General features: G+C 41.4%; 1 protein-coding gene across 1 annotated transcript; it reads right to left on the bottom strand.

Moving 5' to 3' along the window:
• Window positions 1-11,879: 11,879 nt before the first annotated feature.
• LOC126199619 (uncharacterized) lies at window positions 11,880-57,217 on the bottom strand. Its single transcript, XM_049936582.1, has 6 exons — window positions 56,963-57,217; window positions 47,811-47,960; window positions 41,695-42,167; window positions 37,159-37,258; window positions 21,724-21,879; window positions 11,880-11,930 (listed from the first exon to the last, which is right to left on the bottom strand). Exons 1-6 carry the CDS (start codon window positions 57,215-57,217, stop codon window positions 11,880-11,882), a joined length of 1,185 nt encoding a protein of 394 aa, XP_049792539.1.
• Between the last annotated feature and the right edge of the window lie 72,674 nt (window positions 57,218-129,891).

Raw genomic sequence — 129,891 nt, forward strand, 5'->3', positions numbered from 1 at the left:
ACCGTTTAATGTGGGTTCACACAAAGATAATGCAGTTTACACAAGAAAAACGTACTTTTTAAACACCAGTCTACTCAATAAATTCCAGAGGTACAACCCACTTCTTCGCAGAAAATGTTGGAATACTGCCCTGTGTTGTTTATCCTCGTATTATACTGAACAAAATTCAATAAATGAATTACCGAATATTCTTGTTGGTCGTTGCCTGATCGTGCACATCAGAGGTTCTATAATTGCTTACGATGCTGTTCTTCTTCTTTCTTTCTTGGCTCTACAGCTCACGATGAGCGTTGGCCTCTTCTACAATTTCCTTCCATTTCCCCCGGTCCTTTGCCAATACTCTCCAGTTTCTATAGCCCATCTTCCTAAGATCTTCGATTACTCCTTCTTCCCATCTGGCTCTTGGTCGACCACGTCCTCTCTGCCCTCCTGGCTTTCCTCGTACTATTCTTTTTGGTACTTCTGTATCAGTCATGCGAGCCACATGCCCCACCCACCTCAGTCTGGATGATTTCACTATTCTTCTGATGGGTTGGTCTTTGTATGTGATATACAACTCATGGTTGTATCTCTTCCTCCATTTTCCTCTTTCACAGATTGGGCCGATAATTCGTCTACGTACCTTTCTTTCAAATGCATCCAGTGTTTCATTATCTTTAGTTGTTAATGTCTAGGCTTCAGAGGCATATGTAAGCACTGGTCGTTTACAGATGGTTAATTTCGTGGTACGTGTCAGGAGCCTTGAAGATAGCAGTCTCGTTGGGGCAAAATAGGCTCTGTTGGCTAGTATTAATCTCTGCTTAATTTCATAGGAGGTATCATTTAGATGTGTAACTGTCGAGCCCAGACACTTGAAATGTTCAACTCTCTCAAATGTATAATTGCCCATTGTTATTGAATTTGGCATATTTTCTCTATATTCTTTTGCAGCTGCCATATATTTTGTTTTTTGTTCATTAATAATTAACCGTATGTTCCTACTGGCCTGTTCAAGAGCTGAAAATGTCTCTTCCATTGCTTTTTGGGTTCTTGCTATTATATCTATGTCATCTGCGTAGGCCAGTACCTGCACTGATTTATAGAAGATCGTTCCAATATTCAGAAGGTTTGCGTTTCTCATCACTTTCTCCAGGGCGGCATTAAAGAGAAGACATGCCAATGCATCCTCTTGTCGCACTCCGTTTTTAATACTCAATGTATTGGACATCATTCCTCCTATTCTTACACTACCTTGTGTTACGCTCATTGTCATTTTCACCAGCCTTACCAACTTTCTAGAGATTCCCAGTTCATCTAGAGCTTGATGTAACTGCTCTCTATTTATGCTATCATAAGCTACTTTCAAATCTATAAAGAGGTGACGCGTGCCAACTCCGTATTCGTTTGTTTTTTCCAGGATTTGTCTTAAGGTGAATATTTGATCTATAGTTGACTTCCCAGGCAGGAATCCGCATTAGTATGGCCCCGTCTCCCTCTGTATGATCGGGAGTATTCGATCGAATAGTATATTAGAGAGTATTTTGTATACCAAATTAAGTAGTGTGATCGCTCTGTAATTGCCACACTCCATCTTATCTCCTTTCTTATATATGGGACATATGATACCCTCTTTCCATTGTTGGGGCATTTTCTCCTCTTCCCATGTTCCGGTGATCATTTTCAGAAGGCTTTGTTCTAGCTCTCTGCCTCTTTGCTTAAACAGTTCTGCTCGAATACCATCTGCCCCTGCCGCCCTGTTGATTTTCAATTTCTTCATGGCAGTTTTCACTTCTTCTATATATGGAGGGTTAGTGTTGTTGTCTGGGTCCTCTTCCCCATTCGTGTCTGTTGGGTTCTCTGGTATAGTTACTCTAGGGTTGAGGAGACTATCAAAATACCTGCGCCATCTTGCGCATATTCCCTTCCCCTCACTTATTATCTTCACTGTCTCATCTTTTATTAAGCTTGTTTTGCTACCAAAAAGCTTCCGTGCCGCATTCACGTCTCAATAGAATTTTTTTATTTCATTTTTGCTTCTCATGAGCTCCATTTCTTTAGCACTTGCTTTAATCCATTCTCTCTTTTTTCTTTGGTTCAATAAATGAATTACCGAATATTCTTGTTCGTTGTTGCCTGATGGTGCACATCAGAGGTTCTATAATTGCTTACGATGCTGTTACCTTCTTTCATTAAGTGCTTCCTGTTAATTAAGAGGGGTCGGCCTCAATATTTCTTCAATTAATCGGTTACTTTAATCTTGAACTGAGAAAAAGCACAACGGATAGCGCAAAAGAGACGGAAGAAGCAACAAAAAGAGACAACTGAATGAGACCGTCTGCAGCATAGTTTCACACGATAAATGTGCACGTGGATTCTAATTTAATTACTGACTCAGTCAATGTTATTTCAGAGGATGAAACTGTTTAGGGTTGCATTATCAGGTGGGGTAAGTGACTGAAACTACTAGCGTGAATAATACGAAGGTATTTCTTATTTGAAGATACAATTTATTAAGGGACTCTGCCCCAGTCTCAGAAGTGAACAAAACACGTACAACATACTTCACGCTCTGAGGGACTCAGCATCTACATCTAAGTGGTTTCGTAATTTAGCATGCACAAGATTTAGATAAAAAATAGGTTGCTAGTGGAATTAAGGTGCTTCTCGTACTACTCGAACACTGGTTAGCGCCCATTCTTCCTAGAAATGAAGCACGCAACGTGGCTATGGCATTCTGAATAGACTTGGTGAGAACCGTGAGACGTAAGCACAAGATATCATTTGACGATAAGAGGGAATGGAGCAGACAAAAATTTGCGACATAAAACACATATAAATCAAATGTACTTCATACCACATCTTCAAACTAACTCACTGTTAGGTTGTGACTGTGACTTCGGACTGTGGCGACTACAACCGTTGTGAAATACATTTAATGTATTCGCAATTGCAGCCAGATGGTAAGGCTATCTCCCGTGATAAGCGGGAAGCCGTGTTCGAAGCCTGGTCCGACACAAATTTTCATTGCCGTCATTCCATTCTACAGCTGATTCACAATTGCGAATACATTAAATGTAAATACACAATAGGTGAGCTCCATTTCACAAAGAAAAACCTTTAAATACTCTCAAAAAATTTAAGGAAGATGAATAAACGTAAGTTAAGTATAATATACATTCAATAAACATTAAATATGCTAAATACATCAGAGGGTTGACTTCATACCGCTGGACTGAAATGAACACCATTTCCTCGTACCCAAACCTAAGTCCTAACCAACGAATGTACTTGTAAAATAATTACAAAAAGTGATGGCAACATAACCCAGACTAAGGTGTTGCTAAAAAGGAACGAATTAGTTTTTTTAATTAATACTTCATATTCTGAATTTATCATTCAACGTGATGGAGACATGCACACAGTTCACACATCCTCTAAGGCCGAAAGAGACAGAAGAATGAAAAACGGTGGAGCGCCAGATAACGGCCATCCTGTTCATCTCTGAGGAGGAGGGAAGGAGACTTCTACCAATCTCGAAGATTCTACCAGCACAGTTGCATCTTTGTCTGTTCAGCCCAAGTATTAGGGTGTCACCAAGGCCCAAGTAAAACATGTATCTCGGCACTACAGATGCTCTACTCACGTAAACACAACCAACATACTCACGTCATGATTGTTAGCAACATAATAGGGATGGGAAAAGGATGTGCTCCACAGAACAAATAAAGAAATCCAATCATATTCATCCACCCACCTGATGCTCTCCGTAGCTGAACTAAAATATAAAGATGACCAGAGTGTCACTGATAGTAAAAAACACAGAATACCTTGAAGGAAAGCAATGGAGCAGAAGAACAAGTTCTATCTCAAGTGAAAAATGGGAATTAAGATACATTACTGTGTATTAAACCAACTTCTACTGCTTCTGTGCGTGATTTTCATATTATAATAACACTGTCATTTGGTAGAATTGTGTTCAACAAAGCAACACTTACACTCTCTCTAAGATCATCACTATGTCTGTCTCTTCTTCTCATAATTGTATAACATTTCGTACTTCATTATTGCACAAAGATTTAAAGAAACAGCTAGAATAATGTGAAGAGCATTTCGAAGATATTCTTTTATTTTCAGAAACTGAGTTAAAAGAAATTTCTCCAGTCGACGTGTTAGTGAATTGGGAAAGGGTGCCATCAACACTCTCGGCTTAAGAACCGTATTTGTGAACTTCCACGCTCTTTTTTAGGAGCCGTCGAAATACGGTAGTGACAAGCTGGCTCTAGAACACTAAGAACGAATCTCCATGCCCTGGAAAGGCTTTAACAAATTCATAACGAGAAATGACATATATTCAGAGAAAAACACAAATGTTTGAAGCAACACAGGCAAATAAAGCAGACTGACATATCATATAAACTATTCTTTAGTAATGATCTTTTACATTTCTTTAGTAATTTAGAATTTAGACTTAAAGAAGAAAAGAAGCAGATAACGTAGAAAAAATTATTCTTTGCATAATGTGCAAGGTATTGACAAAAGTTCTCATCCACAGTACACAAGGAACATTCGATTTTAAGCGAATAAAGAAATAAGCAAACCTTAAAAAGGAATTTAGTATAATGGAAGACTTGCAGGTTATGAACGAATTGTAGACCGCTATGAATGTGAGTCACCACTTTGTCTGGGATTCACAGATTTTGTGAACTCTTTTTGACTCGATTTCAACTAAGTCTGTACTAACAATCCTCGAGAACTAATCAAAGCAACCTATGTGATTATACTGAAGAATATGAACGCCAATGCGTCCGCTAAAAATCATCAGGATACTGAGAAATTTAGAACTGAAAGAAGAGTCATTCCAGGTTAATGCATGTCATCAATACTATTCTTAACTGCTATAGGTTTAGGATCCTTAAGCCAAGACACATTGTATTGTACGACTCTAATACAGATAAATATCAACAAGAAATGGTAAACATAACAAAGCAAGTTTTGAACTGCATCTGACAATGGCTTCGAATGAGACTAAAATAATGTACAACTGACTAATTGAAAACTAAACAGATCTGATTAATCATGGAGTCACAAACTGTAGTCACAAAACTGACGAGTGTTGCATTTAGCACCGCTGAAGACGCGACGACTGCATGCACAGAAACAGAGACAAACGAACAGGTAGAAAAAATGCGGTCAAATGTTTTATGAAAAGATTTGTCTAAAAGTAAGAACTAAAATACATTACAGAAACATCTCATGAACCTTTGAAGATACTTGAAATCATGTGCCGCAAATAAGGTGTCTCGAACGTTCCTCTAATCTATTTTTAGATAAATGAGTTCTCAAAACATATGATCGCTTCTTTCAATTTTTTTATTTTAAATTTTTGCTCAGAAAGCAGTGAATGTAATATATTTAAATATCAATAGCTATTATATTATTATTAGAAGTTGGTAGATCAAGGCAAGGTAAAGAAGTATCAATTTATGCTGTAATTTGAAACTTACTTAATTTTTTTCTATATGAAATAAAGCATTCTATAACTCCTACATCAGTGTACCTTTTATATGCAATATAACTCGGCCTTTATATAGCTAGCAGCAGCTGTTCGTGAACTATTTTAATTTTTTCTGGAAGCATTAATTAAGTTTTAACTACTCTGATGACTTTCAAGCAATTAAATATTTTTTTTTTTTGAAAAACCAATCCTCAACCTGTTGTTGTTGTTGTGGTCTTTAGTCGTGAGACTGGTTTGATGCAGCTCTCCCTGGTCACTTTAATATCCCATTTGTCCATTTCCTAGTTTTAGTTTTGTAACGTCCCTCCGGAAAATTATGAATGACTGTGCTAGTAAACTTCAACGTTATTTGATACAAAGACAGGTGAGTAAAACTGAACGTACTCAGACAGTTCTCTCTTTACTTATTCTGATCATCACTCAACTGACACACGATATATTTTTAACGCAATACAATCTGACTTTCAATAATCCCTACAAAAGAATGGCGATGACTAACAATAAACTATACCATTCATGAATCACTTACCTCACAAAAATCTTCGTTACTCGAACTACTGCAATATAGCGAGCGCCAATACTGCCAGCTAAATAATTCTAACTACTGAAGGTACTAACTACTGATAGGCATAGTTAGCAAATGAAAGATTTTTATAGAGAACAAACAATGTATTTACCTTAATATCTTTCAAAAGTCATAATATATATATCTATCAATTCATGACATCCATCTTTACAAATTTCCTCTTTCTGACGGTCACACGTCCAGATCGTTCGTTCTCAGAACTCTGGCATCTCTCTCTTCACATCCACCACTCCTGGCGGCTCACCTCCAACTGCCCAACGCTACGGGCTGTTCACATCCAACTGCCCAATACTACGCTAGTGAATAGTTCAACAATGAGTCCAACCAGACACAGACTGCAAACAGCACAGTCAGTGATTTTCATACAGAGCGCTACGTGGCGTTACCAACATAAAAACCTAAACAGCCTACTTACAGTTTGGCTATGAACATTCAGATACAAATTCATAGCCGAAATTACGGTGAGTTTTGTTTTCGTTCCGCTCAAACATTGACCTAAATAACGACGAGATCGAAACAGTAATCTTGCAGGCACTGTGATATGGCCAGAGACTCGGAGAGTGAGACTGTTCACTCGCTCCCACGCTGTGCCTTTGAAGCTACTCGAAATCATGTAACGCAAATGAGGTGTCGAATGTTTGTCTAATCTATTTTAGATAAATGATTTCACAAAACGTACACTACGTGATCAAAAGTTTACAGACACCTGGCCAAAATGACTTAAAGTTCACGGCGCCCTCCATCGGTAATGCTGGAATTCAGTATGGTGTTGGTCCACACTTAACATTGATGACAGCTTCCACTCTCGCAGGCATACGTTTAGCCAGGTGCTGGAAGGTTTCTTGGAGAATGGCAGCCCATTCTTCACGGAGTGCTGCACTGAGGGGAGGTATCGATGTCGGTTGGTGAGGCCTGGCGTTTCAAAACATCCCAAAGGTGATCTATAGGATTCAGGTCAGGACTCTATGCAGGCCAGTCCATTACAGGGATGTTATTGTCGTGTAACCACTCCGCCACAGACCGTGCATTATGAACAGGTGCTCGATCATGTTGAAAGACGCAATCGACATCCTCGAATTGCACTTCAACAGTGGAGAGCAAGAAGGTGCTTAGAACATCAATGTAGGCCTATGGCGTGATTGTTCCACGCAGAACAATAAGGGGTGCAAGCCCCCTCCATGAGAAACACGAACACACCATAACACCACCCCCTCCAAATTTTACTGTTGGCACTACACACGCTGGCATTCGCCATACCCACACTCTGCCACCGGATCGCCACATCGTGTACCGTGATTCGTCACTCCACACAACGTTTTTCCTCTCTACAGTCGTCCAGTGTTTACGCTCCTTACACCAAGCGAGGCGTCGTTTGGAATTTACCGGCGTGATGTGTGGCTTATGAGCAGCCGCTCGACCGTGAAATCCAAGTTTTCTCACCTCCCGCCTAACTGTCATAGTACTTGCAGTGGATCCGGATGCAGTCTGGAATGCCTGTGTGATGATCTGGACAGATGTCTGCCTATTACAAAATACGACCCTCTTCAACTTCGGCGGTCTCTGTCAGTCAACAGACGAGGTCGATCTGTACGCTTTTGTGCTGTACGTACCCACTTCACATTTCCACTTCAGTATCACATCGGAAACAGTGGGCCCATGCATATTTAGGAGTGTGGATATCTCACGTACAGAAGTATGACACTAGTGACATCCAATCACCTGACCACGTTCGAAGTCCGTGAGCTCCGCAGAGCGCCCCATTCTGCTCTCTCACGATGTCTAATGACTCCTAATGTCGCTGATGTGGAATACCTGGCAGTAGATGGCAGCACAATACACCTAATTTGAAAAACGTATGTTTTTGGGGTGTCCGGATACTTTTGATCACATAATGCATGGTCGCTGCTAGCAGCTCAGAGTGAACACGCAGCAGCGGGCTGTAGACACGCCCTCGTTCGCCACGTCCCGTCACATCCATGGTCTCCAGAGCGCATAAATCTGCCCGCACGGCGGCCACAAGCCAGTGTCGTAAGCATACATGCTTACAACATGTTTGTTGATCGACTTCTCGTTGACGATTCAAGCTGTGACCTTGAACTACATTTGGTGTTTGACTTTTTCTAGATTTTTCATTGCAGTACGACCGACTTGGGATTTATTCACGGACTTGGAGTATTTCACAACGTTTTTTCTTTGTGAAATCGCAGCCACCCAGAACTTTCTATTGTATGCTGAACTCTCAAGCTGTACTGAAGTTGGACTGCAACTAGTGCGTTAGTTCATACAAAGAGAGAGGAAGCACTGTTCCGATACAGTGTGTTTTAGCAAGTTCCATGCGTCCCTTAGAAATGCGAATTTTTTAACGGGAAAACTATTCAATAACTGAGGTTTACTCAGCTTCAAACGAAGAGCCGCTTCCTGAGAATTACGAGACATATGAAAAAGTTAAGTATCGGCACGGCGTGAAAACGCTGTGGAATCGTCACTATCGACCCGCATGTAACTAGACTGGCCGACGGTGGCTCAACTACGAGCCGGGAAGACCAGTCCCGCAGTAAAGAATGAAATTCGACGTGCGAGTCAGACTGCCGGAAGCAGAGAGTCCGACCACTCGCCGGGAACGAGCTCGCAGGGAAACGCCACAGGCGACTAGCGGGAGTTGCTGAAAACAGCACACGAGAGAGTGCACTGCTTGAGTCCGAGGCTTGGTCCGCCGGGCTTTGAAATCAGCGATAGAACGGCCTCCCCTCCTGCCGCTGGCAGGTAAACACGTGTACTAGGAGCTCTGCCCAAGCGACGCGTCCTGTACCATTCCACTGCGATACCCACATTAGTTTCTCTGCATCAATTTCAATGTCTGATGGTGATGATATTAAATAAGAAAATGGATCAGTCGAACTACTAGAATGGAAGATGAAACGAGGATTGTACCGAAAATGTTATGGAGGAGGAAGGGCCGGGCAGCCAGCAAATTTGGCTTGTGAATGGATAAAGAAAGATTTTTGTTGATATGCAAGAGGCGACACAATGTAAGCGTGTCAGAAGACGTTGAGAGAGATCTAGGGTCGGTATACATGAGCATCTCGGAAGACCACAATACGTGGAAGAAGTGTAAGCCAGACCTTTTTCTAGCTTTAGTACAAAGAAGGAATGACAGCTGCTGTACACAAGGGCCATTTCAGTTGGCTGTGTAATAACGTATGAGGGTTGGAACTTTAATAGTGGCAATTATTTATTTACAGCTCATACAAAATAGAAACGTGTTTCAAAGTTTTACTGACCTTCCAAGTAGTCACCAGCATTGTGTATAACCCGTTGCTAGCGATGTGGAAGTAGTAGGATACTCATAGCAGTGCCAGTTGTGTTGACAGTTCTAGCGGCACGGTCTATTGCCCGACGAATTTGTAGCAGTTCTGCAGCAAATTCCGTGAAGTGTTTAGAAATCGAGTTGAACTCACGAGGGCTTAAGTCAGGGGAGTGCAGTAGGTGGTATAGCACTTAGCAGCCCCATCAGTCAAACAAATCAGTAACAGCTTGCACTGTACGTGCTTGAACATTACCCTGCAAAATGATGGTCAGGTCCTGCAGAAATTGACACCACTTCTGTATCTACGCTGTTCATTTTTGGAACACAACCTACGACCAGCTTAGAGACAGAAGTGTTGACACTTTCTGCAGGACCTGACCATCATTTTGCAGGACAATGCTCAAGCACATACATTGCAGGCTGTTACTGATTTGTTTGTCCGATGGGGCTGCTAAGTGCTGCTCTACCTACTGCACTCTCCTGAGTTAAGCCCTCATGAGTTCAACTCGATTTCTAAACTGAAGGAAACACTTCACGACATTTGCTTCAGAACTGCTACAATTTCGTCGGGCAACAGACAGCGCCGCTTGAACTGTCAACACAACTGGCACTTCTAACGGTACCCTACGACTTCCACATCGCTGGCAACGGGTTATATAAAATGCTGGTGACTACTTTGAAGGTCAGTAAACTTTTGAAACACCTATCTATTTTGTACGAGCTGTAAATAGTTGCCACTAGTAAAGTTCCAACCCTAGTATATGTAAAACTGAAATAAATATAAAGTAGTCTCTACGGTGTTTACACTTCTCAAAGATCCTTCTTGGTATTAATTTGGTAGCCCTCACTTTATAACATGGCTCTTCTGTGCTGGTTCGACCTGTTGATTTATCGCGTCATGCTACCTGTAACACTTTCTGTAAGACAGTGTTACTTCTTCTTTTTACTATACGAGTCGATGGATTCTAGTCAACGTAGAATGCTAATTAGTCCATAGATGCAGTGTTGTTACACCGTTACAGAGTGAGATTGGATTTTCTATGATGTTGTAAACTAGCGTTATCAACAAAGCTTTTTTAGTTCATATACGTTTAGGTGGACTCCAAGGAAATCATCTACTACTCCTTGAGTTTATGATGTTATTTTATAAGAAAGTGAGAGACAAGGAAGTGCTCGAAGTATGTAGTCCGATGTGAATGTAACCTTGTACATGAGCACACCATTCAAGGGTATGTAAATGATTAGTACTGCAGTTCTCTGTGACAGTAGAACGGCCAGCAGTGTGCATTTATGCTGCTCGTGTTTAGTATTGTTACCAGGCCCGATAGGGTATATAACAGGCGTGAACCAAGTCACATGTTGAGTGGTCACTGTGAAAGACATGGAGACACCTTCTCAATCTGGGTCTTTTAGTTATTTCTTTAGAAAGTATACATAAATAAAAAAAACAGTTTTTGCCTTCTGGCGAAATTTATTTTCACATACACCTACGGGGTGACAATTATTGAACTACATGAAATGAAATCGTCACAACTTCTGTACGATTTGCGTAAGGACGTTCAAACTGCGCGGTTGGCCGCGGGGCCTGATGGGAATTAGTAAGCGCATGCCAACTTGACTTGTTGTTGTTGCACTTTCATTTGTATGGGTTCGTCAATAAACAAAATTAGCGCATTTGGGCGACTGAGAATCCGCATTTCACGATCGCGAAATCTCTTCACCCTTAACGGGTGACTGTCTGGTCCAGTTACGGAATAATCAGTGCGATATTCTTGATGGCATGGTGACTACCGAACGGTACGAGGAGATTTTGGAAGATGACTTCATCCCCATTATGCGAAGTGACCCTAATTTGACAAGACGTGGTTCATACAAGAAGGAGATCGACTCCATTGAAGCAGGAGAGTGTTTGATATCGTGGAGGAGCTCTTTGGGGACCGCATTCTGCCCTCGGGTATCCAGAAACCACTGACATGGACCTCGATTGGCCGCCATATTCTCCGGATACTCCTTTTTGTGGGGCTACATTAAAGACAAGGTGTACAGCAATAACCCCAAAACCATTGCTCAGCTGAAACCAGCCATTCAGAAAGTCATCGACAGCATCCATGTTACGACATTTCAGCGGGTCATGCAGAATTTCGCTATTCGTCTGCGCCACATCATGGCCAATGATGGCAGGCATATCGAACATGTCATACCCTACATCCGTTTGCATGTTGAATAATGTGTCTGCACGCCGTAGTTTGTAACTAATTTACGTTTTTTTCATGTATTTCAATAGTTGTTACCCCTTCATTTTCTTGCTATTTCACTGCATAAACTTCCAAATCTTTTTCTTTATTTGATTCTAGATATTAGCTATGGGCAGTGCATGTCTGATTACTGTCAAAAAATTAACGCTTTTGTGCATGAGCTTTTATTTTATAGCTGACATTAGAACTGTGGTCTGTATTTTGTATCTTTTTCCCGTATTTTCAACTTACTGAGTGCTACGAAAATGATAACAGCAAGTTCAACAAGCCATATGTCCCATTCAGCACCTGCGGAAAAAGAAGAATTTGTTAGTAGAAATAGTATAATTTAGTTTTTGATTATTCTTAAAGACATTATGATGTATTACTTTTCAGTGCTTGTGCGCACTACATATGCGTCTATGGCAAGCTCTTTTTGTGACACAGTATTCGTCTGAACAAACTGAATGGTGAACGTTTATGATGCACAAAGAATATCACGTTCAGAAAAGTAAATCATTTCTTTCGAAAAGCGACAAATAGCAAATGTGGTCCTAATTTCTATGCTATTACAGTTTAGAGAGAGGCTACTTGTTACAGAAAAGGATCAATAAATTTTTTGGTAAATGGTAATAGTTACTATTCTCCCTCACAAATCTGAGTGCTAATGTTAGTTAATAAGTAACAAAGCGGCAGTCACGACAATGACAATGATTGTTGAGAGCTATAAATCTATCAGTAATTAATTTGATCTTCATCTCAATATAAGAGTGAGATCAAAACAGGATTACTTACAAATTTCCAATAAGTTGAATACTGATTTATAACGAAAACGCTGTAATTAAAAGTTGTATAACGGATTTAGTCAGCAACTGTTGTGTTATAGTAATATTTAAAATGGAACATTTTAACATTTTTGAACTTAGGTATGTTAGAGATTACGGTTAATGTCTTCGATTCGCTACAAGAGGAAATTTGTACAATGTTTGTGGAAGTTTTCATTTTTACACTAACATGTACTGCACATGGATACTATTCTTTCCAGTAGTCGGAAGAACCATCACAATGCCAAGCAAATCTTGAATAATTAGTTGGCTAATAACTTTTTAATTTCAAGTACGTTCGGTTAAGGATTGTTCAGCTTTTACAAATGTAGTACAAACTTCCACAGTATTGTACTTGGAGGTAAAAATGCAATGGTTGGAGCTGAAAAGTAAAACCAAGTGAGTCAGAGAGATGAGGAAGTGTTCATAGACAAAGATACGATTTATCTCTTTCATTAAGCTAAAATGAATGTATGCAGCTTCTCACTTGAGTCAATTATTACGCGTCTTTGTGTGCAATTTCGGGGGAACAGAAGACGCGAGCTAAGTGTATAATTTGGAGAAACAGAAATGTTTGAAATGAGAAACGAGCACCTTGCAGCTCAGTCCCACATGTACGAAGTATATTCACATGTTATACAAACTGTAAAGTGTATACGACCTTAAGACCGATCCACACATGTAACATAATAATTTCAGACTATCCTGTAGACAGATCTGGCAGCAAATACAGCGCTGTAGTTGTGCACCAAGACGATGATAAAGGCCACGGATGCTGTCCTAGGAAACAGTCACCCCAACTTAGGTAACTGCAACGAATATGCGTTTTTTCACTCACTACAAGACCCCGCCGCGTTTTGAACCCCTGTCTATACTGCCCCGTAACAATGTCTCTTACAGTAAGAGTCTTTCTGCGTCAAATCCTTAGGAGCGCTAAGTTTATAGTGTTCTCTAGTGTATTATGAGCTTACTGGTACAAACAGAACATTTTGGAACTAGTATTCATATTACACACTGACGTTCCTGCAAATATACTATAACATTTCTGAAGTAATCTGTTACAGGTTGCCAGGTCAAAACAGGCTGGAAACTGAAAGCCCTAGATTCTAAAACTTATTAACCATTCTTACTATAATTTATTGAAGTACTTGAACTCAGCAGCGAAAATTCCAGTTAACGGTAAAGTTTCTGTTATAGTGGTTTGTAACTCATTCAGTGTACAGGTTGTTGGTAATTGGTCTCTGAAATCAGTAATCACATAAATGCTTAGTATATATATATATATATATATATATATATATATATATATATATATATATATATATATATATATATATATCCGGTCCCAAGCACGGTTGAGAGAAGAGGAGGGGGAGTAGTAACAACTCGTTAAAAAATCTTGGTTCATCTGGTCCAGGTTGTAGTACCTCGTGAGAGCTCCTTGCCAGGGTAACAGTGAAGACCTCAACGACAGTGAAGGCGGAGATGAAGATCATCAGTACGGTGGAAATCGCGGAAGAGGCAGTCCAAATCCACTAGCGTTTCTTCAGGAATCCAGTGGTCAGTAGTCAGCGTCTGTTCGCCTAGTTGGTGCAACTAATACCTGAAGAGGCACAGTGGAACAAAAAGAAAGAATTCCACTATCCCAAGCATCAGTCTCTAGATTGAATTTTCCCGGTCATCGGATTCAGTGGGACATGGAACATTATGCGCTGCAAAGTTGGAGCTTCTCAAAACCTCTAAGACCAAAACGAAAAAACTTCATAGGAACTCTAAACAAAAATCTCGAAATCAGTTAAACTCAAATCAGAAACAGCACGGAAAATTACCACATAAAAATCCTTGCGATTCAAGAAACACAGTTTACCAATGAAAATCAATGCGATTCACGAAATTTTGGAATCTACAAAGGAAAACCTGCAGTCCAGCTAAACAAGGGACCCAAACGATTTGGTATAGATTTTGTTGTGCGCAAATCAGTTATAGATTTAGCAATAAATTTCCACTAAACATTAGAGAGAATTTCCACGATCTGAGTAACATTTGGAAACAAGGCATGCACACTGATAAGTGCACAGTCTCCCACAAATGACTATAGTAGAAGAGGTCCACAAGTAGCAGATGACTTCTAGGAGCTACTGGAGGAAACGTCAAATAAAATCCCTGTACATTATGTGAAAATTCTGTTATGAGATTTCAGTGGACAACTCGGCGAAGAGGAAAAGATTAGGAAAACAACATGAATTCACACCGTTCACAAAAAGACAAATAAAAAACGGAGTGAGACTAATCAACGACTGCGAAAATTTTTATCTTTAAATCGTGTTCACACATTTCCTTAAACCTGCATACAAATTTACAACATGTTACTCACCAAACTCGACTTTGGGTGAGCTTCAGTTAGATAATAATACCAAATAAATACTCAACGTATAAAAAAGAAAGGGATTTTTTGAGGAAGACCATCGTTAACTGAAAATAAAGATTAGATTTCAGCCTAACAGAAAAAAACCACAAACGAATAAAACTTTCAGAATTGATCCAGATACCTCAAACTCAAAAAGACGGAAATTCTTTAGGAAATAACGCTATCAAACACAACGAATTGGAAGGAACTTGCAGAGGTACTGTAAAACAGTATGAGATTAGGCAAACCCACAAGAAAGAGAAAGCACAGCTGATGGAACAGTGCATCTGATTAAGTAATAGAAGAGAGATTACAAGCATGGGAAACTTTCAGTAGCAACAAAACTCCAGATTAAATGGCAGGAATTTTTAAGAATACAAAGAAGTTCAACTCAGGCAATACGAAGAGAAAAACGTAGATATGGTATAGAGAGGCTTAAAGAAATTGAACATGAGTCTGGCAAGAATAACAGCAGAAATTTTTACAAAATTTTCCGAGAAAATCTCACTGGATATCAACCACCTAATCTGTGCTTTCGGCGGCCTGACAGCTCCCTGGAAAGCAGCAGTTTGTTTTGACGATTTTAGCTAAATATTTTCACTCACGTCTCAAATGCGAGCGTCCAACACAACAAATAAGTTCTAAAAAGCCCCATCAAGTCGTTATTAAAAACCACCATCTCTTAAAGAAGTAAAGGAAATAATCACCTCTTTGCAGAACAACAAGTCTCAAATGGTTCAAATGGCTCTAAGCACTATGGGACTTAACATCTGAGGTCATCAGTCCCGTAGACTTAAACCTAACTAACCTAAGGATGTCACACACGTCTATGCCCGAGGCAGGATTCGAACATGCGACCGTAGCAGCAGCGCGGTTCCGGACTGAAGCGCCAGAACCAGTCGGTCGCAACGGCCGGCTCCAAAAGTCTCCCAGGGAAGTCAGAATAATAGCAGAAATACGGAAATTAAATGGCAGTACTCTCATACAAGCAACGGACAGAATTATATGAAACGTTTGGGAAACAGAATAACTACCTGCAGAGTGGAAATGCGCATTAATTCATCCTATCCATAAAAAGGAACGAAAATAGACCCAAATAATTACAGGCGAATTTCACTACTCTCTGTAGTATACAAATTCTTTCAAAAGCCCTATTAAGTCGACTAGAACCTTTTAATTGGAGCTTATCAATCAGGGTTTTGCAAAGGTCTCTCTTGGACTGAACAGATATGGGACCTAAAGACAATGTTGCAAATGAGAAGGTGTAGAAATACTGTGATATCTTTTCACTACTTTAAAAAGACTTATGATTCAATAGACAGGCAAACATTAATCCACACTTTAGAGGAGTCTACTAGGACACATTTGTATGTGGAACCCGAATATGATTTTAGTTCTATATTTCACTTTTGTAATATTTCTATGATTTGTTAACAGAAATATATGTAATTTGCATTTATGTTGGACTAGTGAAGTTAGATAATATTTGCTGTTTAGATGTCATATTTGTGAATCAATTGTGAGTAATGTAACTTCAAGTGTCTGACGTTTTTGAAAAGACAAACTTAACTTGCAATACAATTTTTCTAAAAAAACTCAGTGTTAGTAATTCACTACAATCATTACCGCCTCAATGTCCAGGACATACATTTTCAGAGGAGTTGGATTTTGTTAAATGTTCTCGTTTATCAGCCAAACGAATATTATGTGCAATTCAAAGTATCATGGCCAGCGCTCCACTCTGCTGAGCCTGTAGTTAGAATATTTAATTTTTTTTTATGAGAGACCTGAATATATCGCGTTCTACCGTGGCTGCTCTAGAGGTAAGACTATTTAATTTATTTTTTATATGCACAAGGACCAAAGTTATCAGTTTTGAACAGGGTCAGAGGATTCCGTGCCTAAGGGGCTGAATGTATTTTGCAGTGACTGTATTTCTTTATTGGTATTGGGAGTTCCGTTGCTCATTCAGTTCGTATTAAATTTTGCTAAGCACACCACTTGCAGTTACAACACGCTACACGATAAGCCGACTTTTGTATCCATTCCACAGTTGCGACATTCATTCAACGTAATTGTTAAGTTTTCATTAAAAAAGAACATTACAAGTTATCCAACAGACATTAACAGGTACAATCTCCAAAGTTAAAGTATTGGAACAAACGTCAAAAGCATTTCATATTCATACTGATGTTATCCAGAGACATGGCTTCTGCCCCCTTCTATTTAACATGGTTCTGGAAAACAGTGTGAGGACATAGGAAAACGAAATAAAGGAAATTCAGAATGAGATTTCCACTCTGCAGCAGAGTGTGCGCTGATATGAAACCTCCTGGCAGATTAAAACTGTGTGCCGGACCGAGACTCGAACGCGGGACCTTTGGCTTTCGCGGGCAAGTGCTCTATCAACTGAGCTACCCAAGCAAGACTCACGCCCCCTCTTCACAGCTGTACTTCTGGCAGTACCTCGTCTCCTACCTTCCAAACTTAACAGAAGCTCTCCTGCGAACCTTGCAGAACTAGCACTCCTGAAAGAAAGGATATTGCGGAGACATGGCTTAGCCACAGCCTGGGGGATGTTTCTTTCAGGAGTGCTAGTTCTGCAAGGTTCGCAGGAGAGCTTCTGTTAAGTTTGGAAGGTAGGAGACGAGGTACTGGCAGAAGTAAAGCTGTGAGGACGGGGCGTGAGTCGTGCTTGGGTAGCTCAGTCAGTAGAGCACTTGCCCGCGAAAGGCAAAGGTCCCGAGTTCGAGTCTCGGTCCGGCACACAGTTTTAATCTGCAAGGAAGTTTCAAAGGAAATTCAATTCGGGATTAAAAAAGAGCAGAGAATCAATGTGAAACATGCCTCATCTGTCCACAACACTCTCCTTTCGAAATCTGGAATTTCGACCCATTGAATTAAGTAGCACAGGAAGTACTAATTTCAGGAAGGGTAGTCCTCTTCCACCAAATCCTGCACCACCTGTAGGTGGTACGAAATTAGGTTTTCGTCGTGTAGGACATCAAATACTACAGCGTGAGAACCTGTAGCGACAAGTACTGTAAGTGGATACATTTTACAATGTGTAGTTTTCATGCATAATTTAAGAACATCGGATTAACATGACTTACTTCCTGCGAACTACCAATGGTCCTCCAGCTTGTAGGATTTTCTACAGCCACGTCATGGATGTTTTCTTGAAACTGAAATGTCTGCACTTTGCTTTGTTGTACAATGTCGACTGTGTTCACAACAAACCTTCTGGCATCATTTAAATGTCTATCAACCGATTCATACGAATTTGCATTGTAAACTATGTGGGCTTCCAGTGTATTTTGACCCGCAAAGCTATATGCTGAAGACGTATCAATGTATCCGAAGAAGGAATACGGACAACGTGCCACGGTACCGCTATGTTCACCGCTGCGGATGTGTGTGTCCGTCGTTTTCCCATCGCACTTCTTTTCGTGTACGTTCGAAAGTATATGAACACTTCCAACAACGGTCGACTGCGTCAGCACGATTTCCGAGGATGATCGAGTGACTAGCAGATAAGATTTTGCTATATAATCCGATACCATGAATGCCAGGTCTTCTCAAAGTATAGATGGTACTGATGAGACTCCCTAGCAGTAGGTTCAAGTTCGATTTCTGTCACCGTCAGTTGTCTAATTTTCGGGATGCTCTCTGATTCCGTTTGAACAAACCAAAGGAAGAAAACGTTTGGCAACATCGCTTCCGGCAGACTGCTTGGATTTTGGAGCGCGACGACCTTATTCGCTTTCTTCAGTGCAAAATAAGTCGGAAACGGCACAAGATATCGAATTTCTTTCTAAAGAGTTATTGCTCACCACAACCTCTCCTGTGACATCCTTAGAAGATTTTCAGATTGTTTCTGTCCACCCATCAAGGGTAGGTGGGGAACTTCATAAAGATTGAGGCGCTAGACACGTTTTTCGAGAACGATTCCCAGCCAGACATCAACCGTACCACAGATTTTTTGCACGTCTACATCGAAATTTGTGTGAGTACGGGTTGTTAAGAAGTGACGGGGCTAGTGAGGGCAGACCACAACTGGCGCGCACAGTCGTCGGAGAAGAAAGTGCTTTGGCTGCTTTGGAGATAAATACAAGCACCAGCACACATTCGGTGCCTTGGACTTAAGAATGTCTTGTGGCAGTGTCCAGCGTGTTTTGAACGCTGAGTCCATACACTGTTTTCATCTCCAAAGGGTGCCGTCATTGCACTCCGATGACCATCCTGCGTGAGAGCATTTTGCACAGAGGTTTCTGTAACAAAGTGACCGAGAAGTGTGTTTTCCACCGTATGTGTTGTTCACTGTTGAGACCACACTCACTAGGGAGGCGTATTTAGTCACCACAATGAGCATTTGTGGGCACCAGAACCCCAGTGCCCCCTCCACCCCCCTATAGTCCCTCCCCCGTCCCTCCGTGTGCGGCACCATGCGGCACAACAGCGCTTCACAGTTAATGTATGGGCGGGCTTGGTCCTCTCTGGAATAAGTTCTTCCCGAATTGCTTGAAGATGTCCTACCAAAGTGAGGCGCAGCATGATGGGGCGCCTGCTTAGTTGGGACTGGTTGTTCATAGGCATTTGAACAGGTCGTTCCGTGGCAGGGAGCCATGAAATCTCTCAAGTATCGCGATCCCGTGGAGTCAGATCTCGTTACAAGAACCTTCTACGCAGCTGTTACACTCAAAGAAACTCCCGGCGTGTTCGAGTGTGTCCGGCAGTCAATGCTCCGTCGGTGTCAGGCGTACGTGACCTCTGATGGTGCAAACTTTCAGCGTCTGTTGTAGCATTAGAGCTATATTTTTGTCGTACACCATGTGCACTCATTACGTACAGTAAATGTCGCAAACGAATCACTTTCTTGTTTCCTTTCTGATCTTGGACCTCTACCAGCACCTGAGACGCCTCACCAGTCCCTTAAACAAATTTAAGGAAAACCGAGATGGAAGGACTGGGTCCCGAATTCGGCTTTATTTACAATAACTTTCACGTCTTCAATTTCTCAAGGTACATACAGTTTCTCCAAACAATTTTAAGATTTTACAACATACAAAGCATACAATAAGCCCAGTTAATATAAAACCAACGGATCCGTAAAACGGGATTTTCGATTAAATTTTCAACAAGGGGAAGTTATTTACATAATTCATATTTTGTTAAATTCAGTTTTACAAATTCCAAAAATGAATAATCATCACAAAGAACAATTAAAGGATGCTCTTACACAATTCCAAACTTGTTACATTCAATTTTTCAGAAATTTTAAACTAATGAATAAGCAGCCAGAGCAATAATCAGACTGTGAAAAGCTGTGGAGCAGACCTCCAGAGTAAATTTTCAACACAAAGTTCTTTACACAATTCAAGCTTGTTAAAGTCAGTTTCACAGAAATTTGAAGGTAGTGAATAATCAGCCCAATTAATATTAAGTGTTAAGAATTTGCAGGGTGCACATTTAATATAAATTTCCAGAAACAAAAAGCTCCCTAAGCCAAGTAAAATGCATTGACATCAGGCTCGTAACATTTTCAGTCCGGAGTAATCAGCCACAGAGGCCTTCAAAGTTGAAGGCCCAACGATATCGACCGGCAGCCGTATCATCCTCAGCCCCTAGGCATCACCGGAGGCAGATACGGAGGGGCATCTGGTCAGCACACTGCTCTCCCAGCCGTTGTCAGTTTTCGTCACCGGTGTCACTACTTGTGAATCAGGTAGCTTCTCGGCACCCTGCCTGCAAACAGTACTGGGCAGGATCAAACGGTGGCCCATCCAAGTGCTTCACGTTAGGAAACCCGCTGTATAAACTGGAGCCTCGCCAGAACAGTTCAGAATAGCTAAACCTGCATTCTTGAAAGAATAAAATTCAAAAACACGAACAGATTTTAATTACGTCACCAAAGTATGAAGCCTGATCTGAATATAGAAAGACTAAACAGGCTCTAGGGGACAGGCAATGTAATTTACAGTACTGCGTATTGGTTACTGAAACACAAGATAACGTGAGTACAAAGGAGGTGAGCAGGAGACAGGAGTATCACGCCACTCGCTGGGCCCACAGACAATAACCAAACAGTTTAAAACAACACATTACACAAGGTACAAACCACAAATGAAACATATCTCTCAATTAAATTCAAAGTTGCTGAACATTAAATACAAATTTCCAAAAGTCTTTTTCACGTTTGCGTAAACACACCGCCGGTAATTCAGAGGTTAAATCCGTTATTTATTATGCCTGCGGACCATTGGGAAGAAGGTCATTGCAACTTAGTAGACGGCAAACAGTCATAGCCATTAACTCCACCTGTAAGCATCATCCCCCCTCCCCCCCAAAGCAGCAAGAAGGTGAACTTTCCGCCATAGGGGAGGCCCAACGCCAACGGTTCTTCACCTCGACCACGTCCAAGGGAGACAACAACAGCAGAGGCTCCCCCCCTTCCCAAGCGGCCAATCACTTGACGAGCAACTCCGCATACCAAAGCTCGCCGTCGACTCCTGCCCAACGCCGCTCTTTGTACACCATAGGAGGACTGTTTCTCTACGACAATTGTGTACCGGCTGCGGAAAGCGGACAGAGATCAGCTTTTTGCTGTCGAAGACCGACCACTTACCCCTGGACAGCCATGGGTTGTTATCCAATTCTCAGTCAATATAATGTTACCCACTTGCCCTAGAAGTCTGGGACATCATATATATATATGACTTGTTCTCGTCCTCCAAGGTATTTACGAAATGAGGTGTGTACGCGTAAGGAATGGTTGAGCAAAAACACAGCCTTGAATACCGAGCAATGGGAACGAGTAAAGTCATTTCACGACCTTACTTCTGAGTTATGAGTCAGGGTCATTTCCACTGACCTGCAACAGCATCTGCTTGGACAGCTTGCACAACTTGCCCACCGTGATATCCAGAGGCTTCGCGGCCACCGTCATGAAGACCAGGAGGCTCCTCTTGAAGCGGGCGTCACAGTCGGCCCAGCCACAGCTGACAGCCGAGTCGACCAGCTTCTCACTCTGAAAAACAGACAACTTGTTTATGAGTGCTTTCCTAACTCGCTTATCTAAGAAAACAATTACAATTCAAGCATAACTGTTTTTATACTGTACATCAGTTTCATACACATTTGTTTAAGTTATGCCACTACTTGTTAGCAACTAGTACATTAAGTTAAACACTATCATGGGAGAAAGTAATGAGCAAAACAATCAAAAATGTTGCGCGACCAGTATTTTATACTTTGAACTACTACACCACAAGCTATGCCATAAAATCTACTTTTTTGTTAGTGACAGAGATACTGTTGTATATTAAGTACTAATGTAAGTATTTAATTTGTAAGAACCTAATCTGCCCATTAAATATTTTACTCTGTTCACGAGTATTTGTCTTAACTTAGAATAGTTAACAACAGAGACAAGAAAAAGAAATGGCTAAAACTTGTGTACCAAACCTAAAAATCTATATAAAATTTGATATGAGATTATTTATACAATATTGTAAAATGTAGTTGCTGCAACCTTTGATGTAACCATAATCTGAACACAACATAAGGCAAGTAACTATGTACCAATAATTCAAAACTGTACCTTTCTAGAGGAAGTACCTTTTATTGCTACAGGAATCCTACTACTTACGAAAAAAAAAACATTTAAACTATACAGTTGCATATTAAGTACGTATTTTGTGGGGAATCAGCCTTGGATAATGAATCAAGGATGTAGACAGCAACAAAGTTTCGAATATTGCTGCCTTTTACTCTTTTGTGTCCACAAGTTATATAATACCCCACGACAGACAATAGTAATGATGCACTAGCAGTAGGTAGTAGGGAACAGTGGTCGAGCGCACTTTTGATATCAAATTGATACACAAATTAATTAAGTTGTGACAGCTGACTGATTTATGACCTTAACCTATTGTTCTGCTAGTGATTAAGACCCTCTGAGGGTTGATTTATGACTCCCTGGAGATAATCCCTCCTTCCAGCAGCCATGAAGCCAGGTCTCCCGTCGAACAGCAGTCCCCTTTGTTCACTGTAGTGTCCTTCGCCACCTCACGTAGCTAGTTCTGTTTGCAGCACCTGTACAATCTGTTCCTAAACAAACACCTCCATATCAGGGCAGTTGAAGCAGCTGCTCTATCTGGTCGCCCTGCTACGCAGATCCCGATTGAGTTAGTTCTGTATACCACTGGCTGAGGATACTGCGAGAAGCAACCCCAACACCTCTCCTCCCTCCAATTTCCTCCCCTCCTCCCCCTCAACCCTCCACTTACTTCCAGTTGGACAAAGTATTAGTTGGTGGCAACCCGTTGATACAAGCTGTGGCAACACTTTCATATTGATGCTTGGGATTTACCTTTGAAACATATGGTCTCTCTCTCTCTCTCGCTCTCGCTCTCTCTTTCTCTCTCAGATGACTACTTCCTGCCCAGAGAGCATCTGTCATGTGCCACACCAACCACTGCTTTGCCCAAACAAAGTTGCAGATACCTGGTAATCCCCAGTTGTAGATGTCTTGGAAATACTTCCTCAATCTATCTGATTGACCAATTAATTAAATCTAATTAAATCGATACCCTTTGTGTGCAGTCAGTTTTTCCTTGGATTATATTGATGGTTAATAGGACTGGATATTTGGTGGGATTTGATTACACAACTACACAGTTTCCAAATCCCACTCTTCTTCTTCCAGATTATTTCTCTATTGCCTCCTATTGGTGGATACTGGCACAGTTAGGTCATTTGGCTGAAAGTCCATTACGTTGGAGGTAGCTGAAAATTTCAAATTTCAGCTTAACTGCATGGTATGTCCTTAAACAATTTTCAGGAGAGACTGGACAAATATGTGCTCAAAATACCACTGTCAGAAACAATAAATTAATCACTCAGGCATTTGATGTTGCAGTTGGGTTTTTAAAGCATTATAGAAATCTTAAGTTGGTTCTTTCCACTACATTCAGAAAAAGTAGGAAGGATCTATTATGTGAAATGATGGATACAATAAGAAATACCACTGCAAGATAGAGTCCACTATGATGTACTGAGAAGCACTGAACAAGACATGCTAAACCATGACCCAGTCTGTAGTAATAATTGTCATGAGTAGATAATAGAGAATGCTGAAACACTCGTGCATCCTATGCACTCATGTCCCGATGTCCACATGCAGCCCCCTACCATACTCCCCCCCCCCCCCCCCCCCGCAGGCCAGATGTCGTGCGCCGCTAGTTCACGCTGTTTAAGTGCATATCAGTGCTCAATCTGCATCTGAAGCCGGCCCATTGCAGAGGACCACCAGATCATGAATGACCAGAGTGGTTGGAATTCAGATGCTGTCAATATGTCTTGCTTGAACAGTCCCATATTGAATCTTTTCAAATTTCCATATAAAAATCGGAGGCTACTCGCAATACACTCGATCACCAAGGCCACCCAACACATAATGGGTATTAGTTCGCAGTTCACCTGGCCGTAGGGCGACATGGTTAAGTCAACTGCATCCCCGTTCCTCACCAGACCGGTTTGGGACTCTCATCAGCAGCTAGCATCCTACGGCGGAAATATCAATTCGTTCCAGTCACTGGCTACCTTCAGCCATGCACCCACACACCATGCAGAATCGTCCTAGTAAACAAGCCACCTATTGCAACTAAATGTATTTAACAAATCGGAAATACCTCTATCTGACGACTGTGGCTGTGGAAATGTCAGTATCTATACCATCCTTGCGACTGGACATAATTTCCCACGTAAAAACTTTCATCAATTTGCCACGTCAAATCTATATCTCCCTTACGACCGAACTTAATCATGTTCCCGGCACATGTCGGAAAGTTTCATTTTCTTGACAGTTGTCCTGGTTACAGAGTTAATGCTGCATAGAGTGTAATTTCACATGTCAAAAACCGCTGCTATGCATATGTCTGTTTCCTGATAAGCTGCATTTTCCATTGCTGGCGATCATTTTATAGGACTGATGCAAGCACAGCGTAATTCCTGAACTGTAATCGGATGTGTGCACTGTGTGCTACAGTCTCTAGACAGCTATATTTTGCATGTATTACAGAGAATCTATATTTTTCTCTGGTGTAGAAGGAAGTAGTTTTATCATCTTAAAGTTTGTCACCATGATGAGTGGGATAGTAAACTTGTATGGGGGATGTATATCAGATGTTGGATATATATGTGCTGCGTTAGAGTATTAAGAGCATTGCACTCCACATGACTCACATTTTGGGAAGCACATGGCTTTAACATTATAGCGTGTTCTAGTTCAGAACCGTGTAGCTTTAAGAGAGCTTGTGTTTATATTCTACGGTCATTTCTCTCTTGCCACTACCTTCTTGGTAATGAACCCAGACAGCAGAACAATACTTCACAACTGATAGCACAGTTGATTTATGTAAAAGGCTTCAAACTCCATCCATTTAGAGTTCCATTGTGCATAAACCACACATTTCTTCTCAAGCGTGTGTTATATCAACACAACAATTTCATATATACTATAGACCAATAAGGGGTTGCTAATATTCTCGTTGTGCACGCATCTGGAGAGATCTTGTGCAATTGGATGGGCGCGTGAATGAGACTGGTGTGGAACAGTCTTCTCTGAACATCAATCATGGACGCAGCTCCCGCTGTTCCTTTACGAGACATGGAATGTATTGCGTATAGTATCCTCCTGGTCAGTTGGAAATTCAATCAGCGACAGTGTTGGAGGGAGAGTTGGTCGAAGTCAATGGAGGGAGATTTTTAAATCTCCAACTTTATCCTACAAATGCGAAAATACTGTCTCACTCCTATACACATATGGAAAGACGGCCAATCGTAATCGTAAATTCCACACTGTGGTCAAAGTGCTATAAATGTGTACAGAATCTAACTGCATCGGTGTAGGACGCTGTCTGGCATATTTGGTGCAAATATCTGAGAATTATCAATGAATGGACATACTTCACAGTCATCTACCTACATCCGCAATCTAGTACATTGTGCTTGAGAAATAATGGAGGGGTGATTTAGCGATGATACAGAAATTGTAAAGCATGCTGCGGTGTCATTGATTGGCGTTGAACGTACGAAAAAACTGGTAAAACTGCTAAACATTTATAGCATTATTTACGGTGGTGGTTATTACAGTACATCGTCCCATATCGACGGTGTCTATTCCATCCCATTCGTCCACTGGTACGCCGCTGCTTACGACGTAATGATTGATTGACACCACGTGTTTGAGATAGAGAAGATTTTGGTGGTAGAAACACCTGCCAGGGATGTCCAGCACCGAAACGGTGATCGCGCGCATGGTGGCAATATGAAGAATCAACGTCCTTAGTCTCTTCAAAATGGAGCACTGAGACATCTACTACTCCTTCACTATGGAAGATGAGATTAAATTTGTCAGTAAGAGACACCGACCGTGCCTTTTATTTCAACCAACCTGTGTATCGTGGGAGCAGCATTGTTTATGCCATGCAACGTCCAGCTTCCAGTGAGAGCCAACGGATCGAAACATGTTATTATCGGTTTAGCATCTGACACAGACCTCGAAGTCATGGTTGTTGTTGTTGTGGTCTTCAGTCCTGAGACTGGTTTGATGCAGCTCTCCATGCTACTCTATCCTGTGCAAGCTTCTTCATCTCCCAGTACTTCTGAAACTGCTTAGTGCATTCATCTCTTGGTCTCCCCCTATGATTTTTACCTTCCACACTGCCCTCCAAGGCTAAATTTGTGATCCCTTGATGCCTCAGAACATGTCCTACCAACCGGTCCCTTCTTCTTGTCAAGTTGTGCCACAAACTCCTCTTCTCCTCAATTCTATTCTATAACTCCTCATTAGTTATGTGATCTACCCATCTCATCTTCAGCATTCTTCTGTAGCACCACATTTCGAAAGCTTCTATTCTCTTCTACTCCAAACTACTTAATCGTCCGTGTTTCACATCCATACATGGCTACACTCCATACAAATACTTTCAAAAACGACTTCCTGACACTTAAATCTATACTCGATGTTAACAAATTTCTCTTCTTCAGAAACGCATTTCTTGCCATTGCCAGTCTACATTTTATATCCTTCTACTTAGACCATCATCAGTTATTTTGCTCCCCAAATAGCAAAACTCCTTTACTACTTTAAGTGTCTCATTTCCTAATCTAATTCCCACAGCATCACCCGATTTAATTCGACTATATTCCATTATCCTCGTTTTGCTTTTGTTGATGTTCATCTTATATCCTCCTTTCGAGACACTGTCCATTCCATTCAACTGCTCTTCCAAGTCCTTTGCTGTCTCTGACAGAATCACAATGTCATCGGCGAACCTCAAAGTTTTTATTTCTTCTCCGTGGGTTCTAATACTTACTCCGAATTTTTCTTTTGTTTACTTTACTGCTTGCTCAATATACAGGTTGAATAACATCGCGGAGAGGCTACAACCCTGTCTCACTCCCTTCCCAACCGCTAATTCCCTTTCATATCCCTCGACTCTTATAACTGCCATCTGCTTTCTGTACAAATTGTAAATAGCCTTTCCCTCCCTGTATTTTACCCCTGCCACTTTTAGAATTTGAAAGTTAGTATTCCAGTCAACATTGTCAAAAGCTTTCTCTAAGTCCACAAATGCTAAAAACGTATGTTTATCTTTCCTTAATCTTTCTTCTAAGATAAGTCGTAGAGTTAGTATTGCCTCACGTGTTCCAATATTTCTACGGAATCCAAACTGATCTTCCTCGAGGTCGGTTTTTACCAGTTTTTCCATTCGTTTGTAAAGAATTCGCGTTAGTATTTTGCAACTGTGACTTATTAAACTGATAGTTCGCTAATTTTCACATCTGTGAGCACCTCCTTTCTTTGGGATTGGAATTATTATATTCTTCTTGAAGTCCGAGGGTATTTTCCCTGTCTCATACATCTTGTTCACCAGATAGTAAAGTTTTGTCAGGACTGGCTCTCCTAAGGCCGTCAGTAGTTGTAATGGAATGTTGTCCACTGCCGGGGCCTTGTTTCGACTCAGGTTTTTCAGTGCTCTGTCAAACTCTTCACGCAGTATCGTATCTCCTATTTTATCTTCATCTACATCCTCTTCCATTTCCATAATTTTGTCCTCAAGTACATCGCCTTTGTGTAGACCCTCTATATACTCCTTCCATCTTTCTGCTTTCCCTTCTTTGCTTAGAACTGGGTTTCCATCTGAGCTCATCATATTCATGCAAGTGGTTCTCTTTTCTCCAAAGGTCTCTTTAATTTTCCTGTAGGCAGTATCTATCTGACCCCTAGTGAGATAAGCCTCTACATCCTTACATTTGTCCTCTAGCAATCCCTGCTTAGCCATTTTGCACTTCCTGTCGATCTCATTTTTGAGACGTTTGTATTCCTTTTTGCCTACTTCATTTACTGCATTTTTATATTTTCTCCTTTCATCAATTAAATTCAATATTTCTTCAGTTACCCAAGGATTTCTACGGGCCCTCTTCTTTTTACCTACTTGATCATCTGCTGCCTTCACTACTTCATCCCTCAGAGCTACCCATTCTTCTTCTACCGTATTTCTTTCCCCCATTTGTGACAATTGTTCCCTTATGCCCTGCCTGTAACTCTGTACAACCTCTGGTTCTTTTAGTTTGTCCAGATCCCATTTCCTTAAATTCCCACCTTTTTGCAGTTTCTTCAGTTTTAATCCACAGCTCATAACCAATAGATTGTGGTCAGAGTCCACATCTGCCCCTGGAAATGTCTTACAATTTAATACCTGGTTCCTAAATCTCTGTCTTACCATTATATAATCTGTCTGATACCTTGTAGTATTTCCAGGATTCTTGCATGTGTACAAACTTCTTTTATGATTCTTGAACCAAGTCTTAGCTATGATTAAGTTATGTTCTGTGCAAAACTCTAACAGACGGCTTCCTCTTTCATTTCTTCCCCCCAATCCATATTCACCTACTATGTTTCCTTCACTCCCTTTTCCTACTGACGAATTCTAGTCACCCATGACTATTAAATTTTCGCCTCCCTTCACTACCTGAATAATTTCTTTTATCTCGTCATACATTTAATCAATTTCTTTGTCATCTGCAGAGCTAGTTGGCATATAAACTTGTACTATTGTAGTAGATGTGGGTTTCGTGTCTGTCTTGGCCACAATAATGCGTTCACTATGCTGTTTGTAGTAGCTTACCCGCACTCCTATATTTTTATTCATTATTAAACCTACTCCTGCATTACCCCTATTTGATTTTGTATTTATAACCCTGTATTCACCTGACCAAAAGTCTTGTTCCTCCTGCCACCGAACCTCACTAATTCCCACTATATCTAACTTTAACCTATCCATTTCCCTTTTTAAATTTTCTAACCTATCTGCCCGACTAAGGGATCTGACATTCCACGCTCCGATCCGCAGAACGCCAGTTTTCTTTCTCCTGATAACGACGTCCTCTTGAGTAGTCCCCGCCCGGAGATCCGAATGGGGGACTATTTTACCTCCGGAATATTTTACCCAAGAGGACGCCATCATCATTTAACCATACAGTAAAGCTGCATGCCCTCGGGAAAAATTACGCCTGTAGTTTCCCCTTGCTTTCAGCCTTTCGCAGTACCAGCACAGCAAGGCCGTTTTGGTTAGGGTTACAATGCCAGATCAGTCAATCATTCAGACTGTTGCCCCTGCAACTATTGAAAAGGCTGCTGCCCCTTTTCATGGTAGAAATAGAAAATGTATTCCTGTAGTCATACAGGGATTTTAAGTGTTATAGCAAAATACAATGTATCAAACTGTTTATGAAACAACAACAAAACAACTTCCCTCTCCTTGCGGCTAATAGTCTGTGAGATACGATCCTCTTACAGAATGGGCGATAAAAATTTACACTGGTCTGTGCAAGCAGCTTCGATCACTGGCCACCTGCTCCAATGGACCAATACACTTATATAATTGCGTAGGCTTCCGCGGCCAGAGCCAGTCGACAAAAAAGTTTTGTGGGTATGGTACCACTCATAATGCATAAAACTACTGCTGCTGGAGAAAAACCAACGTTTCGGCCACTGTTCCAGCGGCCTTCTTCTGGGTCTACTGGTGCGTTCCAGCGATTCAGTGTCCTATAAATGTTGTTGTTACTGTTCACTGTGCATACCATTACGCCATAATTTTAAGAAGATAGTTCGTTTCATTGGTCACTTAAGGAAAAAGGAGAGGGAACTTTATTTTAATAGTTTATTGTGGTGGAGGGAGAACGTAACCTCTCCTCTCTATTGGCTCCTTTGTTATGTGGCATGACTGGTGGTTTGGTGGTCACCGTCGACTGAGAAGTTGGCTGCTGTTTACCCAATGCTGGACGTCGGCCGCGCGGCGGCTTTTACTAGCCGGTAGTGCTCGTGCCTGTTGTTGACAGTGTGGTCTGGCTATGATTGCTGGCAGCCAATATGCGGCAAGCCTGAGTCCATCCTCTCTATTCACGTTACTAGGGTGTTTAATTATTTAGACGCCCTCTCTCATTTTGCGTTTCGTCATAACCGGCTGCTTGGCCAACACACAGGCTTTGCTAAATTTTATTTCTTTTGCGCAGTCTTGCTGATGTTCTGCCACTGCAGATTTGTTATGTTGCTCTAGACGAGTATACCACTCGTGTTCCCGAATGCGCGTTGCTATTGGTCTGCCAGTCTCGCCGATGTATGCCCCTCCACATTCGCATTCCACTATGTACACGCCTGCAGTGTGTAATGCAAACACTTTGTCCTTAGTGGAGCCTAGCACGTCCTGGATCCTGCGACCACTGTAGAAAGGCTGCACCCCAACCCAGCGAAGGTGTTTGCCTATTCGGTCAGTAACATTTTTCATAAAACGTAAGCTCTCTGTTGGCTGCAGTTTGTCTATTTCTTACTTATCTTTCTTACTTGTGTTCGTCGACAAGGCTGTGTTGATCGACTTTCGGCTGTAGCCATTGGCTAGAAACGTTGTACGTAGCATTTGAAGTTCAGGTGTTATGTTTTGAGCATCACTTAAGCACTACGCACGGATTGCCAAAGAACGGATGGCCGAGTTCTTCTGCGCTGGATGGTGGTAGGATTGGGCGTGCAGATACCTGTCTGTATGTGTAGGCTTGCGATATACTCTGTGCCCCAGTGTTCCCTCCGTTGTCCTGTATACTTCGACGTCTAGAGTTGGAATTGCACCATTCTTCTCTACTTCGAGCGTGATCTACATCTTCCTGTGCATGTTGTTCAAATATTCGTGAAACTTGCGTATCTCCGTTTCACCATGAGGCCATATAGCGAACGTGTCGTTAACGTATCTGAACTAGCAATGTGGGCGTAAAGGTGCTGAACCAAGGGCCGTTGCTTCAAAGGCTTCCATGAATACGTCGGCTGTTCTTCACATAAGACTCCATCTTGCCAACTAGACGTCTGAATTTGCACGCTAGATACTTTGCCAAATTGTAAGTAGGCGAATTGATTCCATTCACTATTGACCTCAAAGGATAACTTTCCTTATGTATCTTTGGAACGTCGTAAATTCCAGAAGAAACAGGTACTCTGGGAATAAAACCCTTGGCTGTGTCAGCGTCAATTCTCGAGTCCTTAATCGAGGCCAGCGTCTTTCGAATTATCTTCGCCGTAGGGTCCGCCCTTAGTTCTTTGTAGATGGGATCATTTAATAATTCTTTCATCGTGTCTTGGTACTGCACGGTATCTAAGATGACAGTAGCACTGCCTTTGTCTGCTGTTAATATCACAGTTTCGTCGTTGTTCTTCAGTTCCTTGATAGCTGCCCGTTCCTCTCGGCTAACGTTGTTTCGGCGGCTTGGCACGTAGTAGATCTCGAACTGTTTTCTGCCTAATTTTCTCAGCCTCTATCGCAGATGTGTGCTGGAGTGCTGTGTCTACGGATTCGATAATATCTTCTGCGACAATCCGCTCAGGTGAGACTACAAAGTTTAGTCCTTTAGCTGGTGCTTCTGTGGCTGCGTTGCTGATGGGATGAGAGGAAAGGTTCACCACTGTTTGAGATGTATCCAGTCGAGGCGTAGTGTTCCTTGTCGTTTTTGCTAGCTGTTCAAATTTCTTCTTCTGGCGAATGGCGGTGAGTGATTCTGTCGACGTTATTCCAGTCGGTAGGCGATACCGTAGATGATAGCAGAAGATGTATTTGCAGCAACTGATTGTTGTAGAAAGTCAAGTTCTCTTCGCACCTACTGAATAAGCTCCTTCAGAAGAGATTTACTGGCTCGCCTGTAGATGCTTCTTGCTTTGTGAGTGTCGATGTTAAATTTAAAGTGAAGAAATTTAGGTACAATGTCATGATCCCGACACCTCTTCAAGTGGATAAGATCGTTGAGAAGTTTCTCTTTCTTCTTCCTGAACGTCTCCAGTTTGCGGATGTTACTGTGTGTTTCCTGTTCATACAGGCTGCTGATATAATTACGTAGGCTTCCGCGGCCAGAGTCAGTCGACATAAAAGTTTTCTGGGGGTGGTACCGCGTCATAATGTGTAACTACTGCTGCTGGAGAAAAACCAACGTTTCGGCCATGGTTGCAGTGGCCTTCTTCTGGTCTACTGGTCACCAGTTCATCATCACGATTTCTTTTAGAGTTATCAGCTTTTCTGTTCATATGATTTTCACTATCCATTGTACTGCGAATGAAACATGCAAGTGATAGGCTACGAAACGGGAGGAGAAAGCGCAAGTGCATAATCTCTACGTCCAGTACAGACAACTCCTGTAACACAGTTTACACTTACTGCATTTAGCACGGAAAACTCATAGGAATTACCTGTCATGCTATCTTCTGGCTTTATTAACACCTACATCAGCCATCATTGGAGATAGACCTTTTGGTATGTAAAAGCCCTGGTCATACAAAATCTAACGAAGTAAAAACTCGATTTATGCAAAAGATGCTCCTACATCCTTTATCATCATAACCCTTCAATTGTTATTATGTCATTTTCGCAGTAAACATATTATTAAGCGAAATTTACTAGGGAATTTTTTTTTTTAAATGTAATATATATCTTGCCCAGAATCCGTACTGTAGTGGCACTTACCTGATCAGTTAAGATCTGCCCAAAAATGCAGTACATGCCTGTTTCGTACAGGAGTGGTGGAATCGTCAACAATGGCTTCAACGCCTTTGTAATATTCCCGTCTCTCTGCAACACCTACGGAGTTGATAGTATTAAAGTTTCTAACAAATCACTAAATGATACTATAAAAATACTGACAAAATAAAATAATTAATGAATAAACGCTATAGATTCACGAAAAAACGGTTTCTCCCTCCGTCTGCAGCTTGCTAGAATACTATAGTGTGATAAATCTGTTTATTCCAACTTCCGGGATCCTCCATTCAGAGCTGAAGGTTACATACAGAGATTGTACGTCGCTGTCAGTGTTAAGAGTCTGTTCGAGAACATTTTTTCCACACAACTGACTTATGATTTTGCTTGCCAACCGCCTTTTCCCATTACTCTCGTACGTTTTACCCGTGTCGTCTTTCGCTGTTGAATGTCATACACGCTGTATACAAATCTTGCAATTGCACGACTCCGACGCCCCTCTCAACTTGGCACCCATAATTCGCGCCATTCTCAGCTTTGCGCACCAAGCATCGGCTTCTGTTGCTTTGGCATTGAAGTGACCCTGGTTCCACTACAAACCACCAGCTCACCCGTGTTACTGTAGTATTCGAGCTGTACTGCCGCTGACGGAATCAGATCGACCGTCAGTTTCAGTTTACCTCACGTAATACTGAGATACCCGGAGCTCCACAGCCAACACATTGTTTTAAAGTATCGTCAGCGAATATATGCGTCGGTTAGCTAATCATAGCAATTTTCGGTTTTCATTCAGCGCTTATGAAGAAAATTTTTGATTTTTGATAGTTATATCTATGTTATTCAGACGCTACTTTGTTTACTTTTCTTAGAGTTCCATGTTATGTATGTAAAGCCGTAAAAGGACTACCTAACCCCGGCCTTACACAAGGGCAAATATCCAGCTGAAATACATACACTGGCGTGCAAAACGTAAGGATGAAAATAACTTTCCAGGTTTTATGCTGTGGGGAAGCATAATTTTACCTGGATGTACTGACCAACAAATTTTTAAACAAGGTACACTCATCGGTCAACTTAAATGCAGCACTATACTCCTGGTCCACGTGCGTTTTCTCAGCGGCGCATTCTGCTGTCGGCAACCGTTATGCCCTCGTTGCTGATGACAGATGGGCGGACGGTGGCCAAAGGATCCGTCGCCGTAGGAATCTGGCAAAAGGTTACTTGACCCAAATGCGGTTTGAGTACATACATTGAACTCAAATTATACGGAAGAACAGGCGGGTGCAGTTTATAACACCGTCAAGGTGGTCTTCATTGGTCAGCAGTCTGGATGTTCTTCGTTGGTGATGATGGCCAAAGCGCCGCTCCCGGCATCTGCAGGGATTTTCCAGGCACCAGCTGTGGCAGTATCGATAACGAACCATACTATACATTCGGCTCTGACTTCATTTTTATGGATGCCAAAGCCCGATTTAATTGTTTGAAATGGCTCTGAGCACTATGGGACTTAACTTGTCAGGTAATCAGTCCCCTAGAACGTAGAACTACTTAAACCTAACTAACCTAAGGACATCACACACATCCATGCCCGAGGCAGGATTCGAACCTGCGACCGTAGCGGTCGCGTGGTTCCAGACTGTAGCGCCTAGAACCGCTCGACCACCCCGGCCGGCGCCAAAGCCTGACCGCATCGAACAGCGCTGATGGAGGAGCTCATGAAACGCTCGGATGTTAGGCACATGGACTGGTCTGTCCATTCCTGAGTATTAAATGCCATCGACGCCATGTGCGATGCGATGTGAAGATGCATTGCAGCATGTCCACAAGCACCAACGACCCCCATAGAGTTTGTAACAGTGTTGGTGGAGCAACGGAATGTCTTTCCACAAGAACTCCTTACCGACCTTGTGACCAGAGTGGGAACAAATGGCAGAGCTCGCACTGCCGTTCATGGTGATCAGACACTCTATTAAGAACCGTTTCCCTCTGTTTGTAACGTCTAGGAGACCATAATGAATCTCGGCCAGTGAAAGTGTCATTTCTTTTCGTCTCTCTGGCTATTTCATTCAGTTACCTTCTGTGCTGTACTGTAGCAGTTGTCTCTATATTTGACTCATATTTCATCAAGCTATGTTACTTGACAGTGATTCATCATGCGAAAGCTACTTTCGTCCTTTAAGTTTTGCGCACCAGTGTGTATATATATTGTCTTGATGTATAGAGGGAACTGAAGTAAGCGAGTAGTGGTATGGTGTAATATTAACTGCGAATGCTACGTCTGAGGCACGTGAAGTTGTTCAGATTTCGTTTCATGTATCTTGAGTTGTTGCCTCGATTTGTTTTATCTACATTTCTTTGTGGTGGGAAATATTGTGAGTGACCGCACATCTGTGTTCGGAAGAAAAAAAAATGGTTCAAATGGCTCTGAGCACTATGGGACTTAACGTCTGAGGTCATCAGTCCCCTAGAACTTAGAACTACTTAGACCTAACTAACCTAAGGACATCACACACATCCATGCCCGAGGCAGGATTCGAACCTGCGACCGTAGCGGTCACGCGGTTCCAGACTGTAGCGCCTAGAACCGCTCGGCCACTCCGGCCGGCTTGTTCGGAAGAAAAATGTTGTAGTTGTGTGGATGCGACTGATTGGTTTATTGCAGTCATTCACTCCTTCGTTGAAATTTTATCAATATGTGTAGGTTGGTTGTTACGTACGGAATATATCATTTAGAGCAGTACACTTTTCTAAGCAACAGGTGGTGTAGCACAAACGATTTGTCAGTGGAAAAAAGTGTTAGTACCCTGACCACCGGCTAGTTTCAACTGTTTTTGTGCTTTAGGAATTACTTGGCCTACACTAATATGTGTGTGGGAAGAGTGAGGCTGATCCCAACAGTTGTATGGCAGGCTAGTGCCACCTTACAATAAAAGGGTTAATGGCCAGTAGTCCAAGTGGAATTTAGCGTTAAATGTTGGTAGTGTCTGTTTAGCGATAGTTAGTGTCAAGCTAAGAAGTATGTTAAGTGCGCTATAGAACAAATAGTATTTGCGTAGTAGTGTAGCAAAACGTTGATGATGTTGGGGTGAAGTTACCCGAACGTTAATACCCAAGGGATTTCTGTTTTATGGGGCTATTTGATATTTAAGTTTTTGCCATCAGCCAAAGCTGCGCCCTTGCCGTAAGAAGTACGCTCATTGGAAAGGCCATGTTATTTATACTGATCTCTGTTTCGGAGAGAACTGTTTCTCGTGTCTGGTTGCTTTTCACCTCTGCAGTAGCACCATTACTGACCAACAGCAACCAGGAGGCAAGAAACAGACGCCCAGAAGACATAAGCCGACTAGCTTACCATTGAAGTCTAAAATAGAAGGAATATTCACGTCAACCGCATGTCACTAAATAAAACTTAGCCATTCATTGTCCTAAAACGTTATATGGCACAGGCTCTTAGTGGCATGCCCCAGCATAGCTCGAAACTTATTGAGACCCCACAAATTAACCAGGAAATGTGTGTGTTTCTCCAGTCCTGGGCTACATACGTACGTTGATCGGTGCCTCAAAAGAGAAACAAGACAAGGATGCTCAGTTAAGTAACGTGAAGTGACCCATATGAGTGTCTGAAAAAAAGAAAAAAAAAAACCTTTGCATGTCGTGAATCAAATGGTGTGTGGACAATGTGTGATGTCAGGCACCATTACTTTCGACATTTTGTACAACGTTTACATGTGTACAGTCAAAGGAAACGTTAACTACCTGAGGATATGCATTTGGAATTGAAGTACAGAAGTAATTGAACATGGAGTAATACAAATACCAGCAGTACAAATAGGATCAAGCAGAAAAACACTAGGATTTGTATGGACCATCGTGTCTTCCACTTCTTAATTTTTTTTAAAATTTTTGACGTTTCATTTCTCCAAAAACTTTCTTAAAATTATATTTCCATGGAGGGTAGTTTTGTAGTTACATTCAGCTATTTTAGCCTGAAATCAATTTACACCCATAGATAAGTATTTTATCTTTGTTCTTTAGTACACGAAACTTAGTACAATGTTTCGAATAATTATTTGTATGATCTGCTATTATAATCTTGAGGACTAATAAGCAAGTAAATATTTCAGTAAGGAAAAAAGAGAGGGTTCGAGAGAGGTTTGTGACAGATCATGTACACCAGCAGTCACTGATTACTTGTATTTCTTTATAGGACAAGGAAATGAGGAATCACTCACCACAGCGGTAACAAATATACACGAACACAAGTCCGCCATGTTGACGAAAAGAAGGATGAAGATTGATATAGTCATTACTCTCTGCAAAAGGGAGACAGATCTGTAACAAAATATACGACACAACCATTATTCATGAACTGAAATACCGCAAAAATTGCACATATTACTACCTTAAAAATTGGTAATTAAATTGAAGTGTTGAATAATAATACTTTTTTACAGGCTCAATGACATAAATGTCAACTGCGTTGTATTCAAATGAATTCGACCAGTTTCAAGCCCTTGCTCTAGAAACGTCCACCACTGGAAGTCTGCGATTGCAATCGTGGGATTTGAGAGAGAGGAATTAGAATTTTACAAATATTGACTTATCCGAATCTACAGAAAAATTAATATTTGGGTCAACACTTGTAAAACTCTAATTCCTCTCTCTCAAACCCTACGCTATTGGGAGAGAGGGAGAGTTTTAGTTTTAGCGAATCAAAATTTACGAAGGAAATAAGTATCTTTTCATCTTTAACCATTTTCCACGCAAAAATTAGAGCGTGGATTTTCTTTAATTACAGCGCCAACTATCAATAATCAAAACAAATATTTAAGACAAAATATACGTAGTTTTTTATGTAGAATCAGATTCCGCAGTAAAAATGGGGGTTCCCATTTGAAATTTTGAAGCTACCTCCCGCCCAGCCTCCAGGGGGGAGGGGTTATTTCAGCACCAACATATGTCCCCCTCGAAAATAATCAACTTTGGTTTCTACACATTATTTGTGTGAAGCTTATTATTCGAGTTATTCTTGTTTGTCAGCTTAAAATTTACACCCAGTATAGTAGGGTGAAAATGCAGGAATATGGGCCAAAGTAATAAAAGTGTAAAGAAACTGTGTGAAGGAACTGTCATGATGAAATACAGGATATTAAATGAACTCATATTTGTTAAACAGGGACTGAGTTACGGCGCAGAATCAGACGAGTAAAGTACTTTAGAATTAAATTTTGTACAAAAGGTAGTAACTGCTTTAACTTTCTGTGGTAAAAGTCTTGAGCTGTGTGTGCCTGTATAAGCAATTACAGTTACAACAGTAAATTTTGAAATAAATACAGATGTGTGTTAGTGCATTTGGACGAGTAAGCCAATTAGCATTGGTGGTGTTATCTGAACGGAAGTAACCTGATTCGTAAATCACTAAACGTGTGTCGATTACAGATTAAAATAAAGTGAGACAGTACTCAGGAAAGTTCTTTCACTTAAACTTACAATAGTTGTGGTATCGTTATCTGCACTATGCATCTTACAATAAAATTCTTTTATTTGAAGAGGTATCAGCTTTTGTTTTATGCACGAGGATATCATGTTGAGTTACAATGTGTGCTTAGGGAAAATGATAACACTGCCTCTCACTACAGTACTGTTCAATTAATATGTACGGATCCATCATTCACGCTGAAACATCATATTTTACAGGCTTATAAAGGCCTTAGAGGGAAGAGCACATAAAAGAAGTCTTCGAAAGAGAATAGCTATCTACCTATGTTGTTCTTGTGGTCTTCAGTCCTGAGAGTGGTCTGATGCAGCTCTCCATGCTACTCCATCCTGTGCAAGCTTCTTCATTTCCCAGTACTTACTGCAACCTACATCCTTCTGAATCTGCTTAGTGTATTCATCTCTTGGTCTCCCTCTACGATTTGTACCCTCCACGCTGCCCTCCAATGCTAAATTTGTGATCCCTTGATGCCTCAGAACATGTCCTACTAACCGGTCCCTTCTTCTTGTCAAGTTGTGCCACAAACTCCTCTTCTCCTCAATTCTATTCAATTCCTCCTCATTAGTTATGTGATCTACCCATCTCATCTTCAGCATTCTTCTGTAGCACCACATTTCGAAAGCTTCTATTCTCTTCTACTCCAAACTACTTAATCGTCCGTGTTTCACATCCATACATGGCTACACTCCATACAAATACTTTCAAAAACGATGTCCTGACACTTAAATCTATACTCGATGTTAACAAATTTCTCTTCTTCAGAAACGCATTTCTTGCCATTGCCAGTCTACATTTTATATCCTCTCTACTTCGACCATCATAAGTTATTTTGCTCCCCGAATAGAAAAACTCCTTTACTACTTTAATCGTCTCATTTCCTAATCTAATTCCCTTTGCATAACCCGACTTAATTCGACTACATTCCATTATCCTCTCTTTGCTTTTGTTGATGTTCATCTTATATCCTTCTTTCAAGACACTGTCCATTCCATTCAACTGCTCTTCCAAGTCCTTTGCTGTCTCTGACAGAATTACAACGTCATCGGCGAACCTCAAAGTTTTTATTTCTTCTCCATGGGTTCTAATACCTACTCCGAATTTTTCTATTGTTTCCTTTACTGCTTGCTCAATATACAGATTGAATAACATCGGGGAGGGGCTACAACCCTGTCTCACTCCCTTCTCAACCACTTCTTCCCTTACATTCCCTTGGTTTCTTATAACTGCCATCTGGTTTCTGTACAAATTGTAAATAGCCTTTCCCTCCCTGTATTTTACCCTTGCCACTTTTAGAATTTGAAAGAGAGTATTCCAGTCAACATTGTCAAAAGCTTTCTCTAAGTCTACAAATGCTAGAAATGTAGGTTTGCCTTTCCTTAATCTTTCATCTAAGATAAGTCGTAGAGTCAGTATTGCCTCACGTGTTCCAATATTTCTACGGAATGCAAACTGATCTTCCTCGAGGTCGGCTTTTACCAATTTTTCCATTCGTTTGTAAAGAATTCGCGTTAGTATTTTGCAACTGTGACTTATAAAACTTATAGTTCGGTAATTTTCACATCTGTCAGCACTTCCTTTCTTTGGGATTGGAATTATTATATTCTTCTTGAAGTCTGAGGGTATTTCGCCTGTCTCCTACATCTTGCTCACTAGATGGTAGAGTTTTGTCGGGACTGGCTTTTCCAAGGCTGTCAGCAGTTGTAATGGAATGTTGTCTACTCCCGGGGCTTTGTTTCGACTCAGGTTTTTCAGTGCTCTGTCAAACTCTTCACGCAGTATCGTATCTTCCATTTCATCTTCATCTACATCCTCTTCCATTTCCATAAAATTGTCCTCAAGTACATCGCCTTTGTATAGACCCTCTATATACTCCTTCCATCTTTCTGCTTTCCCTTCTTTGCTTAGAACTGGGTTTCCATCTGAGCTCTTGATATTCATTCAGATGGTTTTCTTTTCTCCAAAGGTCACTTTAATTTTCCTATAGGCAGTATTTATATTACCCGTAGTAAGATAAGCCTCTACAGCCTTACATTTGTCCTCTAGCCATTCCTGCTTAGCCATTTTGCACTTCCTGTCGATCTCATTTTTGAGACGTTTGTATTCTTTTTTGCCTGCTTCATTTACTGCATTTTTATATTTTCTCCTTTCATCAATTAAATTCAGTATTTCTTCTGTTACCCAAGGATTTCTACTAGCCCTCTTCTTTTTACCTACTTGTGTGTGTGTTAGTAAAATGGAACCGCGCCTACAATGGAAGCCATCCCCCCCATTCTCCAAAGCCTTGTCTGCAACACAACAACTAATTCAGTCTCTCATGACAATACAGGTTTATAATACCATTTCATTGTATGACATATATACCCATAATTTATCACTGATTTGGAGCCTCGATGGGTAAGCGTAATTGTACTGACTGATGTGAGGTGTGAATACACAACCGTTTTCTGGTAAAAGATACAGAAATGGAGTCTCAACTAAGATATGAAAAAATGCACAGAACTGCGGATGTCCCACAGCGTTAATTCAACTAGTTAACCGATTTTCAGCTCACATACCATCATGAGGTAACGTAGTCTGATGATGGATTTGAAATCCAAAACTCAGCAACGTCATTCACAGTTATGAAAGTTGTATAGCTACATTTATATCATGCCTAATGATATATATTTGATTTGTGACAATATTGAAATTCAATTGGTCGTATGAAAACCATCAAATACAACGTACGTCGGGATTACAGGAACATCGAAAATTTTGTACTTATCACTTACAATTGTAGAGTTTTTCTACTACGCAGCGACGGAAGAATCAGTTGATACGATTTTAGACGACTTCTTTCGATACAAAACTGGAACACAAACTCCACGGTATCTGTACCATTCTTTGACTAAAAACATTTACAGTGATTTTGACCCCTGACAGTACAATTTTTTTACCTGTAATGTGAATATATTCATTTTCATTTGTACCGTGAAAGATCACCTGAATGAAATGATTTTGTTTGTATCAACGCAGAACATACGTCGTCAGAATTTGGTGCTTTTTGTACAATTTCTCCGTGCTGTAGCAGCGTTACTATCACGCGATGATTCTGCACTTCTCGCATCCAGTGTAGAATCAACGCTATTCACAGTTATGAAAGTTTTCTAGCTACATTAATATCATACCTGATGATATATATTTGATTTGTGACAATACTGAAATTCAATTGGTCGGATGAAAACTATCAAATACAACGTACGTCGGCATCCCAGTAACTGCTGTTGCTTACCTGAGAATTACGTGATGATGCTGAATGTTATTGACCAACTGTAGGTACATTTCGCCTGAGAAGTCCTCTGACGACAGGTACGCAGTTGTATGAAGGTAACCATTTTCTATGGTCCGTTCTTTATATTTAGTTATAGTCCAATGTTCTTGATATTCCGTTTCTTGAAACGAAAGATGAATCTTTTGCATAGTTGAGATATTTTCGTTCAGAACTTCTAGTTCGGCTGCTACCAACAGAATCATGTGAATGAAAAAGGCGTCTACGCAAAGCGAAGACTGAGTCGCTGCCAGCTGACTGAAAGCTTGAAGAATATAGAGTATTTCATACGTTGGTGACGAGTACATATTTCCAGGGAACCACAGGGGTACGGGGAACTGGCGAGCAGATTCAAGCGAGTTGTGGTCAGAGCTGAGGAAGACGCGCACCAACACAGGCGTGGAAACCCACGCGGCGAGTCCTTGGAGCACAGCCACCTGTGGAAAAAAAAGCAAGTGTTTTACGTCTATGGCTGGACTATGCTGTAGCCTGACATTAAGAGTCTGGGCGAAATAATAACAAAATTCGGGGATAAACACAGGGTGTTTCCAAAAGTTCATCCGATTTCACAAGACTAGTTTTTGTACAGGGACTGAAGATAAATACTTAGCGTGAACTTAACACACTCCTCGGAATTTGAAAGCTTTTATTTTCTAAGGAACAAAGTGATTTTACAAGAGTATGTATTTTACATGCAAGGACGTACAATATTTGGGTACTTTATAGAATTACGTTTGGAATCAATGTTTTCATTTACAATTCACGAGTGTCAATGTGCATTCCATCGTAAGCAAGACAAAGAACCAGTCAGACTTATCACATACTTTTGCGAACTTGCCTGGAGCTATTGAGTTCAATGCTGTCGCTACGGGGCTTGCAGTTTACCAAGAGATGTTGGAGGGGAAGGCACGTTAACTAAATCTTTCACAAATCCCCACAATGAAAAAAAAAATTGCATGCCGTGAGATGATGAGGCGACCTTCGATACCAGTGATGCTGTGCGAGATCCCTACTCTCCTCACCGCAGACCCTTCGTTGAGGCAGCTCATTGTGAGCAAAATGCTAGTAGTGCAGCTATAAGTTCTGTGATGTTTCGCCCCCGTTGAGAAATGATATTTTCAGCATGTTCTCACAACTGTGTTTAAAGTGAAGTCTCCAGCGTGTCCAGTAAAGTGATTAGTGGAGCCAACGGCCGAGTACATCAGGAGACATCCATTGGTAACCGAGTGAAGCTGGAATTTACACCTAGTGCCAAGGTAATTTTCACTTTCGATGCATCAGTTAAAATTCACGCGCAGTTTCTATCTTTATTCATGTAAGGTTATTGGAATCGGATGAACTTTTAAGAAATAGTGTATATTTGATTTTCCTAATATGTTTTTTTACTTAGCAGCAAATAAATTACGTAGGTTTGTAATATTTCTGAAAGTCATTTGAGCTGTTAGTGTATATCTAAGGTTTGAGCTGCTTTGTTGTTATACCGTCAGGTCTCATTCAGAAGACATGTAACGAGGGAATACTGACATCGGCCACTAAATAAATGTTTCTACTTATAGCAGTCAGAGATTATATGTCGAATGTCATGAAAACACGCATAGTACAAGCGAAGAAATCATATGATAAACACAACAGTTTAAGCAACACTAAACTTACTGGCAGAATCACGAGGGATGTGAAGGCATTTGTTATCTATAATTAGATTATTGCCACGAAAACAGACCGAAGAGCATAGTGCTCCATTCGCAAACTAAGTTTCATCGAGAACCATGTTCGGGAAGCTGGTGCGTTTGTCAGTCATATGGAAGAACAACGTGGAGACAGAAGTTTACAATTCCACTACCGCGCAGTAGGAATATGTAATGTGATCCAACGAGTCAGTGTCTACAATTTTCTCTATCGTAAGTTTGTATTTAAATGTGGAGAACGCCATACAATTAAAGCTTTCTCCTATCAAATGTAAATGATGGTGAAGGTTGTAAGTGTGTACTCTTCCACGGTCTAAATCACTTATATGAAAGTTTTCTGCTTGTAGCGTGACGTCCTGTAGTGAAATAATCCTACTTTTCGACCAGTGACTTTCCTCTGGGTACACTAATGGTGTAAACTTCAGCATGAAATGCTCTTTAACGGCGTAACCAATTATATCGTAGTTTACAGTGAGATCTGTGAAAGCAGACTGAAGACACCGAAAACAGACGTAAGGACAAGGAAATCACATTTAGGTGTCAAAAACCAATCGTGGAACACGAACATCGTAGCAACTGCATCTTCTGAGGCGAAATGCTCTGCATCAGAGGACTATGACCGTGCAAGATGGGCTTAATGAGCATATGAATGAAATAAGGGATTAGTGAACACAGGGTTATCGTAGCGAGATTGAGTGTTGTAATCTCCAAATCCTCGAAAAATAAGCGAAAAATATACCTGTTCAAAAAGCAGATGAAAATTCACTTGACGCCTACCTGAGAGACAATCTCCACTCATTCCAAATTAATAAGACAAGTGTAGGTCAGATGTGGCTTAAATTCAAAGAATTAGGATCGGCAGAAATTGAGATGTTTATACCAAATAAACTACCAAACGACGAAGCTGATCCTCCTTGGTACCCAAAACGGGTTAGAACACTGTTGCAGAAAAAACGAAACAAACATGCCATATTTAAACAGACGCAAAATCCCCAAGATTGGCGATCCTTCACAGAAGCTCGAAACTTAGCGCGGAGTTCAATGCGAGAATGCCTATAACAGTTTCCACAACGAAACTTTGTCTCGAGGCCTGGCAGAAAATCCAAAGAGATTCTGGTCGTATGTGAAGTATGTTAGCGGCAAGAAACAATCAATGCCTTCTCTGCGCGATAACAAGGGAGATACTATCGAAGACAGTGCTGCCAAAGCAGATTTACTAAAAACACAAACTTCCAAAATGCTTTCACAAAAGAAGACGAAGTAAATATTCCAGAATTAGAATTGAGAACAGCTGCCAACATGAGTAACGTAAAAGTAAATATCCTCGGAGTAGTGAAGCTACTCAAATCACTTAACAAAAGCAAGTCTTCTGGTCCAGACTGTATACCAATTAGGTTCCTTCCGCAGTATGCTGATGCATTAGCTCCATGCTTAACGATCATATACAACCGTTCGCTCGACGAAAGATCCGTACCCAAATACTGGAAAGTTACACAGGTCACACCAATATTAAGAAAGGTAGTAGGAGTAATCCACTAAATTACGGGCCCATATCATTAACGTCGATATGCAGCAGGATTTTAGAACATATATTGTGTTCGAACATTATGAATTACCTCGAAGGAAGCGGTCTATTGATACACAGTCAACATGGGTTTAGAAAACATGGTTCCTGTGAAACACAACTAGCTCTTCAGTCACATGAACTGCTGAGTGCTATTGACAAGGGATTTCAGATCGATTCCGTATTCCAGGATTTCCGGACGGATTTTGACACTATACCACACAAGCGGCTCGTAGTGAAATTGTGTGCTTATGGAATATCGTCTCAGTTATGGCCTGGATTTGCGATTTCCTGTCAGAGAGGTCACAGTTCGTAGTAGCTGACGGAAAGTCATCGAGTAAAACAGAAGTGATTTCAGGCGTTCCCCAAGGTAGTGTTATAGGCCCTTTGCTGTTCGTTATCAATAAAAACGATTTGGGAGACTCTTACATTCTACGTGGTGTCTGTTTCTTCTAAGTCGTGTCTCCTTACCACTTTCACGCAAAGACGCTCTGAGCGTGTTTTTTAGGGAATTGACTGGTTTGAACCTGGGACCTGTTGCTGGTAAGGAGACGCCAGACCACGCATGACATGTAGAGTTCAGAAGAGTTCAGTGAGACTAGCGATGATATAATTAAATACTTAATGATTTCAGCGTCAGCTCCACTGCACTCCTTGTAAAAGAATCTTAATACTAACTAAATTTAGTGGAAGAGGTTCAAGGCTTTCCTATTTTTCGTTAGCTGGTAAAATAACGTCGAAAACGTAGTTAAGTTTACGACTGGAATTTTTATTCTACTCAAAAAACATTGTTTATAAATTGCACTATTGATAAAAGGAAATATTTTAATACGGGATGATAAAAACCAACTCTGTTCAACAAAAATGTGAACGAATATTCCCTGAATGGGTTTCCAAGTTCTACAATGGATCGTTGGATGACCTATGCCGTATCACATCTATAATCTAGATTTGAGTTTCATAAAAGAGAAAACTATCAAAATGGTCTACAGTGACCCTCAATTATCTTTAATTACTTATTCAACTTGTTGTAAATTACAGTGGCTGATGTGGCTTCTCAATAATTATATAACAGAAAAACCATCACGTTTCAGATTTTAACTTCTAGTAGCAAATGTGAATACCACGAAGTTTAATTGACGATCGACACTAGTATTACGCAAAAAGGGGATGTAACAAATGCGACTTCTGCAGTTCTGAGTGAAGCCTTATGGCGGCACCGCGTGCGTTCATTACCTTGTCAGTGTTTAGGCAGTGTCAGGGGGCGGCGGGCGGCGCAGCTCCACGCACCTCGCCGTCTCGGAAGCAACTCCTTCCTAACTTCTCCTTACTACAATTTACCGAAGTTGGTTTAAAAGAAAAAGGTATTTGGCTGTGTTTTCAACTGACCAATCAGGGTCTCAATGTTAACCTTAAGCTCCGCCTACAAAAATTCTGCCTATCCAATGAGAAACGTTATAATTTTCGTGGTGGGGCAATATTTTTAACGTTTGCAACGTAACAGAGACGCGTATAGTCTCATGCTAAAACTTTCAGTTAGTGTGGTCCTTTTAGTGTTATTGTAAGATCTATACTGTTCTTCTGGAGGGCTCTATCTTTTAACATGGGCTGGGGGGTGGTCCTGGCGGTCGGCTGGCGACGTGGGTGTCCGTCCCTTATCGTAGGGCCTCCTAGCCTACATAACTCTGCTCTCGGCTTCTGTTCTCGTTTCTTCCCTCGGAACTGCGTCTGTTTCACCGTGGGAAGGTATGACATGCATTTAGGCGTTCTTGTGTTAGTCTGTGGTATTCCATTTGCTCACTCGTTGATCGTATTACTTTGGTTAATTTAATGTCAGGATTTATTCGGAGCTATGTGACATACTGCCGGATTTGCTATCATGTCAGGGTTTTCGTGGAAGTTGTTGGATTTGCCTGACACCTTACAAGACAGTCTGAGCAGCCGTCTTCGGTTGTTTGTAGATGACGCTGTCGTTTATCGACTAATAAAGTCATCAGAAGCACGTTTTGTATTATCGCCAAATATGGGAGAGAGTGTCACAGAAATGATACAGGATTTGGGCTGGAAATAATTAGAAGAATGGCGTTTTTCGTTGTGACGGAATCTTCTCACGAAAATCCAATCATCAACTTTCTCCTCCGAAAGCGAAAATATTTTGTTGACACCAATGTAAATAGGGCGGAACGATCACGACGATAAAATAAGGAAAATCAGAGCTCGTACGGGATTGGAATAATAGAGAATTGTGAAGGTGGTTCGATGAACCCTTTGCCAGGCACTTAAATGTGATTTGCAGAGTATCCATGAAGATGTAGATGCAGATGTCATTACTGCCCTCCAAAAGGTCTATGTTGATATGAGTGAGGCATTTAACGCGTATTAAAAAGATAATTAAAGGTCTATTACGATAGTAAAGCCTCTCTCAAGAATTTTGACAGCTTTACTTTAAGAAAAGTTACAACATTCCATGGACCACAGTTCAGGATATATGTAATGTAATCGCCACAAGAATTTAGACTGTTTTGGGTAACAAGATGTTCCTGCCATTTATTAGGTACGTGCTCATATTACTCTGCGTAATCCTAGTACACAGTTACAGAACATAACATGGCTGCTTTATTGAAAGGATTAGATAAGCTTGAAAATGAGTTATTGTTCAACATCTGCGCTCTACTTATCACAGTAGCGTAAAGCTAAAAATTTTGCTGGAGTACGGATGTATCTTGTTGAATAATCCTAGTTTTTATCGTATGAAGAAATTTGAACAATATTATATGAAACATAATTTAAAAATTATATGCGCGGAGTTTTCGTTGAGTGTAGGCGACTACCTGCATGCAGAGGTACAGGCGCCGTGACAGCTTCTGGTATCGGCGCCGGATGCTCCGACTGCTTTTGCCGTCCCCGTAGTTTCTCCTGGCGTCGGACAGCAGCTGCAGCAGCTCTCGCAGGGCGTCACTTTTATAGATGAAGAACACGACCTACAAACATGTAGCTCCACTTGTCACAATAAACCTTACTGACATTTGGAGAGACCAAGGGACTCGCAGCCATACACAGTCTGAAACTAAATTGAAAACTAAAAGCCAGCTTATGGTACAGATTGCTTATTCGTAACGAAAGGGTGCAATAATGACTCGAATAAATGATACAACAACTACACAGGAGCCGAGCCGAGAGGACGCGCATTAGAGCTGCAGCAGCACTTGTGTGATAAACAGTAAATTAATTTATTCTTTGTTCACATGCTTCTGCAAAGAGGTGAACTGTACGTGTGTATTTTACTGTGTAGACTAGTGGGTAGAAAATTAAATGTAGTTTTTGTTTTTGCGTTGAGAATATTCTTGCTTAGGGCGGCTTCCTAGTATCAATTTTCTGTGTAAAGAAACGTATTTCGGTGTTTAATAACTTGCGGTCTCAGAGTTCAGTGAGAAATCTGCACACTAACTCTTAGTGTTACTTTCTTCTCATTTGGTATATTTTCAAACTCAGTAGTGCTATTTGACACTACTTGCTACCGTCGACAAGCTTCTAACTAATGCTCGAAGTTGCGGTGGCGTCGGGGCGCCAGTGACGAGACCTGCGACACCTTTGGTGTGACTGGAATCCCCCTGTGGCCCGGACGTCACTGTGGCTTCCGACACGCAACATCTGACCGGTCCATCTTCACTCCAGAGTGGGTGGCAGACAGTGATGGGTTAGTGTGTCACTGGGCGGAAGGCGGAAGAGAGAGCAGGCCGTGCGGCTGGCTGCCTACGTCTTAACAACAGGTAGGAGGTGCTTCCCAGTGTTGATGATAACTGTGAGCCAGCTCTGGATGCCTCTCCTGTTGGACAAGCGGTCGATTTTCCTGCCCAGTCCGGACAAGTACAGGGGGTGAATGCTAGTTATTGGGAGCTCCAGTGATAGGCGGGTGATGGAGTTCCTCAGATAGATAGCACGCCAGGCGAGAAAGAATTTCAGTGTGCATTCGGTATGTTCGTCGGGAGGTCTCATCGGTGATGTGGAGAAGGCACTGCCGGCGGCTATCGAGCGCACTGGGTGCAATCCGCTGCAAGTAGTGGCACATGTCGGCACGAATGACGCCTGCCGGTTGGTTTCTGAGGCCATCCTCAGCTCTTTTCGGCGGCTGGCTGATTTGGTGAAGGCAAATACCAAAGCACGCCGGGTGCTGGCTAAGCTGTCTATTTGTAGCATCGTATCCAGAGTTGATTGCGTACTCTGGTTTGGAGCAGAGTGGAAGATCTAAACCAGAGGCTCAGACGTCTCTGCGATGGTATCGGATGCAAATTTCTCGACCTCCGCTATAGGGTGCAGAATTGTAGGGTTCCCCTTAATAGATCAGGAGTGCACTACACTCAGGAAGCGGCTACTAGGGTACGTGTGGCGTGCACATGGGGCTTTTTTAAGTTAGGGGACCCCTCCCTTGGGAGCAAACACGATTACCCTGTTAAACCAGCCACAGCGACCTCAGAGAATCTTGGTCCTCGCATTTCAGAGATAGAAAAGATTAATATGATTTTAGTAAACTGTAGGAGCATCCAAAGAAAGGTCCCAGAATTAGTATCGCTTATTGAAGGTTTGATGCACAGATAGTATTGGGAACAGAAAACTGGTTTAAGCCAGACGTCAATGACAACGAAATCCTAAGTTCAGACTGGAATGTTTATCGTAAGGATGGGTTAGTCGCCAATGGTTCAAATGGCTCTGAGCACTATGGAACTTAACATCGGACTACTTAAACCTAATTAACCTAAGGACATCACACACATCCATGCCCGAGGCAGGATGCGAAACTGCGACTGTAGCAGTCGCGCGGTTCCTGACTGAAGCGCCTAGAACGGCTCGGCCACCGCTGCCGGCTCGCCAATGGCGGAGGAATGTTTATTGCAGTAAGAAAATCGATAAAATCTAGCGAGGTTATCACGGATTCCGAATGTGAATTAATCTGGGTGAAATTGAGTATCAAGGAACGGTCAAAAATGATGATCGGATGCTTTTATAGGCCATCTGGGTCAGGATTTGCAGTTGTAGAGCGCTTCGGACAGATCTTCCAGAATATCATTAGTAATTTTCCTGATCATGCCGCTGTAATAAGGGGTGACTTCAACTTGCTAGGTATCTAGGTATAGATTGGGAGTGTTATGCCATCAAAACTGGTGCCACCGGCAGGGAGTCGTGTGGCATTCTTCTGGATGTGTTGTCCGAAAATTACCTTTAGGAGATAGTTAGAGAACCAATTCGATAGGGTAAGGTCTTCTACATCCTGGCAACAAACAGACCTGAAATTATCGAATCAGTTTATGTAGAGGAAGGTATCAGTGATCATAAGGCTGTGACAGCATCTGTGACGACGGGTCCTACAAGGAATGTCAAGAAAGGTAGAAAGATATGTTTGTTCAGCAAGGGTGACGGGATACAAATTTCAAAATATCGCAGCAGTCAGCATCAAATATTTGGTGATGAGGACGAAGATTTGGAGAACAAATGGAAAAAATTCAAACGCGTCGTTCAATATGCCGTAGACAAGTATGTTCCGAGTAAGGTTTTAAGGGATGGGAAAGCTCCATCATGGTTTCATAGCCGTGTCAGGAAAGACCTACGTAAACAAGCGGCACTTCATCTCAGATTCAAGAGAAGTAAAAACCTAGATAACAACCAAAATCTGAACGAAGCGAAAATGAGCGCAAAGAGAGCAATGACAGAAGCGTTCAATGATCTCGAAAGTAAGACGTTGTCAACCGACCTGAGTAAAAACCCTAAGAGATTTTGGTCGTATGTAAAATCAATAAGTGGGTCAAACTCATCTATTCATTCTCTCAGCGACCACACCGGCTCCGAAACGGAAGTCAACAGAGAGAAGGCCGAAATACTGAATTAGGTCTTCCGAAGTTGTTTCACCGCGGAAGATCGTAACACTGTCCCTCCTTTCAATCGTCGTGCGAAACGTCGAAATGGCAGATATTGAGATAACTGATCGCGGAACTGAAAATCAGCTACGATCGATTACTGGTGGAAAGGCTTTAGGACCAGATGAGATACCTATAAGATGCTATAAAGAGAGAACTTGCTTAAAAGAAGTTGCTCCCTTTCTAGCAGTACATTATGTTAGATCGCTTGAGCAACGAAAGGTATCTAATGACTGGAAAAAAGCGCAGGTCATTCCCGTTTTTAAGGAAGGCTGTAAGACACACAATTATAGACCTATATCGTTGGCGTCAATCTGTTGTTGAATCATGGAACGTGTTTTACGCTCAAGAACTATGACATTTTTTGTAAAATGAACAGCTCCTCTACAAAAATCAACATGGATTGCGCAAACAGAGACCTTGCCAAACTCAGCTCGCTATGATCCTCATCCACAGCGCAGTGGACAACAGCGCTCAGGCTGATGCCGTGTTGCTTGACTTCAGTGAGGCATTTGATACCGTCCCTCATTGCCGTTTAATGAAAAAAAATACGAGCGATTGGACTGAAGACTTTCTTACAGACATAACTCAATATGTCGCTCTTAACGGAACTAGATCGACAGAGGTAAAGGTAATGTCCGGTGTACCACAGGGAAGTGTGATAGGACCGTTGCTGCTCACAGTATATATAAATGATCTAGAAGAAACCGTCTGATGCTCTTTAAGGCTATTCGCAGATGATGCAGTTGTTTGTACCAACGTAGCAACGCCAGAAGATAGTAAGAATTTGCAGAACCACCTGCAGAGAATTGATGAATGGTGCAGACCCTGGCAGTTGACCCTGAACATTAATAAATGTAACATATTGCGCATACATAGGAAAAGAACTCCACTACTGTACAGCTACATTATTGATGACAAATAGCCGGAGACAGCGTCTGCCGTAAAATATCTAGGCTTAACTATCCAGAACGACCGTAAGTGGAATGACCACATGAAATAGATAGTGGGAAAAGCAGACACAAGACTCAGATTCACAGGAAGAATTTTAAGGAAATTCACGAAAGAAGTGGCTTATAAGGCACTTGTTAGCCCGATTCTTGAGTATTGTTCGCCTATCTGGAATTCCTATCAGGTAGGACTGATAGAGGAGATAGAGAAGATCCAACGAAGAACGTCGCATTTCGTCACGGGATCTTTTAGCTGGTGAGAGAGCGTTATGGAGATGGTGAACAAACTCCACTGGCAGACGTTACGAGACAGACGTTGTACATCAGGGAGAGATTTAGTATTGAAATTTCGAGACAGCACTTTTCAGGAGGAATCAGACAACATGTTACTTACCCTCACATACATCTCGCGTACTGACCACGAGGAGAAATCCTACAAATTAGAGCCAATACAAAGGCTTACCGACAATCATTCTTCCCATGCACTATTCGCGAGTGGAACAGGGTTGGAGGGATCAGACAGTGGTGCCGAAAGTATCCTCCATCACACACCATTAGGTGGCTTGCGGAGTATGATGTAGATTTAGAGAGTACATTTAAGGTATGAGTCAACTTATGATTCTTCCTGCAGAGAATGTTGTGTCTGTATCAGACTGAAGTACAATCGCTCATCGGATCTCCAGGAAAACGTAGTGTCCCAGTTTCAGATGTGACAAGACGTCACCATGACGTAATTTCTTGAATATTTGAGCTCCATGTGTCTGTTTTGGATCATTGATAATATTTCCAGTCCCAGAATGACGACCTGGTATTGTGATTAGTGGATGAGGTATGGAAGTCATTAATCATTCCCATGAGAGTTCACTTTACACATATGTATGAGGCAGTTACTCTATTTTTGGAGTTTTGCTGGACATTTTATGTTTATAAATGTGTCTCAATGTCAGTGAGAAATATTCTTAAATGGTCTACGATTTCTGTCTTAGCAAACCAGAAGACAGTGCTAAGAAAACATGATGAATATTGCATGTTCTACGGAAGTGAGGAAGGAAATCTTCTGCGTCGTTCATAGGAGCGTACTCTGTGTTAACTGCCTGTGAAAAGTAAAACCACAGTCGCAAATGATAGTGCTGTTTAGAATTCATTAGCATCAAAGTCAGACTTAAACCAAATTTATCGAAAATAGAAACTTCAAGAAAATTGACAGATTAAGTTGAAACTCAGAGAATATCTAGAATGGTTTGTCAGCAATGTGTGATTAACTGTCCAGGGACGTGGCCTAGACAAATTTGGTACTAAAATTTGAGGCAATGTTACGGCTACTTGCTCATCTATTGAAGAAAGGAGTGACGTTCCACTTGTCAGTGGAGCGTGAAGATGCGTACAGTCAGTTGAAAGAATTGTAAAAAAATGGACCGATGTAAGCTATAGCGATTCTGAGAAGGAATTTGAGATGTAATGCATCACAAGCAACCATGCCTTCTGTTGCATATGAGATTAGGAAGCTGACAGGAGAGAACACAGATTTTTGGTGTTATTTGTATGGAAGAACATTCTACGTCATAACAGATCATGAAGATCTGAGATGGCTATCAGGTTTAAAAGAACCATCAAGCCAATTAACATGTTGTGAATTCGTTTTGAGGTGATGCATCGACCTGTCAGTAAACACAAAAATGCCGATAGCCTGAGTCAAAAACTTGTGTATTACATTGAGCAGGTCTCACGTCTGTAAAGTCAAGGAATGTGCAAGCTGGTGACAAGGATTGTAAGATACATGCGATGCATCCACAGTTCTCTTTCACGACAAAGTGTTATGTAAAAAAATAATCTTGGACCTCATATTGTGGTACCAGCTAGTAGGTGACATGAAGTGTTAAAACAGTCACATGATCATGTATTAGCAGAACTTGGAGATTGTAGATCAACAGAATGACCTGTAGCAGGACAACGTTGGTGGCGAACACATAAGAGGGCAGAGAACAATATGTCGACCGATGTGGCCGAGCGGTTCTAGGTGCTTCAGTTGAGAACCGCGCTACTGCTACGGTCGCAGGTTCGAATCCTGCTTCGGGCATGGATGTGGGACTTAACTTCTGAGGTCATTAGTCTCCTGAACTCAGAACTACTTAAACCTAATAACCTAAGGACATCACACACATCCATGCCCGAGGCAGGATTCGAACCTGCGACCGTAGCGGTCGCGCGGTTGGAGATTGTAGTGCCTAGAACCGCTCGGCCACCCCGGCCGGCAGTGTGTGATGTCCTTAGGTTAGTTAGGTTTAAGTAGTTCTAAGTCTAGGGGACTGATGATCTTAGATGTTAAGTTCCATAGTGCTCAGAGCCATTTGAACCATTTGAGAACAATATGTAAAGTACTGTACACTATCCACACAAGCAGCCAAATTAAATCATAAGCGTATTCCAAACCAGAGTTTACTGGAGGCCAGAAAACCCTTTGATATGATCGATTTGGACATCCTAAGTCATTTTGAACAGGGAATTGTTACAGGCTAATAATAATAGGTCACTTTATGAGGTCTATGGAAATAAACTCATATGACCAAATTTGTGGTATAGCGTCATGCACATACACAAATGGCGGTAGTATCACATAGACAAGACACAAGATATAAGAGGTCACAGCATTGGCGGAGCTGTCATTTGTGCTCAGGTGATTTATGTGAGATTGTTTTAGACGTGTTTATGGCAGCACGAGAGGAATTAACTGACTTTGAACGATGAGTGGTAACTGGAGCTAGACACATGGGAGATTACATTTTGGATCGTTAGGGAATTCAATATTCCGAGGTCCGAGGTGTCAAGAGTATGCCGAGGATACCAAATTACAGGTATTACCTCTCAACATGGACGACGCAGTGGCCGACTGTCATCACTTGACGTCGGAGAGCAGCGGCGTTTGCGTACAGTTGTCGTGCTAACAGACAAGCAACACTGCGTGAGACAATCGCGGAAATCAATGCGGGACGTACGACGAGCGATCTGTTAGGATAGTGTGGCGAAATGTGGCGTTAATGGGCTATGGCAGCAGACGACTGACACGAGTGCCTTTGCTAACAGCACGATACCGCGCGCAGCGCCTCTCCTGGACTTGTGACCATATCGGTTGGACCCTAGACAATTGGAAAACCGTGGCCTTGTCAGACGAGTACCGATTTCAGTTGGTAAGAGCTGATGGCAGGGTTCGAGTGTGGCGCAGACCCCAGGAAGCCATGGACTCAGGTTGCAAAAGGCACTGTGCAAACTGGTGGTGATTTCATAATGGTGTGGTGTGTGTTTAAAGGCAATGGACTCAGTGCTCTGCTCCTAAAGAACCGATTATTGACTGTAAGTGGCTGTGTTCGGCTGCTTGAAAATCGTTCGCAGCCGTTCATGGAATTTATTTTTCCCAACAATGATGTCATGCCACCCGGCCACAGTGGTAAATTATTTGTTTGAAGGACATTTTGGACAATTAGAGGGAATGATTTTGCCACCTACACTGCCCAACACGAATTCCATCAAACATTCATGGGACATAACTGAGAGGTTGGTTTGGGCATAACATCCTGTACCAGTAACACTTTCGCAATTATGAACGGCTATAGAGGGCAGCATGCCTTAATATTTCTCAGTATTTCTGCAGGGACTTGCAACGAGTTGTTGAGTCCATGCCACGTCGAGTTGCTGCACTATACTAGGCAAAAGGAGGTCCGAAACGATATTATGAGGTGTCCCATGACTTTTGTCACCTCAGTTTATAGCTATTCCAAGTCAACAAGCCAACACAATTGCACAAGCCATGGTCAGTAATTGGTCATTTATGTTTGGCACTTCAAATGTCAGAAATGCTGATTATGGAATAAGGTACTAACTTCATATCAGAACTGATAAAGGGACTTTGTCAGCTGTTACTAATTTCTAAATTAAGAAGAAGCATATTACAGCCGTAAGCAAAAGGCAGACTGGAACACATTCACTGGACGATAGGGAGAATGTTGAGTCACTACGTCAGAAGTCACCACAATGACTGGGATGCACAACTTAGTTTGTGGCAAGCTACAATTCAAAATTTCGCGGAAGTATGGCATTATTACAACGTAGCGTATGGGCAGAAGATGACACCAACATTTGAGATAGGGAAACACAGGGTGAGGGAAAACGGCGTGTCACTCCGGAACTTTGTCAAAACCTTAAAGACAGTATGGTGCCAAGAAGAAAAACCAAACAGAAAGTTCCACGAATGACAGAAGATAATGGGAGTATGGAATGTCAAATTGCCTGCATACTACGTGCGACAAGAGATGTTGTTGACGAGCCTTTCCACCCTGTAGAGAAACATAAATTTGTATGTGATGTCTGTTCTTTTGGAGTTGTTCGAAAATACAGGCACATCTTTGATCCCACAGCGATTGTGAATCAAGACACAAAGAAATGACCGACATTAGCTACTAGTTGGCACTGATTTAAATCAATGGGTAAAGTAGAAAATTTGTGTCGGACAAGGATCGGAGTCCAGGTCTATTACTTGCCAGGCAGATGTACTGGCCACTGTGCCATCTGGACGCATTACAACTGCTTGGGCTTCCCAAGCAAATCTCCCACCAGACCAAAATTCTTAACTTATCCACATATCACTGATGTAGTGATCCTTGTAATACATACATAATTAACGTGAAGACAATCACAGATTCACACCACTCTCGAACCTTTATGGAAATCGGCGAAATGCCGTGAGTAATGTGGATAATGGGCAAAGGATCTACATCAGTAGTTGAGAATTTGGATTTAATGGGAGGCATGCCAGGAAAGTCTGTGCCGGTGCGATGTCACTGTCCAGGTGGCACAGTGGTCAGCGAATCTGCCTAGCAAGCAAGAGATCCAGGCTAGAATCCTGTCCTCAAATTTTCAACTTTCCCGAATGATTTAAATCAATGCCCTCTGGCAGCTAATGCCAGCCATTTCTTTGTATCTTGATTCATAATAGCTGTTCGATGAAAAAAATTATCTATTTCTTTACCATATCAGGAGCATGAGGAACACAGATTTTCTTCATTTCGCAAGTAACTGTTGGGTCATCAAAGGTAATATCATCTGCCACTATGTACAAGTCTTAATACTTGCCTTGGCAAGAAATCCGGAACAGAGAACAATAACGAAACAGCAGAGTGCGATGTCCTCGAGCTGTTGCGGTGGATCCAGTACGAGCTTGAGTCCAGTGAATGTGGACAGCCAGACGAAAGAGCTGAGCGTGACGGAGGCTGAGGCGGCGGAGCAGATACGGCCGCACCGGCCCTGGGACCACCAGACGCCCATCAGACGCCGGATGGACGCTCCGGGACCCAGAAGCGCCTGCAGGTCGCTGTCCGCCCGTTCCATGGCAGTCGCTGTTGGTGGCTACACCAGGCAGAAGACTCTGCAACGTTGTCTGGAGTCTGGTTGTGGTACGTTCTGGGTTACACAAAAAATCACACAAATGTGAAGTCTGTAGATTCAAGTAAATACTTACGATTAAAATAACAAATATATATTACACCAAAACACACACATACACAGGACAAAAACAAAAATAAATAAATAAATACAATAAAATTAAATTAAATTAATACAACACCAAAAAACACTCTCTCTCTCTCTCACACACACACACACACAAATGCATACTCAACAGACCACAGATACTTCAATAGTTACACTCATAAGTTTGGCAGTAATATTCGATCTTTGGCAAAAACATTTGACAGTCGGCAACAGAAACCAAACATTACATTGAAACAAGCGCTCAGTGCATAGTGCTGTGGAATGCGGGAAAAAACAGCAAATTGGCGCTCATAGGAAGAAGAACAACACCAAAAATGCAACAGGAGCGTAATATGTAAGAAACTGTCTACGCAACCTGTAAGTACAGTTCAAAACATTACTACTTAATAGGAAATACCAACCACCAGAACTGTTTATAACCTATATGCACAGTGACAAAAATGTAATCCAAATAGCTAACATATGTACATATTCCAGGCCACTGATGATGCCTTGCAGAAAATAAAGGCGAAACGCGTATGGCACTAAAATTGTGTTTTATTCAGTTGCTGTCAGACGGTCCATAAGTGAAAATTATAAATATACCGTAAAATAACAAATAACTTAAAATGGAATGATCACATAGGTAATGCAGTGGAAAAAGCAACTCTTTGAAAGTGCACCAGATCTAGTAATGAGAATCCTTACACCACGCTAGTCAGCCCTCTTCTCGAGTAATGTATGTGATGTGGGACCCGGATAAGGCGGGAGTGACGGAAGATTGTTTTGTACTAACGCGAAATAGCGAAGAAAGGGCCACGGAGGTGTAACGTGAAATAAGGTGACAACAAAGGCATTTATGGCAGCTGCAGGATTTCACTCAACAACCCTCTCTCCCTATTGCGTCCGCTCCGATAGCTGAGTGGTCAGCGTAACGGATTGCCGTCCTACGGGCCCGGGTTCGATTCCCTCCCTGCTGGGTCGGAGATTTTCTCAGCTCAGGGTCTGGGTGTTGTATTGTCTTCACCACCATTTCATCTCCATCCGGTGCGCAGGTCGCCCAATGTGGTGACCAATGTAATAAGACCTGCACCAAGGCAGCCAGACCTGTCCCGCAAGGGGCCTCCCGGCCAGTGACGCCAAACGCCCATTTCCATTCTTTCCTCCTATTGCGAAACTATATTATTGGTGAGGAGAAATCATCATAATGAAATAAGAGAAATGAGAGCTCGTTCAGAAAGATTTTAGTGCTCGTTTTATCCGCGAGAGTGTAACGATAGAGAAATATCTTTAAGGTGGTTCGATGAACCCTCTGCCGGGCACCTAACTGTGAATTGTAGACAAATGATGTAGATGTAGATGCAGAATAGGGCCGCAAAATTTCTGGGTATCCGTGGACCAATACAAAAAGGGCATTAAACAAAACGATAGCTAAAGAAACACAACAGAAATTGTATAAAATACCATCCGTTCCGTTGCTACTTTACGGATCTGAGCTTGGATAGCAAACAAGAATTGTATAATGGCATCAGAGATGAAATTCCTCAGATAGCAGATTAAGAAAAAATGTATTAAAATGAGCTTAAAATACACTGACGAAAACAAATCGCAGCACCTAGAAGGAGTTATGCGTCATAAACGAAAGTTTGTAGGCGTGCTCCTGCATCTGAAAGATGATGTCTATTCAGATTTTGCTCCAGTTGCATAAGAATGGCACCAGTAACGCCACTATGAGGACGTTTGCTTTAAGTATACACTGTAATGGTCGTGAACATTAGGTACCTTTGAGACTGGACGTGCTGAGCTGATGCTAGTAAAGAATGCCATTAAAACGACAGAGACACCTTTATCAACACCTGGGTTTGAACGAGATCACGCAATAGAGCTACGAGAAGCTGGATGTTCCATGTAGGTAGACTTGGCCAGAGTATAGTCGCTGTACATGGTAGCTAGCAGCAGTGGTCAAGAAAGGTACGGTCGCAAGAAGACCAAACTCCACACGTATATGTTGCACTACCGGAGAGGGAAGACCACTGTGTTCGGCTTGTGGCCCTGGCGCAACGTACTGTATCTGCAACAGCAATCTCAGCAGCAGTTGGCACGGCAGTGACACAATGAACTGTTATAAATCGGTTACTTCAGGGACTGCTCCGAGCCATCATGCGTTCCACTGACTGTAACCCACCGCTATTTGCGTCTTCAGTGGTGTCAAGCGAGAGCTCACTAATTAATTTTCTGACTAAAGCTGGTTCTGGCTTGGCACCAGTGATGGCGGTGTGTTGATTAGTCAATCGAGAACCTGCAACCAACCTATCTTCGTCCTAGACACACTCGACGTATACCCCGTGTTATGGTCTGGCGTGCGATTTCGTATGACTGCAGGAGCAATCTCGTGGTTATTCCACGCACCCTGACTGCAAATTTGTACGTCAGACTTGTGATTCGACCTTTTGTGCTGCTGTTCATGAACAGCACTACAGGGGTGTTTTCTAACAGGTTAAGGCTCGCCCCCAAATTGCTGTTGTAATCCAACATGTTGCCTTGGCCTGCTCGATTACCAGATCTGTCTCCAACCGACTGCATATTTGGCATCATCGGACGAGAACTACAGCGTCATCCACAAAGAGCATTAACCGTTCCTGTATTGACCGACTAAGTGTAACAGACGTGGAACTCCGTCCCACCAACTAACATCCGGCACCCGTAGAACACAATGCATGCTCGTTCGCATGCTTGCATTTAGCGTTCTGGCTCTTACACCTACCAGCATCTCACGTTTCCAACGGATAACTTCGAGCTTACATTAACCTGTGTCACTTTAGTGTCAGACACTTCAGTATGTTACCGAGACAAATGTATTCCCGAAACTTCATTACTCTAATTACTTTCTGGTGTTGCGACTTCTTCCTGTCAGTGTATATGAAGTAAATATTTGTAATAAAAAACAGCTGTACACTATATACCCAAAGTTGTAATAAACGTAGCTCAGCGCAGGAAACGATGGCGTTAAGAAACTGAATCCGGCACATCCTCGAACCAAATCCATGAACGTAACTTTCGGAAAGGAGTTTAGTACAAGGTAATCTGGTCCCGAAGTAACCAATCAAAACAATATCCGGCAGTCAGCATTGGTAATTTCTATGGACGTCCAATTGCTTTGTTGTGAAAGAAGTTTCTCCTTTCCCATCAGCGGTGTACCATAGATCACGCGAGGAGCGAATCCTAGAGATTCGAAAGAAAACCGCATTGGCATTTTCAAGGACTGTCGTCGAATAGACGGCCAAGCAATAGGTCTATATTGCTGATGTCACAATGTATCATAATTTTGGAAGGCATTTTATGTTCCCGCATTATGATATTTCTCGAAACTGAAGCATTCTTCTCTATTTATTTACTTACTCGATCGGGATTTACAAGGCGAAATATTAGACTAGGTCATTACACCATTAAAATGACACATTCAGTATTACTTGATTACATAATATAACATAAATTTTTTTTATACAACATGACTTTTTTAGGCCATTAAATGGCTTGTACGTGAGGCTATGTTTATCCTCCAGTTCACCGTTAAAACCATGCACAGTACTTCATCTACTTCGTGCGCACCAACGCTGACGTTAAATTTCTCGTTGTTCCCATTCCTACTACTTCTCATTATTTTCGTCTTTCTTCAATTTACCCTCAATCCGTATTCTGTTTTAATAGGACTGTTTATTCCGTTCCACATGTCCTGTAAGTCTTCACTTTAACTGAGGATAGCAACGTCATCAGTGGATTATATCAACTTGAATATTAATCCCATTCTTGCACCTCTCTTTTACTTCCGTCATTGCATTTCGATGTATAGATTGAACAATAGGGGCAAAACACTACATGCACGATTTACACCCTTATTAATTCAAGCACTTCGTTCTTTGTCTTCCATTTTAATTGTTATCTCTTGGTTGTTGCATATATTATACATTACCCGTCTCTCCCTATAGGCCAGACGGAGTGGCCGAGCGGTTCTAGGCGCTACAGTCTGGAACCGCGCGACCGCTACGGTCGCAGGTTCGAATCCTGCCTCGGGCATGGGTGATGTCCTTAGGTTAGTTAGGTTTAAGTAGTTCTAAGTTATAGGGGACTGATGACCTTAGCAGTTAAGTCCCATAGTACTCAGAGCCATTTGAACAATTTTTTTCCCTATAGCTTATTGCTATTTTTTCATAATTTCAAACATTCGACACTGTAGAACGCTTTTTCTAGATTGACAAATCCTATGAACGTGTCTTGATGTTTCTTGAGACTTGGTTCCATTATCAAGCTCAAAGTCAGGAGTGTATCTGTGTTACCTTTACTTTTCCTAAAGCTGAACTGATCGTAGTCTAACACATGATCAGTTTTATATTTTTATCTTCTCGGAACTGTGTAGATCATGTTTTTCCAGAAGTCTGATGGTATATCACTTGTCTCAGACATTCTACAGCCGAACGTGAATAGTCGTTTTGAGGCTACTTTCCACAATGGTTTTAGAAATTTCGATGGAAATGTGTTCTATCATTCTGCTTTATCTGATAAAAGTCTTCGAAAGCTCTTTGAACTTGTGATTGTAATACTGGATGCCCTATCTCTACCGTATCGACTCCCGTTTCTTCTTCTATCATGTCATCAGACAACTCCGCCTTCACAGAGGCCTTCGGAGTACTCTTTCCGCTTACCCGCTCTCTCTTCTGCATTTAAGATTGGAATTCCCATTGAACAGTTAAAGTTACCACCTTTGCTCTTAATTTTGCCAAAAAGTATTTTAACTATTCTGTATGTCCTTGCCACAGTCAATTCTTATTCGACTGCTTCACATTTTTCATGCAACCATTTCGCCTTCGCTTACCTACACTGCTTATTTATTTCAAGTCTGCTAACTGCAGCATTTCTTCTGTTAACCATGGTGTATCTGCAGTTATCTTCCTTGTACCTATATTTTTCTTCCAACGTCTGTGATTCCACTTTTTAGAGATGTCCACTCCTCTTCAATTAAAATGCTTGCTGAGCTATTCACTATCGCAGTAGTATAGGTTCAGAGAACATCAAGTGTATCTCTTATTACCACTTCTTTGGGTACTGATTCTTCCAGACTAGCCTCTTAAACTTCAGCCTATTCTTCATCAACATTAAATTGTGATCTAAGTCTGTATCTGCTCCTGGATGCTTCTTACAAACCATTATCTGATTTCGGAATCTTTGCCAGAGAATGATGTAACTTATTGGGTTCTTCCCGTATCTACCGGCCTTTTCCAAGTATACCTCCATCTCTTGTGATTCTTGAACAGAGTATTCGCCGTTAACAGGTGAAGTTCAATTTAAGAATTCGTTTATTCTGTCTCCTCTGTCACTCCAACTATTATCCCGCAACCCTTTCTGCTACTTCTTCCCCTACAACCGCATTCCAGTCACCCATGTCTATTAGATTTTCATCTTCCTTTACGTACTGTATTACCCATTCAGTATCCTCATATACATTTTGTATCACTTCATATCGTGGTTGCTACGTCGGCATGTATACCTGAACTATTGTTGTCGGTGTTGGTTTGCTGTCGATTCTAACGAGAACAGCCTTATCAGTAAATAGTTTCCATTGACTCACTCTCTGCCTACCGTCCAAATCATAACGATTGCTTCTCCTTTTATACCATTTTCTGCTGCATTTGATATTATCCTATAGTCATCTGACGGGAATTCCTTGTGTTCTCTCCATTTCACTTCATTGAGACCAACTGTACCTAGATTGAACCTTGTATTCCCTTTTCATATTTTCTGGCTTCCATACTACGTCCAAACTTCTGGCGTTCCATGCTTTGACTCGTAGAGCGCATTCCTGTCGTTGATTTTTAAATTTTTTTTTCTCATGGTCACCTCTTCCTTGGCAATGCCTTCCCGCAGATCCGAATGAGGGACTAGTCCAGAATCTTTTGCCAAAGGAGAGATCATCATGACACTTTTCCAATTGCAGGCCACATGTGCTGTAGATAAACATTATGTGTCCTTAATGTAATGGTTTCCATTGGCTTCTGCATCCTGAAGCCATTGATCAAAGCTGATTCTTCGGCAGAGAGTGCCCTGAACCTCTGTCCGCTGCTCCGCCCTGCCTGATAATGCCATTGGCAGAATGAGATTGACTTCTCCGGTCGACATTGCTGAAGATTCTTATTCAAAGTCTGAGCAGCGGTGAGCTTCGAACCCTGGACTGAGGACTATTTTTGATTGTTATTCAAGGACACTACCCGTAGACCACCGGTGTTCTCCTTTTCCGTCACAGAAATAACCTAGTGGATTGCGTCGGGCCGGCCGCGGTGGTCTCGCGGTTCTAGGCGCGCAGTCCGGAACCGTGCGACTGCTACGGTCGCAGGTTCGAATCCTGCCTCGGGCATGGATGTGTGTGATGTCCTTAGGTTAGTTAGGTTTAAGTAGTTCTAAGTTCTAGGGGACTGATGACCAAAGCAGTTGAGTCCCATAGTGCTCAGAGCCATTTGAACCATTTTTTTGATTGCGTCGGAAGTTCCATTAGGCCTTCCGCGATTGGTGCTGTTATATACACAAAAATTTTGCAGCGGTATGAAATTGTAGGGAAATGCAGGAAGACCTGCAGAGTTTTGACTACTGGCGCAGAGAAGAGCACAATGTGTTATCATTCTAACAATTTGTATGAACGGAAAATTGGTGTTACTGAAACTGTTATATAATAAAATTATTTAGTTTTACTTTCATGATAAGGCTCCAAAAATTGGTTAATTGCGACCATTCAATCGATAGTTCCTCCTCGGATAATTCCGTCACTGCTTGTACCTCAAAATTGGCTATAGTGAACGCAGTGTCCCCACAGCGTTACCCTTGTGGTTGGTCCGGTGTCCAGCCAGCCAGTATTCATTTAAACAATGCCGATAGAAACCATTAAAGGGAAACAGAACAAAAAGTCTAATTTCCCGTCAACATCGACATCATCAGAGTACGAACTCTAACTCAGATGGGCGAAAGTAGCAAAATCAATAAATTTTTGACCTTATAGAAGAAACTAGTCGGCTGTTCGCTTTAAAACATTGAAGGAAACAAAAAGTAAAAATTTCTGAGGCGTAATTTTAATGCCCATCTTCGCGAATACGAGTGCAGTGTAATAACAATTTCAATTCGTCAGTTGGTGACAAAAGAGGAGGCTGCTGCACAATGATACGGTACAGTAATTCTTAACGCAGGTGCTGAATAGTCGCACAAATATTGCTGCATATCGAATCACATTATCTCCAGAATACCTGGAAAGAGACCTGGTGGTATCTTTAGCTGAGACGACTGCGGTGTTTGGACCGCAGTTTCAGCAGCTTGCATACCATTAGAAGAATCTACACTTCACTGTGCGTACCACTTGGTATGTGATAGGAAACAATCAAAAAGCTCTTCATACACCGTTGGAAAAGAACGAGTTTTTGAGCTCATTGCAGATTACCGTGGACTTGCGAAAGATTGCTGGATATAACGACCATCCGAGAAAAACAATCAAAAACAACATTGGGGTGCCTGTTGCATAAAGTTGCTTTTACGGTCAACCACGCAAACTGGGAATGTTGTCGTCTTGGTAGTATGACTCGACTATAATCTGAGAGAATTATGAGACCTAAGTAGTCCTGGACTGATATTTTATTCAGCGTGCAGCTTGGGAGAAGCTGTAGGAGGAGGCTGTAGTTGGCGGCTCGCACAGCACCTGTTGCATACACGGACAACCGTGGTCCAGAGACGTCTCCAGCAGAATGATCGCTGCCGTTCGTTTGACCACAGTCTCCTCGGTGCCGAGGCTTGAGTAATATCTACCGAGGCTCTATGTTCGGCAGGGGCATCAGCATCTACATCTGCATCTACATTTATACTCCGCAAGCCACCCATTGGTGTGTGGCGGAGGGCACTTTACGTGCCACTGTCATTACCTCCCTTTCCTGTTCCAGTCGCGTATGGTTCGCGGGAAGAATGACTGCCGGAAAGCCTCCGTGCGCGCTCGAATCTCTCTAATTTTACATATGTGATCTCCTCGGGAGGTATAAGTAGGGGGAAGGAAGATATTCGATACCTCATCCAGAAACGCACCCTCTCGAAACCTGGACAGCAAGCTACACCGCGGTACAGAGCGCCTCTCTTGCAGAGTCTGCCACTTGACATTGCTAAACATCTCCGTAACGCTATCACGCTTACCAAATAACCCTGTGACGAAACGCGCCGTTCTTCTTTGGATCTTCTTTATCTCCTCTGTCAACGCGACCTGGTACGGATCCCACGCTGATGAGCAATACTCAAGTATAGGTCGAACGAGTGTTTTGTACGCCACCTCCTTTGTCGATTGACTACATTTTCTAAGGACTCTCCCAATGAATCTCAACCTGGTACCCGCCTTACCAACAATTAATTTTATATGATCATTCCACTTCAAATCGTTCCGCACGCATACTCCCAGATATTTTACAGAAGTAACTGCTACCAGTGTTTGTTCCGCTAGCATATAATCATACAATAAAGGGCTCTTCTTTCTATGTATTCGCAATACATTTCATTTGTCTATGTTAAGGGTCAGTTGCCACTCCCTGCACCAAGTGCCTATCCGCTGCAGATAACGTTTATGGAACGAGATAGCCTACCGATACACAATGTTTAAGGAGTGGACTATTATTCGTTTGGAGATAAATAAAAATCCCTGTGCTGTGATGCACATTTACCTTTTTCATAATTTTGCTAAATCGCTTAGGGAAAATTTTGAAATGGTTCCCTTGAAAACCCATTGTCGCCAATGTCTTGCGGCTGCTTGTATTTCTCTGAATTTGTGCTTCTTCGTCATCTAAAAGCTATCCACTTGATATCGGAATCTCGAACTAGTGAACTCATCTACAGGTTGTTACATTAAACTACATTGTATTACTAAGTTGCATACGTATTTCAAATCACTCCATCGAATCTCTGTCTCATAATAAGTAGGAAGTGAGATTTTACTTCATCCGTCTTTACTCCATTACTACCGTGGAAATCAACTGTATTAGCTACAAAGCCCATTTATCGCTAAGCTGGTTACTTCTGTGTGGTCTATGGATAAAAAGTGTAAGAATTCTAGTGACGTAACTATGTTTGAGTTCTGTGTACATTTTTTGCGAAGTGAAGGTCAAGGGAACATTCGGTTTAGATCTTCAATAACACGGCATCCTTAAAATTGTTGAGTGTTTTTGTCAAATGTTTTGTAACGAATTCATAAAGACTATTCTGTGAATTCGTATTGCTGTGCAGTTTTCCCTGTAAGATAGAAATTTTGACCATGGAATTCCCATTAATAACATTCCAAAAGATATCAGTAACGTATTTTCTGTCCATGTTTTTGCCGGCTAGGGTGGCCAAGCGGTTCTAGGCGCTACAGTCTGGAACCGCGCGAACGCTACGGTCGCAGGTTCGAATCCTGCCTCGGGCATGGATGTGTGTGATGTCCTTAGTTTAGTTAGGTTTAAATAGTTCTAAGTTCTTGGGGACTGATGACCTCAGAAGTTAAGTCCCATAGTGCTCAGCGCCATTTGAACCATTTTGTCCATGTTTTTAATTTCATGTAGTATGCCATTCGTAATGTAGCGATTTTTATTCTTCGAAATTACCTGCACTGTGTAATACTACTTATGATAAAGCGAGAGTTCTACAATGCCGAAACATCCTCAGTGACTTTCTATTCAGCTAATCTAAATAATTGATTAAGCTTATCCATTACGGACATTTTAGAACCCGTGAATGTTAACTGAATGTAAATACATAAAACTGGAACCGGTCACTTTTTTTGAATAATTATTTATTATTCCATGAACAGGTTTTCGAACCTTTTTAGGTTCATTTTCAGATGTTTTCTGGAAGTTACATAATTATTTCTAGCGTAATCCTGGATGCTGGTTCTGTGACAAGAAGATGCAAACGTTTTAATGTATCGCCATGACATTGTTTGTCGATATGGATATAAATTTAGTTTTTTGCTTACTGCGACGGTTGCCAGCTTGCAAAGATTCACTGTCACAGTGTAACTCAATATAGATTGCGTAAAAGACAGATGGACACTAACGAAAAAAGTCGCCCATACTGTCGCAGCAAGTAAGAAACTAAATTTACATCCATATCGACAAATAAACAATAGTCATGATTATACATACATTAAAGCGTGTACCAGCCTCTTCTCACAGAGCCAGCACCCGGCATTCTGCTAGAAATAATGATGTAACCTCCAGAAACCTCCACCGGTTTATCGAATAATAAATAATTATTCAAAAATAGTGACTGGTTGCAGTTTTATTTATTTACATTCAAATCTAAATAATGTTTTTCTGTGTTTACTAATATTTGTCTTGTTTCTCATTTCTCAAACTAGTATGTTATCTTAAGGCGCTGCGTCAACAAACATTTTCTGTAAGACATAGCTTTCTTATTTTTGAGTACCAACAGACATGCTGAAACTTCTTCTTCTAATATTTTGGCTGAATACCATCCAGCCATCTTGTGAGTGACCTGAGGTCACTATTTTAGGAACAGTCCTTGTGTCGCGAAAACATGAAGATGCAGACATGCTGAAATTCTGAAATCGGATTATTCGAAAGGTTTGTGGGAGTCATTGAGCAACTAAGGTGTATTCAGTAGTAACAACTATAACAGCCATATTTTCAGCCCTCTTCTGTGATTACACAACAGCCCCTTACCAGTTGGTACCTAGCAGGAACGTAAAGTAAGTTAGTTTTTTTGCTATCCTTTTATACATCCGTTATATAAATGCACATATTAATGTAAAAAGAAAAATATTATGTGAATTTGTAATATTATTCTGGCATTATATTTATTAATTATCCTATTGTATTTTGAAACTTTGGTCCGGTAGAGAACAGGTTATCTATGTAAAAATTGTCAGCATAGAAGTAACAGATGAAGTAGAATCAGTTTATGGTGGAACGTGGAAGTGATGGGATGGGTGAAGATGGCATGTTGAATTATCAGTGGGAAATTCGTTACAGATGGCAAGAGGAAGGTGTTTCCCGTGCAGTGAGGGACGTGCGAAGTATTTTTATGTACGGATGTGCAGTCAGTTCACCGCTGCGCTCGAGTATGCTAGAATGGACGGATATGGCTTTTCTGATTACTGGTGGAATATCAGTTAATTTTGTATGAAGGAGCTGGTTTCTACGTAGTAACGAGTGGAAGATGAAATGTGGTGAAGACAATTCGAAGTGTTGAAGTGGAGTCTAGTCCACAGAGTGATTCAGGTGTATGTTAACAGATGGGAGCAAGCACGGAGTTAATGAATGGAGAATTAATTATTTTGATGAAGTTGGAACAGATTCCGTAGCGGTTGAAATAAAAGAATTTAAGACCATAAGCACATTGTACGGAGACGGAAGATGCGGTTATAGTGTGAAGAGGCAATAAGATTTCAGAACTTGCTAGAACACAATTGGTTCGTCATTCTTGCAGTAGCTTACTATCATTTCGAGAAGAAGATCTATGCTGAAGCTCAACACAGAAGAAGATTTCGCAAGAGTTGAAGAACCTTGATGAAAAGAAGAATTGCAAAAGAGAAGATTTATTTCAAGAGTGTTTCAGCTACCATCTGTTTTGTATCGAGTGAAAGCAGAACTTCGACAAACCATTAAGTAAACTTGGACAAAGGTGGAAGAACGTTGTTAGCGTTCCCAAAGAGATATAATTTCGTTTCATATCAGTTAAATTAGCAACACGGAACTCTCTCTAACCATTCGGCTTTGGAGGCATACCATGTAACCAGAACTGTGTAAACATTGTGACTTGTGTATGAATTATCGTATTGTACTTGTATGTTTGTGAGTTATCAACGGAAAGGATTGACAATAATTCGGATTAACAAATCTAGACTTAATACAGAATTTCCGTTGAAATATTACAGAAATTTCCATAGACATATAATGTCCACTTTCCACCACCTTTGATCTGAAGAGTTTATCGGAAGTCCTTTTGTCATTCGGTGTGTTAAGTGTCATTCCATAATACAATAATCTGTCTCATGTTAAGTACTGTGCATTCATATGAAAGCAACATTTTCAGTTGTCAGTATTCTGTTATTCACATTCAATATCAGTATCTCACACAATACCAAACAGCCAATAAATATCAGTAGTTTACATCTATTCACTTGCTGTTTGGATGACACCACGATAAACGTAACTAATAAACTTAACCACATAGTCGTTGTCAATATCAGACAGTTCACGTTTTAGTACTTATCAACAGAATAGACTTTCTGATATGTGTGTATGGATATATAGGTATTCGTTATTTTGTAATAATGCAAAAAGTGCGTGAGAGAGTTGCTTTGCCCATAGCCGACAAAAGTATAAGGAAAGCTGGCCACACGACGATTTCACAGGCATATACATTCTGATGTAAAGCATTATCTGGCTAAGCAGAATCTGGGAAACGGGCGTGGGACTGCGAATCAATTTTGGTCAGGAAGGCTTAGTTGTGGCCACGTTGTGCGGTAAGGTGCTACGAATATGTGACGGTTACTATCGCTGGATTATAGGCAGCGAGTCGAGAGTACTGAACTCCTTTATACTCGTCAACTGTAACAGGGGATTTTTGTTTTATGTGAACGATCTGAAAGATTATAAAAATTTTGTGGAAATATTAACGAATACAATACGGATACGTAGTTGTCAGACAACAAATAGCAATACAAGAACCAAGTCAGTTCGGACGTTTTGCAGTTACATCACGTTTTAATTCCCCTACCGTCGAGAAGCTGCATTGTTTTCTAAAATGTAAAAATGCAATAACTAAACAAATCTGTGATCTATATTTTCCCAATACCCGTCAACGAATGACTAAATGCTATCAACTAAGAGGTTTACGTAAGATTCGTAACATGGATAATCATATAATGAAAACAAAAAGTTTTCGGAATATGACTGCAGCTATCAAGACCCTTACTGTTAATATCATAGTATGAAATAAAAAGTTATAAAATTAAAAATATACTGAAGACTACTAATTACGAGAAAGTAAAAGTGAGTACCGTTTTATATGCCGAATGGAAACAGTGCTGCCATTAATTCTCAGAGAAATGAAGTATTTATTTTGAATTTCTGTACCCACGATAAAAGTTATGTCTCCCTCACTGTCTCCCTCAATGTTAAAAAACTACTGTAACTTGATTTCTTTCTTTAATATGTAAGATATAATAATAATAATAATAATAATAATAATACCCGATAACATTAGTGCTCAAGAATAATATCTTTTTTTGTGTGGATTATTGGACAATAATAATGCCGTCACGGAACTGGTATATAAAATTACAGTTCTTAGAATTAATGCAAATTGTATTTATTCCTGTACTTAAATTTGGCTTTCAGATAATGTTACTTATACATTGTTACTTGCCCAAATTTTAGGAAACGGTATTGCTTTCCCACGTAATAGATAATGTACTGCAATTGAAAATAGGTGGACGAGCTTCAAATAAAATAACTATATTATCTATCTCTCTGCAGGAATTTAATGACGTTACAAGTTCGAATCCTTAGGTAGTTTTCGGGAACTCAAAAAAGTTGTATATCATTTCTGTCAAAGGGCATTGCTTAATTTCGCGATTATGACGAAAACTATTGCGAAATATGAGTGTCGATGACGTATGTATACTAAACGATATAGCTGAAAATAAATTTGATGCTACATTAATCTGTTCACTACTTCATTCAAGAGATGCCGTTATTAATGTGGTAAAGCCTAGGAAATTTTTAGGAGATGTTCAAGAGGGTTACGTAAGATCAGTAATTGAATTTAGAAATCAGTGAAAGTTCATTATCTGAGTGGCTCTATTCTGTTCTGACTAAGGTTTTGCGCCAGTGGCTTTGAATTGATCATCCCTGCTTCTATGTTAAACGCTTCACTGAAAAGGAAGAACTGACAGTAAAGTTCGGAATACGCCGTGAAATTCCGATACAGGCGTTTGAAAATACGTTTGAAGAAGACAGCTCGCGGACATATTTGACACTGGAAGGAGAATTTCAGGACGATCTGTTGACATGAATAGCCAAAGTTCCAGATGTCAGGCAATAAGATCGCTACCAATTGTTGTATATTGAGATAGTATCAAAGAAAACACCGATTTAGTTTGTGCTATGTGCTCTCGTCCAGTAGAAGGTGCGTAAACCGCAATTAAAAGTAACACCAGAATTACGGAGCAGAGGGAAAACGTATCTCTGAGGCAAGGTCTCACGTGGGTGAATTGACTGAGCGTGAGGTCATCGCGGAAAGGGTCCCGAGTTCAAACCCCCCACCACCATACTTACAGTTTTTTTAAATGTTTACGCGTGAAAGTGTTATATGGGACAACATTTTCCTAACATTTAAAATGACTTTTAGGAGTTTTTAGCAATGTTCTTTTGGTAGTCTGCTTTCGCTCCGTCAGTTGAATGTGGCAAACCTATAGAGTATATCTGTAGAGATAGGTGTGGAGTTCTGACGAACAAATACGACTCAACACGACGTCTACCTATACAGATATTCTTATAGGTTTGCTGCTTTCAACTAACGTAGCGCAAGCAGACCGCCAAAAGAAAATTGCTACAAATTCCGATAAGTCCTTTTAAATGTCAGGGAAATGTTCTCCCATATAACGGTTTCACGCCTAAACAATAAAAAAAAAACATTTTTATCTGTGGGGATTGAACGGGGGACCTTTAGTGCGATGACTTCAAGCTCTTCCAACTCACCCGCGAGATATCTAGAAAACAAGCACCCACAGATAATATTTTCCTGTTCTCCGTAGTTCTGGTGATACTTCTACTTACAGTTTACGCGTGTTCTACTGGACTTCAGCACACAGCACGAACCAAATTGGTGTTCTGGTTGATACTCTAGCGACGTACAGCATTTGCTATCGATATGAGTGTCTGACATCTCGAGCTTTGGTTGTTAGCACCTTGCTTTTTCAGTAAATGACGAGCATGTGCGACCGACCGTGCACTTCAAGCTCAGATGTAAATCACTTTTACTTATCACTAAAAGAGCACTAAATGAACTCTAATGACATATTTATTGAGGCACTTGAACTCTCTAGCCCTGAGACGTTTCTTGCTAACAAAAAACAGTAGCTTGACATGACTAGAATAGTAAATGGTGTGTAAGAACGTGCTCCCATACATCAGAAGTAAACATTAAAGTGTAGTGACATGTGAAGAAGGGGAGGCAAGGCATCGATAGGACTTTTTGGCGTGGTAAAGGGAGAAGGCTGAAAATAAAATTTCTGCAAGAAATTATCTTAAAAGTAACACTGACTCTTGTCCTGGTTTTGAAAGTCTTGCTATAAGTGATATGGTTATCTCAAATAAAGAAATAGAAATCTGTAAATTTATCAAATCGTTCCTGACCGTCTGATTAGCTGGAATACTTTATTCTTATTTAGAATATGAGTGAAAAGAACTGGCCCAATACAGAAATGAATAAGAATAAGAAATGTGAGCGTTCGATGTGTGCAGACCTTGAGTCAGTCCGTGTCACTGCTCCACCAGCTGCTGTCTCCGGACCTCACGTGGCAATGGAGGAGAGAGTGGTCTTACCTGCTTCGTTTAAAGGATTAGTCTTCAGTCACGTGCTGGATGCTATTTGAAGAGAAGGATGCCCCAGCCTTCTCAGGCCATCATTTCATACTCTTAAAAATACCCAGCGTTTTCCGAAGTGCTCTCTGTATCGCCTGATACAAGGCTTTCGAGACATTTGAGTTATTCATACTGGCGCCTACAAATAGTTCGTTAACCTAGTAAACAAAAGCCTTATTAGAAATAACAGCTACACAATTTAGTGTCATGGCACGTGACTCGTTACATGTCCTGGAGTCGTTTCCGAGGCAAACTGTATTTTTTCCACACGATGGGCTGTTATTGATGCTTGATTGGCAGTTAAAAAGGACGACAATGGCGTATCCGGAATTCCGCCCTGTTGATCGTCAATAATGCCGTCCAAAGTGTACTAAACGGTTGCGTAATGCTTGTTTAGTACATGTATCATGCAGAGCGGCTGTGGATCAGAAGCGTACCGTTTAATGCGCAAGCGACAGCTTTTGTAATGTATGAAATTACGTAATAACTAAGATTTGGTACGAGAAATTGCCGAATAAAGGAAAGAATGTTTGAAATATAAGACTGAGTCGTTAGAGATTGCGACGAGGTCTGCCGATGCGATTTCCACAGTGTGGGGTTTCACAGTTACTGGTATTGCTCTGCAGAGCAATTTTGGTTCGGTGGCTGAGTTCGCCAGCAACGTTATCTTGTTGTCAAAAGAGATGCATGGTCAGAGCCCACAGATGCTCTCTGACATTATTGAAATTTTGTGGAATTCATTCTATAGTGTCAAACGAATGAAATGAAAGCAAATTGTAATTATCCAGATAGGTACAGATATAAAGTCAGCAGTAGTACGTAATGGAAAAGGGAAGTGCAATGTTGACCCAATAGATACTTCCGTGAGTACTGAACCTGAGAAGTATTTCACGAAAGAACACACTTTTGCCGATGTTTCACACATGCTTATTTCACTAGGTATATATTCCGTTGCCAAACCCATTTTCTACTTTTACACTGCTGTAAGCATTTTATAGAGTGGATGTTACCTGTTTCACTTAAGCATTAAGAAAATAAATGGTGGCATCATTAGTGATTAATTATTGAGTAACATTTACTACAAACACAAGAGTGTTTTGGGGTTTTATTGACCATTCCAGTCGCATTTAACTTTGGCGAGTATTACCAGAAAGCGTAATAACCGGAAAGGTTAACATAAAATAAATAAACTGAGTAGCAGGAGTGAACCAGGTCTTTCTTTAACAGTTTCTAGATTATTAATGACGGATATTTAGGTGATTTAGTCTCTAGTATTTCTAATTTCTTATATATGGAAACCACAGTTTAAAGTGTAGCATTTTAGTTAATGGAATGTATTTATCTCTCGTCTCTAAACAATGCTTCGTGAAAGTGGAGTCAGTTGTCTATAGTTGTCGCGTGTATGACGTGGTTACAGTCTAATGCAGACTGATATCCTGTAACTCATTTTCGATTTTAGCAACACTCCCTGCAAGCGATATTAGGTACACCCTATATGTTTATTGGTGGCCGTATATCTTTATAAACAAACAAATTCTTGACTTCACACTCTTTAGTATAGTAGCCTACTCAATAATTTGTTACCTTCAAAATACTGCGCTTTTTAGGAAATGGTATTATGAAATACTGACAATTATATGTTTTTACTAATAATTTACAACGATTCATCAAGAACTAAAAAAAAAGTGATGTAATTGTTGTCGTGTAATGCAGAATATACATTATCTTACTTACATGTAAGCAGTATTTAGTATCTCAGCAGTTTTTAGTTTACATATTCCGTATTTATTTACTCCGAGAACCAGAAAAGGTGATGAACTGGGAGTATGTGACATGACAGTAGTGATGCACGCTGAAAAGTAAGCACACTGATACGATAAGAAATGATGATGTCCACCACAGAATGTATGTTACGACATCAGGAAATAACTTCCCTCAGGAATCTGTAGACATCAAAATTACAGGGAGATATAGAGACATTAGAAAATATACGGAAAATAACTGAGAATGTGGAGAGTAAGTGCTTCTCTAAGATGCACAGATTAGTATGAGGGAATAAATTTTGCCGGGGCATATTTAACCATTTAGAAGAGTGTTTTGCTCTCCACCCTCTTACCCCTTCTCCCCCTTCCCCCGCCCCCCACACACAGACGAAATATGATAATAATCTTTGCTTGTAACATATTATTCTGATGTACGTCTGTTGCGCACTTAATAATAAAGTTGGAAATACTATTTCCTCTGCCACATGCCACTAGTGTTTCGTTTTGATAATATAAAAAGTTGTCACAAGTAAAAGGCTCTAACCTTTTGATGAATTGTGGGGTGAGGAACTTAACCCCCGTATCTGTGATTGTGACAAATTGGAACGCCTGACCATATCGATCAGCACCACATTAGTTTCAGAGACATCACCCAGTATAAAAGAGCGACGATAGGTGGTGAAAAGACACACATAATATGAAATGAAACGAAGTGGCAGAACAGAACAGCAGAGAAGATATCGAGGACGTAGCGGGAGATCTGTATTCCAAGGCAGGACACGAACAACAATGGTTCTCCATAAAGAACCAAATTTTAGTGAACTTGAAGACGTAGACATGTGTTGGGTTGCATGTAGGAGTGTAATAACAACTGGGGAGCCTCAGGAGTTATTTCTGTAGCCACAGGGTATACGTCCGTGACATGTCATTGTGCTGCGACCAAAGTAAATTTAAAAAACTCGACATTCTTCGTTTTTGTAGCGAGCGTTCTTACTGGAGTCACGGGCAAATTCAGAGCCGGACCTTATAGCTGCACAAATAGGTACACCTGTCAGTGGAAACTTTTAGAGAACTCCAGAAGTTACCGATTTCTACTATTCAGTCCGGTCCTGACCTTATTCCAGAAACACTACGCTAGGGCCGGCGGCGGTAAATATGGCATTGTCTGTTTCTCAAGTAAGTGCAGTTAAGAACCACGAAGATCTTAATTAGTAGTAAGAGAGTAGTTAACTTCGTAATAACTTTAGTAGTAAGTAATGTTACGTTAGTAAACAATGAATCACGTGGATTATCTTTCAGATAATTTCGTGGCTGCCTTCTCGTGGGCGTGTACGAAGTGATTCGAGGGCTGCTTTTACATTTATTTAGGCCTAATGATTCCAGGGCTCTCCATCTGAGTGATTAGAAAAAACAACACGTACTTAGCTGTACGGAGATGAACGCCCACGTAAGCAATTTGTCATGGATGTTTGAAGGAGCCACTTTCTTATTAAGTATGGTGATTACAGAAACGTTGGAGATACTACACGGGGCTGGCCGGACTCCAATCATAATGAATTACAGATTTCATCTTCATACACAGAACAGATTTCTGTAAATACGTGGTGCTGTTGAGTTTCCTAACTAATTATACTATTACAGTAAGCATGACTACATCTTTCGGTAGTTGTTATTATGATACTTCTGCTTACTTCTAAAAGGTTTATCTTATTCACTGCCTCCGAACATAGGACGGCCGGCCGTTGTGACCGAGCGGTTCTGGGCGCTTCAGTCCGGAACCGCGCGACTACTAGATCGCAGGTTCGAATCCTGCCTCGGGCATGGATGTGTGTGATGTCCTTAGGTTAGTTAGGTTTAAGTAGTTCTAAGTTCTAGGGGACTGATGACCTCAGATGTCAAGTCCCATAGGGCTCAGAGCCATTTTAATTTGAACCATAGATAGGACTACCATACAGTTGGCAGCACGTAACATGGTGACCAATTTGTTTTGCTAGTTGTCTCGTTCATTAATTTTACCGTACTTATTATTCATCAATGAGAAGTTCATGTTTCATGAGCAGTAATGGACTTATAATATATGTCTCTTCGTTTATTTCTCGCAGTTCGCACTTTACTGGGAACAGTAAAGCAATTTTTATAGAATGTCATTAATCTCAAGCTTCACTCTGAAGACTTACTTCCGAATACGAATGATCAATTTGCTTCCAAATCCGGCAATAGATGCAACACATCACCTTTTCTAACACAATCGGTATTTTATACTAACATCACGACAACTGTAGTACATCTTTGCGACTGCTGTCATTTTTATGCGATTATTAGAACCTTAGTCCCGACACGTAAGTCAAATATGCCAAGGCCTTACTTTAGAATTATCATTGTTTGTCAGATTGTTTATAAGTCACTTTAACGTAATAAACCGCATTAATTATGATTCTTGTGTCATTTAGTAGTCATTGAATTCCTAATTCTCTGTTTTGGAGGGTGTCTAGTTAATTCATGTCATATAACAGAGCCAATTAGAACATATTCAGACTAAACAACCCGACCATCCTCCTACACCAGTCGCATGTGGAATTTGTAGATGATTTGATCCTATTGCACAGGACTGTTTCGAGTCCCACCGAACCATCATAAGCCATAAATACTCATTAATTTATTTTTTGCTGTGTACTGGTAGTGCAATTTTACTCATTTCGTCTTTTGCTGGTATGGCAGTTGCGGAATACACAAAATGCCGGATACATGTGCAGCCACTATGGGACGAGACTGTTGCATTCTTAACGGAACTGAACTAGATTTCTGAAAATTAATTCTTACGTTTAGTATAATGAATAAAATGAGGAAATACATTGGCAGGTGGAAGTAACGTATGCTTTTCACCATCTGATAATATCAGGATCAGAGCAAGCAAAGTGTTGACGCTACTCCTTCCTTCTGTGGATCAATTAGCAGCCAAGATGATAACGTCTTTGCCGGCCGCTGTGGCCGAGCGGTTCTAGGCGCTTCAGTCCGGAACCGCGCTGCTGCTACGGTCGCAGGTTCGAATCCTGCCTTGGGCATGGATGTGTGTGATGTTCTTAGGTTAGTTAGGTTTAAGTAGTTCTAAGTCTAGGGGACTGATGACCTCAGATGTTAAGTCCCATAGTGCGTAGAACCATTTGAACCATTTTGATAACGTCTTTTCCCAGGAAAACGTCGCAGTATGTAACTGAGGCGTGTGCGGCTCGAGTTGATGCCGTTTATAGCTTGGCACCTTGTAAATGCGATAGTTGCGTCTCGTTTTATTAGTATGTTCACCGGCGCCACTACCTTTGCTCACCTTGCCTGTTCGTGAGTAGCAGCACCAGCTATTATAGATAGCGCGTATTATGGTATCATGTTTGGAGTGGCCTCTAGTATTTCCGGGTCGTTGTGTGGAGTTTGGATAGACTAGCAGAGAGGTCCGGACAGCCAGTACTCACTCGCCCGACCGCTGGCGACACACATGCACTGTCCGACGGAAAGATGCGGTCGCGAGAGTGCACGGTGACTGACTTCAGTGGAGACGACCGTTGGTTGGCCGTTCGGTCAGTCGTCGCAGCGGACGACGTGCATTTTGTCTTCCGACCGCTTCTGGCTTCTCTGTGTTTGTGCCGACTGATAATTCGTCCGTGTTATTTCACAGTGACTGGTTTTAGTAACGTGAGTTGTTGGTGGAATTGTTTTCCCGGATCCGTGTGTATCTTGTGGTTTTGAATGAGCGGTTATTTTAATGCTGTCTACATACTGGATTTAGTGAGCGGTTGCGAACGGACAGCAGTTCGGCTTGGGATGGAGCAGCGAGGAGGTCCGCAGCGCTAGGGCAGCCGGGACCGCTGGTGACGTGCAAGTTCTGTCGGACCGAGGGGCTGTAGCCGACGACCGAACCCAGGACGTTTGAAGTTGAGTGAATTGTGTCCAGTACTGAAGCCTCCACCGTTTAATATCTCGCTGTTGTTTGCGTGTTGCTGCTCCCAGGTTCGGTAAGACCAACCGCAACAAGTGGAGTTTGTCAGGTTGGTGGAAGCTATTAGCCGCCTTCTGCTCCTTGATGTTAGTTGGAATTTAGTTCAAATGGTTCAAATGGCTCTGAGCACTATGGGACTTAACTTCTAAGGTCATCAATCCCCTTGAACTTAGAACTACTTAAACCTAACTAACCTAAGGACATTACACAGATCCATGCCCGAGGCAGTATTCGAACCTGCGACCGTAGTGGTCGCGCGGTTCCAGACTGTGGCGCCTAGAACCGCTTGGCCACTCCGGCCGGCTTGAATTTAGTATTATTCTTATTAGTGAAATGCAACCAACGGTATTTTCTGCCTTGTGGTCGCTAACGCCCCAGTTACCTGCCCTGGAGCTTAGCGTACGTTACCGGCAGTGTACCTTTCCTCGTTGTGTTGATGCTGTCCGACACGGCGTGTAGTTCGACAGCCATACGACAGCCTCTTGAATTGTACTGTGCATACGTTTTTTGGAGGTCTACCTTGGCTCTAGTATTTCCTTCGGCCTTGGGTGTGTTTCTGAAGACGTGGTGCTGTCCGACTCTTCGCCCTTGCCTAAATATATTCGATCGTTGTACCGGTGATCGGACGTTAGGAGGATTGGTTAGTCGGTCGGTCGGCGTTTAAGCTACCCCTAGTGTGAGTTGCCATCCTGTTACTTGAGTACAACTCTTGGCTGCCTGTCTCACCGCTTACACAGCTGTGGTCACCTTCCTCAAGTCGATCCAGGGAGCACTTTCTGTGGATCACTCCGTCTTATTTGGGCAAGTTATCATAATTGTTTAAAATTTACCCTAATGTCTTAACATGTTATTGACTTCCCCACTTGTAATTCCAGGCTTCAGCCGTTAATTGTTTGTAACATTGCTTGTGGCTTTCAAAAAAATGGTTCAAATGGCTCTGAGCACTAACATCTGTGGTCATCAGTCCCATAGAACTTAGAACTACTTAAACCTAACTAACCTAATGACATCACACACATCCATGCCCTAGGCAGGATTCGAACCTGCGACCGTAGCGGTCACGCTGCTCCAGACTGAAGCGCCTAGAACCGCACGGCCACACCGGCCGGCGCTTGTGGCCTCCAGCCGACAAATTATTTTCAATTTTCTGTTAATAAACGCCTGCAGCCGTCACTACAGCCTGTTACAGTTCGTTAAGATAGTTTTAAAAAGATTTAGTATTTTAACATGCAACTGCCTTCCTTACTTGTAATTCAGGCCTTCAGCCGTTGTGTATTTTTGAAATTGCTTCTGGCCTTCAAGAGACGAATAATTTTGAACCTTCTTAATCAGGCCTTCAGCCGTTGATTGTGTGTAACATTGCTTGTGGCCTGCAGCGGACTAAAACTTGCAATTCTTCTAATAAGGCTTTCAGCCACCAATGTAGTAAAATCCTTTTAAAAATGATTGTTGTGAGTTTTCTTTTTATAAATAAAGTATATGTGTTATTCTGTGCAACCAGTGGTAACTGCAGCCCCTAAGTCCTACGTTTCAGTAACTGTGTTTATTAACGACATTATAGCTATCGCCGATAGAGCAATTGGTGAGGCATAATAGCACGACAGTCTTAGGGAAAATCTTAGTGGTTTGACACAGAAAACACAATGAATCAGTGGAGTCGTTGAGTCGTTCTCGGATGGAATCCGGAACACCAATGCGCAAAAGAATGCACTGGTGCAGAGGCTAACAGAGTCATCCTACATGGAGCTGAAATTAGGGCTCTTGATGTCTTTCTATTGGGAATGCCTGCTGCCATGTCATACAGAATTAGAATGGGGAATCCGTCTGATGTATTTGCGGCTATTAGAATTACATACAGTTAGAGGAAATTGATATTGCTTCTAAAGGGTGTAGTGACTCTCAATTCCCGCCTCTGGAGTAAAATGTTACTGATTTGGACGTAAGGGCCATCTGTAGAAGCACTGGCGTCAGCCACAGTGTTAAGACTCTGGACAAGTGAAACATGAAGCACGGCAGCACAGATATAAGGAATAGGAAAAACAGCATCGGCGGAAGCGTCCGTTACACACATGCAGGAACGTGTCGCCCGTGAAAATGCATTCTCTGTAACACACAATACTGCACAGACATATGTTTCTTAGGCTTCGTACATGGTAAGCAACGTAAATATTTAGTAGACACGGGTGTGCACGTGTCGGTGATTAACCTGGACTGCCGGCCGCTGGTGGCCGAGCGGTTCTAGGCGCTTCTGTCTGGAACCGCGCGACCGCTACGGTCGCAGGTTCGAATCCTGCCTCGGGCATGGATGTGTGTAATGTCCTCAGGTTAGTTAGGTTTAAGTAGTTCTAAGTTCTAGGGGACTGATGACCTGAGATGTTAAGTCCCATAGTGCTCAGAGCCCATAATCTGGACCTCTTAGACAGACACATACACAGGTCTCCAAATTACAGGTGCCCAGCGTAGGTGAAAATGTCGTAAAGTAGTTAGGGATATCACTGCTCATGTTAACCATTGGATCTAAGCGTTTTCATAAACACGTGGAAGTGTTGGTGGGGGTTATTCTGCAGTTATCAGACTTCAAATGGTTCAAATGGCTCTGAGCACTATGGGACTTAACTGCTGAGGTTATCAGTCCCCTAGAACTTTGAACTACTTAAACCTAACTAACCTAAGGACATCACACACATCCATGCCCGAGGCAGGATTCGAACCTGCGACCGTAGCGGTCGTGCGGTTCCAGACGGTAGCGCCTAGAACAGCTCGGCCACTCCGGCCGGCTATCAGACTTCACTTACTAGACAAACATCACGGTAAAATCTATGCAAAACAATGCGCAAGGTGCACTGATGATCAAAGTGTTGCCAACTGATCTGCGAACAGTTCACATGACTACTTTCCATCAGAAACGGATTAGTTTGCGTTGCTGTGAGTACCGTTACGCGACAAAGTTAGTAAGGGAACGTGAGAATGAAAAAGTTTCGAACGCTGGCGTTACTCATCCATTAGAAATTGTAGCCACGCGCAAGTCGAGAAGCATAAACATTTCGACACTGTTACTGCATCAGGCAGAACAGCTACCTTGCCACCCTTAAGAGAGACTGTAAGTACACTACTGGCCATTAAAATTGCTACACCAAGAAGAAATGCAGATGATAAACGGGTATTCATTGGACAAATATATTATACTAGAACTGACATGTGATTACATTTTCACGCAGTTTGGGTGCATAGATCCTGAGAAATCAGTACCCAGAACAGCCACCTCTGGCCGTAATAACGGCCTTGATACGCCTGGGCATTGAGTCAAACAGAGGTTGGGTGGCGTGTACAGGTACAGCTGCCCATGCAGCTTCAACACGATACCACAGTTCATCAAGAGTAGTGACTGGATTGTTGTGACGAGCCAGTTGCTCGGCCACCATTGACCAGAAGTTTTCAATTGGTGAGAGATCTGGAGACTGTGCTGGCCAGGGCAGCAGTCGAACATTTTCTGTCTCCAGAAAGGCCCGTACAGGACCTGCAACATGCGGTCGTGGATTATCCTGCTGAAATGTAGGGTTTTGCAGGGATCGAATGAAGGGTAGAGACACGGGTCGTAACACATCTGAAATGTAACGTCCACTGTTCAAAGTGCCGTCAGTGCGAACAAGAGGTGACCGAGACGTGTAACCAATGGCACCCCATACCATTACGCCGGATGATACGCCATTATGGCGATGACGAATACGTTCTTCCCATGTGCGTTCCGCGATGTCGCCAAACACGGATGCGACCTTCATGATGCTGTAAACAGAACCTGGATTCATCCGAAAAAATGACGTTTTGCCATTCGTTGAGTACACCATCGCAGGCGCTCCTGTCTGTGATGCAGCGTCAAGGGTAACCGCAGCAATGGTCTCCGAGCTGATAGTCCTTGCTGCTACAAATGTCGTCGAACTGTTCGTGCAGATGGTTGTTGTCTTGCAAACGCCCCCATCTGTTGACTCAGGGATCGAGACGTTGCTGCACGATCCGTTACAGCCATGCGGATAAGATGCCCGTCATCTCGACTGCTAGTGATACGAGGCCGTTGGGATCCAGCACGGCGGTCCGTATTACCCTCCTGAAACCACTGATTCCATATTCTGCTAACAGTCATTGGATCTCGACCAACGCGAGCAGCAATGTCGTGATACGATAAACCTCAATAGCGATAGGCTACAATCCGACCTTTATCAAAGTCGGAAACGTGATGGTAAGCATTTCTCCTCCTTACACAAGGCATCACAACAACGTTTCACCAGGTAACGCCGTTCAACTGCTGTTTGTGTATGAGAAATCGGTTGGAAACTTTCCTCATGTCAGCATGTTGTAGGTGTCGCCACCAGCGCCAACCCTGCGTGAATGGTCTGAAAAGCTAATTATTTGCATAGCACAGCATCTTCTTCCTGTCGGTTAAATTTCGCGTCTGTAGCACGTCACCTTCGTGGTGTAGCAATTTTAATGGTCAGTCGTGTAGTCCGGCAGAAAATTGTTAGAACAGTGCAAACAGAAGTGCGTTCTTCACTTCCGTACGTTATGCAAGAAACATCAGGTAGTACGCGACAATGCCTAGCGAAGATTTAATTAGTAAAGACCGTTTAACAAACTCGTTAAGTAAATGTAACGGAACTAGAGATCGATGACGACTCGGAGAGCAGAATGAATTTGGTCGTCACAAATGACGTCATAGAGCGCAGTGTCTTTCTAGCGACATAAATACCCCAGCCGATTAGCTTTTGACACTGTATCAGTACGATCGATGGCGGTCATGTCGTTCGCACTCGATTCTCTGGTTACAGTATAGTAACATTTTGCGTGTGAGATTGTTCTAGTGTTGATTCTGCACTTGCTGCCCTACGAGACGATCAGTGAACCGAAGCTACGGCAGTTGGAGTCGAGCATCTCTACTGCTGTCAGCACGACAGCCAGCGCTGATTAACTGACTCATAGTTCACCAACGCCATCCCGGTCGGGGGCATAAGCTGTCCTAAACTACATGGATGCGTGCGTCTGATGGCCCACTGTACCGACATCCGAAATTCTGGTCCACCGGAGGTATCAATGTGAGCAGTGACCTGGGAGGAATCGAGAACTTCGCAAAACAGCGTATGAATCAAATCACACATGACGTGGTCACTGCCGTCTCCCAAAGCAGAGCTCCCGTCAGGATGTGTCTTCATCGCCAGTGGCTACAGCAGTGAGTCATCAGCTTCCTCTCCATACTGGCACAGCGGTTTTCGCAGCAGCGATATCTCTACTGAATTCAGCAGATTCTTCTCTGGATGATGTAGCTGCCAGTCGGAGTCCAGCGTGTAGTACTGACTACAGCACAGTATCCAGCGCTGATGATATACCAAGACCACTAAAGTACATGCTCTAAGTTCCAGCGTCAAATGAGTCTGATAGCCTTCTGTACCGGCTGGCCAGATTCTCTATTCAGCACGGCGACATGACATCCGACATTGCGGTTCACCTGAGGATACAATGTGGGTTGTGATCTGGAAGAGACCGAGAACTCGCCAAAATGGCGTGTGAACCAAAGACACGCATCTTCGTCACTGCCATCACAAATGGCTACCGACAGGGCATGTCTTTCTCGCCAGTGGTCGTCAAAACCACTGCATCCGAGAGACACTGGCTTCCGCACCATGCTGACACAGAGTTCTTGACAGCAGCGAGTCCACTAGTGGATTCAGTGGATTCTTCTCCGGATTATGTAGGCTCCAGTTGGAGCAGGAGAAGCAGCAACTACTCGTATTTTCAACAATAAATGTAATGATTATGAATATAGTTTCATTGTGTTTGATGGCACTGCACAGGTCCTTGAAGTGCATCCTGATAATTAAGTAGGAATTTCCAACCCATCAGAGGGCGGTCCCTACAAGAGGTATTTACCACAAGAAGTTTGACGCAGAAACACTAGAGAATATTGAGGAATTGGATAAAGTTCATTGTTGTGTGCGCAGAAGAATTGTGTAGTGCCGCAACAGTCGTTGGCCAGAAAATTATTGGTCTTTAACAAAATTAGCATGGAAGCGCCATAGAGCTTCGTGTCAACAGCCGCAGGTCACTATCCGCCAGTGTGACGACAAGTGTGTCACAATAACAGGCTCCCCAGTAATTTCGGCGGTGTAGCGGTAAATGGCACTATGTACGAAGCAGGGAGGTGTCACCGCACTAGGAGGAGTCTCTTGTTAGGGCTCTGTGACTAAGCGCTGGCTTTAAAGAAGCAAATCGACACAGGAGCCATATAAGCAAATTTGGATTTTGTGACAGGGATCACTTGTCATTGCTGAAAGCATGCCGTACCACAATGACGGAAGGGTGCCGCCGGACAGGGAGACGATAGGGCTCCGGGAGTCACTACTCACTGCCAACTGACCTCTTCATCTGACGTCAGAAGTGGGATCTTCATGACCATCAACACACCGTTTTGGTGACAGCAGAAGGAGCAATAACGCCTACAGTACCTTCGTTGTGTGATAAGTGCAATCTCTTTGTTTTGTTTGTATTTGACTACGAGTGGCATGGCAGAGCATTGGGTTTTGCCATGGGATTAGTTGTTCTTGCAGGTTGCGTGGGTGACTGGGGATTGCCTAAAGTAGAGGGAGGAGGCTGAAAACAAATGTTGTCATGAGCGAGAGTTATGGCACAGTGTCTAGTAGTATATAGGCTGATAACCATGAGTAGTGATTTTAGAGGTGAGGCTGAATTAAATCATTGTTCCAGTGTATAACAATAGGGAGTATGAGCAGCCACTCAGATGAGAATAATTAAGCTGTGGTGAGGAGTAATATGTTAGTGTTACAGTTAGGTATCCTTGTAATTTTATTTCTTTATTTGGTGTGGAGCAAGGAGTATGACACAGTATTTTAGCATGTATGTTAGTAAGGAGTATTTGGACAGTAATATGTGTTAGTGTTTGTTTCTTTCTCTCTCACTTCATGGTTGTGTGACTGATAGGAGGACCTCCAGAGTATAGGGAATATAGTAGGAGGAATGCGTAATGGTAAGTGGGCTTCTGGATGTTAAGAATAGGTTAATTTTTGAGAGGATAGAAAGAACGAAAGAAAAGGAAGCAGAGAGAAAGGAGAAGGAGGAAGCTGAAAGGAAGAGGAGCTGTGGAAGGTTTATCTATTACTGCAGAACATCCTAATACTGTTGATGTCGTTAAACCTGAAGAACCTGGGAGGAGTAGGACAGGATGTTCCATTTATTTGACGAATTTTTTTAATGGCAAGATTAAATAGACTGTAGATGGTGTTGAAGTATGAGTTCCAGAAACTTCAATTAAGGCAGAGAATAACTATGTTATAGAAATTAAGGAGAGTTGTGTAGAAGTACTAGCTCCACCCCATGGAACTCTGAGGTCTAAAATGACTGTAGTGCCGAACAGAATGAGGGTGGGTGGCACCAAAACTATTCAGTGTGGTGGTTGCGACATGGATAATTTTAGTGCAATAGTATCTGCCCCGTTTGTTGACAATAGCTGTTCTGTGGAGGCCATGTCGTCTGAACTGGATGCACAGGGAAGTGCAAGTGCTGGTGGTTTTTGCGTCGTGCAGAGTGGAACTGCAGACGATTTGTTGTTTTATACACTACAAGGAATTCAGAAGAAGTTATTGATAGCTGTGTTTCAGATGCTGTGGATGTATCGGTACAGGCACATATACATCCTGGAAAGCAGGGGGAACAGAGGAAAAGGAAGAGGAGGCGAGCTAGGCAAGTGGTTACTCAAGTAGACAGAGAACTGAATCTGTTGGAGAGAGTACGACAGAGGTTCAGAATTTAGCGCGAATGCAAGTACTGGGTCACAACCTTGCAGGGCAAACAGGTGACATGCGCAGCGAGCTGTTTACAGCACGATGAGGTCTGATGTACAAAACGAGTATGAAATGGGCGAAGGGTAAAGTACCAGAAGCAAAGGTTCTGACTGGATATCGTGCCAAAGTTACGCTTCGGCGAGAGAAAGCTGTTGCCCATGTAGAGTTGTCATGAGCTGAGTGTAGTATACAAGAAAAACCAGTTAAAGCGTAATCAAATACTTTGTGGCATAGTTTCCATGATGCAGTGCCACCAGTCACCAGGAAGTTGTATTGGGTGAGCAGGAATACAAGCATTTTGAGGAGAATTCAGTCTGCAAAGAGTGCTAATGTGGGAGAAATAAGTTCCAAAATTGCTCCAAAAAAGAGATAAGAAACCGCCAGATGGACATATGAGATGCCAAGCACAAGAATTTAATGAAACCAGACAAGGTTTTGTTTTAGTATGGGAAAAGTCTAAGCAGTGAAATATGTTTCGGAGTATTTGGGTTAGTGAGTAGAGCAAGGGACCGTTGATAGATGTGAGATTAACCAATGCGAGCGACAGATGAATGATGAATTTACAGAGCTAGGGGCTACTGCATTAATTCGTGTAGTGGTTAAGAATAGTCGATTTAGTATCAGGTATTTGTCTTATGGATTATAGGTAGAAGTAATCACAACAGAGGTCTAAGCCACGTTAAGACCCAAGGGACTGCGTTTTCTCCGTAGGGGAGCGCAGTATAGCGCTGTGTTCCAATATTTGGTCAGAAAATTATTCGTCTTTAACAAGAGTAAGGAAAAGTAGCATGGAAGCGCCATACAGCATTGCGTTAACAGCGGCAGATCGATAACCGCCAGTGTGACAACATGTGGGTCACAATAACAGACACAGCAGTGGATTGTGCAGTGAGGATAGCTGAGCTAAGCAGTAAAAGGCGACATGCAGCAGTAACCGAAGCAGGCAGGGATGTGTCACTACAACAGGGCGAGTCTCTTGTTGTGGCAATAGGGCTAGGATCCATGTTATAGTGAATCACATGGGCACTGGAGGCATATGACTAACTCTGAATTTTAGGGCAGGGATAAACTGTGATCGCTGGAAGTCTGCAGTACCACAGCAATGCCAGGGCCCCACTCCACATTGAGATAACTGGGCCTTACCAGTGGCATCTGTGGGTTCGAGACCGTACTGAACCTACTATCTACACTAAGTCCCTAACGAGACCTGATGTAACTGCCCTGCCAACCTGCTACCTATGCCTGCCGCCCATGCCAAGTACTGAGTGTCTTTTGGTTGAGATAGCGGGCTGAAACTCGTACATAGCAGACTCCACATACTGACACCATGACCACATGCAGAGCTGAGTGGCTGTCCCCTGAGTGGGACACCATCGCGGCACAACAGGGTGTGCAGCTGTAGTCAATGGTCGTGGCCTAAATAGGCCTCTGGCATTAGCAGCGGTGGACTCCAGCACAGCACCAACAGGCAGAGAGGCATGCGTGCCTTACTATGCCATGTATCGAAATCAATAAAATTTCTTTGTAACTGTTAATAGTGTTTGCCCTGTGCCCCACAGCCTGTCATCGCCATTTGCTGCCCACCGACCACTTCACTAGTGTGCATTAGAAATATACAGGGTGTTACAAAAAGGTACGGCCAAACGTTCAGGAAACATTCCTCACACACACATAAAGAAAAGATGTTATGTGGACATGTGTCCGGAAGCGCTTAATTTCCATGTTAGAGCCCATTTTAGTTTCGCCCACCTACGCTCAATGGAGCACGTTATCACGATTTCATACGGGATACTCTACCTGCGCTGCTAGAACATGTGCCTTTACAACTTCTCAACAACGCTTCTCAACAACAGATTCGGTGACCGATGGATTGGTAGAGGCGGACCAATTCCATGGCCTCCACGCTCTCCTGACCTCACTCTCTTGACTTTCATTTATGGGGGCATTTGAAAGCTCTTGTCTACGCAACCCCGGTACCAAATGTAGAGACTCTTCGTACTCGTATTGTGGACGGCTGTGATACAATACGCCATTCTCCAGGGCTGCATCAGCGCATCAGGGATTCCATGCGACGGAGTGTGGATGCATGTATCCTCACTAACGGAGGACATTTTGAACATTTCCTGTAACAAAGTGTTTGAAGTCACGCTGGTACGTTCTGTTGCTGTGTGCTTCCATTCCACGATTAATGTGATTTGAAGAGAAGTAATAAAATGAGCTCTAACATGGAAAGTAAGCGTTTCCGGACACATGTCCACATAACATATTTTCTTTCTTTGTGTGTGAGGAATGTTTCCTGAAAGTTTGGCCGTACCTTTTTGTAACATCCTGTAGTTGGAGAGTTAATTTTTCCTGTTAGCCTACATAATTTTGGCATGGATGAGGTTAGTCTAACAAGGAGTTTAATGACTGTAAAAATGTGAATCACTTACAAGGTTGTGATCAACAAACGATGCAAGTTTGACTGATATGATTCATAGTTTTGTTTAGTACAAATGGCATCTGCTCAGATAAATGGAGGAATTCATTAATAAGCTACGAGCAGAGGGAATAACAAAACATAGTGATACTCCATAGGGTGCAGTGGTAATCGTTACCATTCCCAAAAAAGTCAGCAGACTGTACTGTTATGACTACATATATCTGAATGAAAAAACTGTCACTGATGTACATCTCATCCTTAATACTACCGAGGATTTGGACAACTTAGGCCAATTCAGTTGTATTTCATTGATCGACCTGAGGAGCAGATACTACCAACTAAAAGTAGTCCAGGAAGATAGGCTAGAAACTGCTTTCACAATATCATGGGGCTACTATCAGTATCGCAGAATGCCATTTGGACTCAAGAATGCAACAGCTACATTTCAGAGGCTGTTATACGGAGTATTTCCTTGATTAAAGCCAGAGATGTATACGGTATTCTTGGATGACATCTCGAAGAACACACAACATATGTGTCAGAGTTACTTGGTACAGTATGAACAGTGTAGGTAACGCTCGTCGTTAATTAATTCCATTTTGCACACACAGAAGTGAACTTTCTCAGATATGTAATTAGTGGAAAAGATTTAAAATCTAATCCTGATTACGTCAGCAGTCTTTGAAATCTCGACACCACGACCAATGAAGCAGTTATCATCGTTTCTAGTCTATGTAACTATTAAAAGAGATGAAGTGTCATAAATTTTGCAGAAATCGCAAAGTCAATGAATCGTTTATTAAGTAAAGGTGAAAAATTTGAGTAGTCGACGGAGAGCCAAACAGAATTTGAAGTGCTGAAAAAAGATTTGTTATCAGATCCTGATATTTCCTGACTTAGAGAAAGAATTCTTCTTATATGTGATACCAGCAATGTAGTGGTAGGCTTTTTAAGTCATTAGACGTGGGGAGAATGCAGCTACCCAATACACAAAAGGAGACGATAGCCATTAGTTTTGGGATCAGCTACTTTTTATACTATTTGTATGGTCAGAAAGATAAGTCAGAAACAGATCATTTATCACTGAAATGTTTGTTAGAGTTAAAAGGATCTTCAGGCAGGCGGACAAGATGGGCATTAGAAGTGACTGAATTCGACTATGAAACTGTGCATAAACGTGGTATGAAGTATACAAATGTATGTACTTTAAGCAGTAAAATCGGAGTACTGGGCAATAGCATGGCTGAATGGCAGAAAGTGCTAGCACCTCATGTAAGCTGTCAGGCACTCAGCTCAAACTACAGTTTCTATAACACGATTTATTGAGCTCCAGATAAAAGGTATGGACTAAGTTACCCTAGGTCTCCACTTACGAAAACGACCAGTTAGTTTGTACTGTGTTTACCGATTGCTGAAAAGTAGAACCTCTAAATTTTTTATGTAGAAACTCTTAAGGCTCTTCAAATAAAACAAAATTTATTACCATTCTACCCACGTAAGGACTGTATGGAGGATGATCAATGACAGTGATCCCAAAGTTTTGGTTTTTTGTAGATGTCGCAGCGCTTGTGTATGGTCTGGCATTGTCATGTTGAAGGAGAAGGTGTTCGATGTGTGGACGGACGCTTCGAATTGCAAACTCTATTTCAGCACACTGTCTCTCACACATTTACATAGTTGCGTTACACACTACTGTGCTACTCTCTACAATTCAGAGCACTCTGGGAGCAGAGGGCTGCAGATACTTGAACGTAGACATGAAGAATGATGATGTAGAAACTCAATAACGTGTTTTCTTAAAGTTTTAAAACTTTTCACATAAAAAATTCAGATTATTTACTTTTCAGCACATGCTAGTGTTTAGGAAAATTCTCTTACAAAATAACATTGTGTGTTACAACATTAACCGTAAGTTTTCAACATTGCTTTGTGTTATCTCCTAACATATTGTTCTTCGTTTCCTGAATAACATATCAAAAAACAAGAATATCTATTTTCATCTTGATAACTGCCTGTTCATATGCATTGTCATTTCTTTTCATTATACTCTGTTCCTGGTAGATCGTGATATTTACCATTGCTATACTTAACACGAGTGTACTACAATCAGCTATGAAGCACTGTAACAAATTGTTTGCTTGCTCACTGAAGTAATTTTACATCTTCGAGGCGTCAGTTTGCTTTGAGCTATGGAAATACTTTGTGGGCCTAAGGCGCCTTTGCTTTACATTCTATACTGTGTGCTGTTCTGGTTTTGGTAGAATGCTAGTTGGTGGAACTGTGTTTGGAGAGAAGTCTGCCTTTTGTCTGGTGGAAGTCCATTCTCTTGTGGAGACTGTCCAGTAAATGACGAACTGGGTGAGACCATTTCAGTTTAACTGCTATGGCGAAGCTTAGTAATTATGATGAGGTTACACTGACTTTACCTGATTCTGACCACTCTCCGAGTAGAAATCGAGAGACATAATTGTGCATTGAAAAATGTGTGCTTGTAGGCTGCTATACTTGGTTGAATAAGCGGATTAAAGTCTCGTGTATTATTATTTCAGTCCCCCGTGCTGCAAATTCAAAGATGTCTCATCTCCTAAAAGTATAAAGTAGTGTTTACTTATTTCAACAACTGTGAGATGAGAATGTGATGCAATTATTGCTTGTCATATTTCTAATTCTTGTATCTGTAGCTTTGAGTATCCCTGTTGGGTTGTAAAATCATTTGCTTCTGTTTCTCAAGCCACTTTTTTCTGTTTCATTGCAAAACATACAATATCATTCTTTGTTTAAGGCTGCTCTAGTACGACATGTTGCACAGGTGCTACCTTGGTAAACCTTGTGGCACAATTTGAGATCCACAATCAGTTAGGATATATCGGAAATAAATTACTGAATTCTGAACTCACAAAACATTGATAGTAAGCGAATTTTATTTGAATGCTATTAGGTTTCAGATACAGTCAAGTTAGGATAATGGTAGCTATTCAGCCACTTGCGTTTTAATTCTATGTCATGCGGATAGATTTCTAACATATTATTTTTATACTACATAAAAGCGACACTCTTGAATTACCTTCTGAGTAAGATAGTTTAGAAATCCAGCTCCAGTGGATGCTATAAGCAAAACAGCTATAGCAAATTATCGTTTTTAAGTTATTTACGAATCAGTGCTCTGTCTGCCGTATTCAATCATTAGCTACGCAACCATATTTATTTTTGTGCTGAGTTATGAAATTACTTGTGTGTGTGACTATATACATTCCCCTGCATGGATCAGGTAGCGTTTGCAAACAGTTTCTCTGGAACATGAGAATACTACTTTTTGCATAACTTGAACAGTTGTAGGCTTGATCAAAATTAGTTACTGGATTGGTCTTCACTTTTTACCTCACACACGTGTTTCATACAAAAATACCAAAAATATAATTATCTTTTTTCATTGCCTTAATTTCCTAGTGGATTACGTGAATAGTCTGTTCTGCAATGACAGCACAATATGCTGGCTGCGTCCTTTGCCAGGAAGAACTGTACCGCACCTTCATTCATTGCCCTCTAGCAATTCAAGCTGTTTCCCCCCAACGAAATGATTAATCCTTATCATTCCTGTTCCTAGGGATAGAATTTACTTTTTCTCTTACAGTTATGATCTTCAATAAAGTATCTTCATCGATAGAATGGTCCTAACTTTTGTGTTTAGTTTTTATTAATGAAACTTACTTGACAGAAGCCTAGATTTTTTTGGTTGAGTGTATTGATATACATTCCTAACCAAAACCGAATATGAATTTTATAGAAACACTGAAATGCATCTGGAAAGACAGAGTACACTCTGCGTCTCAAAAAATACATCGACACAGCGATTCCAACAGTCATAGGAAGAAATGAAATATTTCAGTTTTAGCTGGGAGACCATGAAGTGTGGGTTCAGCTAAATAATTAGAAAGAGTTTCCTTCCTCTTGGCACCACAATGCTTCCCATATGATGCATTAGAGTTCTCCCTTAAGCATTTCAGCTAAGTTTAACTGACTCTAATGGGTGGACATAAATACTTGTTTTGATATTTCAGGTTTCATAAAAAATAGCAAATATAACATTTCACTTGTAAACGAAAAACAGTGTTGTGATCTAGGGAGCTGGGCTCGGCTTGTGAACAGGACGCCCATCGTGGAATGTAGATGAGTGGTCCAGTTCATGCCTGGAGACGACAGTGGCCGAGTGATATCTGCAATAACATTATTTATCACGTACAGTATACAGAGCTATAAGTGTCTACAGAATAACAACTGGCAGCAAGGTCCAAATAAGCGTGCCACGAAGAATTTCTGATACATTGGTCTTAATGTCATCCTGCAGGTCAGTGCCATGGCCACAGACTGTGCTGGCAGCACTGTCAGGACGAGGCGTTGCCTGCCCAAACATTCTGTGATACAATGTGTTTCCCACCTCAGCACTCCGGTAGACAGCCTGTTGCACATTCAAGTGAGGACAGACTGTGATCCAGGATGTCATTCGTCTTGAAGGCTAGATCCTGGTCATCCACCATGGATCGACCAAGACTAGAGCAGACGCTCGGCTATGAGGCTGCACAAATTTGCCAGGTCTGCTCAGGTGGAAATGGTAGCTTTCAGATCATCCACAATGACTTGGTATAGAGGAGAACCTTAAAAAACTTGAACATGGGCAGTAAACATAATCTCCTGTGCAACAACAGGATTAAAGAAAGATGAGTTCCATGGAGAACCTACAACTGACTATATTGGACTAAGATCTAAAACATGTAATGTGGACATAAACTTTACAAACCAGTTGTCTCACCATTATGACCCACTGGACAGCAGCAACAGCCCATGGCTGTGCTTTGCATCAGGTTGGCTGCATCTCAGTGTTTAAGCGAGCAAGCAAGTAGCAGGCAGACCATTTATCGATCAACTTGTCATTGTTTCACTGAAACTCATCAGATTTATTCTCTCTCGTACTAGTGACATGGAGAAGGCAGCAAGAGTGATTGTGTCTCTGAATTCTGAAAGCTTCGTTATTTGTAGGGCTGAGCGTCTGCCTCTGACGCAGAGGCTCTGGATGTATATGCGCATTTGTTTTGTTTATCAAAGCCATCATTGCCCCTTGCCTCAATAATTAATTTGAGTCAGAGAGCTCGGATCTTTCTGCCTACATTTGATTTTGCAGTGGCAACTGGACGTGGAAGTAACATAGTATTATGTCTCGTTATGTAGCATTGCAACGCTTTATGCCCTGTCAGGTTGTGTGACAATGGTCGCCTTTAGCCCTGATGTCTCTTTATACTAGCGATATTTCTTGTTGACATCCTGACTGTCTTACCAGCCTACAGCTAACCTTCTCTGTTTGGAGCTCACCACGTAGAACTTTCAAAAAATTTGAACATGTGCAGTAAACATATTCTCCTGTGCAAGAACAGGATTAAAGGAAGATGAGCTGCATGGAGAACCTACAACTGAATTTGTTGGACTAAGACCTACAACATATGCACTGGGGAAAGGAAAACAACATGTGATGTGGATGTAAACTTCACACATCTATTTCTCTTACTAGGAATTATATTGTTAACTTATTTGAACTGCGGACAGTCGGTTAGGCGTTCAGTTCTTTAGATGATTTTAACAAGGAGAGTGTTAACATACAGTGATAAACTTATAAAGAGCAATGATGCTAAACTGCACTAATCTCCCAAAGCATTTCATGTAATAAAAGTGATAGATATCTGTGTTAGCAGTTTGTAGCATTAACAGTTTTACACGTATTTCTCGGTTATATATATAGTGGAAGAATCATAAAGTCCTTTTTATTCTTCCTCAGTCATGTCACATTATCGATTGTGCTAACTTGTGAATGAGGTGTCATTTGGCTGTTATCGAAGACATGTACTGCATGGTGCATACATACACTCCTGGAAATTGAAATAAGAACACCGTGAATTCATTGTCCCAGGAAGGGGAAACTTTATTGACACATTCCTGGGGTCAGATACATCACATGATCACACTGACAGAACCACAGGCACATAGACACAGGCAACAGAGCATGCACAATGTCGGCACTAGTACAGTGTATATCCACCTTTCGCAGCAATGCAGGCTGCTATTCTCCCATGGAGACGATCGTAGAGATGATGGATGTAGTCCTGTGGAACGGCTTGCCATGCCATTTCCACCTGGCGCCTCAGTTGGACCAGCGTTCGTGCTGGACGTGCAGACCGCGTGAGACGACGCTTCATCCAGTCCCAAACATGCTCAATGGGGGACAGATCCGGAGATCTTGCTGGCCAGGGTAGTTGACTTACACCTTCTAGAGCACGTTGGGTGGCACGGGATACATGCGGACGTGCATTGTCCTGTTGGAACAGCAAGTTCCCTTGCCGGTCTAGGAATGGTAGAACGATGGGTTCGATGACGGTTTGGATGTACCGTGCACTATTCAGTGTCCCCTCGACGATCACCAGTGGTGTACGGCCAGTGTAGGAGATCGCTCCCCACACCATGATGCCGGGTGTTGGCCCTGTGTGCCTCGGTCGTATGCAGTCCTGATTGTGGCGCTCACCTGCACGGCGCCAACCACGCATACGACCATCATTGGCACCAAGGCAGAAGCGACTCTCATCGCTGAAGACGACACGTCTCCATTCGTCCCTCCATTCACGCCTGTCGCGATACCACTGGAGGCGGGCTGCACGATGTTGGGGCGTGAGCGGAAGACGGCCTAACGGTGTGCGGGACCGTAGCCCAGCTTCATGGAGACGGTTGCGAATGGTCCTCGCCGATACCCCAGGAGCAACAGTGTCCCTAATTTGCTGGGAAGTGGCGGTGCGGTCCCCTACGGCACTGCGTAGGATCCTACGGTCTTGGCGTGCATCCGTGCGTCGCTGCGGTCCGGTCCCAGGTCGACGGGCACGTGCACCTTCCGCCGACCACTGGCGACAACATCGATGTACTGTGGAGACCTCACGCCCCACGTGTTGAGCAATTCGGCGGTACGTCCACCCGGCCTCCCGCATGCCCACTATACACCCTCGCTCAAAGTCCGTCAACTGCACATACGGTTCACGTCCACGCTGTCGCGGCATGCTACCAGTGTTAAAGACTGCGATGGAGCTCCGTATGCCACGGCAAACTGGCTGACACTGACGGCGGCGGTGCACAAATGCTGCGCAGCTAGCGCCATTCGACGGCCAACACCGCGGTTCCTGGTGTGTCCGCTGTGCCGTGCGTGTGATCATTGCTTGTACAGCCCTCTCGCAGTGTCCGGAGCAAGTATGGTGGGTCTGACACACCGGTGTCAATGTGTTCTTTTTTCCATTTCCAGGAGTGTATAATCCCAGAGTGTGAACTCTGAAACTGGAAGCGCGGTGGCAGTATTGTGATGGGGCCTTGTCTGTTGGTACCAGTGCCACAGACCTACATTGTGGTGCATGAATTTGGATTGCATCCACCATGAATGATGAACGTTGAAGCTGGTTATCAACTACGTTGCGTAAGCACACGGTTTATTAACCTTGAGACTCTTCAAAAGATGTTGTGAAGATTTAAAGCAAATGTATCAGTTACGTGTTATTTCAAACCATTAGGAACTGCTTACGTTGAAGAACATAATAGAACTGTATCACAGACCTGTGTCTGTACAAGTGTGACCCACCTGCCAAATAATTGCTGCAATAGTTTTAATAATGATGAAAATTGGCAGTAAACTGTGGATCTCATTTTATACAACTTTTTAACTTTAAGACCACTGAAAGAGGATACTAGAACTGCCAGGAACATCACCATTCATAACAGGTCAACAATTTTGAATTTACGTTGTGATTTGAGTGTGATATAAAATGTTTAAAAGTTTTTTTTGGCAACTATTAATCATCCAGTTTGTTCCACTTCTAAATATCCGTGTCTCTTCGAAATTCACTTCCTTTCTACACCCTTAAGATCCACTCATTCTGATCCCATTCCTTTTCTTTTTCCTGTGGTACTACACCATATTTATTTTTCTCTTCCTTTGTACTGTGCCATTTGTCTTGCTTGTGCTGTGGTGTGGGTTTTCTAGTGTGAGTGTGCATTTGTGTTACTGTTTCGAGTTAGTATATATGGACTGTTCTTATTTTTGATGTCCTCTATTGGCATCTTATTTTAACTGTGTTGTGTAACGTTTTGTGCTGTATTACTCCTGTATTCGTTGCTTATGCTATGTTTATGAACTTGCTTAGCACTTCTCAGTAGTTGTGTTCGTTCAAGGTGTTTTATGTTGCCTGTAACCCTATGCCTGATAGCTACTGTTTTTTTGATTATGTGAGTGGTTTGATGTCTGTAGCTGTTTAAATTATGAATCTGCTACAGGTGTCTGTTGTTGGATTTTATGATTTTGTGGTCAAGGTAATATAAACTGATTGTAGTGTTGTATGTTACACATCTGTACATGTAAATTGTTTGTATTTTCTTTTGGCCGTCTTTGTACTGCACAGCTAAGTGTCAGCGTGTGAACATCGCTGTGTGATAAGTCAAAGAGTTCTACAAACTGATAAATGCTTTCATGAGAATACTGTCTTCATGTATTTTGGTATGATGTCTGAGTGCTATTGTAACTGAATTGTTTATTGTACAATGCTTTGTTTCTGTATTCTTGTAACGTTTTGATATCTTGGATTATGATCAGAATTTAGCTTTCAAATATGATTTTTTGTTGCGATATAGCAGCGAGACTGATAATTCTTGGTTAAAGTATGTGTAGGAAGTCTTGACATATGATTATGTATATGTGTTCTGCAGCAGTTGTTTCCTTATGATCATTTTTAATTTTCTGAGTGCCATAGGACTGTAGTATCATTCAGGTAAGTTGCTATGTAAGGTGGGTTCCTCATCCAGACCCTAAAGATTCAAGGGATGTCTATCAACCATCTTGCATCCTCAGTCTTGCAACGCTGTGTGGCTACAGACTGTACTGGCATGTGATCAGCACACCGCTTCCCTGGACATTTTGCAGACATTCCAGACCTTGGAGCCTCTATTTTTCGGACAAGTAGCTCCTCTATTAGGCTGAGTTCACGCTGCACCAATACTCGCACCAAGCAAAATTGTTTGGTAGTACCCAGAATCGAGTCCAGGTACTCTGCATGGCAGCCATATATACTGGCTACTCAGCTACTGAGGCGGACAGGTTGCTGTGTGCTGGCACAAACTACAAAGTTTTTGTTTGGTTTATGTTTTTTTACACACTATTACGCACTTTTATTATGTGACCAAGATGTATCCACAAATGTAGCTTTGCATACTGCTTGAGAATCCTGTCCTGTGGAGTTGGGTGAGAGTCTTCAAGTGTATGTTGTGAATCTGAGATGGAAATATTTGACAGGGAGCAATAATGTTTTGAATATCTGCAGCCACTCTTCATTAGTGTTTACTTCAGTTATGTCTGTCACTTAAATAAGAAAAAATGTTATCTGTCACACTGGAACATAATTTAAAGTAGACCTAAAATAATAAAATAATTTGAAGCTATATTAGCCAGACAGTAACGTCATGTATATTTTTCTAGTGTATAATGAGATGAATTATTATCTTCTTCCCTAAAATAGTGTCTTGTTAAGTGAACCATCACTGAAAAAGTCTAACAGAGTCAGCTGAAGAGACTTTATGATGTGCCCAACGCTCCTCGAACATTACTTTGAGTAAACGATGCTGCTCGCATTACAAAGACAGCACTGTTACCAAATATCCGTGCAGTTAACTTGAAACGTAGTGTATTAGTAGCACAGAACTGTAGTATATAGTAAGTACAGAGTCCCTTTTATATTTGAATCACAATGACTTTTAGACATAGCAAAACAAAAATAGGTTATTGATTTAGGTATGAAATACTCGAGAAAAAAGACAGTACTGTGGTAAAATGGTTAGGAAGATAATACTTGTTGCAAAAACAATAGTAAGTATGAGCTGACGAAGATGTAACATGTTGTATGTTGATTCTCAAGTGCTTATGCAGATGCGCGGGCGTTTGTGCGTGTGTGTGTGTGTGTGTGTGTGTGTGTGTGTGTCTGTGTCTCTCTACGTATCAACTCCCATTTTCAACAGCTACTGTAGCTTGTAACACAAAACTTCAATAAATTGTTTACAATAACGTGTTTACTTACCGAACTTTCATAATTATTATGATGAGATGTGTTAATGAAAAGCATGTTCCCTTTAATACAAATAACTTTTTACTACTTCAGTGATTATCTTGAAGTGGATCTCGTTGCCTTCTTTTCAGAGGACTGATTATGTTCACAAGTCTTGATTGTGCGAAGAAATTAAACTGTTTCCAATACGGTGGATGTTTGATGAATCATTAATTACAAAATGAAATAAAATGTCTACATCTTCAACTCTTTGCCCTTTCAACTTCTTAAACATCTGGTTGACAAATCTTCACATCCATTCACATCCCTGAGCCACTACTTCCAACTAAACGTATCTGCTTTCTACATAATCACAGACATCATTTGACTTCATTACACAACAGCTTCCTACCAATTGCAAACAACAAGAAAGACCAAAGATTACATTTAAAGCACCTTTTAGCTTATTGTGTTACATAAATACAACAGCGACGTCAATTATTTGGATTTTAGCAACACTTAGTGGAAATAGTTTCACATTTTTATGTTAAAATTTTGCATTCATCCGAGTCATAGACAATAAAAATAGCTATAATGAAATAATGACTTTTATTTAACAAGTTTTCATACTTATAAACGCAATTATCGCTACCCATTGGTATCGAAGTGTTCAAAATGTGTATCACAAGTTGCAGTGGTGGCAGATGGACGAGAGGCACATGACATCACGCTTACAGTACAAAGGACAGTATGAAGCTAACTTTAAAAACCGAGGGTCAGAAGCTGTGTGACCTTACTTCTAACGTGACATTAAATACAGGGACAGAAGCCTGTATAGCCTTACTTCTAACGTGACATCAAAGTAGAGGGTATAAATGTTGTGGTAATTGTGGAAAATTCAAGGATTGTGGAAGAAGCTAATGTATGAAACGGGTAGTTCAGCCACGACCACAACAAAGCAATTAGCGAAGCCGAGTAGGTGGAATGGAACTATAATGCCATTGTATGACGGAAAGTGATGAAATTTTTGCAGGAACAGCAAAAAGTGCAGGAAAGAAACTTCGGGAACAGAACCAGAGAGCCAAACAAGTGAAAAAGAATATCCGTTAGTAATTGGGGAAACAGTTTCATGCAATACGAATAACGAAAGTCAAGATAGAACTGAAATACCAGAACTTATAGGTGATATAGTTGAGGAACTCACCAAATTTAAAAAAATTTAGACAAGAAAAGCACCGATTTAAATGACAATTGATGACCTTTTCTTTAAGATCGGTAATGGCAGAATACAAGTATGTGACCTTATGAATATACGTACAACGGTTATTTATTGCATCAAGATCAACTTACGTTGGGTTGGAGCATAAGTTCGTGCCGCTTTCCCGTAAGTTTAATAGATACAACACATAACAGACCTATGTCATAAGTAACATATTGTACTTCAATATTTACATCAGTCTACCAAATCTGGGGTAACTTTTCGATTCCTCTACAGTAGAGATCACGTGGTTTCGAGGCGAAGAACTCGTCTAACCACTTTTGCATTTTCATCCGGAAAGGAAAAGCGGGAAAGATGAAAAGCTGAGGGCGCAAGATTAGGTGAAAAGGGGTTGTGTGTGTGGAATGACTTGTCAACCCCATTCCCTCTGTAGTGTTTTCTGTTAGTCTATCAGAATGCGGGAGGGCGTTAACATGGAGTAGTATCACTTCACGCAGTTTTCCTGGTCGTTGTTCCTGAACTCCGTTTGCAAGAGGTCTCTGTTTTCGACAGTAGAACAATGTCAGCAGTGATGGTTACACCTCGGGAAAGCAATTCGTATCGATGTTCCACCAGATGCATAACATTATCTTTTGTGGGTGGGCTAAGGCCTTTGTACGGCAAGTTGTTGTTTTGATTGGGTTCAGTCACTCCTTTCTTTTCCTTACGTTAGCGTTAAAACACCATGTAACGATAGAACATAGAAATGGTCGGTATTGTTCACGAGACAGTTGATTACGATCAAGCAGTGATGTACACATAACCACCCTCTGATTTTTGTGATTTTGGCTCAGAGCGAGCAGTACCCATACATCCGATGTTTGAACCTTCGCAGTTTCATGCAGATGTAGCACGATGATGATATGATCACATTTCATCACATTTTCCAGTTCCCAAGTACACGTTTGTAGATCACTGTGGACTAATCCGTTTAAACGATTTTTATCGATCCTCGAATGTATTCCTGAATGTGGAGCGTCAATAATGTAAAAACGATCTTCCTTAAAACGAGGGAGCCATTTTCCTGCCAAGGCACAAATGTTGTTGGCTGCATCCACTGCTGTCAGCCATGTATTGAACTGAATCATAAGAATTTCTAGGGAATGTTTCGGTTTCTGCACTTGGCGATCCATTTGTTAAGTTGTAGAGCTCCAATCACTATCTCCAAATGACAATATGTTAATTCGAAAGGCAATAGTGAACTACAAATAAAAAATGACAGTGGATAAATAAACCCATAGCAACCCGATTACCGACATGCAAAATAAAAACTACGAATTTACGCACCAAACTAATAATTCATAATGCGATTAATGTAGTTATAATGCGATCTTGACGTAAGCATTAATAACCGTGTAAACACACACGACGATGTTAGAGACCAGTCAATGTACTAATACTTCTAAGCCAGCATTAGTAGTAAGTGAAAAGCGCTAGAAGAGCGCAGATTCGAACTGACAAAAGTAAGGAGAGATAGCTATCTCAACACCCATCTTAAACTATTTAGGAAAAAAAAATCACTATGTCTTAACGCTTAAGTGGACAATGGTATTCACGATCTCGTGTCTAGTGTCGTAAGTAATGTAGCACCTCATTAGGTGGGAGAATATTCTGGATTATGGTGACGACCAGCTGTCACTTTCAGTGTTTTACATATTCAGCAGCGTTGTCAAGTCTACAAGTATTACACCTTCCTTCTAGAAACTGCAAGGGGACGATACACTGCATCACACTGTGACAACACCCACTGTCACCCAAATGAATCTTTGCCCTCATTAATCTATCTGGCAAGAGCATTTCTTCCGTTTGTAAAATTCTAGTGACAAAATGCTGCAGAAAATAGGTTGAAAGAAATACAAGCGGGATGACGAGCACTGATAATGATCGAATTATGTTCACTACAATGAAGCACTCCGTGGCATACCATTCGTCATCACAATATTACATACGGAAGAAATTAATGAGGGCAGCAATCCATGTGGATGAGTGTGATGCAGTGTATTGTCCCCCTGCAGTTTAAAGAAGGAACGTGCAATACTTGTAGGCTTGACAACGCAGCTGAAAATATAAAATATTGAAAATGATATCTGTTCGTCCAGAATATCCTCCCAACGAATAAGGTCGTACATTAGTCTTATAAAGTACCACTGTATATATAGCTTGGGTTTATAAAAGAGTATATAACTTATTGTAGTTTGCAAATACGAATGCGTTCCATAATGGAGCTGAATAAATTTAGTTTAATAGGGACCACTGGATCGTTTATGTAAATTTAATTCGTAATTTTATTAGTCACAATCCAGTTCTTAAATTATTTTGGTAGCGTTCAGGTTGTGAGATCATGAGACAGGGGTTACGAATGATGCTGTATCCAAACAAGATTAGATTAGATTAGTTTTTCGTTCCATAGATCCGTGCTGAGGATATCCTCGTGGATGTGGAACATGTTAGTATTTTTTTCAAGCTGAAATATTAATACTAACAGTATAATTTGTTTCTATTAAAAATTCGTCAATGGAGTAGAAGGAGTTGGCCACTAATAAGTCTTTCAGGCTCCTATTAAACTGATCTTTATTTGTAACTTAATGTTTTATGTTTGCTGGCGAATTATCGAACTAAAGTGCTTTTATGTCCTTGTGCAGATCATTTTTGTTCCTGGTATTGTATGTATGAACTGAGCTGTTTGTTGGAAAAAGAGATATATTATTTAGGACAAATTTCATGAAGGAGTAAATATACTGAGAGGCTGTAGTTAGTATACTCAGTTCTTTGAAGAGGTTTCTACAGGACGTCCATGAATTTACTCCACAAATAATATGTATTACACTCTTTTGGAATCTGAAAACTTTTGTTTGACTTGAAGAGTTGCCCCAAAATATTATACCATATGACATTACGGAATGAAAGTAGGCAAAGTATGCAAGCTTTTTCATTTTTATGTCGCCTATATCAGCTACCACTCGAATTGCAAATACAGATTTTTTAAGGTGTTTCTGCAGTTCTGTGGTGTGCTCCTCACATCTGAATTTATTATCAGTTGTAAACCCAGGAATTTAAGACTGTCAACCACTTCTATCTGCTCTTCTTCATACTTTATGCATATGCTGGGTGGAAACCTCTTACAGGTTCTGAATTGCATAAAGTGAGACTTTTCGAAGTTAAATGTCAGTGAGCTGGTTTTCAACCATTTATTAATATCCATGAAAACGTCATTAGCAGATCTTTCGAGAACTACACTCGACATACTATTTATTGCAATACTTGTGCCATCTGCAAACAAAACGAACTCTGATTCTGGCAGTGTAACTGATGAGAGATCATTAATGTACACAAGAATAAGTAATGGCCCTAAGATGAACCCTCGTGGGACACCACATGTAATTTCTTCCAATTCTGATGATGACTGTTGACTTAATTCACTAGTCCCTCGCTCTGACACCCTTTGTTTCCTGTTAGCCAGGTATGACTTGAACCATTTTGCAACACTGCCTGTGACACCATAGAAATCTAACTTATTTAAAAGGATGTTGTGGTTCACACAATCAAATGCCTTTGACAAATCACAGAAAATACCTGCTGCTTGTAATTTGTTATTTAATGAATTAAGTACATTTTCACTGTAGGTGTAAATAGCCTTCTCGATATCAGAACCCTTCAGAAATCCAAACTGTGTTCTTAATAATATGTTATTTGTGTCAGATGGTTGAGAAGCTGCCTGTACATTACTTTTTCTAAAATTTTTGAGAATGCTGGCAAAAGTGAAATCGGTCGGTAGTTTGATGGTATCTCTTTATCCCCTTCCATGAATAGAAGCTTAACATCTGCATATTTTAGCCAGTCAGGAAATGTCCCTGTTATAATTGACTGGTTACACAAGTAACTTAGAATTGTACTAAACTCACAAGAACATGCCTTAATTAACTTTGTTGATATTTCATTGTAATCACTAGAATGCATTGTTTTTAAAGATTTTATTATGGAAGTTATTTCTTTTGGTGAAGTGAGTGACATTTTCATGTAGCTGAAGCTATTTGTAAAGGGTGGTTTCAGATATTCAAGGGCATTATTTACTGATCCTGACAATCCCATTCAATCAGTAACAGATATAAAGTACTTGTTAAATAAATTTGCCACACTATGCCCATCGGTTACTGATGTGTCATCTACCCTTAATGCTATTTGCTCCTGTTCCTTTCTGGTTCTACCAGTCTGCTCTTTCACTACATCCCATATTGTTTTTATTTTGTTCCCTGACATTGCTATCTTCTTCTCACAGTGCATTTGTTTAGATATCTGAATTTCTTTTTTTAATATTTTGCAGTACTCCTTGTATTTAGCTAAATCATCAGCATTGGAGCTATTCTTAGTCGACAGATATATTTTCCTTTTTGTCTTACAGGAAATCTTTATTCCTTGTGTAATCTATGGTTTTATTACAGACTTCTGTTTAATTTGAGTAACCTTTAGAGGAAAACAGTTTTCAAACATGCTACTGACATTGTTCATGAATGTGTTATATTTTTCATTCATGTCATGAGCACTATAAACATCTTTCGAGTTCATATCTTTGAGCAGTTTTCTAAAACACTCAATTTTTGGTTGATTGATTACTCTCCTGTACTCAGATTTAGCAGTCTTGATAATCTGCTTAGAATTTTCATCTAAAATAAGGAGTTGCATGTCATGATCTTCGAACAAGACTAATGTAAAACTGACTAATCGAAAATAAGTTGGTACTAATTAAATATAGTGTCATAAAGAACTTGATGTCTTTTGTATTTAGGACAGTTGAAGACAAAGACTGTAAGGAGAGAGAGATAAATACACAAACGGTAAAGACGATCAGATATGCTTCTCTTAATGCCGAAAGGTTTTCCAAAACTCAGTTATCGACATGCCTCAAACAGAAAGTCTGCAGTCGTGTAGCGCAGTCTGTGACTCAGATAGCAAGACTATTTACTCGCTCCCACAACTGGAGGTGCCACATACATTCAGCAGGCGGCGAATCCATGGTCTCCTCGGCGACATAAAGCTGCCCTATCAGCAATAACAACTCACTGCCGTACTCCGTCGTCAAACATTTTTGTTCTAGAGCCAGTACTGAGACTGTACATACTTCGTACCGTATACCTACCAGTCTTACCATTAATTGGTTACCCACGTTGTGAGCCGGCCATAGACTACCTGCAGTAAGGGTGCGAAGACTTGGTCGCCGGCCCCCAAGTACTGATCCTTAAAAGTCAGCATCCTTCGGAAGACTTCGTTCGACTGTTCTCCATTTCGGATTGCTACCGTCCTTAGCAATTCCAAAATTGTGAGACCGTAAATGCCTAACTAAGTGTTTTTGCATTGTCTGATTGACCGGATGCTTAACTGGCTAATAACAGTATTTGTATTTGTATTGCATAATGGATTTAAATATGAGACCCCGTGACAAGTGTTTATTAAATGATTTTAATGTCATTTAACTTCTAGTCATTTCATTTTGTTAGAACAGCGTTAATTTAATTTAATATTCCTTGGTACAACTGTGTACCGCATTTTATGATGACCGACTGTATAACGTGCATTCTATGTTATTTGCATTTGAAATTTTTACTATTGTACGTGATGGGTACGAGGCACATAGCCCGTGAGTTGTCAGTACAGGAGGACAAACAATGTAACATTCCACCTTTTCGCATCCCCTAACGTAACAGGGGCCGCAGATCTTACCCTTCTGCTCCTGAGGTAAGTGGCCAACTTTACCTAGCTCATGGGCAAATTCACTAACGTCCATTATAATTAAACACAGTTGTAAGTATTACTGTCTCTGTACGTATTTTTGTTTGTTACTGAACACTCTTAAGCAGCTCTTAACGATTTTGAAATGGGCTGCTAGTTGCTATATGCATATTATTATAAAATACGGCTGACAAACGCCGGCTGCACGAAAAATTGATTCCCGAGCTTCAGTCTGACGGACAATGATCGACATGCTCACAAAATTCGTGTTAACTGCCCTCTTGCTGACGAGTTAAGCTTTGTGCCTGGACTATGTTTGGTGTTTGACTGTGGCTGGGATTTTGCATAGGAGTACTATGGATTGCTGTTTTATTCACAGACTTACTGTATTTCACAGTGTTCACCCTTTGCAAAACTGCAGGCAGCAGAAGTTTGTGTTGTACCCCGGACTATTAACCTCTACGGAAGTTACACGTAGACCAACTAGTGTTTTTGTTCAATCAAAAGGAGCGGAAGCACCATTAATATGCAGTGTGTTTTTACCAGCTATGATGTATACCATGGAGATAGAGAACTGAGGTTTACACATCTCTGGAGAACTGCGCCTTGGGAATAACTAAGAGAGACACGAAGACACACGAATGGACCATGGAAACTGCCTGAGTGGAAGATGTAACACTCGCTGTAATGAAAATGTTGGGCAGGACTTGTGATCCCCCGAATGGGTAGTAAATGAACAAACGAAGTTCTTTGCTGGATTCCAAGATACGAGTAGTCAGCACGAGCACGACACAGTATTTAGTGGCCGGAATGCATTAGGTAAGATCCGGGAACAGAACGGATGAGCATAGATAAAGGCCATCATGTGTGGAAAAGCCGTAAATGAGGCACTTATCGTACTGTTCTTCGTATATGTATAATAATGATGATTTAACAATTGCTGCACATTCCGTTTAACGTATGAAAGATACCTGATACACTGATGAATCATTCCGTTTGACTAAGTGGTACCATATATTTAGATGTAAACCGTCCAGTCACTCTAATGTGACCTACTGTCAAAAGCCGAATAATCGCCTTCTTCAGCACGTACCGTTGCGAGATGTGCAGGAGGAGAGTTAGCAAGGTTCTGGAAGGTATCGACAGGGATATGGAGCCATGCCGACTCCAGTGTTGTGGCCAGCTGCACTAGGTTTCTCCGCTGAAGCACGGCGCTTACAGCTCTATCGAGTTGGTCTCACAGATACTTGACTGGGTTTAAACCTGGGGAGTTTGGTGGCCAGGGGAGTTCGGTAAACCCATCCTGGTGCTATTCGAATGACACACGTAAAATGCGAGCTGTGTGGCACGTTGCACTGTCTGCTGGTAGATTCCATTGTGCTGGGGGAAAACAAACTGTGTGTAGGGGTGGACAAGATCCCCAAGGTAGCTACAGACTTGTATCGAACCACTGACCTTGGTTCATCTGGGCGGTCAGCTGTTCATTTGTAGAAAATTTATTCGCCTGGGCACATTCACCCCGGTCATCTGTGGCCCTTGGTGTACCACAGTTGTTTCGGCACCGGCCCTGTATAGCACGATTTCGCCCCATTTTGTGCATTGACTAGTTACTGCATTGAAAATCACGTTAATGTGACCATGTAATGTATGTAACAGGTGACATCTGTGGTTACAGTGTCATAGGAGTTCAGCTGCACCACAACACAGCCAACGCTGACACGTTACCACACCAGCAAGCGTCGTCTCCCGATGAATAAACACTGGCTGGCACCTGCTGCAAGTAAATAATAACACTGGTCAGAGTCCGCCACTAGTAGATACAACGAGCTTACTGGCTGCACTGAGAAGAGAGCTGCACAAACGCGCAGTGCCAGCGTCTTTTCCCCAGTGCGTGGATCGCGACTGGCGGCACTACAGTCAGTGGACTGTTTCACTAAGCCGGTATTGTGCTTGCCTGGGAATGGGCCAAGTGATCTCCCAAGCAGTGAGTGTTTAAGTGGCTGACCACACCTAGCCAGCCAGTCCCAGTTGCGGAGTAGTACTGAGCACTCTCGGCTACAGTGTGTTCAATGAATAACCTGGTTGCCGCTGTTCCTCACGCCATTTACCAATTCCTTGTTGGACTCTGCATGTAATGGAGAGTAAACTTTCGAGTGGACTTTGCCTCTCCATGAAGCCCTTCCTGACTGAACTTAGTCTTGGTCATAAATTTTTTAGTTGACTTACTGTGGCAGTGAGAACGAAGTCTTTCGCGACGGTACTTATATGTAAAACATTGTCGGTTTTCTTGCCTCGTCAATTCGGCATAAAATCTCGAGCTTTCGACGATAGCCTCTATCGTGATCGTCAGGAGTAACTGACTGTCTTCACTGCTGCTGTGGTGGCATTTTATAGCCCGTGGACGGTTTCTGTAGGCTAGCGTCGAAAGCTCGACATTTTATCCCAAATTGACGCGGCAAGAAAACCGAGAATGTTTTACACTTAATGTGGCAGTGTATAATTAAATATACATTTGCACTTTACTGATATCTGCAGGTTTGTTTCTGCTTTTGAACTTTGCGTGAGAATAGTTATATACTAGGTGAATCAATTTTAGTTATGTGGTGCCTGAACTAACTCTTGTATTGTGAATAAATGTATGCAAAATGGCTTAAAAAAGTGATTTTTTGTATCTGTCTGCTTCGGTCACAACGATGTTAACACCATTCGAAGAATCCTCCTGGTCCTGATCTGATAGACAGATCTGAGACTGCAACACAACTCCACAGTGTAGGGTCGACTTGCTTCTTAATCGCCTCGCAATACTTTCTGTAAACCAGTAGCACTTGTTTCATTGTGTTATACGTGATTTCTGTTCAATAAAATCAGCTAGTTAATCTATAGCTACAGTGTTTTTACACAGTTGCAGATTAAAACTAGATTTTCTATATGATGTTGTAAACTTAAGTTATCAACACACTTTTTTTAGTTCACATATATTTAGGACAAGGTCTCATTTCTTAGTTTATGGTCTTCTTTTTTTTATCTAAATTGTACTAAGAATTCACTTACAAAGTAAGAGATATAGATGTGAAATAATCGTAAGATACATTTTACCTTTCGACGAAATTTATTCTCAGATATACATATTTTTCCCTGAATGTTATGTTGCTGTTTTATTACAGAAAAGATAGGGAATTTTTCTATATTTGATTTTGCAAATTAGGTTTGGGCTCTGCATATCTGATTTTCGTCGATATATCAAAGCTTTGGTGACATGAAATTACATTTCATGCATGGCGTTTCTACAGTGGTGTGGATTTCATATCTTGTCCGTGTTATGTCATTTCACTGAGTACCATGAAAATGATACAGCAAGTTCAACAGGCCGTATGTTCCATTCAGCACCTGTGGTGGAAAAAGGACAAATTAGTAGCAATATACTTTTTTATTCTTCTATTATTCTTAAAGATATTGTAGTGTATACTTTGACAGTGCGTGAGACAAACGCTTGTGGTAACGAAGTAGTCGTCGAAACAATCTGACTGGTGTACCTTTAATTCGTGTAATGAGCATCAGTTTGCGTAAAGAAAAGATACAAATAGCAGGTGAGTTTGTCTCATTCATCGCATCAGTACAGAAAGAGAGTACTTGGTAAGGAAATGTCAGGGAAAATTTTATTGTGTTGTTCTTTCTCGCAAATGGGAATACATACGTTAATTAATACCAAAAGAGTGCAGTGTCAGTCAAGACAATGAATATGCTTATTGACACTCATAAATCTGTTTCTGCTTAATTTCATGTTAGGTACAAGATTCTACTTTAGAGACTCAATATAACTTCTCACTGAGTTGGACTATTTCATATTTAGTTTTCTTAACGATGTGTGACCAATACCCAAACAGTGTTGTTTAAAAAATTCTAATAATCTGAATATGGATTTGCAAGGAAGCCACTATAATTGAAAGTAACACAACAAAATTTAGTTAGAGACTGTCGTCGCTTTCCCTGCTATAGCCAAACTCTATCATTTTCACATTTCTTACTTTAGGAAAGTTAAAGTTATACTTCATTTCAGCGGTTCGCTGCAATAGAAAATTAACACAGTTCTTATAAAAATCTGCACTTCCACCTTCACATATGCTGAACATGGGTACTGTATTTCACAGTAGTCTGAAGAATCAACGTCATGCGTAACAACACTTAAATAATTAATTGGGAAATAAAACTTTAAGCTCAAGAAAATTCGATTATGAATTCTGTGTTTAATAGCGTCCTGCTTAAACAAATCTAATGCAAGCTTTCACAGAATCGTACCTTGAAATGGATATGTCATTAAAGGCAACTCAGTCAAAGAGACAAGGAGGTGTTCATCGGAAAAATAATTAATCGATTTCAGTACACTAAAATTCCTTTCCCATGAACCATGGACTTTGCCGTTGGTGGGGAGGATTGTGTGCCTCAGCGATACAGATAGCCACAAAGGAGGGGTATCTGTTAAGAGGCCTGACAAACGCGTGGTTCGTGAAGAGGGGCAGCAGCCTTTTCAGTAGTTGCAGGGACTACAGTCTGGATGATTGACTGATCTGGCCTTGTAACACTAACCAAAACGGCCTTGCTCTGCTGGTACTGCGAACGGCTGAAAGCAAGGGCAAACTACAGCCATAATTTTTCCCAAGGGCATGCTGCTTTACTGTATGGATAAATGATGATGGCGTCCTCTTGGGTAAAATATTCCGGAGGTAAAATAGTCCCCCATTCGGATCTCCGGGCGGAGACAACTCAAGGGGATGTCGTTATCAGGAGAAAGAAAACTGGCGTTCTACGGATCGGAGCGTGGAATGTCAGATCCCTTAATCGGGCAGGTAGGTTAGAAAATTTAAAAAGTGAAATGGATAGGTCAAAGTTAGATATAGTGGGAATTAGTGAAGTTTGGTGGCAGGAGGAACTAGACTTCTGGTCAGGTGACTACAGGGTTATAAACACAAAATCTAATACGGGTAGTGCAGGAGTAGGTTTAATAATGAATAGGAAAATAGGAATTCGTGTAAGCTACTACAAACAGCATAGTGAACGCATTATTGTGGCCAAGATAGTTACGAAGCCCACGCCTACCACAGTAGTACAAGTTTATATGCCAACTAGCTCTGCAGATGACAAAGAAATTGAAGAAATGTATGATGAAATAAAAGAAATTATTCAGATAGTGAAGGGAGACGACAATTTAATAGTCATGGGTGAATGGAATTCATCAGTAGGAAAAGTGAGAGAAGGAAACGTAGTAGGTGAATATGGATTGGGGGTTAGAAACGAAAGAGGAAGCCGCCTTGTAGAATTTTGCGTAGGCACAACTTAATCATAGCTAACACTTGGTTCAAGAATCATGAAAGAAGGTTGTATACATGGAAGAACCCTGGAGGTACTAGAAGGTTTCAGATAGATTATATAACGGTAAGACAGAGATTTAGGAACCAGGTTTTAAATCGTAAGACATTTCCAGGGGCTGATGTGGACTCTGACCACAATATATTGCTTCTGAACTGTAGATTAAAACTGAAGAAACTGCAAAAAGGTGGGAATTTAAAGAGATGGGACATGGATAAACTGATAGAACCAGAGGTTGTAGAGAGTTGCACGGAGAGCATAAGGGAACAATTGACAAGAATGGAGGAAAGAAATACAGTAGAAGAAGAATGGGTAGCTTTGAGGGATGAAGTAGTGAAGGCAGCAGAGGATCAAGTAGGAAAACAGACGAGGGCTAGTAGAAATCCTTGGGTAACAGAAGAAATATTTAAATTAATTGATGAAAGGAGAAAATATAAAAATGCAGTAAATGAAGCAGGCAAAACGGAATACAAACATCTCAAAAATGAAATTGGCAGGAAGTGCAAAATGGCTAAGCAGGGATGGCTGGAGGACAAATGTAAGGATGTAGAGGCTTTTCTCACTAGGGGTCAGATAGACACTGCCTAAAGGAAAATTAAAGACACCTTTGGAGAAAAGAGAACCTCTTGTATGAATATCAAGAGCTCAGATGGAAACCCAGTTCTAAGCAAAGAAGGGAAAGCAGAAAGGTGGAAGGAGTATATAGAGGGTCTATACAAGGGCGATGTACTTGAGGACAATATTTTGGAAATGGAGAGGCATGTAGATGAAGATGAAATGGGAGATGTAATACTGCGTGAAGAGTTCGACAGAGCACTGAAGGACCTGAGTAGAAAAAAGCCCCGGGACTAGACAACATTCCATTACAACTACTGACAGCCTTGGAAAAGCCAGTCCCGACAGAACTCTACCATCTAGTGAGCAAGATGTATGAGACAGGCGAAATACCCTCAGACTTCAAGAAGAATATAATAATTCCAATCCCAAAGAAAGCAGTTGTTGACAGATGTGAAAATTACCGAACTATCAGTTTAATAAGTCATGGCTGCAAAATACTAACGCGAATTCTATACAGACGAATGGAAAAACTATTAGAAGCCGACCTCGGGGAAGATCAGTTTGGATTCCGTAGAAATATCGGAACACGTGAGGCAATACTGACCCTACGACTTATCTTAGAAGCTAGATTAATGAATGGCAAACCTACGTTTCTAGCATTTGTAGACTCAGAGAAAGCTTTTGACAATGTTGACTGGAGTACTCACTTTCAAATTCTGAAGGTGGCAGGGGTAAAATACAGGGAGCGAAAGGCTATTCACAATTTGTACAGAAATCAGATGGCAGTTATAAGAGTCGAGGGGAATGAAAGGGAAGCAGTGATTGGGAAGGGAGTGAGACAGGGTTGTAGCCTTTCCACGATGTTATTCAATCTGTATATTGAGCAAGCAGTAAAGGAAACAAAACAAAAATTCGGAATAGGTATTAAAATTCATGAAGAAGAAATAAACACTTTGAGGTTCGCCGATGACATTGTAATTCTGTCAGAGACAGCAAAGGACTTGGAATAGTACTTGAACGGAATGGATAGTGTCTTGAAAGGAGGATATAAGATGGACATCAACAAAAGCAAAACGAGGATAATGGAATGTAGGCGAATTAAGTCGGGTGATGCTGAGGGAATTAGATTAGGAAATGAGATGCTTATAGTAGTAAAGGAGTTTTGCTACTTGGGGAGCAAAATAACTGATGATGGTCGAAGTAGAGAGGATATAAAATGTAGACTGGCAATGGCATGGAATGCATTTCTGAAGAAGAGAAATTTGTTAACATCGAGTATAGATTTAAGTGTCAGGAAGTCATTTCTGAAAGTATTTGTATGGAGTGTAGCCATGTATGGAAGTGAAACATGGACGATAAATATTTTGGACAAGAAGAGAATAGAATCTTTCGAAATGTGGTGCTGCAGAAGAATGCTGAAGATTAGATGGGTAGATCACATAACTAATGAGGAAGTGTTGAATAGGATTGGGGAGAAGAGAAATTTGTGGCACAACTTGACTAGAAGAAAGGATCGGTTGGTAGGACATGTTCTGCGGCATCAAGGGATCACCAGTTTAGTATTGGAGGGCAGTGTGGAGGATAAAAATCGTAGGGGGAGACCAAGAGACGAATACAGTAAGCAGATTCAGAAGGATGTAGGTTGCAGTAAGTACTGGGAGATGAAGAAGCTTGCACAAAATAGAGTAGCAAGGAGAGCTGCATCAAACCAGTCTCAGGACTGAAGACCACAACAACAACACACTAAAATTAATACATGCGGCTACTCACTAGAAATAATTACTATGGTTCTCTGTACGAAAATTTCTGAGGAACTGAAGACGTTAGTTACTTGCAGGATTTGGACAAATAATAAAGTCTTAAATGAGAAAAGCTCCTTGATGATACAGTCTCACGTGAATGAAGACATATTTACATGGTATATATATTGTTCAGTGTATACGATCTTAATCACTGGGCCATAAATCTAACATAAGAGGAAACTGCCTTAAATAAAGATTTCTAATTCTTCTATAGAATGATAGAACCGCAATTCAATCATATAGCTGGGTACGAGATGATACATTCGTTAATGTCGTCTTAGGAGGGTGTGGTGTGGTGCTCAGCTAGCTGCCCATAAAGTGTGGGACATTGAGCCACATTTTGTCGGTGATGCTCCATCTTGTAGTTTTAAAAATATCGTCTTCTGAAAGGGAACATGCGAGATTTGTAAATGAACTGAAAAACTGTTCCAAAGCACAACATGGTTAAGTACCTAAGAACTGTTGTTTTCATCACGTTTAAAAGTGTTGTAATACAGAAAATTTCTCTGCTACATACCAATAATCAACAAATGAAATCAAATTAAGAGGAAGTATTATCAAAAGGCTTACAAGTTAAAAACATTTTGAAGTAAAAGCGACTGGCAGATAATACCGATTTCCTTTTTTGAGACAGAAAAAAATTTAAGACATTTAAGAAACTCTGTTTATTTGAAAATCTCATCTGTTCCATCGTAGAAGATCTTCCGTTTTATAGTATAAGATGGTATACGACCAAGGAAGTAAAGCTCACCCGTCTATGCGTTGTGTAACTAGTTTTACAAGTATACATAGTTTTAGTTACCACAAAACTCTGTAACTCAAGAATTAACGACAGCATCAAAGAACCTGTGAAACGTTATGCAGCACTTAAATAGAACTCATTATATTTACAAAGACTTCACATAGATCTACCTCCAACTTTACATCAACAAAAAGTAGTAAATGTCCGAAAATGGTTATGCCGGTTTCTATTGCTGATTACTTCAAGTTATTCTAAAAGCAGTAAACTATTGAAACACCGACCAGGTGCACTATCCTTCAGATACAACAATCACCCCATATCTTGATCTACCGCTGTACTGTGCCTCAAGGAAATAAATGGGAAAATTTCACATACTAACCGTAATAGGGGAAGAGAAACTTACAGAAGTTAGGACATTAAAACTATACCGTGAGGTAAATGGTGAATTTAATATGCAGCTAGAGTGCAAAGTGTCAATAAAAACAACTGCAAGGCATATGAACAGTGAAAAGAACCATTAGAGATGCTACTGCCGAACTTTTTGTGTACCAGATCAATACTAAGGATTCTTGTCTAGGATTCAGGGTAGAGTTTTATGTTCTGGTGCAGTAGCCTTAGAAGTTGCTGGCAGACGCAGGGTTTAAACCGGATATTCCTAGATAGGCTAAACCTTAAGTTTCCTAACTGTTCTAGAAATAATTTATCAGAGTAATTGAAAAATTCCATTTAGGAGTAAAGTAATTATTATACAGATTTGTAATTCATTTAATATGTAGACAGCTGATAATCATCTCTGAAATGATTAAGGTAACGTAAATTCTTAATTATTTTTTTAGTTATCAATCTTCTGACTGGTTTGATGCAGTCCGCCACAAATTCCTCGCCTGTGCCAACCTCCTCATCTCAGAGTAGCACTTGCAATCTACGTCCTCAATTATTTACTGGATGTATTATAATCTCTGCCTTCCTCTATAGTTTTGGCCCTCTACAGCTCCCTCTAGTACCATGGAGGTTATTCCCTGATGTCTTAACAGAGATCCTATCATCCTGTCCCTTCCCCTTGTCAGTGTTTTCCACATATTCCTCTCCTCTCCGATTCTGTGCAGAACCTCCTGACTCCTTACCTTACCAGTCCACCTAATTTTCAATATTCGTCTGTAACACCACATCTCAAGTTCTTCAATTCTCCTCTGTTCTGGTTTCCCACAGTCATGTTTCACTACCATACAATGCTGTGCTCCAAACATATATTATCAGAAATTTCTTCCTCAAATTAAGGCCTATGTTTAATACTAATAGACTTCTCTTGGACAGAAATGCTCTTTTTGCCAGTGCTAGTATGCTTTTGCCTTGCTTCGTCCATCACTGATTATTTTACTGCCTGGGTAGTAGAATCCCTTAACGTCATCTAATTCGTGACCATCAATGGTGATGTTAAGTTTCTTGTTGTTCTCATTTCTGCTGCAGCTCATTACTTTCGTCTTTCTTCGCTTTGCTCTCAGTCCATTTTCTATACTCATTAGATTGTTCATTACATTCAGCAGATCCGTAATACTTCTTCACTTTCACTCCGGACAGCAATTTCATCAGTGAATCGTGTCATTGATATCCTTTCACCTTGAATTTTGTTTCCATTCCTGAAGCTTTCTTTTATTTCCTCCATTGCTACTTCAGTGTACAGTTTGAACAATAGGAGCGGAAGACTACATCCCTGTCTTACACCCTTTTTAATCCGAGCACTTCGTTCTTGGTCGTCCACTCATATTATTTATATTGGCTCTTCTACATATTGTATATTACCAGTCTCTCCCTATAGCTTATTCCAATTTTTTTCAGAATTTAGAACATCTTGCCCATTTTACTTTGTCGAACTCTTTTTCCAAGTCGATAAATTGTATTATCGTGTCTTGATTGTACTTTAGTCTTGCTTCCATTATTAACTGCTACGTCAGAATTGCTTCTCTCGTGCCTTTACCTTCCCTAAAGTCAAATTTATCGTCATCTAACACACTATCAGTTTCCTTTTCCATTCTTCTATATATTACCCTTGTAAGCGACTTGGATGCATTAGCAGTGAAGCTGACTGTGCGATAATTCTCGCACTTGTCAGCTCTTGCAGTTTCCGGAACTGGTGGATGATAATTTTCCGAAATTTAGATGGTATGTCGCCGGACTCATGCATTCTACACATCAACATGAATAGCCGTTTTGTTGCCACTTCCCCCAATGACTCAAGAAATTTTGGTCTGGCCTAATGTTATCAATCTCTTCTTCTTTATTTGATCTTAAGTCCTCCAAAGTTTTTTTTTTTATTTTTTTTTTTTTTAATTCTGATTGTAATACTATATCCCCTACCTCTTCTAAATCGACTCCTGTTTCTTCTTCTATCACATCAGACAAATATTCTCCCTCATAGAGTCCTTCAGTGTACTCTTTCCACCTATCCGCTCTCTCCTCTGCATTTAACACTGGAATTGCCGTTTCACTCTTAATTTTACCACCCTTCCCTTTAATTTCATTGAAGGTAGTTTTGATTTTCCTACATATTGAGTCAGTCCTTACGACAATCATTTCTTTTTCGATTTCTTCACATTTTTCATTCAGCCATTTTGTCTTCGCAGCCTGCACTTCCTATACATTTCATTCTTCAGCGATTTGTATTTCTGTATTCGTGAATTTTTCTGAAAATTTTTGTACTTCAACAGTATCTCGTCATTCCTTAGTACTCCCGTATTCCACTTCCTTGCGTATTGATTCTTCCTGATTAACGTCTTAAACTTCAGTCTACTCTTCATCACTACTATATTGTGTTCCGAGTCTATATCTGTTCCTGGGTACGCCTTACAATCCAGTTTCTGATTTCGGAATCTATGTCTGACCATGATGTAATCTAACTGAAATCTTCCCGCATCACCCGGTCTCTTCAAAGTATACCTCCTCCTCTTGTGATTCTCGAACAAAGTATTCGCTGTTACTAGCTGAAATTTATTTCAGAACTCAATTAGTCTTTCTACTCTCTCATTTCTTGTCCCAAGCCAATATTCTCATGTAGCCTTTTCTTCTACCCTTCTTCTAGTCCTTCCCCTACAGCTGCTTCCCAGTCCCTCATGACTACTGGATTTTCATTTCCCTTTACATACTGTATTACCCTTTCGGTATCCTCATACACTTTCTCTATCTCTTCATCTTCAGCTAGCGACATCGGCATGTATACTTGAACTATTTTTGTAGGAATTGGTTTGAGAACGATTCTGATAAGAACAACTCCGTTTCCTGAGGATCGACATCTCGTGTAGATACACGTTGTGTGCCTTCCGTATCCTCCTGCCATTGATTATTGCTGATTCTTCTTCCTTATAATACACTGTTAGTGTGTTTAAGTAATCCGGTAGAGTTCAGAAACGACATACATAGGGGGAGCGGGTTCCTTATAAGCACGTCCTTTACATAACCATGTTCGTAGCAAACGTCAGTGACGTGAACTTCTAGACTACAAGGAAGCTAAGTCATTCCGAAAGTGACGTGACAGTAACAGATGACATACGAATAGAGAAACGGTCGTATTTCGTTATTACTACGTATGGGACGTGTATGTCGGCAGCATTTGACAAATAACTCACTGTACACTTTGTTGAAATCAGTTGTATGTGGCTGAGTACTAGAATGCGGGTATATTAGAATTAGATTACTTTAGACCTGGGTTACAGCTTTAAATGAGGCACCGATATTGGAATGGTACATTTTGGTGGCATGTTAGCTTCCATATTTCTCTTGTTGGAATGAGTAGCTTAATCAATTGACTCATATGTATTTATTTTACACCATTATCTACCTATTAATATGTTAACTGGATTCCATATCATTCTTCCAGTTCCTCCTCACTTGTGTTTCATATCGTTATGAATGATGTTGTTTCAGTAACCTATTTCACTTTGTTACTTTATAGTGATGACGATACAGTGTTATGCTAATGTAACCCCTTCCCGCCTTTCCCACCTTTCAGTATTTATAAACAATGTAATCATACCTTATATATGTTAACACAATTTTAGTACTGTTTCATGCCTATATTATTATCTCTGAGAGTAACGGCAGGTCACCTAGACTTATATATACCCCCACTTTTATTCAAGTGTCTAGTATTGATCTATAACGGAAATAACTGGGTATATTTAACATCATTTGTACTTGTTTGTACCGTATAAATTGCTAATGTCAAGGTAAATTCCATGTTAGTGAAAATGAACGAAATGTAACAACTTTTAATGAATTCATCCTTTATATAATATGGTTGTAATATATTTATATTGTACAAGAGCTCACAGACTACTGATGTCCCATATTGTTTGTTTTATGTATGGTGTGTTATATAGGGCCTGAAGATCGCATTGACGCAACGTCGAAATTAGTAGCCAAATAAATATAAAATCTTAAGTACAGCTGGAGGAGTTTCATTTTTAATAAAAATTATACCAGCTGTGTCCCACCATAATCCAATTTAAATATGCATGTACGAAGATAAAACATCAGTTAGTAAATTATATGGAAACTCTGTCGGGAGCAGAGAAAAAACAACCAACACACTCATGTGCGTACATATTAAGGTACTACATATAAAAATATATGCAGGTATAACCGTTACGGCCTGTATATTCCCATAAGCATCAAAGTGAGCAGACAATATTAGCCCCGATTTATTGTTAGTTCCTGACTATAACCTTCTAATATGTAACGAGACTTGTTACACATCTCCGAAGGTTCGCCTTCATGGAGAGATTTATGGAGCGTGTGGTGTAAAGGTCTTTAATGACTGACCATCAAACTATTCAATTGTGCAAGGAACGGAAATCATGATTACCGCGCTTGTAAAGTCGCCTGACAAGCTTACTTCTGCGTAAGAATGAGTGAGACTCTCGTCCACTGACCTGTACCAGCATCTGCTTAGACAGCTTGCTCGTCTTGCCCACCGTGACCTCCAGGGGCCGCCCGGCCACCGTCATGAAGACGAGGAGGCTCCTCTTGAAGCGGGCGTCGCCGTCTGCCCAGCCACAGCTGGCGGCAGAGTAGACCAGCTTCTCACTCTGGAACACGGACATCTTTATAAAGGACACTTCAAGTTAGCTTGTTGACAAACAATTACATCGTAAGTAAAACTATTGTCACACTGTATATCAGTTTCACACCAATTCATGTAAGTTACGCCGTTACTTGCAGTCAACTAATTCACGACGTTACATACTGTGATGAAAAAGAAAAGGTGTGAGCGGAAGATTAAAAAATGTCACGTAATCAGTATTTTGCACTGCGAACTACTACACCACGAGATACTCCATTAGAACCCATGCTTTTTTTCGTACTGATGATGACGCTGCTATGTATTCATCGTTTCGTATTTTATTTAAAAGCAGCAGATGTGCCCATTAAATTTTATTGTGTTTACGAGAATTTGTTTCAACTAAGAATAACTAATGAGATATATGGGAGCAGTTGTACGCAAAGTGCATAAACTAAAGCAAAGAACATAAAATTGCGTATAAAATTTGATGTGTGAATATTTAAAAGTAAAAACTATAAATTATTATTAGTATTAATTTTATATTATTTTTAATTGAGCGCAAAACTAAAGAAGTAAATACCTACTAATAACGGAAAACAGTACACTTGCTGAAAATATATCATTGTTACTTGGAAGCAAATTCTGGTGAAAGCACGTGTCATTTACGCAAAAGTATCAAAATACACCGTATTTTATTGACAGTCTTTTCTGTGCGCAATCATACTTGGTTGAGTCATCACGGCGTCTAGCTGGCAACAAAATTTCAAATGAAATGCATGCAACGCAGTATTTTCATGTACCAAAATGTATGGGTATTTCCGCTATGAACAGTAGCACACGCTGGTTTTTTTCTAATGCCGACGCACAAAACAACTGTTTCTGTCGCTCTTTCTTTCTGTGCTGATCTATTAGTATTGTAAAGTCCCCACGTAATTTTCTTTACCATACACCTTCTTAACTGATAACATTCAGTTTAGTGAAGCTTTTCCCTGCTGTAAATTTGATTTAATATTTGATGTAACCCTCCTTCACAGCGTGTAGCAGTCAATTTCTGCGTGTATACCTGAATTCAGCTCAGATTATCACTAATAAATATCAGTATCTACACTCCTGGAAATGGAAAAAAGAACACATTGACACCGGTGTGTCAGACCCACCATACTTGCTCCGGGCACTGCGAGAGGGCTGTACAAGCAATTATCACACGCACGGCACAGCGGACACACCAGGAACCGCGGTGTTGGCCGTCGAATGGCGCTAGCTGCGCAGCATTTGTGCACCGCCGCCGTCAGTGTCAGCCAGTTTGCCGTGGCATACGGAGCTCCATCGCAGTCTTTAACACTGGTAGCATGCCGCGACAGCGTGGACGTGAACCGTATGTGCAGTTGACGGACTTTGAGCGAGGGCGTATAGTGGGCATGCGGGAGGCCGGGTGGACGTACCGCCGAATTGCTCAACACGTGGGGCGTGAGGTCTTCACAGTACATCGATGTTGTCGCCAGTGGTCAGCGGAAGGTGCACGTGCCCGTCGACCTGGGACAGGACCGCAGCGACGCACGGATGCACGCCAAGACCGTAGGATCCTACGCAGTGCCGTAGGGGACCGCAGCGCCACTTCCCAGCAAATTAGGGACACTGTTGCTCCTGGGGTATCGGCGAGGACCATTCGCAACCGTCTCCATGAAGCTGGGCTACGGTCCCGCACACCGTTAGGCCGTCTTCCGCTCACGCCCCAACATCGTGCAGCCCGCCTCCAGTAGTGTCGCGACAGGCGTGAATGGAGGGACGAATGGAGACGTGTCGTCTTCAGCGATGAGAGTCGCTTCTGCCTTGGTGCCAATGATGGTCGTATGCGTGTTTGGCGCCGTGCAGGTGAGCGCCACAATCAGGACTGCATACGACCGAGGCACACAGGGCCAACACCCGGCATCATGGTGTGGGGAGCGATCTCCTACACTGGCCGTACACCACTGGTGATCGTCGAGGGGACACTGAATAGTGCACGGTACATCCAAACCGTCATCGAACCCATCGTTCTACCATTCCTAGACCGGCAAGGGAACTTGCTGTTCCAACAGGACAATGCACGTCCGCATGTATCCCGTGCCACCCAACGTGCTCTAGAAGGTGTAAGTCAACTACCCTGGCCAGCAAGATCTCCGGATCTGTCCCCCATTGAGCATGTTTGGGACTGGATGAAGCGTCGTCTCACGCGGTCTGCACGTCCAGCACGAACGCTGGTCCAACTGAGGCGCCAGGTGGAAATGGCATGGCAAGCCGTTCCACAGGACTACATCCAGCATCTCTACGATCGTCTCCATGGGAGAATAGCAGCCTGCATTGCTGCGAAAGGTGGATATACACTGTACTAGTGCCGACATTGTGCATGCTCTGTTGCCTGTGTCTATGTGCCTGTGGTTCTGTCAGTGTGATCATGTGATGTATCTGACCCCAGGAATGTGTCAATAAAGTTTCCCCTTCCTGGGACAATGAATTCACGGTGTTCTTATTTCAATTTCCAGGAGTGTAGTATGCCGCACTCACTTTCAATGTGTTTTGAAACAGAACTGCTTTGAGAGGATCAATTACGATTTGTCTTCTTAGGCAGTAGGACACTTGATGACTGGTTGCCACAAAGCATTAAATTATTTCTAACATGTTTCTTAATAACTAAAATGCTGATCTCCTCCATAGTCTCAATAGCGGAAATAGCAGACACTATACTCAAACAAAATGCAATTTTTAATCATGATCGTCATTCCTTGTAAACTGATTCAAACTAATGATATCGAAAAATCTTACTGACATATAATGAAGGTTTGTCTAGTCCTCTAATGACAAAAAAGCCTGCAAGATTTTGAGTTGGACTCAGATCTTCTCATCCCATTGTGCATGATCCTCAGTGATTAAATGAATTAGTTCCACGCAGTGTTTCACTGTTTTCAAAAATGGCATTATGATTGTTGCTTGTTCATCGATTTAAAACGTTTTTGTAAATTCTGATTCCTGTCTTCATACATACGAGGGATATTCAGAAAGTAAGTTCCCGTCGGTCAACGAATGGAAACCACTGTGAAAATCTAATAAAGCTTTGCAAATATGTGTTGGACAGTGTCTCTAGTATCCCTGTCGGTTGCATCACTTCCTTCTTTCCAGTTCTGAGCGCATGGTGAAGACATAAAGATGCGTGGAAGATAGTGTCTCCCGCCAAGTATGAGGTCCTGGTGAGAGATTTCACCTGATGTTATGCAGCCCACATTACAGAATTGTCATACGGTTCCCACTTCGTGACAATTCTAGGTCGCAATCTGCAGGGGCAATGAAGACAACATTTTCGCACAGACAACGAGCTATAGATGAGCTCATAGAATTGGTGGGAAGAACGGGCGGTTGCCTTCTATGACGAGGTTATTGGAAAGTTGGTACAACGGTGCGACAAATGTCCTAGCTGGAGCGGCGACTATGTAGAGAAGTAGCTGGAAGGTGGAGCCAACTCTCGCAAATAAAACATTTCTGATTTTCAGTGTAGTTCCCGTTTCGCGACTGATCCGATCTTCCTTTCTGGACAAGCATTGTATTTTGTCGGTGGGTTTCTGCTGTTCTGTAGCTAAAAGCTATACCTCAGGTACTGAGTTTTGGCGTGTCAATAAAGTAATTTTTACTGCTGGATAGCTGTATTTTTGTTACATTGTAGCTACTTTGTTTGCATCAGAACTCTGTACTATGTACGTAAAGTTATAAAAGACCTACTCGATTTAGACTTGTCTAAAATGCAAATATAGAGCGCAAATATTCAGGGTGTCCGGGAAAAAGGTTCCAATATTTACGGAGGATGTAACATGAATCAAGGAAAGAAAAATTATTCCTATGAACATTTGCTGTAAGCCTCGTATCTTCGGGGTTATGATCTGCATTTGTACAAGGAGCATATCTTACACACCGAGCACTTTGTCATAGGCAAATGAGGAAACACGTAGGTACTAAATTTTTATGGAGCACACCGTGGTTGTTTTGGTATCAAGCCCGTACCCAGCACAAGAGCATGTACAACTGTATGTAGTGTATCTATCAGATAAGTTAATTTCAGCTGGTGTACCCGTAGTGTTCACACGGCGCATCGTTCGTTGTGACACAACAGTGCACTACTGAAATTTCTTACTGTGCCCCTTACTGGACCTATAGCTCCCAGTTCAACACAGGAGACGGCAGATATGGCCTTCATCTACAACAAAGCAGATGGATGCGGAGTGTGCGTGGGATGCAATCCGGCATCAGTCATTGGTGTTTCACCGACTGCGTGGTTCAGTGAGGTGTAGGGTGGAAGTCTGCGTGGCAATGGTTGACAGTCACATCGAGAAAATGTTGTGGAGAGTAGTGCAGAGACATGGTGATTATTGACAGTATGCAATAGCTCCGAAAATAAGAGATTTAAAACCAAAATCTATAGGAAATTTTCTCCTTTCTTTTGCATATTGTATCTTCTATAAATATTGCAACCTTTATTCTGGACACACTGTACGTATAATTTAGTCTTGACATATAGTGGGAATTGCAGTAAGCATTATCATAATGAAATATTAATTTTTTAATGAAACTACGATTGGAGTTACAAGTACTAACCACCACGAAAATTAAATTAAATTATAAAAAACATTTCTCCTGTATCTGCGTTTTCTAATCAGAACGAAAACATTACGCAAGGAGACTGCTACCACTTTTAACATATAAAGGAAATATGTATAAAAATTGAAACCTGATCTTCCAATAGCACATTAAATGAGTTCTCTTCTTCCCAGTAAGAATGAGAAGACAGTAGGTTCGCAAGGGCAGTTCTAGGACAGCTGATGCAAACCCCCTCTCACCTCTATAGTTATGTTAAGTGCTATGTTATGTGTTTGTTCCTGTCTCACCGCTATCCCTTTTATTGTTTTGGAACAAAGGGATATTGTTCTGTAATTCCTCTGTGTTCTGTAATGAGTTTTTCCATGTCCTCCTCATCTTTGTTCTGAAACACAGGTCTATTTCTGTATAATACCCTCATTGTTCAGTTAAGTGGTTTTTCACATCATATGTCTACCCAGCCTCCTGTGCGTCTCAGCTCTGGAACAACGGGTATTCTTTCCCAAGGTCGCCCCTGTGACGAAGGCCAATTGTGCTATGTATAAAATGGCGGGAAAATCATATTTTGGTGGATAATTAAATAAAAATTGGTGGAAATTCAGTATTAGCCCAATTCTGCTACAGGATTTTCCTCCCAAACCTATGTTGTTACTGTGGAAGTAGGTCTATTATTCTAAGTATAAACTGGCAGGGAAAAAAATCCGAGATGGCACATTGCCATGCTGGAATTCAAGATTGCTGACCTGGAATACTGGTGCAGCCTGCATTGTTGCCACACTTCCTGGTGTTCCTCCTGAGACAAAGGATGTTTGTTTCCCCTATTGTTCCAAGCCTGTAATTCTGGGACAAAGGACAAGGTCACCTCTCTCTCTCCCTTTATTAGTCTCAGGAAAAGAATGTGTTTGTTCTTCCTTCAGGTCCAACCCTATCCATGACACAAGAGATGGCAGTCTCATCCCATATTTAACATTTTTTTCTCCGAGTTATTATTCACTCAGACATGTATAGATATTTTATGGTCACTTCTAGAATTCCTGTTTACTGCTTCTCCAAACTCCAGTTCCTGTAAGTTGTAATCTTTCCACTTGCACTCTGTTTATATCTTTCACACCACACTGGAAGGAAGAGGTCCCTCCATGCCACTACCCTCACCCCCCCCCCCCCACATCACACCACCCCCATGAGCGTCCATGCCTCTCTGCACCATACAGGAGGGCAGGGCTGGTTGCTGGTGATGTGAGGCAACATTGATTGTCGTTGCCGCTGCAGCACACCTCTTCAGGCAACAGTCATTGTGGCCACAGTCAGTTCAAATTCAGTGTGCATTTGATGTTCAAGTGCAGAAGTACGTATTTCAACGCACTTCTAGTGTAGTGTAAATGCCCCCCTCCAGACAGAAAAGTGTAGGCAATGCAGAAGTCTGCGTCTGTTGTAAAAAAAAAAGGAACACTTTATGCAGATGTGTACACATCTGTGTACAGTGACAAAAAATAAAGTGTAAACACACCCATTCTTATAGAAAAAGATTCGTGCAATGCAGATGTAACTGCACATTGAAAACAATTTTGTTTGTAGGGGAACTCGGGGCGGAACGGGATACTTAATGTTTAACAATTTCTATAAAATAAGGGAACACAAGGAAACACTTCTTAAAGTGCTAAAAAACAACTTGTACTGCAACCTAATGTACCTTATTTTAAAATCACTTAAAACAATACATTTTGCATTTTTTACAATTTTTCAAAGAAAGTCTTGCATATTTCCCGTTCCGCTCTACCCACGGGGCAGAATGGGATAAGGGTATTTTTTGTTAAATTATTGCATAAACGTTGAATTTGAATTTCGAATATCGTATTAAACTGTGACAAAATGTTGTATAACAGGCAATTCAGACTAAGGAATGTGTAATTTAAACAACTGAAAAGTCATTCTTCAAAATAAGAAAATATTTCAATGTCATTCTGAAAAATGTACAATGCTTAATCACCACCAAACCACTAACTACTAGCCCTTTAGACAATAGTCACAAATCAGTATTTCCTCTTCATCTTCACTGTCTATGCCAGCACATGAACTGTGTGCCCACTCTGGCATGCGACCAAGCCCTCATTAGAAACGGAGTAGAAGTCCCCACAGTAGAGACACTCAGCATCCTCTCTCTCTGATTCTCTCTTCTCCATCATCTTCTTCCTTTTATTTTTCTTAAGGTCTTTGATGTCCTCTGTTTTGGTTTTCTTGGGTGTACAGTTTGATATTTTTGCCTTAAGTTGCATTGCACCTGAAATCTCTGTCCTGACATTGTTTACATTTTTTGCACCGTCCTCGTTTCTGTAGGCCTACTTTACGTGCGACAGCATTCGGCAGTTCCTTCTTATAAGGAGAATCTGTTAATACGACGGTTTTTCCTTTCCGTCTTGTAGTCCGCTGAGTATTTTGACAGATAAGTGGGATTGGAATGACAGCCTCGGGCGATATCTGGAAAGCTGAGTTGTTCGGCAAACATAGCTGGTTGGGAGAGTCTGGCATCCATGAACATCCAGGCTAGGTTTGCTTTCTACTTGCATCAAAATATGACGGGGCAGAACGGGACACTATCCCATTCTGCCCCGTCCCGTTCGCCCCAAGAGCACTTTTGAGGTTAACTACTTTTATGGAGTGTAATAACTGACGTATTTAAACGCATTAAATAACTAAAGTATAACAAATTCCATGCACTTTAAGGGAATGTGTCTTTTTACGGTATACAATTAACAATTAACAGCTTACCTGGCGTTGAAATTCAGCAAACGTTAGAACAACGCAAGCGGTAACGTGACGGACAACAATTCACTTAGATCTCGCACTTCAAACTAAATCAGAATGGCTGCCCTCACTTCCCTTCCATTCGGAGAAATGGTTACATGCCCATACAACAGGTTGCAACACTGTCCAGTCTAGAAAATAGCAATTTCCCATTGTGGCCCGTTATCCCGTTCTGCCCCGAGTTCCCCTATATATGACAGGTTAGAATAAAAGAAAAAATGACTATAATTTAAGGAAGACATTTATTTGTTTTTCCTTACAAAAATGCGTTCTACATGTCAGATAAATCACTTCACTTTACTATACAGGGTGAGTCACCTAACATTAGCGCTGGATATAATTCGTAAACCACATCAAATACTGACGAATCGATTCCACAGACCGAACGTGAGGAGAGGGGCTAGTGTAATTGGTTAATACAAACCATAACAAAATGCACGGAAGTATGTTTTTTAACACAAACCTACGTTTTTTTAAATGTAACCCCATTAGTTTTGTTAGCACACCTGAACATATAAAAAAAATACGCAATCAGTGCCGTTTGTCGCATTGTAAAATGTTAATTACATCCGGAGATATTGCAACCTAAAGTTGACGCTTGAGTACCACTCCTCCGCTGTTCGATCGTGTGTATCGGAGAGCACCGAATTACTTAGTGGATCCAAAGGGAACGGTGATGGACCTTTGGTACAGAAGAGACTGGAACAGCACATTACGTCCACATGCTAACACCTTTTTATTGGTCTTTTTCACTGACGCACATGTACATTACCATGAGGGGTGAGGTACACGTACACACGTGGTTTCCGTTTTCAATTACGGAGTGGAATACAGTGTGTCCCGACATGTCAGGCCAATAGATGTTCAATGTGGTGGCCATCATTTGCTGCACACAATTGCAATCTCTGGCGTAATGAATGTCGTACACGCCGCAGTACATCTGGTGTATTGTCGCCGCAGGCTGCCACAATACGTTGTTTCATATTCTCTGGGGTTGTAGGCACATCACGGTACACATTCTCCTTTAACGTACTCCACAGAAAGAAGTCCAGAGGTGTAAGATCAGAAGAACGGGCTGGCCAATTTATGCGTCCTCCACGTCCTATGAAACGCCCGTCGAACATCCTGTCAAGGGTCAGCCTAGTGTTAATTGCGGAATGTGCAGGTGCACCATCATGCTGATACCACATACGTCGACGCGTTTCCAGTGGGACATTTTCGAGCAACGTTGGCAGATCATTCTGTTGAAACGCGATGTATGTTGCAGCTGTTTGGGCCCCTGCAATGAAGTGAGGACCAATGAAGTGGTCGCCAATGATTCCGCACCATACATTCACAGTCCACGGTCGCTGTCGCTCTACCTGTCTGAGCCAGCGAGGATTGTCCACGGACCAGTAATGCATGTTCCGCAGATTCACTGCCCCGTGGTTTGTGAAACCCGCTTCATCAGTAAACAGGTAGAACTGCAACGCATTCTCTGTTAATGCCCATTGACAGAATTGCACTCGATGATTAAAGTCATCACTATGTAATTGCTGATCTAGCGACACATGAAACGGGTGAAAGCGGTGACGATGCAATATGCGCATGACACTACTTTGACTCAGTCCACCGGCTCTCGCAATGTCCCGTGTACTCATGTGTGGGTTCATGGCAACAGCAGCTAACACACAAACTGCACCCGCTTCTCCTGTGACGGGTCTGTTACGGACCCGTTTGTGTGCTATGACCATACCTGTTGCATACAGTTGGCGGTAGATGTTTCACAATGTGCGGCACGTTGGATTCTCTCTGTCCGGGTACCGTTCTGCATACACCCTGCAGGCTTCAGCTGCATTTCGTCGACACTCGCCATAGATGAGTATCATCTCCGCCTTTTCAGAGTTCGAATATACCATGGTCACAGTTCCTACAACACTACACTATAACAGACGTCTGGTAACACAGTGTACTACAGTTGGTCTGCGTGCGGAGACGAATGCAGAATAACAATAGCAGCAAGCGCTACATGCAGACACCGCGACAGCTAGACCAAACCACAACAGTGCACTACAGCCACACTCTTAAACACGGTCGTCATCGTAAACATTCCCTGCAGATGCTGCTCGCCGACCGTGGCCCGTGTTTGTTACAACACGCAACTGAACGTCGGAGGTTTCTAGCGTCAACTTTAGGTTACAATATCTCCGGATGTAATTAACATTTTGCAATGCAACAAACGGCACTGATGACGTATTTGTTTATATGTTCAGATGTGCTAACAAAACTAACGTGGCTCCATTTAAAAAAACGTAGGTTTGTGTTAAAATACATACTTCCGTGCATTTTTGTATGGTTTGTATTAAACAATTACACTAGCCTCTCTCCTCACGTTCGGTCTGTTGAATCGGTTCGTCAGTATTTGATGTGGTTTACGAAATATATCCAGCGGTAACGTTAGGTGACTCACCCTGTATATATCAAATATGTGAATTTTAGGGCCGGCCGGTGTGGCCGTGCGGTTAAAGGCGCTTCAGTCTGGAACCGCGTGACCGCTACGGTCGCAGGTTCGAATCCTGCCTCGGGCATGGATGTGTGTGATGTCCTTAGGTTAGTTAGGTTTAATTAGTTCTAAGTTCTAGGCGACTGATGACCTCAGAAGTTAAGTCGCATAGTGCTCAGAGCAATTTGAACCATTTTTTGTGAATTTTTATGTGTGAGCATGTGTCTTACTTGTTTTTGATGAAACAGCTGTATCAATTTGGAAGAAATTTGGAAGTGTATTAATTTACAAGCTGAGTTAACACATAGGCTATCTATTATATCGAAAAGAGCACTGTTACCATGGCGTG

This window comes from Schistocerca nitens, chromosome 1 (assembly GCF_023898315.1).
Source record: "Schistocerca nitens isolate TAMUIC-IGC-003100 chromosome 1, iqSchNite1.1, whole genome shotgun sequence".
NCBI lineage: Eukaryota > Metazoa > Arthropoda > Insecta > Orthoptera > Acrididae > Schistocerca > Schistocerca nitens.

Excerpts from the sequence above, each read along its gene's own strand:
- LOC126199619 (XM_049936582.1), bottom strand. The coding sequence starts at position 57,217 with ATGGAACGGGCGGACAGCGACCTGCAGGCGCTTCTGGGTCCCGGAGCG. Across the intron at positions 37,259-41,694 it reads CATCATCACGTAATTCTCAG|ATCTGTCTCCCTTTTGCAGA; the intron begins GTAAGCAACAGC and ends ATTTTGTTACAG. Across the intron at positions 11,931-21,723 it reads CCAAGCAGATGCTGTTGCAG|GTGCTGAATGGGACATATGG; the intron begins GTCAGTGGAAAT and ends CTTTTTCCGCAG.